This window comes from Podarcis vaucheri (assembly GCF_965113315.1).
Source record: "Podarcis vaucheri genome assembly, chromosome: 10".
Classification (NCBI taxonomy): Eukaryota; Metazoa; Chordata; class Lepidosauria; order Squamata; family Lacertidae; genus Podarcis; species Podarcis vaucheri.
The window spans coordinates 45,936,290-46,079,352 of record NC_138748.1 but is presented as its reverse complement, the minus strand read 5'-3'; the positions used below and the strand labels follow the sequence as shown (position 1 = coordinate 46,079,352).

Below are 143,063 nucleotides of genomic sequence, written 5' to 3'. Positions count from 1 at the left end.
CATTTTTTAGAAATTCCACATCAGATATATTGGGCAGTGATGTAAAAAAAGTGTGCGCTGAGAATTTATAATGGCTTTATTTCTTTTCCAGCATGCTAGTAAGGGCAGGGCAGGATCTTAGCCACATGTATGTAAATTCTTTTGATGCCTCACAAAACCAGAAAACTACACAAGCAAATTTACAGTTGCCGGACTGTGTGCACTTCTCGGGCAGGGAAATAGTTTCAGAAAGCAAGGTGCAAACACAGTGAGCTGCATGAATGCCCAGTTGGTGCTTCACTGGCAAAATAGAACTGACCAATCAGAAGGCAAGGACAGCCGCAAAAGGGAACGCCTCCTGGTATGAATGGAAGAGACCAAAGCTGCTCCTCATTTACAATTTCAAATACATGCGGGAGTGGACTACTCTGGTCTAATTTGAAGGGGTGAGTGGATTAGCAGCTAAATAGTGCTCAAATGTGGACAAGCCCTTAGTTGAAGGGGGTGGAAGGAATCCTTGTCCTTCAAAATTGTCTGGCAGAATGGACAATGGGGCCGAAACTGGCAAAACTAAACTCAACAGAAAGAAATGTAAAGTTAGGCATCATCATAATTACGTGTACAGATATGGATAAGGGATATCTGGCTGCGTAGCAGCATGCGTAAAAAGGATCTTGGGTGTTCTTGAACAAAAACTGAACGTGAGCCAGTTTTTACATATTTGTGAGAGGTTTTTATTTCATAGAGTCATAGGATTGTAGTGTTGGAAGGGACCTTGAGGGTCATCTAGTCTAACCCCCTGCAATGCAGGGATATGCAGCTGTCCCATACAGGGATCGAACCTGCAACCCTGGCGTTATCAGCACCAAGCTTTAACCAACTGAGCTGTATTTGTTTTATTTTAAATAAAGCTGCTTCTTTCTTAAGTTTGCTGTCCTGCCCTTGCTTTCTAATATTTATCCATTCCTTCTTTCCCTCTCTCTGCCTCTATTTTTTCAGCTCGCAGCATTGATTTTCAATGCAGCTGTGCAGTTCACGCTTTACAGAAGTCACAAACACAAACACACTTCAGCTTCTTGAACAGAAACCGTGGAGAAGTGAGAACAAATGGACCCCAAAGTGCCTACTGGCTTATATTCTACTGCTACCACTGAGTCTCCCGCAAGAGAGGAAGCAGATATTTGAAATGCCAGTCCTCCAAGGGCCTATGAAAATGATCTGGAGAATTAAAGGGGATTTGCGGGGAGAGTAGGTGGGATCCTATCCCAAGTGTCTGGAATTCCACTGGTATTTTCTATCGCCCTTCCAGCTGCTCAGACTCACTTTTAGTGCCTCTGTTTTACAGTGATCTGACTGCAATTCATTCTCCCCTCCTCTTTTACTCTTCCTTTCCTCCTGGGATAATCCTAGGGTAAAACCTCTTCCTGTTCCTTCTTTATCACTTTTGTAACGGTTCAGAGCAGGGGTTTGGCTTCACAACAACCTTGCAGAGTTGGACAGGCTGACAGCTAGTGACTTGGCCAACGCCACCCTGTGAGATTCATGTGAGTTTGCTTGTGAACCTCAGTGTGACTCATGCTGCAGTGACTTGACATGGCTCATGACGCAGCTTAACAAATTAAAGCCCAAACTAGATGTTTTAAGAACATGATGTTTCTGCGTAACATTATAGCATCATCATCTGTGTCTCCACACCCATGATTTATATTACAGATATTGCTGGACTGCAGCTCCAGTTATCCCTGGCCTTTGGCCAAGCTGGCATAGGCTGATCATAGAATTGTAAAGTTGGAAGGGACCCCAAGGGTCATCTAGTCCAACTCCCTGCAATGCAGGAATCTCAACTAGATAATATATGGCAGATGGCCACCCAACCTCTGCCAATTAAGCCCCGTGCTAAATGGTCGCCACTTGTAGTTCAAAAATCTCTGAACTGCACGTGGAAGCATTTCTCATAATTACCAAGTGGACCAAATGTGAATTAAGTTCATCTGGGGATAAAACTCTGAATGATTTCTAGTTCATCTTCAAGTTCATTCGGTTCCATGTGCTTTTTACTGTTCTGACTCTTTGGGCCTTTAAACTTGAAGATCGTAATTTTGGGGGGAAAGAAATAAAACAATTCCCATTCCAGTGTTTGAGTGTGTTTGGGTGTTTTCTTAGTCTTCCCCAGTATATTTCTGTGGTTCATTTTAGCAGCTTGTAACATTTTTAATGCTTTGGGCGGGGTGGGGAGTTGCCAAGGCTTATTTGGAGGAACTTAAACTGAACTGTGAACTGAACATGAAAAGATTTGTTCCTTAAGGGACAAAAGTGAACTGGAATTAGTTCCTTTTTTCGGACATGTTGAACTTGAACTAGATCTAGTTCCCTTTAAAAAAAAAAACTTGAAATAGATCTAGTTCCCTTTAAAAAAAGAACAACTTTTGAAGTTCTTGCTTCTCTATGCATAACATGTGCTCTACTACTTAACTATGGACTCATCCTGCATTCATATGCATTGGGATATAAAACAGCAATGTGAGTCACTTTGACCTGGACTGCTGCTCTGAGGAATCTCCTATCCCATGTATACTGCCACAGAAACCATTACACATGGGAGAGAGTGGGTGAGTCCATCCTTGAAAATTTCATAGCTAGCAGAGCACCATGGGCAGGCAGCTGGATCTGCTGCTACTGACTAAGAAAGGCGCTTTGTGTATTTCACCCTGATAAATCACTTTTGCAAAACACAGCTTCCCAACCTCCTTTTCTCTCCCATCCTTATATATTTTTTTTACTACTGCTGCCTCCATAGGCTGTACCAAATGAGCTGTAGCCAACACCAACTCACTTTTGCACGAAGACCTGAAAGCCATACAGATACCTTTTTCCTTTTGGGCCTGATGCCCAAGACGAGGGAAACTTTTGCCTCCAGACTCAGCTCAAACTGGTGAAGGCAGCAGATAATTAGAGTGAAAGGCAACCTTCTTTTATATCCTTGTTTCATGACCAAGAGAACGCTGGGAAACTGAATGTTTGTGATTGCCATCTCCTAACCCACTAAGTCCTGGCCTGTGATCATTCTCTGAGCAGTGAAAGGTTTCAACCACTTATGCATCACCAAAATAATGGGAAATGCGTCATCCAAAAAGAAGATACAGATTTGCATAAAACTAGCATATACTGTAAGCTAATTTATACATATAAATGCAAGTATAGAAAAAACTACTGTGATTTATTTATTTATTTATTTTTGTTAATAGTACTATTACATTTATATTTGGCCTTTTATATCCTCAAGGTGGCAAACATGGGTTTTCCTCTCTCCATATTATACTCACAACAACCCTGTGAGGTAGGTTAGGCTGAGAGGCAGTGACTGGGCCAAGGTCACTAGTGAGCTTTTGGATGAACTGGTTGACAAGTCTTATCAGTTGCTGATGTATGAGCGGATTTTATTTGCTGCTATTCTGTGCTTCTGGTGCACCAGGGTTTACACCAGCGTAATAGAGTTGGCCAGGATGCCAGAAGGGATACAATTTACGAGTTTTCTCCATTATCTGCACAGCAGGGGGTGTTCAGTCAACAGTGCAAAGGCTGAGCTCAAGCGTTTCCTGCTGGTTACCTGCTTTCAACAATAGGGGTTACTGTTTGGTAGTACCCAATTGGTTAGCTGTCAGATTCTAGAGCTCCCTATTGGTGGCTCTTAGGTAATTCACAAAATACAGAGTCCATTCATAAAACACAGTGTTCATTCATAAAGAAGTAACATAAATCTCCATTACTACATATTGAGTGTATATTTCACCGGTTGAACGTACAAGTTTATGGCCATGCTGTAATGTAGTGCTTCTGCGACTGTGAATAAAAGGTGGCTGGGCTCATTGTCTCGGGGTTTGGGAGGAAGAGGTGACAAAACCGATTTCCAATAAGTGCCCCCCTTTATTTCCATAACAAGTCCTTGAGTCTGTACTCTGAATAATGACACCAGGGACATAGAAGGCTTGTCAGTCCAACCCCTGCACAGTCTCATCAGGGCTGAACTTAAGGCATTTGGGCCAAATTGGGCCTGCAGGCCGCTCCTAAGGGGGCACCTGCTTCAGGGCCATCTAGATGGATTTTATTTATAAGATTTTGCAGACTTTGACTGTAAACTGGGGCCCTGCCAAAAAATAATAATTAAAGTTGTGCCCCACTGCTTCAAATTGGGCCCCACTGGCTAGCCCTGAGTCTAATAGTTGCTGGGCCTGAGTTGCCCTGCCCTTGCATGAAGTCTTGGGTTTTCAATTTTGGGAGAGGGGAGACTGCGGCACAGGGGAGAGGGCAGGCTGGCGACGCCCCCTAGATTTAGAGGCCCTAGGCTTAAGCCTACTTAGCCTATACATAAATCCGGCACTACCTGCAACTGAGCAGTGCTCCCAGTTAATGAGGAGGAAATATGAGCCAGGAGTGGACTCTGGGCAGAAACAGGATACTTGTTTCACCTGTGCAAGACTAGACACCCTCCCACCCACCACCCCAACCCTCAGCATCATTCCTCTCCCCCCCCCGCCACACTCAATCAACTCTTCCTCCTCTTAGTGAGGTTTTTATGCATAATAACAAGGCCGTTTAAAACCTTTCCAATGGCAAATAGAGCTTCGTCAAACAGAAGCAATTTGCTCAGGAGTTATTATTATTGCGAACATGCGTAGTTGCTTTTCCGACGAAGTAACTCAAAGCGACGTACCTTGAAAGCAATTAAAACCAGCGATAAAAACTTTAAAACACAGCAACACAAATGAAGGGCTGAAAACAGAGCTGTGGCTTAGCTGCAGGACTACAGTTACTGCACAACTAAAAGAGGCCACAATGACGCCCTTCATGTTAGGACCCAAACACCCAGAAAAGAGAAACGCCGTTGCTTAAAATGGCATGAAAATGGCACCAGGCCATCATTGAAAAGGATGTTCTCATGTTGCCTCCCCCCAAACCACTCGTAGAATGGGCACTCAAAGAAGGGACTCAGATGGTGGCTGCAGGGCTTGAGTGGGTTCATGGGGTTGGGGGAGACGGTCCTTGAGTTACCTTTATGTGCCTAAATGCCACATTTTGTTATAGGCAGCATGTGAATACTTCAAATGTCCAAAAGGGGCATCCTTGGGGGAGCAGCCATTTCATTATGCTGTAGGGCAGAGATGGTGAAGCTGCGGCCTTCTCGATGTTTTTGGACCACAGCTCCCACCATCCCTGGCCATTAGCCATGCTAGCTCAGCGTGAGGGGGGCCTGACTCCAACAGCATCAGGAGGACCACGGGTCCCCCACCCCTGTACAAGCCTAAACAGCACAATCCTATGCCTGTTCACTCTGAAGTGAGTCCTTCTGAAAGGGGAGCCACACATAAGCCATGCCATGACTGAAGAAAGCTGGGGTGAAAACGTCAGAAACATTAATATATAAGTATTAAGTATGTTTAGGATTGCAAGTTAAACACACTTGCCTGGATCTTACTTTTGAGTAGACATGTGTCGGATTGCCTTGCCAGTCCCTTTTCTATTTCTTTGCTATTTTAATGTGACATCTCCCATACTACAGAGACTTTCTGGAAGCTGGATTTGCATTTATATTTATTTCTCTCTATTTATTTCCCAGATTTATGACCCCTCCTTATGGCTCAGCTGGGGCCCTCAATGCAGTTTACAACAAGCACTTCTATTCCAAACGTAACATAAGAATTACAAACGCAAACGCTTAAACATCTCCTGTGCCAAAATACATTACTGATATTGCCAAAAGCCATGCTGCCTCCCCACCCCCCACCCCGCCTCCCGAATTACCGGACCTGTACTTTCTTAAGAGCCCTGGGAATTATAGCTCTGTGGGAAGTAAACTGCAGTTCCCAGGATTCTTTGAGTGAAGCAATTGCTATAAATGTAGGGTTTTGTGGATGGGGTTACTCCTGCTTTCCTGTATAGAGGATAGAGGACTGTGTGTATGTGTTGAAATTAGCGTACAGTTGAAAGGTAAAAAGTACATGTATTCCAGAGCCTCCAAGTGTCTCTATACCTGTAGGAGCGTCTCCACCTCCATCATTCTGCCCGGACACTCAGGTCCAGCTCCGAGGGCCTTCTGGCGGTTCCTTTGCTGTGAGAAGCCAAGTTACAGGGAACCAGGCAGAGGGCCTTCTCGGTAGTGGTGCCCGCCCTGTGGAACACTCTCCCACTCTTCCACTCTTCCTCAAAGAGAAAAATAACTATCAAACTTTAAGAAGACATCTAAAGGCAGTTTATTGTATTTTAGTGTTTTGTTGGAAGCCGCCCAGAGTGGCTGGGGTATAAATAAATTATTATTATTATTATTATTATTATTATTATTATTATTATTAATAATAATAACAAGGACACCCCTGATTTAGAAAAGCCAACCCGGTTTCTAATTTGAACCTGGAATGTCCCGCTTTTCCTTAGGACGTCCCTATTTTCATTGGAGAAATGTTGGAGAGCGTGGAGTTATCCGACCCCTGAGCCATCTGAAGGCAACCTTGTATAGCGAAGGGTTTTTGAAAAAATGTTTAATGTTTTGTTATGCTTTTATATATGTTGGAAGGTGCCCAGAGTGGATAGGGCAACCCAGTAAGATGTGTAACTAGTAAATAAATAGTAAAATTATCATTATGGGATGGGATGTCCCTATTTTCATCAGAAAAATGTTGGAGGGTATGGTATGGTATTCCTCAGCCCCCTTCAGTCTGTGACTGCATCCATTACTGGCCCCTGGAAGACCAGCCAGAAAAGAATGTGGCCCTGAGACTGAAAAAGTTCCCCCACCCCTGACAATTATACAGTGGTACCTTAGTTCTCGAACTTAATCCATTCCAGAAATCTGTTCTGCTCCCCAAACCATTCGAAAACCAAGGCATGGCTTCCGATTGGCTGCAGGAGCTTCCTGCAGCCAACTGGAAGCCGCAGAAGACATTCGGCTTTGAAAAAAATGTTCAGCAACTGGAGCACTTACTTCCGAGTTTTCGATGTTCAGGAGCCGATTTGTTCAACAACTAAGCCATTCGAGAACCAAGGCACCACTGTATATTTATTGATGTATAGACTACCCAGCCTTCACCCTAAAGCAGAGTGTCCTGAACTCCTGGCCTACCTGGTAGCAAGTCAGTATATCTGGTCCCCAGTTCGGGGTCAAGCCTTATGTCCAAAGTCCAAACCAAAGCACAGTCCTGCAGAGAGCTCCAGAAGCAGCCAACCCAAAGTCCACCAACCTGGGCAGTTGAGCAGACACAGCACCTCAGCTCTGCTTCCCTTTTGTACTCTGCATGCTGATTGCAGCATCTGAGCTGACCCTCACCTGTTCTGAGCCTCCTCCAGCTGAGGAATCACATGCCTTTTGCCTGACTCAGCCTCCTAGAGCATCCCCCTGTTACTCCCTACGCCCCAGAGCCCGCCGTGTTCATGGAGACAGGAGCCCCTCTGGCTTTCGTGATGGGTCCTGCCACTCTGGTTCCTGTGCATTGATCCCCATCCCCTCACCACCCTCTGTCACAAAGTGAGTTCTTCTTACACCAACCTCTCCTTCCCCACCAGCTTGCCCCAGTGTGTCCCAGTCCCAGCTACAGCCCTTGCTGGACTCCTCTTCCTCCTTTCCCCCCTCTCTGATATCCTGCCAGTTTCTAACATCAAGGTCTCTTGTGCCCTTGGCAAAGAGGTGAATCAGCACCCCTCCCCTGCCATCCCATGTGCCCTTGGCAATCGGCAGCTAGCTCTCTGTCTTTCTTTGTGATTTTTGTGCACACACACACACACCCCGGGCCTGGGGCCTTGGTGAGGGCCTACCTAGGTACACGCCTGCCCTACAGTCCCAGGGCAGGTTACAGCATTAAAAACAATATTAAAAACAATTTAAAACAGCTTCCTGTTTGCCCAGGCATTTTTTAATTTACTAGCCTCTTCTTCCCTTTGGCAAATGACTGTACAGTGGTACCTCTGGATACGAACGGGATCCGTTCTGGAGCCCCGTTCGCATCCTGAAGTAAACATAAGACGCGACTGTGCGTCTGCGTGTACGCAGGTCGCGTTTCGCCGTTTCCGTGCATGCGCGTGACGTCATTTTGAGCATCTGCGCATGCACAAGCAGTGAAACTCCAAAGTAACACGCTCCGTTACTTCCAGGTCACCGCGGAGCGCAACCCAAAAATACTTAACTTGAAGCTACTTCAACCCGAGGTATGACTGTACTGTTGAAATGGCGACGTGATCGCACTGGCCTATTTATTCTGAATGTTTGTATGTGATGCCAATAAAGGTTTGATGATGATGATGATTTTGGGGGGGGGAGGATGCTTGGAATTTTGTCCTATTCTGTTACTAATCCCCCCCCCCGAGGTTTGGTATTTGCCTCTTATCTCCTAGTTTTCTGCTATGTTTATTTATTACTTTTTAAATGCATTTATATGTTGTGCGAATTAGTTTTATTCACATTTTTGTACAGATGCTGAAGAAACATTGCAAGCAAGACAAACCATCTTTCTGGCTTGTGTGGTTATACTTTTTTCCTCTCCTCCATAATCTGGGCTCAAGGAAGATGCAAAGTTTGCATCCATTTGAACAGAACAACAATGTCTTGCAGTGTCTCCATGCAATCTTCCCCAAACCTGTAGCCTACAACTACTTTGCCCAAGAAGTCTGATGGGAGCTGGAGGCCAGAGCAACCAGCGGAGTCCAGGATGCGGATGGCTGACCTAACTGAGAAGGAGTGAAATGAGTAACCTTGCTCCCTTTGTGACTTCTCTGCACCAGTGTTGGCAGCGCAGTGGCCTGATCCATGGTGGTCGACTATTTAAGCATGACTAAATAGGAAACCTTCATATTTAAGAAGATAAGGATGGAATCACAACCCCGGGTGGTCTGACTGCAGAACAGCAAGGGAGCGTTCCATCCATTTTATTAGAAAAATTAGCAAGCCTTTGCTGCCCTGGAGTACAGAGATGCTGAGAGTTGTGGGGAGAGAAAAAGGGGGTGGGAGGGATGAAAAGGGCTTGCAGCCCCTTTCAGCTGAGAGTCTTGTGACTCCACCCCAGCCAGACCCCAATCTGGAAGAGATTTGTTCTGCATTCCCAAGCAGGGATGATTACAGCTTCTTTGGAATCAACTCCCCCCACCCCACAACAATGAGAGAGTTTGGGGAAGGGGGGTGGAGGATATCCCATGATCTTCCAGCGAAGGGGTGGACATACTCATGGGGCTAAAGTTAAATCTTCTGCTGAGCAATGCCAGCTGGGGCAAAAAGACAGAGTGAAACAATGTTCTGTGACAGGGGATGGGTTGTATGGCATCCTCAAGGTAATACCCTGAATGAATGGGTGGCTGGGTGGGTTCAGAAGCCAGAGGGAATGGACAGCTGCTTTTAGCCAGGACTTGCTCAGACATCACGCCCTGGTGCACCCAGATCCGTGGGTTTGGCAGAAAGCCCCACCCCATCCGCCAAGGCCGAAAGAATGCAGCACTCCTGCACGTTAATAATAAATTGGTCTAGCAAGTCTGGCCTCAGAAACCCCGCTGTGGGGTAAGTAATTGTTAACCCTGTTTCACAGGCATCCGAACCCTCCAACGTTTGACAGATGCCACATCAAGCAAGGGCGAAAAGCAGCATGCTTTATCGAGCATGGAAAACCACCTTTTAAATGCTGCTGTTGCTGTTAGTCTGAAACACCAGCCATGTATCTGGTAAGTTATTGCAGAAATGTTGAATTTAAGAAACGAAGTGAGTTCACTGGGGGCACTGCTGGATGGTGAAGCAGGGGTGGCTGAGCCTCTGGCCTTCTGTGCCAAGCCCTGAATTTACAATTTTGCTTAAAGGGCAAGGGCAGCTGGCGGCAGTGAACAGTGAGTGCTAGGAGTGAGACCCCCAGCTATCCATCTTCTCAATTTGCCCAGAGGGACATATATGTGTACATTATAAGATGCAAATGTTATGTCAATTTGTACCAGGAGCATGTGCTCCAAACCCTTTAAGTACCGAGCGATGCCCCTGGGGCTCATGGTATCAACTGGCCTGACAATATAGCTTCCTCCTTCCCAGTAAGGGTGCTGAATTACATTTCCAGAACTGTAAAAATGTAAAAGACTAAAAATGTAAAAGGCTAAACCCCTGCATAGTCGTGATGCTCACTGGGTAGCTCTGAGGATGCGGGTGGCAGTGCCCAGATCCAGCCATCATTTTAGACAATAACCACATAAAACATTTTATGAGAATGAGCATCACATCAAAAAGATGCATCCAGCCAGTTGAAGAGGGATTTGACAAGTGCCAATCTATAATGGCAACAGTCTTAGAAATTTCTTCACCCACACAGATCTGCTGCCTCTGATGTACTTCAGGCTTCCTCAACCTCGGCCCTCCAGCTGCTTTGAGACTACAATTCCCATCATCCCTGACCACTGGTCCTGTTAGCTAGGAATCATGGGAGCTGTAGGCCAAAAACATCTGGAGGGCCAAGGTTGAGGACGCCTGCTCTGCTTGGTTGGGGTAACTGTCTCAGTCTCAGCTTGATCTCACTGTTGTGAAGATAAATATCGGACAGTCTGATATACCATATATACTGTCCTAAACTTATTTGCAGAAGAGTGGGACACAAACGTGACATACAAAATATGAGTTAACTAGAGAGAAGATGGACCAAGGAATGGCTCATAGGGAAAGTCAGGGGGTAACGGCATGCAATTTTAGTAAAAGATCTTGAACTCCAGATCGTTTTTAGAGAAAAGGGGATTTATAGGGATGCCACCTGTCAGGGGATGATTAGCTGCTTGTGCTTAAAATTGTGCCCCTTCAGAGTTTGTGCGGCCCCACAAACCTCTGTGTGTGACAGAGCTCCTCAGACATGTCTGCTCTAGTCACTAGTAGAGTCTGACAGTGGCTGCCTGCGGAAGCGCTTCCAGCAAAGAAGTTCCTTAACGGAAACGCGTCTCCTGGACTCACGACGTGGCAGCTTCCGGCGAAGCATGGGTCTCCCTGCAGTTGCTTCTGACACCTCCCCGCTATTTTCGCTGGAAGTGTCTCTCACCCCTTTCTCTCCCCTGCTGTTTCCTGCCTGGGCTGCTGCGTCTCTCTCAGCATTACTGAGATCCTCCTCCAGAGACCCCTCGCTCCCCCTCCTTGTCCCTGCTTTAGCTGCTGACTCTCTCCCAGTCTCTGGGAGCCCTACCACCTCCCTTTCCTCTGATGTCAGTTCCCTGACATCCACCTCCCCTCCAGGGCCCCCTTCTCCCCCGCCCCTACTCTCTCCTCTGGGCGGTGAGGAGCTGAAACCCCGAAAAGAATCCTCTTCATCTTCAGACGTCTCGAACATTTCCCTCCATCGGTCTTCGTTCCGACTCGCTGAATCCTCCTCCACCTCGGAATCAGAGAACCCCTCCAACTCTTCTTCTTCGTCGGTGGTGGCGAAGTATTCCCTCCGGAACCTCGCCACTGGCTGGGGTTTACGAGGGAATCTCTGATGAAAAGTTTCAATCAAAACCTCGTCATCTACATCCTCTGCCCTGACCCAGGTGTTTTCCGACTCCGGCTCCCCTTCCCACATTACCAAATACTCTACTTGCTCTCCCTTCCACCTGGAATCGAGAATCTCCGCTACATGGTAGCTGTGTTCTTTTTCCTCCATAGCTGGTCCCCTATTGACCCTCCCCTCTCTGTCCCCTATATACGGTGACAGCAACGACCTGTGGAACACTGGGTGCAACTTCATGTGGTTCGGTAACCGGAGTCTGAAAGCCACTGGGTTGACCTGTTGCGTGACTTCAAATGGGCCCAGTCTTTTGGGTCTTAACTTCTTACAACCTCCTTTAAATGGTAACCCTTGGGTGGACAGCCACACCTGGTCCCCCACCCTAATGCTTTCCCCTTCCCTTCTGGTTTTGTCTGCCTGCCTCTTATATTCCTCCTTCGCCCTGTTTAAATTAAGTTGGAGCTGGCGATGGATCGCTTCCATTTCTTCAACGAACTGTTCTGCGGCTGGAACGCTCCAGTTCTCCCCTTCCCCCCCTGGGAAGGCTCGGGGATGACACCCGTGATTAGCCAAAAAAGGGCTCATCCCCGTGGACACGTTCTCTGCATTGTTGTAGGCAAATTCTGCCAACGCCAGCTTCTCCACCCAATCATTCTCTCTGTCATTCACATAACACCTCAAATATTGCTGGAGGACACCATTAGCTCTTTCCGCCTGCCCGTTGGTTTCTGGATGACGGGCAGTAGAGAAATTCACCTCTACATGCAATAAGCTCATGAGCTTCCTCCAGAACCTGGAAGTAAATTGTTTCCCTCGGTCAGAAACCACCCTCAAGGGGGTGCCATGCAGCCTAAACACATTTTCCACAAACAATTTAGCGGTTTCTTCCGCTGTGACCGCATGTGAGCAGGCTATAAAGTGGGCCATCTTGGTTAACAGGTCTACCACAACCATGATGGCTGTTTTCCCTTTGGACCTGGGCAGATCAGTCATGAAATCTATTGCCACTGCCTCCCATGGCCTTTCCGGCGTGGGTAGTGGTTCTAATAAACCTGCCGGTGCCCGCCTCTTCCCCTTGGCTCGTTGGCATCGGTCACACCCTCTCACATATTCCCGCACATCTTCCCTGACCTTGGGCCACCAGAATTCCCTGGTAACCAGCCACATGGTTTTGTGTTGCCCAAAATGCCCTGCTGTGGGGCTATCGTGCAGTTGCTTGAGTACCTTTTCCCTCAATTCCCCTTCAGGTATGTATAACGCTCCCTTGTAGTACAACGCCCCATCTCTCTCCTCAAAACCCCCGGGTTTGTCTCCCTCCCTCCTGAGACCCCTGAGTTTGTCCTGGGCGTATTCATCCTGCGCCGTTCCCTCTACCAGTTCCCTTTGCCCCACCAATGCCGCCCCACACACCCAGCGGTCCTCGGGAATGACATGGGTCTCTTCGGGTGCACCCTCTCCCTCCAAATATTCAGGTTTGCGTGAGAGAGCGTCCGCCCTAACGTTCTCCGGGCCTGGTACGTAACAAATCTCAAAGTTAAATTTGGAGAACTCCTGGGCCCATCTCAACTGCCGTTGGTTGAGCACTCGCGCAGTTCTCCAATACTCTAGATTCTTATGGTCCGTGCACACTTGCACCTTCTGTTGTGCACCAATTAGCAGGTGCCTCCATCTCCGGAAGGCCTCATGAATCGCAAGAAGTTCCCGGTCGTACACCGTGTAGTTCCTCTCAGATTTGTTCAGCTTTCGCGAAAAGAAGGCACACGGTCGCCACTCTGACCCCTCCTTCCCCGGCTGCAGAAGAAGCACCGCCCCTATGGCTCTGTCAGAAGCGTCTGTTTCGACCCTCAGCTTTTTTTGTAAATCCACATGTAGAAGTTGTTCATCAGAGGCGAAGGCCCTTTTCAGTTCCTCAAACGCTCGCTCCGCCTCCCCCGTCCAAACAAACTTCTTTTTACTGCTCCCACCATCCCTTGCCATTCCTTCCTCTGGGGGCAGACTCTGGCAAAGTGGCCTGGCTGTTGGCAGAGATAGCATTTCCGGGCTCCCTTTCCCTCCTTCTTCGCCCCCTCACTGGGCTTTGAAACTGCGCGCGCGCGGGCTGTTCCGATTTCCATCGGCTCTGCCGGCGGGAAAGCTGGCTCAGGAATGTCTGGAATGCGTAACTCCTTCCAACGTTCCCCTCTCCCTTCCCGCCTCTCCAAGGCTCTTGCCTCCTGGCGCGCTCCAATGGTCAGCGCAGATTTGGTCAGCTGATCCATAGACACCTCCCTGGGGCTCCTGGCCAGCTCGTCTTTCACAGCTGAAGAAAGACCTTCTTCAAATAGCATCTGAATGGGTGCTGCCGATAAATCCCACCCCAATCTGTGAATCAGCATGGTAAATTCAGTCCAGTACTCATGGACAGATCTGCTTCCCTGCTTGCAAGCCATTAGCTGTCTGCGCACCACCCCTTCCTCAATATCGCTGGAAAACATGATATCCATTGCACGAAAGAATTTCATAGTGTCCTTTAGGATATCGTTGTGCGTTGCCATCAGGGGTCGAACCCAGTCCCGCGCCCCCTTCTCAAGATGCCCAATTACGAAAGCAACTCGCGATTCCTCATCAGGGAACTCATCAAACTGCACATTCAGGGCATATTGCATCTCAGTCCTAAAGGCATGGTAATCCTTGGGGTCCCCCCCAAACTTCTGCACCAATCCTGGTACCTTTCTGGGGAACTGAGTGGTTCTCCCCTTTTTGTCAGCATCCTGAGCCCTTCTCTCCTCGAGCCTCGCCGTCTGCAGCGCAAGTTGGACCTCCAGAGCTTGATACCTTTCTTCCAAGCTTGGACCAGCTCCAACCCCTGCCTCTCCGGTTCCGGCTGGGTTGCTCATGATGCTTTCTCCTGCACAGGCAGCGTACAAAGACTGTCAGACTGCTGTCAGGGGATGATTAGCTGCTTGTGCTTAAAATTGTGCCCCTTCAGAGTTTGTGCGGCCCCACAAACCTCTGTGTGTGACAGAGCTCCTCAGACATGTCTGCTCTAGTCACTAGTAGAGTCTGACAGTGGCTGCCTGCGGAAGCGCTTCCAGCAAAGAAGTTCCTTAACGGAAACGCGTCTCCTGGACTCACGACGTGGCAGCTTCCGGCGAAGCATGGGTCTCCCTGCAGTTGCTTCTGACACCTCCCCGCTATTTTCGCTGGAAGTGTCTCTCACCCCTTTCTCTCCCCTGCTGTTTCCTGCCTGGGCTGCTGCGTCTCTCTCAGCATTACTGAGATCCTCCTCCAGAGACCCCTCGCTCCCCCTCCTTGTCCCTGCTTTAGCTGCTGACTCTCTCCCAGTCTCTGGGAGCCCTACCACCTCCCTTTCCTCTGATGTCAGTTCCCTGACACCACCCATTTCAAGCAGGACTCCTCTGCATGAGACACAGAAATTCAAGAGGTGAAGCTTCCCTCGATCGCTGCATCTCCATGCTGAGAAAATGTTGATTTGATCCTGGCACTCAATCAATAACTTTTCCCAAAATGATAGGAGAGAGAGAAGAAAGGAGGCGTGCAAGCCAAAGTGAACAACAGAACCAAGGAAGGATCTGAAAGAGACTTAACAGCTACTATCTTTCACAGAACATTATGATACTTTCATATTTGGTGTTTCCTCCAGAACAGCCACTCCAGTTCCATCACTATTTACAGGGCACCTGCATGAAGCCATCCGCTCCTGTGCTTTCCCTGTGTTTAAAGGCACCTCTGCCCCACTTTGCCTTTAGATAGGCTCCACTTCTCTTGCTAAGAGGAGACAACTGCAATGTACCTTGGGATTTGGTGCTAGAGACCATGGATAGCCCTCAGCATCCCATGCTCTACTGCTGCTGCACATTGGAGCAAGAGTCAACCTATACCAAGTTATTCCAAAGGCAGAAAACATGAGCTTCCTTAATGCCCAGTGCGCCTCCTCCTCATGGGTGTGGGGAAGGAGGAAGCTGTGTCATCAGAACAGCTTTCTGAGTTTCTGACACACAGGATCATGCTTTCTAGCCTCAAGGACATGAATGCAAAGCCCAGGTTCCTGATCCCAGCACCACTACTGTAGAGTTGGAACAGACCATGAGGGTTCTCTAGGCTGACCCCCTGCAATGCAGGAATATTTTGCCCATCTTGGGGCTCAAACCCACAACTCTGAGATTAAGAGTCTCATGCTCTACCAACTGAGTTCTCCCAGCTGCTAAATCTCCCCAGTCAACCATGAGCCCAGTGGAGGGTAGCATCAGGGATGTTTCCTGAGTCCTCAGGCCTGTGTTATCATCCAGTCTGCCTGCATTCTGCATTTACACAGCCTGTCATTATTTAGGAAGTCAATGCAGCACATACATGAATCCTCCCCCCACCCCTTAATCCACACTTGTCTGAGAAATAATTATCTTGTTATAGCATTGATTCTAGGGACCCTCAGGCTCAGAGGGGCCAATGTGGCCCTCTAGTCCTCTCTATGCGTTCCTTGAGACTTGCCCAACTCATCCCCCCACAAGCCACACCTCTCGCTGTCCTGCCTCTGCATCCTCCTCTAGTGATCTTATCTGGCTGGAATATATCCTTGACTTGTGGTAAGACTTTTTGCTTGATTGCTTGGATGGATGGGCATATCAGCCATGGAGCGTGGGGCGTGTCCAGGCCACACCCACTACTGATATGTGGCCCCCTTCTGGTTGCCCACAAGTAAATGTGGCCCTCAGGTTGCAAAAGGTTCCCCACCTCTGCCAATGCAGCCTGACCTAAATTATAAGGCTTTCATGAATGGTCCCGCCCAGTGCTGGCTCTGACTATTGACACTGGTTTGCAGCACCTGCCCCCAAACACCAACCCATTGCTACATCTGGCCAAATGTCCCCTGCTTCTGTCCCTACTGCATCAAGGACTCAGTAACTGCTACAGCCGAGAGTCTCCCATGAACTTACCGGGAGTCACTGCATGGGTGTGTTTGCTCGGAGAACTTTATCTCAAGACTTAGCAAACTGTTTTCGCACATGGAACCTGGTCGTACCATGGTAGGATTTGCATATTTCCAGGATAAGACTTGCAGAGGAAAGTATGTTTTCTGAACTACCTTAAAATGCCTGAACAGGATGCCAGTGTTAGAAAAGAATCAAGGACAAGATAGCAAAGATCTGTGTTTGGGTTGAACCGAGTCCAGAAACAACTTGCTAACCAGTTTTGCTAGAAGAGAATAGTTGTAGTATTTATCTCATCTACTGACTCCCGACCGAAACCTGGTAGCTGCATTCTGAACCAAAGGGTAGTCCCATCCGGAGCTCATTATGGCAATCTGTTCTGGAAGTAACTAGACTCACTACAGCAGGGATGAGGAACTTGTGGCCCTCCAAAGGTGGTGGAGCCCAGCTCCCATCAGCCCCAGTCAGCATGGCCAATATAGACTCAACTGTAAAGGATGGAAAGGTAGGGAGGAGAGGTGACAAGACAAGAGTTTACTGTGTGCTGCACAGCTGAAGGTCCGCGGTGTAAGGCTTATTGAGCATTCATTCTGATTTACTTGCCCAAAGTTTACACAGAAGTTAGGTGATGCCTGGCCTTCTTTGAGCATTTGTTCTGATTTGATTGTGGGCTGGTTACACATTCATCCCGATTTGCTTCTGGGCTGTTGTTTATCTATGCCTTCCCCTTACTTGCTGGTGCATCCCATGCATAGGAACCAACTTCTAGCGGTCGAGGTCTCTTTGGGGGCCCCTAAAAATATTTGAGGTGGGTCCAGCGCCCGCCCCCGCCCCCAAGTTGATGGACATTGCCATTCAAATGGTGCAAACACACAACGTCATGCGATTAATTATGCCGGGCAGGGCCTACTTGCCTCCCCACCATATTTTATTCAAGTTGGCACCCCTGATCCCACATTTTTCAGTGCAACCCCCGGCGCTTTCCTATCCTAAGCACAAGAAGTCAAAATGGATTTGTCACGCTAGGGCGACAGAGCGCTTGAAGACACTTCGATGGCGCGCGGACTTAAAACTCTCCGGTATGCGCTTGAATCCCTCCCTCCCATAAAATAAGGACGGTGGGTGTCGAAAAGGACCCCGCTGCGCCACTCCCTGCGATCTACGCTCTCAAGTCCCATGCGCGCTGCTGCTCTTTGCGCGCGTGGCGCACCGTCTACTTTCTCCACTCGAGTTTTGGGCGAAAAGAAGGTCTTGTTGGGAGCGCGCGGGAAGAGGCTGGCCCTCCATTCCACTTCGCGAGGGGGGGGAGCAGCCAGAATGCCAGACGCTTCGTGAGGCGGAAGTCTCATGTGGAAAGACGGGGGGGGGGGAGGATGGGGCTCAGGAGTTCCTGAATTTCCCCCCTGGCCGGACTTTTGAAATCCACTCCTCCGGACTTCGTTCCCTGACGGCTCCGGATTGGTCAGGGCGGGCTGAAACTCCGCCCCGCGCTCTCCACATCCCTCTCGTGCCTCCTCCAGCGGCTCCAGTGCTGGATGCCCGCGGTGAGGGGACGGAGGGCGAAGGATTTGGGGGTCTCTCACGTCACTGGCATCCCTCAGCAGGCTGTGTGGGGCGAGGGGGACCGCTCTCCCCGTGTTGTGGGCAAGTTTGCTGTGAGGGGGAAAAATAATCCAAGCTCCCCAGAAAGTCTTCTCTTTTTTTGTCCCCTCAAGATAAGGTAAAGTCCAAAAGTTTTTGGTATTTGTATGCGTGTCACACATGAGGGGTGTGAGGCGGACTGGGCTGGCAAGGGGAAAGCGGAGCTGTGGGGTGGGGAGTGACATCGGGGGCCTTAAAGGAAATAGAGCTCTATGGCAACTGCTAATAAAATCCTCCTCATCATCATATGAGAAGCAGGGAATAACGGAGGGAAGCTGTAATAGGAAAATGTGAATTTAAAGAGGCCAGGAGGAGAAATGGAAAGCAAGTTGTTTTCGGGATGGGCACTGGAAGGAGAAGGGGAGAGACAATGTAAGAGAAAAGAGAAATGTAAGTAAGTTGAAAGGGGATTTGTAGATGGGGAGAAATGAGCAGAGAGGGAAGAAGAGATAGTGGGGTGGAGAAAGGTCTAAGGAGTCAAGAGGGAGCCATGTCACAGAGGAAAATGGGCACTGAAGCAGAAGTTGTGATGTGTGCGCGCGCCAGGTGAAAGTAGTTTGGATCATCTTTTCTTTGAAGAGTTAAGCTGGCCACTTTGCTTTTTCAGACAGGAAAGGGAATTCAGGGGGGGGGGTGTATATGTGAAGGGACTAGGAAGTACTTTGATCAAAGTCTTGTGGCTCCTTAAAAACTAACAAATGTATTATGGCGTAAGTTTTCGTGACTACTGTTCACTTCATCAGGTGCATCTGAAGTACTTTGACATTCAAGATCAGATAAACACACACACACACACACACACACACACACACACGTCACTTTCCTTTCAAGGCTTATGAGGTTGACCTTCCAGACTATTCTCCCGATCTGGGCAGGAAAACTGTCTTCAACGGAAGGATCTTCTAGACTTTTGCTGGTTCCAGTTCCACATGGCTCAGCTGATATGGCTTTAAGTGTTGCCTAGTAAGGGGAAATGGGCAAGGATTCGTTGCACTCAAAAGTGTGACTCCAAACAGTTCTAGTTCTGTTCTCAGACCACCTTGAATCATCTCTTTCCTACCTTTAGGGAAGCCAATTTGGGTTCTAGCTGTTCCAAGCAAGGAGACACCTGGATCAGTTCCCTTTCACTCTTATTTGACAGAGAACTATCTCTGGTGACCTCTTTGAACTTTACCAGGTCAAAACTGAAAGCCTAATGGGCAACTAACATGATACATTGGTTTAGTTTAGTGTGACTATGGTGGGCTGGACAACAGCAAGCCAGAAGGATCCCCTAAAATAAGAGGCGTCATGAAGATGGGGGCCATTTCATGTTGTTCGCTCTCTTCTTTCTTTGGGGTTCTTACAATAGGCAGGACTGGGGTGAAGGAAAGCTGGGTATCCAACCTGAGAGATGCTAGAAAAGTAGGGGGAAAGCACCTGTGCCAACCTGGTGTCCTCCAGATACGTTGGACTACAACTCCCATCAGCAGGGGCATGCAGGGAGTAGTGGCCCAAAACATCTGTAGGGCCCCAGGCTGGGAAAGCCTGTTCTAGACAGATGGCCAGGGTGGCAAATGCTGTAAAGCAATGGCTGCAATCCTATACGCCCATATTTGGGAGTATGCAACTGTTGAACTCATTGGGACGAGCCAAGTAAATACGCTTAGGAGTCCACTGAACATGTGACAGATGAAATACATAGACTGAGGAGCAGAACAAAAGCCATTGTTCATCTGTTGACCACGAGAGCTTTCCTCAAACAAAGGCATAACTGGATGTTTGGCCTGTGAATTCTAGTGAGTGGGAAAGGTTTTTGTTGTTTTCGCTCCAGACTAATTTGGTAGTCTCAGCAAGCAGCAGCCTAGCTTGGCTGGAAGGAGAAAGAACGAAAGAGGGAGCAGAGCCAAAGATGGAAGATAAGGAGCTCTGTGGAGCCAGTGGCACATTGTGGTTTGGGCATTAGACTAAGGTCTTCTGGCTGCAGGGGAAGGGCACTGCTTGGCATTTGCCACCCGGGGCAGCAAGGACTCAAAGAGTTAGGGTTCGAGCTCATTGTACGTGTCAGGAATTATTTATTGTTTATTTCATATTTTTGTCCTGCCTTTCTTACAAGGAGCTCAGAGTGGCAAACAGGGTACTTCCCCTCACAACAACCCTGTGAGGTAGGTTTGGTTGAGAGAAAGTGACTGGACTAAGGTCACCCACTGAGCTTCACTAGGAATGCAGGCCTCCTAGCCCAACACTCTAGACCAGGGATAGGGAAGCTGTGGCCTGCTGGATGTTCACCCTCAGTGTTAAACCGTGGTTTAATGTGATGTGTCAACCAGGCCATTGTACACTGTACACAAATAAAATGAATAGGTTCCTACACTCAAACTCACAAATGGACTGAAGTACGAGGGACTTGGAGGGAAAGGGAGAGGACAGAAGAGTCAGTGCTTATCCCTGACTGTACAGTTGTAGAGATATCCCATGAACATGTATAGGCTACTGTGCAAGAAATGAGAACATACACACCCAGCTTCCTGCAAAAGCTGCCATGTTGGTCAGCATGATGTAGGGAGTAATAGAAATATAGTATCTGCCAACTACAGTACATTCAGGCCTGCTCACTGGCTGCACTTGAATGTGATATAATGAAGAGCCTGAATGGGCAGCTCTACACTGACTGGATGCAAGAGATGCCTAGTGCTTTGTACTTGATAATAGTTTGTGGAAGAGGGAATTGCAGCAGGTGCATCTTTTCTCAAACATGCCACACTGTGACAAGACCTGCTGCAAAAATTACATTTTCTTCAACGTTGTCAAAGTTACAGGAGATCCCGTTCTCCCTTGGTTCTGGTCACTCCATGTGTCTACCTTAACCAGCACATATTTTTCTTAAAATGATGTATATTACAATTCTTTACATTCCTAGTTTCTGCTCGTAGCCTACAAAGAGAGAAGGCTCCAGAGGAAGCAACGCTCAGGAATGCACCCCCTTCTTCTGGAGCTTTTTAGGCAATGTGGTCCACTGATGGCTCTAGACTCCATCATTCCTGAACCTGGTGCCTTCCAGATGTTTTGTACACCAGCTCCCATCAGTTCCAGCTAACATGGGTCTGGGTTAATGGCAGTTTTAGTCTAAAACACCAGCACCAGATTTATGAAGGCTGCTCTAAGCTGTGCATTGTATCTCTGTGGTATATAGGGAATGAGAGAATTAAAAGCAAGATAAATTTTCATCAACAGGCCCTTCTTTTTTTCCTGAAAGGGCTCCTGTGCCTTTCATAGCTGCGTGACACACAGAAAATCCAGCTGGAAATATTCTCAGCATGGAGATACGTTGATAAGAAAAGCCTGGGACTCTTGAATTTGTGCTTGTTGTGCAGCTGTGAAATGTACAGAAACACTGCCAGAAAAAAGTTGGCAACTGTTATTTACAATAACTGTATTTTAGGTTGCCACTATTTGTTACTGGCAGGGCTTTGGGGCCTCTAACAGCTGCATGATGGGAAGAATTCAACTATTGCATCTCTGTTCTTGGATAAAACTATACCTATTGAATTTTGGCCCCTGCAGCTGTTAAAGATAGGAGAGCCTTGCCATAAAGAAGGTGGCAAAACTGATAGCACTTCTGATGAATTTTTTAAAAAATATTATTTTTATATTTGATTATTATTGATACATATTATCTATTTGTCCTGGATTTCTTTTTTGAAAAAGGAAGGTGGGCTACACATATTAAAAAATAAATAAACATTGCATCTTGCATTCCTCATTAGCTCCTGTCAAGTGTATGAGAGAGTATGTTTGAATAAAGCTCATGTATTACCTCCCGGGTTGGGCGGGGGGGTGGATATTCCCTTGGGGGAAAGGTGGTTGGGAGGTGGTGGCAGGTGGAGTAAAAAGAAAAAGAAATGGACATCACTTCTCTCTCTCTACCTGTCTCCTCATAATTCATGTGTCATCCATACAGTCTCTCCACACACACAAACAACCATTTTCTCTCTCACTTCATTCATTCCTCTTTCCTCTTCACCCATCATTCATTCATTCATTCATTCATTCTCTCTCCCTGCCTCATCCCGAGTTTGGGTGCTGCGCCAAAGATGGTGAAGGGCAGCATGGAGCTCAGGTGGGGTGTGGGTGGCCTACCTGTGTACAAAGTTATCAGTAAAGGCAAGCAAGCTATTTCTCCCATAGTGATGGAAGCCATAGTTTATTGGAGAGTGCACATGGTAGAGGAAGGTCCCAGGCAGAAGGCAGCACCATGTGCTTAAGACCAGTGTTTCCCAACCTGTGTTCCGCGGCACACTAGTGTGCCGCCAGACGTTGCCTGGTGTGCCGTGGGAGGGAGGCGGGCGAGTCGGGCGGCGAGAGACGGGGCGGTGGTGGTGAGGAGAGGCCGCCCAGCGTGGGGCTCTCGCCGTCTGCCTGCCTGGCTGCCTGCCTGACGCGCAAACCCCCGGCGCAGGCGCCCCGCTTGTTGACACGGGAGGGGAGGGGGGAGAGGAAACGCTGCTGGTGCCGCTGCTCCTCGGCGGCGGCTCCTCCTCTCAGCCCGCCCTGCCTATATTTGCGCCAATCCCCGCCCACTAAAGCATTCGCGCCTCCCAATGGGAAGCCTTGCCGGGCGGCGGGCGCTGCTGCCTGAGAGTTCTGAAGCCACGCCCACTTTCCCAGAGACTGGCGGTTCTGAGGGATCCAGGGCAGGGCCGGCACACGCGCACGCTTCTTGCTGCCCGGGCGCTTGCTCTAATCCCGCCTTCCCTGGGAGGGAGGGACGGCGGTGGCCGCGAGCGTCCGGGGTGGGGCGTGCGCTGGCTCTCCCTGGCGGCCCCCGTGCCTGGCGTTCTATCAGTGCGCCTCCACGTGCTGCGCTCTAACCCGGAGTTAGAAGCGAATTAGAACACGCCCCCCGTGTGTGGTGTGGTTTTTTTTGCTGCTCCTCTTTTTTTAGGGCTTTTTGGCGGCTTTTGGGACGGCGTCGAGGGGTGGCGCCCACGCTCCTTGTGCGCCCGCCCCGGAGGCTCGCCCGCGCAGTAGTGCTAGAGGAGGAGAGAGGTGGGCATGGCGGCTGTTTTGGAGCTGTTGCTGCAGGACGAAGTGGCAGCCAGCACTGTCGTGCGGTGGCTGAAGGCGAGCCAGAGCCCCTGCGCCGTGGAGGTAAAACGCGCAGCACCGCCCTTGCTTCACCCAGCCCTCGGTTCGAGCGGGAAGTATCCGGGAAAACGGAGTTGATGCCGGCCTTCAAAACTCTGCGCTCCAAAAGGGAGGCGGGAGGGGGAAAAAACAGGTCGACCACTTGAGGTTTCCTCCTCTGGCGGGATGCTAAGTGGGAAGCTGCAGCCTTCAGGCCTGCGCTATGTGAACTCCTGAAGGGCTCTTGCGGTAGCTTTTCGGGAGCCCAGGTGTATATATGTGCCCCCCTGAGGGAGCCCTTCACTGAACCTGAGAACCCTGCTGTGGAGTTGGTGGGACTGAGTTGCTGTGCGCCCTTACGAATCCTTCCCAAATGCAGCTTTAATGATTCAGAAACAAGACCTACAGAATTCGTTGGAAGTTACTATTTTTTTATTTTTTTTTACGTAAGTAAAAAGTGACCTTTCCCCATCTGGCATGGTGGTGTGCCTCGAGATTTTTTTCATGAAACAAGTGTGCCTTTGCCCAAAAAAGGTTGGGAAACACTGCTTAAGACTAACTCCTTCCATTATTTAAGAAGAAGGCTATAGCACTGCAGGCACTGAATGCAAGTAGCAAATAGCAAATCCACTGGGGAGAGGGAGTCATTGTTGTTGTTACTACTGCTACTACTGCGATCCATCTTGTGATTTTTTCAGGCTGCCTTCACCCCCATGGGTGACCACCACTTCTGTGTCCTTTTGTAGATGGACAAGTGACACTGGCTGTCCAAGGGATGAAGGGCAGAGGGTCACTGTTTTCTCCCCCTCCTGGGGTGTGGGGAGGGCAGTCAACGTCTGTCATAAATCCCAGTTTGAGGTTTTTAATCTTTCATTTGCCAGCTGCGTAGATAAGAGGGGCCCTGAATAAGCAAACAAGAGCCAGGGCTGGGAAGGAGACGTGGCCCTGGCACAGAGCATGGCATTCTAGCCTGCCTTGGCACCTGTGCTTTCCAAGGTGATCCGCAAGAGAGGGAACAAATGGAGGGTGGGTGGGATGTAGCTCCTAGAACGGCTAAGGGCAGGGCCGGCACAAGGCAACAGGCTAAAAAAAAGGGGGGGTATTCAGCTGAGAAATGGGCATAAGAGCATTTCTTGGGAGCCAGCTCAATGAAAGGAAATTTTGTACTGAAATCTGGCAACATGTCAAACCTGTGAACTTTTCGTCATTGTTGAAATTTCAAACCCTGAGCAAAATACCATTCAGAGCTGCTTCCAAAACATTTTAAAAATTATGGTTTTCTGTTGTTGTTGTTTTTTTAAAAAAAAAGTCAGGGGAATGAGATAAGGTGAACAGTTGAAGTCAAAACAAAAAAGCGTTATCTGCTACATGCAGTGAGAACCCACCAGAATAAGAGTGTACAACAAGCAGTGAAAAACAAGTGAGTGGAGAAGCCAACCCACCACACTTCATAGGGCAAGGTCAGGTGTGCCTTCATCAGGGTGCTGCCCTTTGGAAGGCCCTCCCACCCCACTGAAGCCGGCTTCCCACCCTCCATGAGACACAGAGAAGGGCCTCTCAGGATCTTAAGAAGCAGGCAGGGTGATATGGAAGGAGATGGTCCCTAAGGTATCCTGGACTTAAGCCATGCCAGGTTTTAATGGTAATCACTGGTAACCAATGAAACTTATGCAGATATAATAAATTGGGACAACCTCCACCCACCATCAAATTATCTTGTTGGCCATCCTGAGCCATGCTAGCAGAGTGGGGAGATAAGGGGGAAAGTTATTCTTCCCTGCTTATTGGAAGACCTTGTGCCTTCTCCACAACTGCTTGACCAACAATATTGCACTAAATATAAACCATGAGAGCACTAAAGCAAAACAGGCAGAAAACCTCACCCACCTGGTGGGGCATCTGAGATGTTGTTGTTTAGTCGTTTAGATGAAGTCCTATTTAATGGGCCCCATGGAGCACAATGCAAAAAGTGAGCTTTTGCTACACAAGTTGGCAACAAGAAGCAGTTGAGCAAAGTCTCACTTCTGAGGTTTTCAGTTTCAGACCATCTCAGCTCAGGAGCCTCACCTTCCTTTCGGTCTTTTTTTCAGAACCTCTTACAGCAGGAATCCAGGATCAAGGCATTTGACTCTGGCTGTGGCGACCTGCTGTCCCATCTGTTAGCCAGCTCCCATACCGGTGGGAGGTGGAATAAGAGAAGCCGGGAGAGAGAAAGAGCAGGCGGAAGAAGAGTTAGCGGATTAGCATTAATCCTCCAGCTTTGCACACTTCCAGCCAGACAGGAACAACGACCGGTGTAACAACAGCCTCCTTGATCACTGCTTCTCCTCCCTCTGTCCAAGGAGAGAGAGACAGGGGTTCCAGTCTACACACATCCTCTCTGCATTCCTGAAGGCCCAAACCTGGAAGAAACAAATTAGCCTGGTGGCTTCCTTAAAGCTGTGAAGAGACGCTATCTAGGGGATCTACAGAGGTGGGTGGAAATCAGGTGCCCACACCCAGCTGGAAACCTAGAAGTTCCACAACAGGTTGGTCTTGAATAGGCTGGAAGGAAGGAAGCAGAAGGACAAGTGATGGCGGGATCCTGGACTGTGACAGGTCACTGAGACACAAACACCTCCAGAGTTGTGCCCACCTCTCTTGAACGGCACCTTGTTGTATTTCTGAGACAGTGTTTTGATAAACGGGCTAGGAGATGAGTCTTGGGAAGCTGCCGGTGATTGGTTGGGTGTCTGGCTCCCACAGCAAGCGCCGTCTCAAAGTGGAGCTGACCCCGGACATGATCAGCCCACCACTGGGGGACTTCCGCCATACCATGCATGTGGGTCGTGGCGGCGATGCCTTTGGGGACACTTCCTTCCTCAGGAACCATGGCGGCGAGGAAGCCAAGCCCAACAACTTCTTTGCTCGGACACTGTGGCACGTGAGGAGAAGCCCGCTAAGAAGCCGAGGAAGCAGGAACAAGGACGAGGCCTCTCCTACGCCCCCTGCCATCTCACCCATCATCAAGAATGCCGTATCACTGCCGCAGCTCAATGAAGGAAGCTACGGGAGCGATGGCTTCGGAGTTCCCTTTGCCTTCAAGAGCACTCCCAACAGCTTCTCTGGCTATGGTAGGTGGCATCTGGTGGTGGATTGGTTTGCCTTGCTTCACTCTTAGGTGTGCAGTCAAAACAATCCTACACATATGCAAATACTTCTTTACTGAATACGTTTGAGATTTCTGTTTATTTAGGAGTGCTGTGCATGTTTAAGGGCAGCATGCTGAACGTGGCCTCTTCCGTAATAGTACAACTATTCCTCATTGCTCTTTCTCTATTCCATTAAATCTTTTTTCTTCAGTTGTTTTACTTGTTACAACACAAGTCTGCAGCTTGCTGTACTAACAAATCAGTACTTTCTCCTGAGTGATTGCAACATGTCCAATAAACAACATTAAATGACAGGCTTGCATTTAAGTTGTTCCACGGGCATCACCAGCAAACATGACTGTACATAAGTTTAGGTCTAGAAGACTTTTAAGTGAGTAACATAATATAAAATAAAAGCTAAGGAGATAGAAGGTTTTTGGTTGGGACGTAGCTCTCCAGGACTCTGAGTGTTTTCATAAATCTTTCCCCCCCCACAAGCAAATGGTAGCAAAGCATTTAAGTATGTGCCATAGATCTCATCCATTTCCTTGTGATGGCTTTTCCAATATACTTCCACCAGTGTACAAGCAGTGATATTTCTGCCAAGTCATGCAATCCCAGAATGCACTGCACATACTCCTGGCACCATTAAGAAGAGGCTAGAAATAGCTACGTATGTTTTCTGGTCTACCCAGTTCTCCACAGAAGTCTGAAAGACTGATGATAGGAAACATGGTTTGGGAAAAAACAAGGGAAAAGGAAAATAAGGGGCAGGGTAGATCTCTCATTGCAACTATACATGCTGTTAGTGAATATTACAGGAAAGCAAAGCAAAGGCCCTGGATATTTTCAGGAATGACTGTTTCAGAGACGTCTTATTTTCCTCAGAGTAAACATTAGGTCAGTGCAGTGCATAGGGTCTTCTATAAGACAGCTACTGATTCTTTCTTGTTTGCTTGCATACCTCTACTACCCTGACTTATTGACTTGCTTATTACTTTTCTCTCTCATCTGTTTCTTCATTGTTTACTTTAGATCAAAGTGCTACTCTCTGATGTCCTTTGCTGGTTTTCTTTCTTTCTTTCTTTCTTTCTTTCTTTCTTTCTTTACCATGTTACCAGCAAATAAGCAAGCTTAACTTTGCAAGAGCTAAACTGGTAGAAATTAGAGCAAAATAATCAAGAGCAACAAGATCAGCTTTGCAGACATCATGAGCAATTCAAATTAGATTAAAATGTACAAGCAAACCAGGAGAGAAAAATAATTGATGTCTGCTGAACTGTGAACAGTAGCAGACAAAGGTGTGTGGCACCATGGCTCGCCTGACCTCTGGTTGGTCATATTGCTGCTGCTTACCAGGAAGTAATGGAGGAAGGGAGAAGTGGGTGGGTGCAAACACACCAGCAGGAGTGCTGGATTGTCCCTGCCAGTGTGTTTGCACCATGTTGGCCTTGCCACTGCCTCACGTCTCTATGGTAAGCAGCAGCAGTGCAAGCAACTGGAAGTAAGGTGAACAGCAACACCCAACCCCACCATCTGCTGCTGACTGCAAATGATGACAGTATGGAGCATCCTAAGGGGAGGATAGTGCTATTGCTGTCCTTGCTAGAGTTGCCAGGTCAGGTCAAGAGCATTCCAGACCCTGAAATTTCAGGGCCCAAACCAGAGTCCTTGTGGTGGCCCTTGGTCATGGAGATGGGTCCTGGAGACAAAGGTTAATTGGGAGAGAAGAGGAGAGTAGGGCAGATGCACACACAGAGCGTGTCTATGCTATAATTTGCAGCCAGCTCATGCCAGACTGAAAGCTGCATGCACCATCTTCTAAATATTATTATTATTATTATTATTATTATTATTATTATTATTATTATTATTAATTATTATTATTATTAATTATTATTATTAAATGCAGCCTTGCCCACTTGGAGAGTCAAGCCTTTCACAAGCCCTTCAAGTCTGGAAACTCTAGACGTCACTTCTGCCTCATCTGCATGCTCAGTGTTATTTGTGAAAAACCCTGCACATTTACAAATTGTACCTCTGGAAAAGACAGGTTACCCCCAACTGGCATACAGGACATATGTGTGTATCATTTGCATAGCATGGAAAAGCTTTTCACAACTTATGCTGAATGTGCGCAGTGCATGCGAGTGAAGATAGCATTAACACTTTTGCTTTTAAAATATATTTGATTTGTGATTGGAATCAAGATATGTAACGAGTCTTGCTTGTCATTATTCCCATGTAAGCCATACTGGTAGCCTTTTCAGCTTAGAATTTTTTAAAAAAAATAATAATAATAATATGTGAGACAAAAACTGGCTGGTATTTTACAGTACTGGCATTACTTTAGGGGTTAGTAAGTGTGGAAGAGAAGGAAATAAAAGATGGAGAAAGAAATCTAAGGCTTCAGTCCTGTGCCCAATTGTTTTAGAAGTCTTCAATGTGCAAATGCAGTGGAGATAATTTCACTGTCACATAACCTAGGACTGGGCTGTACATCGGTTTCCTGGTTTGTCCAGTATTGTCAGATAGTCATGGGCATGTAAGGTGGTAGTTAAATAATTTGGGAGCAGCCTTGTCAGAGGCTCTGGAAAAGCCTGTCTTTTTTGTCTCGAGTCTGGATGTTTGTCTCAGGCAACAAATGCCGAACATGCAGCTGTTAGGAAATAGGACTGTGTGTTTTGGGTAAGGAATTTACAGCATGTTTGGCAGAGGAGAAAGGAAGAGAGGGGGATATGGGGGAAAGGTGACAGTAACATGGGTCCTGGAACAGAGAGTATTGAATGGAGGGAGAAGCAGACAGACAGGGTGCAATAGGGCAACCCTGCTCCACTGGCAAAATGCATTGCCTGGTTCACCTAAAAGGGGGAACCTAGACCAGTGTTTCCCAAACGTTTTTGGGCAACGGCACACCTGTTTACTGAAAAAAAATCTCGCGGCACACCACCATTAAAGCCCCGCCCTGTGACGTCAGCGCGCAGCGTCACGCCGGGAGGGACGCACAAAAGTGAAAGTTTTTTCCCTCGGCAGCTCCTCTCAGCTGCGCTCAATCCGCCTCGGAGCGCAGGAGCGATGCCTCTCTCTGGCTCTCCCTCCGCGCAGGCTGAGGGAGGGAGGGAGGGGCGCGTGTGACCCGTCTCTGCTGGGAGACCAAACCCAGCGAGGCAGAGTCGCGCGGAGGCGCCCAGGCAGCGCTGCCGGCTGCGAGGAGGAGCGCCAGGCAGCAGCAGGAGGCGCGACCTCTCCTCGCCGCCGCCGCCCCGCCTCTCGCCACCCGACTCGCCCGCCTCCCTCCAGGTATCTCGCGGCACACCAGCCAATGTCTCACGGCACACTCGTGTGCCGCGGAACACCGGTTGGGAAACACTGACCTAGACCCTCCACTAACCAGCATAACTAAAGCTTCTAGCCCTGTGGTGATTTGAGCTCATAGCTTTGCATAGCGGCTAGCCTGACTTTCACTGCTTAAACAGAGACGCTGCTTCCTCTGTCTAGACTCTGCATGCCCAATACGAAATGTCCACACTGCAGCACTTGCACTGAGGTGGGACTAGCAGGGAGGTGAATAACGGTCTCTGTTCTGAGCTCCTGTTGCTGCAGAATGGCTTTTCCCCAGCTGCCTGGCCCCCTCTAGCATTGCTGGCGCCTGCCTGGCTTTCATCAAGGAAGAGAGCAAGGCAATGCTGCCCTCTGTCGAACACTGCAAGCCATGCAGCAGTTGCCGCGCACACATCCTTCCACCCCCAGATTTCTTTATATCGCCTTTTCTTTTCACCCAGATTAATACCAGCTTTATGAGTAAAGGAGAAGCCTGGGTCAGTCATTCAAATGTAGACCAGGTTCCCCATTCTCTCCAATTCATCCAGCCAATATTGCAGTGCAATCAAGCCTGCAATCCCATTGCTTGCTATTTATTTGCAGCGCAGCCAACCCTACGATTTCATCACTCAGGCCAAACGTCCCTGGTGCAGAATTCGCCCTGCTCTTATCATAACGGTGTACACAAAAGACTGACGGTTATTCACAAAGGCTATTAACTTAAAAGTGATCAGCATCTACATCAAAGTATCTTTAAACCAATGAGCCCCACACTACTTGTTGTAGCACTTGAGAGGGACTGGAGAGGGCCTTGAGTTATTAGGCAGTTATTGGATCGCCCATCAGTTTATGCCCAATGGATCTAGCAAGGCAGCATCAACCCCCCTCTTTCTGCCTCTGTATAGAGGACACAGCCCACCCTACAGCTGACAGGCATGGAGGCAGGGCTAGCCAATGCTGTGGTTGGACTCGCAGCTCCCATCAGCCCCAGCCAGCATGGCCAGTGGCTGGAGTTTATGGGAGATGGAGTCCAGCAACAGCTGGAGGGAACCACCTTGGATACCCTTGGTTTGGGGTGATGTAAGAAGCATCCTTCTTACCGTCAAATCTTGGTATTTCACCCCTGAGCCATGACTGATTGGGCAAAGGCAAAGTATTAACTAGCCTGCCCCCTAACTCCAAGGTAAACACCTTCCTCCTACCGTTCTGAGAGCTGACTGAATAGATGATGTGTTTTTGTGAAAGTACATTGTGCCTCCAAGGTGGGAAAACACCCTCTGCCCTGGTTTTTGAAAGTTTGGGAAGCTCAGGCCACTGAGTTTTATTTGCCAGAGGATGGAAAAGAGAAGCAAGAAAAGTGGTGTGCAGTTATCATACTGAGATGTCACATATTTCCTCTCCTCTCTACATCTGATAGAGACTCTGTTGGAGGGAGGGAGGATACCGGGTGAGCTCAGGGATGAACCATTTGCTCTTAGCATCAAGAGCTGCTCATTGGAAGTAGCTCATAAGCCACTGAGCTGTGGCTAATTTGCATATTTTAGTTGCATGCTATTAACACAACGTGCATGAGCATAGCAAATGTGAATCAACATTAGCTTGACACAGTGCGCTCCTTCTGCGATAACCTCATCCTGAAATTGCCATCCTCTGATGCAAAGAAACCTTGACTAAGCACTTGAAAAGCAGCAAAGCTGGGTCTTAGAAGCCATATCAGTTGTCAAACGTAATAAATGTGGTCTTCATTCTGACACGCTTGCTTAGTTTTCACCCTTCTTTTGCTATCACATCTGTTAACATCTCTCCAATTGTGAGGGACAGAGACTCTCAGGGTTTTAAAAAGAAAGACTGGGCCACACGAAACAGCTTTCCCTTTCCCTGGGATATCTGGAGACTAATGCTGACCCATCCATAAGTTTTGCATCATATATGGATAAGAGGATTGCCATCCTACACCAGCCTTCCCCAACCTGATTCTCCCTAGAATTGGTTAGATTACAATTCTCATCCCAATGGATGTGGGGGTGATGGGTGTTACATTCGAAAACATCTGAAGGGCACCACATTGGAGAAGGCTGTGTACTGCAAAGGACAGGTTCTCCCATGCTTTGTTCTGACCATTGCTTTCACTGCCTTTTCAGGAGTGGAATCTGGATTCTGCACCATCCCTCGTGTTCCGCGCTCTGAGAAGACCCAGGAAAGCTCCCACCGTGCCGAATCAGCGCTGAACCGTTCAGACTCCTTGCTGTCTTTTCGCCTTGACCTTGACCTTGGCCCCTCCCTGATGAGTGAACTCCTCCATGTCATCAGCTTCTCGGGAGATCACGGCCGCAGCAACACGGAAGAGGAGGAAAGAGGGGAGGGCAAAATTTCAGCCTGCAGCGACACTGCCTCACCTCTTTGCCCGGAGGACACCAGTGGGGAGGACTCATTGCCCTGGAGACCAGGGTCTCTTCATGTTAAAAGTGAAGAGAGCAAAACTGCATCAAGCCTTTGGGTTCGCTCCGAGGCCAGTTCACCACTGGTGCAATCCGTTTGTGCTAATGGGGATTTTCATTCCAGAGAGTCGTCGCAGGAAGGGTCACCCTGCTCTAGGGGAAAGAACCTGCCCTCTGAGCTGGGAGCAGTGCCGAAAGAAACCCACTGGCAAGAGCACCAGAATGGCTGTGACACGGAAGCAAGAGAATTCAACCGGGCAGCCCAGATTTTAGCTTCCTACCGCAGCCTGCAGCAGCGAGAAGAGCCAAGAAACCAAGCCTCGTGGGAAAGCCCAGATGCCAACATGTGGCAACTGAAGGCTGAACAGCAGGAACGCAAGGCCAGATGGCACCACAGAGTAGAGGAGGAGGAAGAAGAAGAAGAAGAAGAGTTCTACAGAGATGGAGCAAGCTTTGCTAGGGAGGGGCACAGTGATTCCTTTGACTATGTTGATGAGGAGGACGATGAAGTTAAGGTTTGAACAGCTGTAGATGCTCTCTTGTGACCTCCCATCACACTCCCAGGGAGAGACCAGTGTTAAAGGGAACTATGCACCTTGCAGGCCGACTGGTGTGTGAACTCACAGGGTTAGCCTTCTTTGGAGATGTTCTAGATGGTGATAGGCCGGTGAAGGAGGGAGCTCAATTACCTGCTTTGCTCTCCTGCTCCTCCTTCCGGCTTTGGTGGTCTAAAGAAAGGGACAGAAGTAAAGCAGAATCATACAAAGGAGATGGCCAACCTTTGTTGGCTCTTTCATTGAGGTCATGGCTCTTCAATGCAGCCAGCATTTACAGGTGTTAATGAGTTCACATTTCCCTTTAACCCCATTGGCTGACTGATTCTGTCACTGCAAATTGCACCATGACCCCTCCATGGCCCGGTAAAAAGAATTTATCCTTAAGGAAAGAGGGGGGGAACCAAGGAGACCCTGCACACCACTGTCAAACAATTATAAGAAAGAAAGTTTTTTGATAAAGGAGCAAACCTGAGATCTAGGTGGAACAGGAAAAGCCACAAGATGCTAGGCTTCCTTCAGTCCCAATGCAACATTATTCACCTATCAGGAGATACTTATGTTTTCTGCTTGAGGTAAAGATCACGGTCACTAATCTTCCAGTCCGATATTCGAACATCAAACCATCCAAGATGTCCTCTTTCCTCTGCTTATAAGGAACACCAGACTTGGATTGGATTTGACCTCAAACTGCTCCATCCTCTTTGGTGCTCCATCCATTTCTTCATTTACTGAAACCTGGATTGGACCTGGTCTGTTTATCCTTCCTTTTGCATTCTAGTGAGGAAATGTACATTTTTGGTCTTCTATGAGGTATTACTCTGAGCTCATTCCAGGGAAGCCTATCTATGAAGTTGTTATTCACCCTGCTTCCAGGGATTGCACAGGAATTGAGTTCAGGATCCTCCATTTTGTGTAAGTGTAGGAATCCAATTCACAAAATGGGAGACAGAGGGGGGCCTCTTTTCACCCTGCTCCCTGGGTCTCCTAGAGCAGGAATAGGGCATGTAAGGCCCATAAGCCATACCTGTTGTTTTTTAACTGTATCCCCAGCACTCACAGCCTCACTGCCATTGTGGTAGCTCACCCACAGGCTGCTTGTTCTGGAAGAAAAGCACTTCTCAGGGTATAGCTGGGTGGAGCCCCTCAGTCTGCCTTAACATGCCTAACTTGTCCCACATGGGGAACATGCGGCGCTCCAGATGTTGGAACCAAATTCCCACCAGCAGTAGCCAACATGGCCAATGAGCAGGATGATGGAAGATGGAATCTAAAAACATCTGGTTTTCCCCATCCCTGTCCTCAAAGATGTGGCCTCGGGGGGCCATTCAGACAAACATAACGGCATTATCGAGTCCTCAAAGACTCTACCCCACCTCAAGTTTCACTAACAAAGTGGGGAGAAGTACATTTGAAATGTACCTCACGGGAAATATTCTCCCACAGCAACAATTTCCCACCCTAGAAAGAGTGAATATGGTCAAGCCTTTGAGCTGGTAAATTACACATAGGGATGCTTTTGGCGGGGAAACGCCTCATGTGAAACATGAGCTGGGTCACTCTGAATCCTCTCATGAGGCACATTTTGAAGAGGTCCTGACAGAAAAGGCTGGGGGTTGTTGTCATCTTCTCCTATCATAGTAACAACATAAGAATCAGGCTCCTAAGTCCCTTGCCCCCCACTCTGCATATTTTAGGAGATACTCATACACAGCCTTTTTCCAGCCCTGTCTGCATTTTTCTGTGGTCAAATCACTCTGCTCTCAAGAAACTATTTAGATGATAAACAAAAGGGATGAGGCGGATGCCAAAGAGCAAACGCTTGGTATTCAGAGGACATACCAGCCATGAGGAAGAAGTCATTGTACAGCATCTGATATGGCTGCCAGTAAGAATCAGAATGCATCACACAACATGATTTCCCATAGAAATCATGTTTAGAAAGACCCAAGAAGATGCATTTTTGTTCCTCTCCCTCCCTGACCCTGTTACTGCAAAAAGATTCCATAAAGTTTGTTCTCTTGGTGTCTAGCTCGGTTGACTCTAGCAAACACCAGTCCACTGCCCTTCTCCCCAGTGTTTGGGAGGGACAGATAAGGCAAAGGAGTCTTTTCTTGCCCATAATATATACACCCTTCAGGAACTCTTTTCTCCACAATTCTGTCCAGCAAGGTCCAGTATTGTATACTGTTTGTATACTGCTAGTTCTGTCCAAGAGCATTAATGAATAGAGCACACAGTTTCTCCAAGGGCTTGGGGAACCCTTGCCTGTCCTTTCCTCTCCTTCCTGGTGTCTCTGCTCAACAAGGGGTGTTGGATCACAGCGCTCCACGTGTCCTCTGGTTTAGATGCCTCTTGGCGATGCAGCCTCTCTGGAATGAGCCCGTTTTCCCCGACTCTCACACAGAGAGGTTTTTGTGCCAAGGCAGAGATTTCTGGTGGATGAGGTCACACAACTTGTCCCTCACAGCACTCTGATTGTTCAACGAGCTGGCAGTGGCTGGAGGAAGCCCATTCCTGCAAAAACTGCCAACGAGATCTATGTGGCAGGAGCAGGGAAAGGAAAGCAGGAAGTAACGGCAGGAATATAATAGACAAGCACTGCGGAGGAAGGCTTCGCCAACGGCTGTTCCTCACTCCCGTGGGTTTTGACTTGCTGACCTCAACCCACTGGTGGCCTGAGGAACTTGAAGAGTTGCAGTTGCAGTTATACGTAAATGGCATTTGTGGGGAGATTCAATACTCTGCTCACACTGGTATTCCAGGGCTGGTCAACCTGGTGGTTACTGCGGGGTTCTAGGAAGCACTGGGTTAAATCTAACAGCCAGACTAGATGTACCTTTGCATTTAACATGCACTTTTTTAAAAAGGAAGCTGCCTTATACTTATATTTCAGGTTAAGAACGGACCTCCAAAATGAATTAAGTTCTTAACCCGAGGTACCACTGTGTGTGTGTGTGTGTGTGTGTGTGTGTGTGTGTGTGTGTGTATCAATGAGCATGTTAAATGCAATGGCACATTTAAGGATATGACTGGTTTAGGCCTAAAGCAGGGATCACCAAGTCCCATCCCCCCCCCCGCCTGTGGGCAAACCAGATAAAAGTGTTGATGCAAGGCACCATGCTCACACCAAAACCAAGCACACATAAATACATGGCAACTACACACACATGCAAACTCCCCCCTCTGCCAGCAATTAGACTTGGGGGGGTGTCGTTGCTTCCTTTTGCAACCCCAGTGGATGTAATCTTACTGGAGAGTGAGGATGGGGAGGCAAGAGTTAGCCTTCTCTCCTCAAGCTCCAATAATCAGGATGATTGCTTCCCCACCACAACGATTAGGCGACTGTATTTTTATTATTAATTTATTAAATTTTTATACTTTCCTTCATCAGGACACCACAGGGCGGTTTACAACATAAAAACCCATAATATAACAGTAAAAGGGGGAAAATGTGAATCTTTGAAGCCTAACTGTGGTACGGGTGTGGGTGTGGATTTTTGGTGGTGGTGGTGTCACAAACCACCCTTTCCTCATTGCCCTTGGCTCCACAATTAGCCTTGGGGAAAAGCTCTCCACTGGCTATGATTTCCATTGGCTTAATTTCAACAGGCAGGGAAACAGAACCTTGTGCGTGTCAGAACCTGTGGGTGGGTGTGGGTCCATGGGTGTCATGTTAGCAACCCATGCCCCAAGGGATTGACGGTTGTGAAAAAGTCATCCATTGGAGCTTCCATAGCTTCCTGGCCATTTTTCTATATGTTATAGGGAAGCAGAGAGGAGACCTTGTGTTGCTTGCTCTTGACAAATATCTCTCCAAGATCTTTCTGGTTTATCTGATAAGCTTCAAACCAAAGATTCCCCCCTTCTATGTATTCCTTGCACTTATTACTGTTCTCAATATTACAATTTTTATACACATATATTATATACTGACTGGTGATGTGGTAGTCTTTTTTTTTTTTTTCCTTGAGACTGGGACAACTTTAGGGATCTGGAATAAGGGTCCTTGGTTGCAAGATCCACCCATGCACCCTACACCAACATATCACACCCATTCAGAGTTCCTCCTGCAGTTTCCTAACAACTGAAGTCTCCTTCCTTAGGCTAGTAAAATGGTGATGAGACTGGGGGTGAATGAATGACTAATCATTTTACCAGACTCCTAGGAAGAGTCTGATTGGACAGCGTTCTTTGGTTGTGAGTCTACATGATGCGTCAGAGGTTAGTTGCCCCAATACTCATAACCACAGAAGAAGCATTCTTCTTTCTTGCAGCAACACAGACCCCAGAATTCGCAACCTCTTTTTGCCTTACCTAGTTCACAAATGCTTTCAGCCCCCTTGAAAAGCATCTTTCACAGGCCTCAGCCTTTGTGTTTGTTACCCTGACTTCCTGCATCACTGAGTTTAAAAGGGAGGAGATGCATTTAAAAAAGATGCATTTAAAAAGATTCACAAACACAGATAATTCACAATCCCATTTCAGGCCCACCACCATCTTGGTCCAATATGTGTACTTGTAGAACGGTTCAACGGCATGCATTCAGTGCTGATTTTTAAAAAAATTATTATTTGGGGGGTGGGGAGAATTAAGTCCTCAGTCCTCAGAGGAACAAGTATTATGTGGGCTGGTAATGTGCAAAGATTCGCTTCTAGATGCAGAAGGCCAAACTGAAATGAATTGATGTGAAAATGCGAGACACACTTGAGTGCCTGTAATGCTCCAGGTCACAGCAATTTCTGGGCTTCATCAGATGTTTGCTAGATGCTGCCTGTGGCAGATGATTGCATGAAGGACACAACCTGTCAAGGGTTTTCATTCTGTAGCAATTCCACTCCCCCTCTCCCAGCTTGAGGAAGATAAGATATGGCAAGGCCTAGTTAATGGCTAACCTGGCTGGAATTTCCCTAGAGATAAAAGAGAAGCAAAGATAATATAAAAGGAGGACTCTCTCCCTTGATGTGCTTCAAAGCGCAACACCTGGGTGCCTCTTTCCCCAAACTGAAGGTGTCTGGTACCAAGATGAAGCTGTTTCTGCATCAAACCACTAAGTTTAGGCCATGGGTAGATAAACTAAGGCCTGGGGGCTGGATCTGGCCCAATCACCTTCTAAATCCAGCCCACGGATGGTCCGGAAATAGCGTGTTTTTACATGAGTAGAATGTGTCCTTTTATTTAAAATGCATCTCTGGGTTATTTGTGGGGCATAGGAATTCGTTCATTTTAAATTTTTTTCAAAATATAGTCTGCCCCCCCCCACAAGGTCTGAGGGACGGTGGACTGGCCCCCCTGCTGAAAAACTTTGCAGACCCCAGGCTGACTGGTAGAGAAAGGCCATAGAGCTGAAGCTTGCAGGACAAGCTACACTTTTGAAATTCCCTCTTCTACACAGCTATTAAAACCTGTCCTGTTTTTCACCTGACCATACTAGTCTGAACTGGTACTGTCCGTTCTTTCCACTTCATCCTGACTGATGCAGATGTTAGACCTGCACACAGTTATTTCTGTTGCTAGGTTTTAAACAGAAGCGCTAAGGCAGCGGGAACCATGGAATGGTTGGATTTGCTGCTTGGCACCGGTTGAAGGGTTACCAGTACCACGCTGTTCTGTGCCATAGGCAAGGCAAACTACTTACATCAACCCCCATCCCATCAAAACTGCCACATTTATTTTAAATTTCAAGAATAAAAAATACAGCAGTCTTTGATTATCTTTCTCAAATGCAAAAGAAAATGTTTTAGCAGGCAAATCATTATGAATGATTTTGTGACCTGTGAGTTCACAACATTTAAGTCTCTTAAAAGTTTCAGTTTCAGGCACATCGAAATCTCCCTTTGTGTGCCTTCTCCTTTGCAGATTTTGTCACCAATGCCTTCAGGTCAAGTGGTATTGCTTGGGCATATTCAGTTAATATAGTTGCTAAGCCAAGTAGCTCCTTTTGCAATATTGTTGAGTTATGTAACTTTTTAATAAGCTTGGGCTTTAAGAAACTGTTCACTACTTGCCACTAAAGCAACAGAAACATTAGGCACATTATACAGGTGTTTTTGTTGTAGTATGAAGAGAAGTACTCATTGTGGCCACATGGACTGTGGAAATCTTCGAGTTGTAGCTAGAAGTTCACAGCACAGATCTTCCACATCAATATCATTGTTTCCATTGTGCATCAGTGACTTTTCCAAATTCTTGCAGACCTTAAGTACATTTTCAATAGATTTTTTTGTTGATACTTTATATAACATACATGAAACCAAAGAGGGAAAAACATTGGACTCTCTCTGCAACAGATTGCTATGGCCATGTCTAAGACAGTATAGCAGAAACCTACTTTGAATTTCTGTTTTGGATCTTGTGGTTCATCTCCTTAGGCCTCACCCTCAAACTTCCATGTCTTTCTCCTTTTCTAAATTTCTCCTTTTTCTAACTCTCAAAGTTTGGTAGTATTTTTAGCTCCTTTGCAATCTCAGTAGCATCTCTCAAAACTTAGCAGGTTCACTATAATTCAAGTCAGGCACAATACCATCTTCTTATGCAGACTTCGCAGCACTCTCGCTTTTCTTGACATCCTCTTTTCCCTCTGAGTGTTTTCTATAAATATCTCCCATTTGTGAAACTTCTGCCTTGCCTTAGAGTTTATATCACTTGCAATAGGAGCACCACATCCAGCTCCCTCGGTGCTTGTTTCAACAAGGGCATCGTCATACTCTTGTTCTTCAATTGCTTTCTGTGCACAAAGGTATTTCAGGAAGAACCCTCTCGCTTAGATTCCTCCTTAGCTTTTTCTCCCTCTCGTTTGCAGTACTGAGCTCCAGATGGTGGGTTGTTTTTCCCCAGCCATAGCTCACTAGAAAAAGGAATACATTTCCTTTCCTTTTCTTTCTACACATAGTTTTTGTTAAATCTTTCTAACGTTTTCAAACCAACTACCATATTTTTCACTCTATAACACGCACCCGACCATAACACGCATGTAGTTTTTAGAGGAGGAAAATCTGTAGGCATGCCACCCATAGGCATTTCCTCCATAACACGCACAGACATTTCCCCTTACTTTCTAGGAGGAAAAAAGTGAGTGTTATGGTGCAAAAAATACGGTACATTGTTTCGTAAGTTGTCTTCCCACCTTCACCCCTGAAGTGTTTTTACTGAAACCTCCACAGTGTTTTTGCTCAAAGCTGCAAAAGAAAGGGAAAGTGGTCAGTAGTTGTTGTATCTTTTTAACCTCTCTCTTATCGCATAAGCACAATGTTTGATAAAAGAGAGCAGCAAGCCAGATTATGACTGCAATAATAATAATAATAATTTATTTATACCCCCCACAGTGTGATAGATATATCCATAGATATATATATATTTATACCCCCCACAGTATGATAGATATATCCATATATCCTACTTTTAGGCTTCCCTTGTCCCAGTGGGTCTCCTGTGTTAAACAAACACACAGGAAAGTAGATATGAGAAGGAATAAAATAAGACAAACTGAAGAGGACATTCCCAGGGCAACTTACTTTGTTTATTGATTTATTATTACCTTTATATCCCACATTTCCTTCAAGGAGTTCATAGTATATGCAGTTCTACCCTTTCCCTGTTTTATTCTCACAACCGCCCTGTGAGGTAGGTCATCTGAAGGAGCGTAGCTGACCCAAGGTCACCCACTGAGCTTCAGGACTGGGCAGGTTTTTGAACTTTGCTTTGTTCCAGTCAACACACCAGAAAGATCAATGGCAAAAGGGGAGCCGATAACTTCAGCTGAGTGTAGCTTGTGTCACAAAAAGACACCCTATTTCTGCATCAAGGCAATCCTAATTCTGTGCCATGAAAACCTGCTCGCTGCATCAGTCCCACCCTGACCTCTTGAGATGTCATCCTATATTTTTCACTCATTCCAATATTTCTTTATGGCCTTAAGGAATTTTTAAAATTTGCTTGTTAAACTGTGCTTGGTACCATACCCCACCCTTGTGATCAGCTTCCACAGAATACACAACGTCTGAAAGAAACCCTATTCAAAACTTTTGCAAAAAAGAAAAGGTCATGAATTCTTACACTGATCCCCAGGCCAAAGCAAGGAGGCACATTGGATTGGGCTCAATTTATGCCTTCTCAACATTCAATATATATACCAGATCTGGATTTATATCACAGGGTGTTAGAAAGAAGCTTGGACCCTGACTACAAATTGTAATAATATAACATTAATAAAATTGTTTCTAATTTTTTTTATGAGCTTGGGCTTGTTCGTTTATCTTTAAGTAGATCATCTCACACTTTGGATACCCAAGTGTGAAGTCATACGATTGACTGAATCAGAATTCGGGAACCGGTGCAATTTTTCTTATTTATTTTTGTAACAGACAGAGGAAGGAGGTTTGGAACAATTAACTTTGCAGAGGAAGATAGGTTGCTGTGATGAATGACAGAGGAACAGGAAAGGAACGAGACCAGCGATGAGTAAAGTGCCAACACTCTTTGCCTGCTGGAATCCTTCTCATTTCTAAGCATTTACCCTCCAGATACACATACTCGGCTTCTTTACTGTAAGAGAATTAGAAACTTGATTTAAAATACTAAAAATAAATAAATAAACCTCATTCATGAGCTACATTTAATGCTTCATGTTTCCATACATCCATGCATGAGCATAGCCAAGGAGGTGAGCAGAGAGAGGCAGCTGCACCCCACCTAAATCAATAAAAATACATAGCAAACTGAGCTTCTGGCCCCCACCCACCAAAAATCTTTGCTACGCCCATACAGCCATGTATTCTTTTGACAATAATTCATTTTGGTACAGTTGCTTTTTCTGTGGATCTTCTCAGTAGGTGCCCACATAAATATATGGTAGGTTTGATGATGATGATGATGATGATGCACCCCTTCAGCTCAGTGTCCTATGCTGGAAAACCGCCCACCCCACCCCCCTAAATCTGGTGCTACCTTAATCCTATGCAGCAGAGTTGCAGAGGTTGTCTGTAACCAGATCCCACTGGAAGCAGTAGACATTGCAACCGTTTATTTATTGCGTTTTTAGCCCACCTTCCACCCCAAGCAGCTCATGTGAACATACTCCTTCCCACCCCTGTTTTATTGCCGCAACAGCATCACTGCGAGGCAGATTAAGCTGCGTGATCGTGACTCACCCAAGGTCATGCTGTTAGGCAGAGGAACAAGTTGTACGATTCAGGTACACTCTTTTTGCATAACAAGTAAAGAGAAGACAGGATGCTTTTTTTTTCTTTATTAAAGATGCTAGTCTGGAATTAGATTAGACTGGGAGGAAAACTAATAGGAGCGAGAGAAGAGAGAGTTTCATGGTGAAAAAAAGATCCAGAGGAAAGAGGGTGCATGTTCTAAGTAAAAGAAATGTGGGTTTGACGAGGAGAGGAAAAAATTGATAAAAGGCTGGGGGTTAGTGAAGAATGCAGAGAGGCGTCTCAGCAGGTTGGGGAAAATCAGATATGCAGCAGCAGCACCATTCTGAACAGAAATCAAGAGGCGAGCGAAAGACTGTTCAGAGCAGTTTTTAGTCAGAGAAAGACAAAATTCAGGCTGAAATGGTTGGCCTGCTTTTGCTTTCAACAGATTAGAAGAAACCAGAAGAAGCAGAAAGCTATTCAGAGGCAACCTTGCCGACAGTGAAATTAAATTGAAACACTTGGATTTAAGCCTTAAAATTAAATGCTACGGCAATGAGGGCAAATCTGCTGTAAAAGTGCAGATCCTTTGGTTTTACTGGGTTGCATTTCAGACTGGGCTGCCTTGAAAGAAGGACTATAAGCAGAAAGAAGAAGACAGGAAAGGAATGGGATTGTAAAGATCCCATTTGCTAGATAAGGAGAAAGCAATTATTATAGACACCTTCAACCATCCTGAAACAAACCCTGGCTAAGGAGTGCTTGCTTACCTGTATTTTAATTACCTGCTTCTCACACAAAAACCCCCAACCCAATAATTTTATTGGTTTATTTATTTGGCTCTTACATATTAGCAGTTTTTCCACCAACAGAAATCACTGCTGAAAAAAATAAACTTTGATTTTGAGAATGACTTAAAGCACACCCGAAGCACATTTCCCCACTCAAAGAATTTTGGGCACCATAGTTTACTCCTCACAATTCCTGGCAACCTTTAAACTACATTGCCCAGAATTCTTTGAGGGAGGGGAATGTGCTTTAAAAGCATAAGTGTATGCAACTTACTTTGCACATAACAGAGCCTCTATTGAATGTTTCCTTCCTCCTCCCATGTTCCATCTTGAGATACACACAGAATGGCATCACCACTGGCCAAGCTATCTTATCCCCAAGGGTCTAGCACTGTCAAAAATTCAGTCAATTAAACTGCATATGTAAACCCTCTAGAAAGCAAAATCAGATTATTATTTTTAACCAAAAAATAATAATTAAACATTAGCTATTTATTGAGCATTTATTCCCATTTGTTTGCAGTGAAGTGGCATCAAGCGTTACTGCGCACTTTCCTGTGCATTTCCTATCGGTTTCCTTAATGAAAAAAAGTCCATTGGGGGAGGAAGGGACTTTGTTGCACAAGAATTCCAAATCATCTTCAATTGCGCCATCTAAATTTGCTGGTACAGTCAAACCTCGGCTTCCGAAATGTTTGACGACCGAGGCGCGGCTTCCAATTGGTTGCAAGAGCTTCCTGCACTCAAGCAGAAGCTACGGCGGATGTTCGGCTTCTGAAAAACATTTTAAAAACTGGAGCATTTACTTCTGGGTTATCGGCATTCGGGAGCTGAATTGTTTGAAAACGGAGCCGTTTGGGAGCCAAGGTTTGACTGTATGTCGTTGAATCCCACCAGCAAAACTGTGACAGTCTGGAAGTGCCCTTAATGTATGAGGCACAAGACAGCCTTAAAAGGGTATTGAAAGATTGTGGGACAGTGACATGTATATGGATGGATGTCCTCTGTGGGCCTTCACTTCACGATCGAAATACTATGTGCATCGGCCCCAAGTGAAAAGGCTAAATATGAATACAATTATAGAGCAGCACATGGGTACTGGATACAAACTTTCCTCATTATATAGGCCAGGTCTCCCAAGTTCCTTAATGCTCTTGTTTAAAGAGTTAGTTCATATGTGCAAGACGCAGGAAAGTTTTTGCTTATGGTGTGCTACACAGAGGGAAAGTAATGTTTAAATGTGTGTGCCAAGCCACAAACTCCTAGAAATAAATGAATGGTAATCATAGGATGTTTTGCAAAGAATATCCATATATAGAACAGTATTTCTAGCTCCCGTAGGGCAATTAGTGGCATGCGGAGTATCCTGGAAAGAAATAATAGGAAGGGACCGTACGAAGGGTGAAAACAAATGTAATATTTTAAGTGTGCCAAAGCTGAGTTGAAACTGCTGTAATTGCTCTGAAAATGCACATATATTTTGGTGTCCAGAACCAGCCACCCTAAAAAAAGGGTTCTCCCCCCAAAATAGGGTTGACAACTATGGGCAACTGGGAGGGGCACCAGGCAGATCTTTGCACCCCAGTGCCACATATGCTTAAGACAGCCCCGTGAGCTGATGTGCCTTTCTGCAAAATCAGCCGATTTGATCCCAGCTGTGCAGCCTCTTTCTTGGATAATGTAGGAGGGAACTGTAGTTTGGTTATGCAGATTTCGTCCTTGTTTGGTGAAACGGCAGGTGACTTAAATTCAGGTGAAATAACATGGGGGGGGGACTGAAAAGCTGCGCCACTAAAGAGATGGCAGATAAATACCCACATCTGATAACTGACTGAGAGAACATCAGGCTAAGCAGAAATTCTGTTATTTTAATCACGTGCCACCAAAACTCCGTGGGTAACTTGTCAAATGAGAGCACAGAAATGTTTCCGGCTAGAAAAGAATACATTTAGAAAAGCTGCAAGAGTTTGCCTGGTGAGAAGCGGCGGGAGGAGAGAAAGGAAATACGATTGTTTCCGAGTCATCATATCTCCAACTTCAAGGTCCGGCTCTTGTGAGGCTCTGCGTGAGGGTCCCTGGAAAGCGCAACTTCAATGGGAGTCTGCAGCACTCAGCACCTCGCGAGATCAGAGGCTTAAAATAATCGCTGCATCTGCAGGATGAAACGTCAAGCCGAAAACCATATGTTGCTATGAAATTAAATGGAACACGTTCTCTTTGATTGTCTTTGAAATTAAATGGCAAGAGTCGGGGTTGGATGGTAGAGAGTGAAATGAAAAAGCTGCTGAAGGGGGCGGGAGGAAGGGGGAAGTGCCACACACAAAAAGGGAAAAATTGACATTCCCAAAGGAATGACTTGCTGCAGGGAAACAGGCTTCTGAAAAAGGGGACTTCATACGGCAGAAGAAGGAGCTAAGAACAGCCTGGGAGAACAGAAGGAAATCTGCCCGGGGAGAAACACTAAAAATAAAACAAACGGATGGACTCTGGCAGCAGCACACAGGGGAGAGAACGGAATCTAGGCTACGCAAGGGGTGTGGGAGAGCTAAAAGCAGAAGAGAAGCACACACAGTTTCGGATGGGGCAGCTGCATATTCTGAATCGACAACAAAAAAGGACTCCCATCTGTTTTACTTAAATTCCTCTATCAGAATAAATTACACACATTATGGGTATTTTAGGGATTAGTTCTCAGGCAATAAACACAGCTCCAGAAGTGAAACAACTTATTTCCCACCCACCCAAGGCCTTCACAGGTTGAAAGTCCAAATTCTCCCTCCTTCTCCCCTTGCTAGAAACAAGCACAGTGTGCAGGATATGAACATATAGAGCTGACTTATACAGATTGTTCACCCATAAAGTTTAGAGCCGGTTCAGCTTTTATTTCTTTATTATTTTAAAATTTATATGCCGCTTGATTGTAAGGAAACTTAGTGCAGTGGAGGAGTTATTTTAAAAATAGATGGAGCCATTGCTGACCTGATTTCTCAATACAGTGGTACCTCGGGTTACATACACTTCAGGTTACATACGCTTCAGGTTACAGACTTCTAACCCAGAAATAGTACCTCGGGTTAAGAACTTTGCTTCAGGATGAAAACAGAAATCGTGGTCCAGCGGTGTGGCGGCATCAAGAGACCCCATTAGCTAAAGTGGTGCTTCAGGTTAAAAACAGTTTCAGGTTAAGAACGGACCTCTGGAACGAATTAAGTACTTAACCCGAGGTACCACTGTAATCAGTTCTGCATCTGTTGGTTGCTGTCCATCTAGTGATCTCTCAGGGGTTCCTCAGCTGATTCCTCCCACTGTTCTTCTGCATCCATGACAGCTTTCTACTGTTCATCACCAGAATGTTACAATATGTCCTTTGGACTGCTTCCATGGCAAAGGCATGGGTAAAGCCCCAATCCCTCCATGTCAGGGTTGTACCTACTATTTACTTATTTTTACAAAGCAGCTACTCAGGGTCTAAAGATGAGGATAGCATAACATATTATTTGATCTTATGTTCACACCTGAAAAAGAAAATGGGTGGGGGGATACTGTCATGCAGAGAAAAGCAAGAGCACATGCAAAATTTCTGCAATTCCAGATGTGGTTATGAATGAATAAATAAATAAATAAGGTGGGGCAAAACCAGAGACCATGGCCAGGGATAACCCATTTGCCCCAGAGTCATCCCAAATAGGTGTGGCCAGCAGTAGTGATCTACTCTTCTTAACACCCCATGTCTTTGAACCAATACCCAAATGGGAGCGAGCTCATCTGCAACCAACTTGGGATGCGAAGGGAACATTTTGCTCAGTGCCAGGGCATTCCCCATGCTGTAAGGCAATGAAAGTTACTATAAATCAGGCAAGGCATGTTTTTATCATACTCAAAGCAGTGCAAAAATGTGCCATTACATGACAAAGAACACACAATCTCATCCAGCTAGGAGATCTGATAAACGCCACTGGGAAACTAGCAAAAGATAAGTTCTCTCTTTAAAAATATATATAAATATGGCTTTATCTCCTGCACTGCCAACATGAGACATGCACAGGGATTAAAGGCACTACTGTTGGGCACAGTCAGTGACGGATCTTTTTCTGCTCCAGTCTATGCACACAGACAGCACTTGGTTGTGATACCAGCCGTTATAGTGGAGATAGGGGGCAGGGTCCCCTAGCAGGTCTCCAAAAGGCATAGGATTATGAGTGGGATTGCAGCTTGGAGCCAGGAAACTCTTGGGCCCTGCTTGCCTCACCTAGCAGCTGTAGCTTCGGGAAACTTCCCTCCCAGCTTCTGCGGACTTGCTGCCTGCGCCAAGTACCGAAAGAGAGAGACTTAATCACTGTCATTCATGCCTTGGTGGCTTCCAGATTAGACTATTGTAACACGCTCTCCGTGGGGCTGCCTTTAATGACTGTCCAGAAACTTCAATTAGTACAAAAATGCTGCTGCCTGGCACAAGTCAGTGGGAATATATTACACTAATCTTATGGCAAGTTCATTGGCTGCTAGTAGGTTTCCAGGCGCAATTCAAGTCCCTGGGCGGTCTGGGTCTGGAGTTTCTCATGGTGCATTTTCTCCCACATGCCCACCCCACTCCAATGGTTTGAGATCTGGGACCCTGTACCAGTTTTGGGGATGCAAGATTAACACCCACTAGGGATCAAATTACCCATTGCCGTTGTGTCGGGGTGGAATAGGGAGCAGAAGAGCCAATAGCTATGCTTCTCCAGCAGCGTATGGGAGCTGTGGGGTGCATGCAGCAGTTCTCAACCTGTGGGTCCCCAGATGTTGTTGGACTACAACTCCCATCATCCCTGAGCTCTGGCCTTGCTAGCTAGGGGTGATGGGAGTTGCAGTTCAACAACATCTGGGGACCCACAGGTTGAGAAAGGCTGGACTAGGGGGAAAGAGCTAAGCTCATCCAGTCTTATTGTTATTTTTTTATTTAAAAAAAAAGCCACAGGAAAGAGACCAAACCAACAGATGCACTAAATGCAGTCACACTTTTAATACATCGTAGGCATAGTCAAACTCAACCCTCCAGATGTTTTGGGACTACAACTCCCATCATCTCTGACCACTGGTCCTGTTAGCTAGGGATGATGGGAGTTGTTGTCCCAAAATATCTGGAGGGCAGAGTTTGCCTATGCCTGATGTATAGTTTTTCCCTCGGAACAGGGCCTTTTCAGCTGTTGCCCCCATACTGTGGAATGCTCTCCTCCAGGAATGCAGACCCTCCAAGTATCCTTATTTTCCAGGGTCATCTCTGATTTAGAGAAGCTGTCCCAGTTTCTGATTTGATCCCAGAATGTCCCGCTTTTCCTTAGGATGTCCCTATTTTCACTGGAGAAATGTTGGAGGGTATGGGAATGTCTTACTTTACAATCCTCTTTTTTTAAGGAGTCCTATTTGAAGGGCTGGTTGCCCAGTCCTTCTGGTTAAAAATATATAGAACCATAAGAAGGGAGGACATGGGCTAGTTACAGAAAGTAAGTAATTGGATAGTTACAGAAAGTTGTTACTGTTACGTTGTAGTTGAGCTCTATATAAGCAGGTTGGCTGAACCCTTCAGTTCAGTTCTGTTCTGGCCTGTGAATAAACAAGAGCTGTCTGAAGAATCGCTGTGTCGTCTGATATGTTCACCCACAACTTAACAGTCTGAGCCCCGTATGAATGAATTGGGGGAACTTTTCATCACTTCTGAAGGTCTATAAGGCCCAGTAGAAGAACCGACTCTCTCTGGTCCCTTGAGACTGATCCGTATTTCTCACTCCCCTTCTGAGCCCTGCACCTGCACTGCTCCACATGCTGCCTTTGAAGAATCTTCTGCAAGTGTAGTCTTCCCCTACCCACTTCAACGAAGGCTCTGTCCAACTAAGAATAGGGTTGATTAGAGGTTCTTGCAGAAAGCTGGACTCCAGTAACAGGCAGTGCTTGTGAAATTAGAAAGGCCAGACATCAGAATGAAGAAGGTGCTCTGGAGAAGTAGGCTGAAGATTTTTTCCTCCTCCTTTTCCCTTCAAGCTTTTAATAATCTCCAGGCTGGTGTGGTGTTTTTCCCTCCTTACCAACTACAAAAGGAAGAGAGTTCCTGTATCTTTGAGCCAAAAATGAAAAGGGAGAGTCAGATTCTGCCTGGTGGAGTGGAGCAGCATTTGAATTTAACAGAGCTAAGCAGGCAGCTCCTTTAAAGAGCTATATTTCTCTGCCAACGCAGGCTGTGCTCCTGTATTGATTTGATGGATTCACGTATTTATATACTGCTTTTCAATTACCTAATTTGCAAAGCTGTTCCTAACCTTAAAAAACAAAGTGCAATCCATTAGAAACAAAAAGCCAAAGTAATCAAAAGCTATTTGGCTATCAGCAGCAATATCCGTTTTCAATACCTCTTTGTAAACAGGGCTTCTGTTTCAAGTGGAATGGGAAAAGCTTTTTAACTGTCTCTGAAAAGAGGCAAATGGAAGAGCCAAATAAGCTTTTGATGCAGGGGAGCCACTTACGCAGGAGGAAAGGAGGAAAACCCTGACCCCAAACGCAGATGGGGAAGTGCCTAGAATTTACAGGTGCAAATTCATAAGCATAGATGAAAATGAATAAATAATTGCGGAAGTTTAAATAGAAGCACAATATATATCTCAATATAGTGGGGAAGACTGTGAGCAGGTTGCCTGTGTGCCTGTTGGCAACACAAGTCTCTGTAACAACTTTCTGTAACTATCCAATCACTGAATGTCACTTTCAATTCCTTATTTGCATATGTGGACCTGAGTGAAAACTATCTACAGTATCCCCCTGCTGGCCCAGGGTGAGAACTTCAGTACATTACACAGACCAACTTGGATGTGGCATTGTGTGCTTTTTAAATGCATGCATGGGGGACCCTGACCAACGCTGGGTCTGCAGTAGTTGGCGAAGGAGAGTTTAGTCCTTCCCATCACCACCATCCTTGATCCCAAGGAAAATTCCCTCTTAAAAGCTACTTGCACCAGGAGGGAAGCCTGTTTCCTCCAGATCTAAACAGCAGATTCAGACGGCATTATATTGTGTGTGTGGTGATAAACCCTCTTGGAGGGGAAAGAATTCAGCGGCCACCAGACATGATGGTGATGCTCTGCATCTAGTGTCAATCTGATCACAGGCCTAACTGCTGGGATAGCTCAGTCAGTAGAGCATGAGACTCTTAATGTCTGGGTTGGGGGTTCGAGCCCCACAATGGGCAAGAGATTCCTGCATTGCAGGGGGTTGAACAAGATGGCCCTTGCAGTCCCTTCCAACTTCAAGAGGGAGGGAAGAGAAAGGATGCTTTGGAAGATAGAAGCATGGGCAGGGAGGATGTCATCCAGAAGGGAGCTGTTTGGCCCTACTTCAAGGGGAGGCAGAAAAGGCGACTCAGCCAAAATCCCAGGTACCTTCTACTGCAGACAGCTAACACAGGGAAATTAGCAGAGAGAACAAAAGCACTGCGGTAGATCAGTTGCTGCTGCCCTACAGCATAATGCAGAGAATGGAGGAAACCAGGGGGTGGGGGGAGAGAGAGAAAAAAAACACTCTCCTCCTGGTGTATGAAAATCTCAGGCAAGGGGGGGGCAGGGAACAAAAGAGACTCAAGAGCATGGAAGCCAGGGTTACTGAATAAGCTGTGCAGAAGCTGGATTTAGATCATCAGGCTGTAGAGGCAGACAGGCTCAGGGGAAGATGACAACACACACCCAAGTTCCAGATGCCCATAGCATAGCACCTGATGCAAACGTTTTTCGCTGCTGCTTATTCATGTCGACTGCAACTCAGTGGACCCATAAAACATTATAGCACCGAGGGACAGAGCTAACTGAGCATAGGGAATCCTGTTGATATTACCAGATACCGTATTTTTCGCTCTATAACATGCACCCGACCATAACATGCACGTAGTTTTTAGAGGAGGAAAATCCATAGGCATGCCACCCGTAGGCATTCCCTCCATAACACACACAGACATTTCCCCTTACTTTCTAGGAGGAAAAAAGTGAGTGTTATGGTGCAAAAAATACGGTAGTTTGATTGCACCCAAAACCTTCAGATGGACCAACTTCAGCCAAGTATGAAAGCATTAGGACTACACAGCTATGTGGGTCACATTCAGGCAGGGGAAAAGGGCAAGTTAAACCTGAGTTCCACACCCAGGAAGGTTACTTATTTGTGAATTGCTGCGAGGCTTTATGCAAACATGAAAATCCTGTGGATTTCAACCACAACTAAGCTACTTTGATCTCAGGTTCATCTGCTTGCAATGTCATTTAAACATAACCTGTGGCTCCTCTTTCGACTTTACCAATGAATTACCTCGAGACGTTGCTTTGAAGTGGACTTCTAAGCAATCACAAGGTCTAAGCAAACTTCGGTGCTGCCAGTTCTTCAACCTGCTGCCCTCCAGATGTTATTGTCTGATTGCCTCATGAGTACGCAGTCCAACCCCTATTTTCTACTCACATCCACCAAATGGAGTACATTAAGCTGGGAGAAAGTAACTGGCCAAAGGTCACCCAGTGAGCTTTCTGGCTGAGTGGGGATCCGACCCCTGGTCTCACAGTCCAACACACTAGCCACTACACCAGACTACACCGGAGCTGATGGAAGCTATAGACCAAAACATCTGGAGAGCATCGCGGTTGGGGATGGCTGTTGTAGGCAAGTGCAACAAAAGTGCAGCACTGAAGGCTATCCTACAGTGAGTTCACGCTTCCTTTGTCTCATGCCTATTGTGGCCCAATCCATATTTTCAAATAGCAGGTCAGAAACTACCACCACCAGGTGGGTGGTTGCCAGGTGGCTGATCAGTATCAGTGACTTTTAGTATGGAATAGAAGACATTAGATGGTTCCCATTGTTTATTCCTGCATAACAGAACAGGCCAAGAAGTGAGCCTTGAACAATTCCAACACAGAATCCTACAATCGCAGAGCTGGAAGGGACCATGGGAATTATCTGGTCCAACCCCCTGCAATGCTGGAAGATGGGGATCAAACCTGCAACCTTGGCATTACCAGCACCACACTCTAACCAGCTGAGCTATCGAGGCAGATCTCCTAAACAGAGAGCCATTGGTGTATTTAGAGAATATGTCATGCAAATGGGCAAGTTGTAGCCTGGTTTCAGCACCAATGCAGCTATATCTCAAGTTTGATTCAGTATTTTGGATACCTTTCTTGCTGGTGTGGTCCAATAAACAGCATTTGACATTGAATTCAAGTCCCTTTTTTGGTCATGGACTCTAGGGGTGGCTTTGAGCAAACCAATATATGCCTCAGTTTCCCCCAACTTTGAAATGGGAAAAAATATTCAGCTAATGCACAGGACTGCTGTGAACAAAATAATAATAATGGAAAAGCCCTTTGCAGATTAGGACGTGTAGTAGTGTAGCACTGAATAAAGTTCTCTGTCTCTCTCTTTTTTTAAAATAATATTTATTACTTTCCAACAATTTAAACATTACATAGAAAAAAATAAACAATACAATACAATACAAAAACAACACCTAACAACAAAAACAATTTAAACTAAGAAAACAAGACAAAAACAGTTTAAAACACATCAAATAGTTTCAATATCTTATCTTTCATTCACTTATTTCCATGACCTCCTCACACCTCCTTTATTGTATTCCACTTCTATTAGTTGTTTCAGCAATTCCTTTCCATCTTCCTCTGTTTTCTATCCTATAATTATCTTAACACATTTTAACCTTATTTTTCCCTTTAATTCTCTATTAATCTATTTATACTTAATTCCTTATAACATTTCTACTGAAGCCATATAACTTCATTCCAACATTTTTCTAACATTCATTAATTTTACAATATTTCTGTAAATAGTCTTTAAACTTTTTCCAATCTTCTTCCACCGACTCTTCTCCCTGGTCTCGGATTCTGCCAGTCATTTCCGCCAGTTCCATGCAGTCCATCAACTTCATCTGCCATTCTTCCCAGGTGGGTAAATCTTGTGTCTTCCAATACTTCGCGATGAGTATTCTTGCTGCTGTAGTAGCATACATTAAAAAAGTTCTATCATTCTTTGGCACCAATTGGCCGACCATGCCCAGGAGAAAGGCCTCTGGTTTCTTCAGGAAGGTATATTTAAATACCTTTTTCATTTCATTATAGATCATCTCCCAGAATGTCTTAATCCTTGGGCATGTCCACCAAAGGTGAAAGAAAGTACCTTCAGTCTCATTACATTTCCAACATTTATTGTCGGGCAAATGATAAATTTTTGCAAGCTTGACTGGTGTCATGTACCACCTATAAATCATTTTCATTAAATTTTCTCTTAAGGCATTATATGCCATGAATTTCATGCCTGTGGTCCATAACTGTTCCCAGCCAGCCATCATTATGTTATGTCCAACATCTTGTGCCCATTTAATCATAGCTGATTTCACCATTTCATCCTGAGTGTTCCATTTCAACAGCAAGTTATACATTCTTGACAAATTCTTAATTTTTGGTTCTAACAATTCTGTTTCCAGTTTTGATTTTTCCACCTGGAAACCAACTTTTTTGTCCAAATTGTATGTCTCCATTATTTGATAATAATGGAGCCAATCTCGCACTCTATTTTTCAAAACTCTGCAATTTTAATCTGTCTCCATCTTGTTCCAGAATTTCCCAATATTTTGGCCAGTTGGCCTCCATATTGAGTTTTTTCTGTGCCTTCACTTCCATTGGTGACAACCATCTTGGGGTTTTCTTTTCTAACAAATCCTTATATCTTATCCAGACATTAAACAATGCTTTTCTAACAATATGATTTTTAAACGCTTTGTGTGCTTTTACCTTATCGTACCACAAGTATGCATGCCAACCGAATGCATTATTGAAACCTTCTAGGCTAACACATCAGTGTTTTCAAGAAGCAGGCATTCTCTCAGCCAGCAAAAAGCAGCTGATTCATAATAGAGTTTAAGGTCTGGCAGGGCAAACCCACCTCTTTCTTTGGCATCAGTTAGTATCTTAAATTTTATTCGAGGCTTCTTGCCCTGCCAGACAAATCTGGAAATATCTTTCTGCCACTTCTTGAAGCAATCCATCTTATCCAAAATGTGCAATGTTTGAAACAGAAACAACATCCTTGGCAGCACATTCATTTTTATCACAGCAATTCGGCCTAACAAAGATAAATTCAAATTTGTCCATATTTCTAAATCCTTTTTCACTTCAATCCAACATTTTTCATAATTATCCTTAAATAAATTCACATTTTTAGCAGTCATGTTAACCCCAAGTTCTCTGTCTCACAACCTAGCCTTTTCATAGGGTTTACTGAAGATAAAAAACATATAAGGGTCATAGGGAATGCTGAATTTTCCAATTTTCCAGTTCCCAAAATGAGGGGTGCTAAAAAGTTGTTACATGACTTGGGAATTCAAAATATATTTTGGTTAAATTTGTATAATTTAGTTTTGCTTGATAAGTAAAATGTGCATAAAATTGCATAGGAATCATTACAACGATTGCCGGGTTACATTACATAGTATTTATTTTTATTATTTAGCATTGCCTGACATTTTCTGAACGTAAAATTAAAATTCTTTGGTTTCCCGAAAGCAGTTTATGTGCTTCTCCATCAAACGTAGACTTACCAAGCCAAATGTTGTCCAATCACAAAGAAGATTAGCATATTTGAATTCCACACACCCACAAGCATATTTTTAAGACTGAAGAAATTTGCAAGACTTGCCACCCACTCCATGAGTGGTATTCAAACTAAGCTTTACTCAGTATAGACCTACTGAAATCAATAAGCATCACTAAGTTAGGTCCATTAATTTCCACAGGTCTTCTCGGAGTAAAGCTTAGTGCACTACCACCTTATATTTACTACTGTCCACTTTTGCCTCCAGTCTGCCCATGTAATTGCTTTGTAATTGTTTTGGGGTTCTGCTGTATGAGGAAGAGCAGGTTAAAATAGCATTTCCCTCATTTGCGGGTATAAAGCTGGTGGGACCGGATGCAAAAGGAGAATGCTCCAAGCCAAGGTGTGGGTATTCCCTCCTAAAGAAGGAAGCATGTAATGGAAAAAGAACAGGTAATTCTGCCTTAATAGGAGCCAACAATGTTCTGTGCAATGAGCAAACAGCTTTGGCAAGAATTTCCATGGTGATTATCAATGGGATCAAAAATTTGGCAGGATTCAAACAGTTTCTATTTATTTTATCCAAACACCCCAAGCTATTGTAAGAGATGCATTAAAGCACATAGGCGTTTTTGGTAGGAGCTGCCAACACTCTGGGTTTAAGCCAGCCTGCATTTAGTATATATTGAGAGGGATCTCCCTCCGAGGTCAGGTTATCACATCCCTGCTTATTGCAGGGATTTCTATGTCATCTTCTTTTGAAGAATTGGTTACTTTCCCTTTTTCCTTTTGCCTGACGCCACACAAGCTGCCCACCCGAAGCTGATCTGGAGCAGCAGTGACTGATTATTAGCAGGATGGGCTGTGAATGCAATAATCTCTCACTGCAACGATGACGCATGTGAGAATTTCTCAGAAAATCTTCCCTGCAAGGAGGGGAGAAACAATGTTGTCTCCTCATTGCACGGGAAGTGAACGGCTGCGCAAACAGGTATAGAGAAATGGCGCTGAATAGCAGCAGGGCTAGGGACCAGTGCTGCCGTTGTCTCAGATGGTGAGCTTTAGCATTTGTCTCAAAATGTAGGAGCATCCCCTGAGCCCATCATTTTGAAGAGAGCAAGAACAAAGACAGAATACAGATTTAAGAGAGAGAGCTCAGCGCATGCCCCTCGGCCATAAGACCCCAACCCTCTTAGCTTTACAACTGATATGATAGATGTGCACATTGGCAAATTGAACCCTGGTTTAGGAACCCTTCTTGGTCCTGCCCCCCATTGTTCTACAGACAGGCTGGCTGGCTGGCTGCTTTTTATTTTCAAAAAGTGTCGCAAAAATCTTCTGTGTGTTCATCCATTCATTCATTGCCTTGTCAACTATAAGAAATGAAAGTTTTACAAGTACAAAACTGCTCCAGGGATTGCAGAGGAAGATTTCTGGGTGGCACTGGGATGGAGGTGAAAAGCAGCAGCCAATCAGATTCAGCACCATACCCAACTTCGAGTTTGAATCCTGCCCCTGCCACCCAGATCTTAACACTAGAGAAGTTGAACACACAGTACTGTCCTCTGTCTGCCCACTTGTGATTCCCAGCAACTGGCAGTCAGAGGAATACTGCCTCCAAGAGAGGAAACAGAGCATAGCCTTATTCTCCACTGCATTTCTATCTCATATTTCCTGAAAAGACCTGTAGCTCATGGGTAGGCAAACTAAGGCCCGGGGGCCAGATCTGGCCCAATCGCCTTCTAAATCCGGCCCGCGGATGGTCCAGGAATCAGCGTGTTTTTAAATGAGTAGAATGTGTTCTTTTATTTAAAATGCATCTCTGGGTTATTTGTGGGGCATAGGAATTCGTTCATTTCCCCTCCCCCCCCCAAATATAGTCCAGCCCCCCACAAGGTCTGAGGGACAGTGGACCGGCCCCCTGCTGAAAAAGTTTGCTGACTCCTGCTGTAGCTGGTGTACTTTTGAGTCTCTTATGCAGGTGCTGACCAGACCTAGATCTGCTTAACTTTCTCAGGTTGCTTTCTGGACCAAGCTCACTATCTCAGATGACTGTGAAGGGATGCTTCTTTTGTGACTGAACAGGCCTTAGAGATGTCAATGCTAAACGTACTGGATCTACATTCTGCGCCATCACATCTAAATAGGTGAGATACTTGGAGTCGTCCTCTCCATTAGGCTGTGTCCGTCTGCAAATGGAGGACTCTGCAGGAGTGGAGCTGGCACCTCTTCCGAGCATTAAATTAAAAGCACTTCCCAGAGTTAACATACAATGTTCCTCCAGGACTGCTAGAGCAGAGAAAAGGAAAGCAATTTTTATTAAGTGTCATAATTACAGCCAGACTAGATTACTGAGGCTGAAGGAGAAGGAGGACAAATAGCTTACAAAATGGCTTGTCCCCCCCCCACGGGATTGTTTAACTCCCTCTGCTTCGAAGGAGGAGGAACAAAAGTGCCCTACAAACTGGAAAAAAACTCAACCACTTTTTTGAGCCAGAAATAGGGAAATGGCACATTTCACGATGTGTTTGATTCATCAGTTTTCTTACTGTGACTATTCACAAAGCAGTGTTGATGACAAAATGAACTTCTTCACATTGGGAAACTTCCTACATTCCTATCTGCTGCAGCTTTCAACAAAGGACCCTTGGGATATAGCTGCATTATCTGTAAATGACTTTTGGATATCCAAGATCTTAGTACCCTCAGTCCTCCACAATACTCAGCTTCATGTCATCCTCTCTTCCTACCTTGGTTCTTATGCACATTTGCTGACTGTCGACGGGTTATCGTATTCCATTATTTCTTTCTATCATTTTAACCTTACGTTGGCCTCTCCAACCACAGGCAAGAAAACACCTATTTTGAACAACCGTATTTTTCGCCCCATAAGACGCACTTTTCCCCCTCCAAAAATGAAGGGGAAATCGGGGTGCGTCTTATGGGGCGAATGCCTGCAAGCCTCGCGCGCCCGGCAGGAGGTCCCACCGGGTGCGCGAGGCTTGGGGCGGCAGCCTGTCGCCCGAAGCACGGGGAGCCCTCGGGAGGGCTCCCCCTGTTTCGGGCGAGTGTCTGCAAGCCTCGCGCACCCGGCAGGAGGTCCCACCGGGTGCGCGAGGCTTGGGGCGGCAGCGGACTGCTTGCGCGCACCTAGAAGCTTGGGGCGCGCTGAGCGCAGCACGCCCCAAGCTTCTGGTGTAGCGCAGGGGTCCGCTAGCCCTGGGAGAGCCCCGCGCCTCTCCCAAGGCTAGCGGACTGCTTGCGCGCACCTAGAAGCTTGGGGCACGCTGAGCTCAGCACGCCCCAAGCTCCTGGTGTAGCACAGCGATCCGCTAGCGGACTGCTTGCCGGCACGCAGAAGCTTGGGGCGCGCTGACCTCAGCTCGCCCCAAGCTTCTGGATTAGCGCAGGGGTCCGCTAGCCCTGGGAGAGGCGCCCGGCTCTCCCACACTAGCGGAGACCTTGCCGACACGCAGAAGCTTGGGGCGCGCTGAGCTCCGCACGCCCCAAGCTCCTGGTGTAGCGCAGCGCACCTGGGGGGGGGGAAATAAAATTTTTTTCCTTTATTTCCCCCCCAAAAAACTAAGTGCGTCTTATGGGGCGAAAAATACGGTACATCAAACCTCCTCAACGTAATCTGTTGAGAAGCTGAGGGAAGCTCACCATCTGAACTTGTTACAGACTCATTTGGCTCAAATGATAGGGTCAGAGTCCCTTTAAGGTTGCACTAGCATCTGTGACTAAGCCCCCTGCACTTCCATTAGAAGGAGTCATTGTTATAGCCTTGCAGATGGTGTGAATGTTTTAATACCGTAATACACAAGCTCAGAGAAGCCAACTTGGCACTGCTGCCAAAGCCGTAACTTTCCAATTTCCAGCTTCTGGTTCATTTAAGGTCTCGGGCACATCATTTTCAATTACTGCAGTAAATAACACTAGCAGCATTATTATTATACTCAGAAGGAAGCAGAGAGATGCATTAGATATGATCCTAGCTGCTTGAGCTCTCGGAAACAGCAGAGAAGCCAAGAAATCATTGTACTATCAGACCAGCAGACCTCTAGCGCACCTGCCTGCCTCCAACAAATGAGTATCTTGTATTTCAGAGAAAGGGGTTGAATACTAAACAGCGAGATAGAATAGTTACTTAATTGATAACTGGAAGTGGTCTGTCAGAAACAAAGTGGCGACATGACAAAGTGATACTGTGACTGAGTACATTACTGGGCAATATCCAATGTTAATCATAAACCTATGGATTTCAATGAATCTACTTCAAGTTTAACTTAGTTGAGTATCATCCATTATTTATATCTGCTTTTCTATTACATTTATCCAATGCGGTGATGGGGTGCTACTGGCAAGGAGAGGTAACAGGGAAATAAACGGGAAGCAAGATTCCTAAAATGTGGACGCAGATATAATTCCCTCTATGGTGATTTATATGCTGGAGAAATAGGGACAGATTTGTTTCATGGGTTGCATCTGATGGCAGTGCAGTTGCCTTCTGTAGTCAAGGACAGCAGTGGAGAATCTGTGGTCCTTTAGGTATTGTTCAACTCCAATTCCCATCACCCTAGCTGCATGTCTGATGGCCAGAGAAGAATGAGAGTCCAGCAACATTTGAAGCGCTACAAGCTCTCCATCGCTGAGTCTAAAAAGATTACATGAGCCCCCAGAGGAGCTGTTCTCTTGCTGAAGTTTTCCCAGTCTTAAAAACCCAATAATTGAACCTTGACTCCATTGCAGTCATTTTGCTACCCTATTCATATCCAGCAGTGGACAAGGTGACCCTTTCATTCTTTCCTAGAATTAAGCAATAAAAAAACCAAAAACCTTTAAACACAAAAACCTGGAAACTATGGACAGTTCTGTGATCATTTGAAAATATATTCTGTATACTTTTTAAAGGGAGGGATACAAGAACTGAAAGCACCTCAACCTTAATATTTCTCATATTTACACTGAATGGAGTCCAAATTGCATTTTTTACTAACAGTGACACTTAGATGAAGAACAGCAGTTTCCAGAGGGTGGAGGGGTTGTGTTTTGCCCACTGCTGAACTTTAAATATGGGGAATAGACTAAATATTGTCCTGAACTTTTCATTAAAGATAAAAATGTATGAAATGGAGAATAAGAATGGTGTGTAAGTCAAAAAGCTGGCATGCAATAATTTTAAAGAATATTATATTTTCAAGCTAATCTTCCAAGGACCTTAAGATACTGCTTAACAACCCCATGTGTAATCCTGTACATATCTAGTCAGATATGGGCCAGCAGGGTGTCTCCATCAGTTATGAAGGGAGTACCAGTTCCACTGGGTTCCTCCCTAAGCTGACAGCTCAATAGTCATTCTATTAGGCTTTAAAGGAGAGAAATGGGGCTGCCAGGCCTCTCCTTCATTTCTCATCTACAGGAGTCATTTCATCAAACTGCGGGAGAGGGACATGGGACTCCCGGCGAGGGCTCCTCAAGCCCCGCCGCTTGCTTTTATAAAAATAAATAAAAATATAGAAACAATGTGTTTTCCTGGCGCCGAATCAACCGATTCAAATCACCCTGGACGCTGAGGCTGACACTCGTGCCTCCAGTGCCACTTTGCGAATACTGGCAGGTCCCGTAAAGAGGCCTTTGTTTTGCTTTACTGGCTAGGCGCATTTTTTGCCAGGAATGCGCCCCGCAAAGGTGACAGCCCAACACGGGGAGCGCCTTCTGACGTTACAGAACGGCTCCCACCCGCTCTCTCCCTTAGCCACGCCCTTCCCCGCCGTCGCCCAATCAAACCGCGCCACCCATAACCCCGCCTCCGCGACAGCAACGCCCTATGGCAGCTATGCGCCCTTTCCTCTCCGTAAATTTTCAAACAAGGACACGGGACTCAGAGCGGAAGTTACTCCCTACGTCTCCCCCGCCCCGCCCTTCCCGTCTCCCTCGCAGAAGCCTTCGCGCTCCAATCAAAGGCCGCCAACCACCTTGACACAAGCGGTAGCAAATCATAGACGCATAGCTTGAGACGTTCTAGGCCCAGGCGTGATTCTTCTATGATATCCCGTCAGCGGCTTCCGCGTTGTACCATAAAGATGAAAAAGCAACCTCCCATGTAGGACTTGAAAACTATGGTGTTTGCCTTTCTCTAGTCTAGGACTATCCCAGCCCTTATGCCAGGCTTCCGGCTTCCGTCGTTTCCGCCGCGGCCCAGGAAGTTTACGCTACTCGTAAACTCCTCATACGGATATCAACCGCGCTCGGTGCCCATTTTACTTCCGCCCTCGGGGACGTTCTAGGCGCAGTCTGTCAACCTCAGTGACTCGGAGGAGGAAGCGGCGGACGGCGTTGTTTTTTTCTTTGGTTCTTTTTTTAAAAAACCCCGCTCCCCGGGGGCGCTCTAGCCCTCACTTCCGCGGCTGTCTATAGTTCCAAGAACGGCCCACTCTCTAGACTGTTCTAGAGCAGTTCCTTCTCTATGGCTCCGCGCCGCCGGAGCGGGAGGGCGTCGCGTCTTTAGCCGGGAGGCCGCGGCGGCGAGGGAAGGCCGGGAGCAGATGGAGCCTGGCATGGAGGCGGAGACGTTGGAGTCGAGGATCAGTGAGTGCGGGGGGGGAGGGGTCCCCTCGGCGATTTCTGGCCCCACCCGGAGCCGCAGGTGCTGGTCCTGAGGGGAATCGTTGCCCTGGGCCTAACGCTCACCAGGGAACGGAGCTCGGAAGCTCTGGGCCAGGTAGCAGCCTAGACGCCACCCTTCTCGCTTTTGTTTCCTCGCGAATCGCCGGGATGCTTTGCTCCCCTGCCCTGACCCACGCAGTTCGTAACGTGCGAATGTGCAGGCGTGTCCCAGGAATACGCACCCCCAAGTAAAGTGCTGTTGGATTCAGTAGGCTTGCTCTGCAGTCAAGCACACCTAGAAGGATGATTTTTCCCATTTCATTTCTAATTGGTAAACCGCCTTTTTACATTACCTTACCCAAGGCGGTTTGCACACACACACACACATACAAAACAAAGATTGCACACCTTATAACGATCTGATCCAGTGCAAAAAAAGAAAGTCATAATAAAAACATAACTTTAAAATGTGTGCAGCCACTGAAAGAGAGGGGAAGAGTGTGGTCTCCTACCACACTCTTGTCAGCTCTGGTCATAAAGTAGTAAGGGGTGCTTAAAATACATTCAGAGACATAGGCAATGGGCAATGCCCAGTGAAGTCATACTTGAAAGTTAAGTCCATTGATCTCCCTGGTTCTGCACTTGAGTGTGAGTAAGATTGGATATCACCCATAATTTGCACTTGAATTGACAGGGAAAGAGACATTAGCTTGAGCTAACAATCTACCCCAAAATGAAGTGGACAGGTTTCATTTGGGGGCTATCCACTTTGAAGATCTACATCCATTTCACATGAGAGTGAGCTCTGGTCTGTGAAAACTTCTGTCACAATATGGTTGTTGGTCTTTAAGCTGTATTTCTTTTCTAGAGCTTCTTTCTGCCCCTTTTATTATCTATCCATACTGAGATCATTGTGTCATTCTGTTCTCCAAAGCGGCTTGATTAATGCTTTAGGATTAACCCAGCCTGCAGTTGGCAGATCATTATAAAAAGGCATGTTGTTCTTCTTGTGCCAGAAGATTGTTGATTAGTTATACCAAGATGAAAGCAAAATAACAAACAAACAAACAAAACACAGTGTAGTTATTTTGGCTATGGTGAGCATCTGGTCCTTAATGCAGCTTTATTTCACTTTATTTTTTTACATGATGCTTAATAATGTAAGCTGGTGAAAATGTGGGTATGTCATCTTCCCAAGAGTTGAGAAGCTGGACTGAACCACTCTATGCTCCAGTCCCAGATCTCATTCATGATCAAATGAAGCTATCTAGATCAGTGTTTCCCAACCTTTTTTGGGCAACGGCACACCTGTTTAAGGAAAAAAATCTCGCGGCACACCACCATTACAGCCCCGTGACGTCAGCGCGCAGCGTCACGCCGGGAGGGACGCACGAAAGTGAAAGTTTTTTCCCTCCCCCTTGCCGGGGAACCTCCAAGCTTTGGGGGTGGGAGGAGGCAGCAGAGCGAGGGACTGAGGGACGGCGGCAACTGAGGCGGCGGCGGCTGTTGTGGTGGTGGCGGCGATAGCGGGCGGAGGAGGGGGTGGCGGCGGGGCTTGAGGAGCCCTCGCCGGGAGTTGCTGCTGCTGTTGTTGCTGCTGCTGCCCGGACATGCCGGCCTCCTCCTTCTACGCTGTCTCGCGCTCCTCCCTTTTGCACGCGCTGCCCCGCCGCTCGGCACCACCACCGCGGAGCCGCCCCCAGCTCGACGCGGATCCTCGCCGCCGCCGCCTCTCACCGCCCGACTCGCCCGCCTCCCTCCCACGGCACACCAGCCAATGTCTCACGGCACAGTAGTGTGCCGCGGAACACTGGTTGGGAAACACTGATCTAGATTGAGTCATACTGTGGATGGCACTCGCAGATCTTTTCTAATCCTGCTTTGAAAGAGCTTTTCAAGCAGTGGTGCTAGGGATTGAACGTGGGACTTTTTGCGTGCAAGACATGTGCTCCTTTCCTGAGTTATGACCTCTTTCAGTTGCCTAATTCCCACTGTATGTCGTGGCACCCTTGCAGGAAACTGTCATTTTTAAAAACTTCCCTTTATGTGGGATACCGTTGGAAAACCACTCTGGGAAACTGTTGTTCCCCTTGCAGGTAAGATCTGCTCTTGACAGAAGTTTTTCTTTTCTTTATCAATTCAGATAGAGCTACCAACCCTCTGAACAAGGACCTGGAATGGGACAGCATTAATGCTTTCTGTGACCAGCTCAATAAGGAACTAGAGGGGTTAGTATACCTAATCTGTTGCCCTACAAATTACAGACAGATTAACTGTTTTGTCTGTGGACACTCCAAATAACTGGTTAAATGAGGGGCTTCTAGAAAAGCATTCAGAAGAAGCATATGGCTGCAGCAGCACCCTGTTGTTTCTGCTCTTCTGGTTTTGTGTTTTGTCATCCCCGCCCCCTTCATTTGTACCTTGATGTCCTAAGACTTTGGTTCATTTTCTTATTTTACATGAAACTGTGTTTCCTCTCATTGGGATAACATTTGGGGGGGGTGTTAGATATTAAAAATGGGAACCTACTTCTTTGTGAAGTAGTCAGGAGTTGGGGACTGATGGAAAGACAAATAGAAAAAGGAATTAGTTAAAGAAGACATGGTTTATTGGATGGGTATGCACAAAATCAGATCTAAAAAGGTTTGTTGGCACAGTATGAATGCAGAGTTAGAGAAATACATTGTGTGGTGTAAACCTGTTTAAATGCTATGGGGATTTAGCAGATTGCAAAAAAGAATTGCTGTGCTGTGTGGGTGGGCTATAATAAATAGATAGTGTATAAGGAAATGGGAACATGGCACACCTCTCTTTGTCTGTAGTGAGTCAGGTTTCACAGTGTGTCCATTTTGGGTTACTGGAATCTTTGACTAAGGTCTTGAATTAGGATTATGAATTCATCATGGGATAGACTATTCAGACCCCAGCCAGCATGGAAAGGGATGATGAGATTTGTAGTCCAGCATCCCTTAGAGGGCACCATGTTGGCTACACCTACTTCTGGAGCAACAGAAAACAAATTTGACCTCTAATCTGCTCAAATTACTACTATTTCAAATTACTTCTAATGTATTTCAAATTACTGCTGTTACATATCTTCCAAACCTGAGACCTTGAAATTATGGTCTGGGAAACCACAGTAAATTACATAAAGCCTTTCAATAAAATGCCAGAACCGCTGATCTGTCAGGGGCAATTCCATTTCAGAAACCTAGGCAACCTCAGTTGCTTCAGATGCTGCTGCTGCCTGGCCTCTGGGGGCTGCCTAACAACAGCTGCTAATAGGATCAGCTGAGCTAGGAGGGACAGGCAGAGGCAGTGGCTGGGTGTCTTGGCTGCAAGCCCAATTCTGCTGTAGCTGGAGAGTGCTGTTAACCAAACTGCATCAAAAGTGTGCTGAGGTTGCTGGAGCTAATTGGACTGTGAAATAAAATGAACACAGGAGTAAAAGAAGGCATCCAACAGGTCCTAGAAACTGCAGCACACACAGGAGTTAAGGCCAGACCATTTACCCCAAGTGTTTTCACAGCAATATCTTTATCACAGCAGCAAGTCCTTCAGTAACCATTCCTGTGTCTTATCATTCAGCCCACCGCTTGCCACTCGACTTCTAGCCCACAAGATCCAGTCACCACAAGAATGGGAAGCCATTCAGGCTCTTACGGTAAGAGGTTGTGAACCATTACCTGCCAGTTTTAACTAAAGCAGGTGTGTGGAACGGTTGGCCCTCCCAATGTTGATGAACCACAACTCCAGTCAGCCCCAGCAAGAATGGCCAATGGTCAGGGATGTTGTGGAGTTTTAGTTCAGTTTTAGTTCCCCACACCTGGACTAAAGGCTGGAGGGAGGGAGGTGAAGTTTCTGTGTGAATATCTCAGTCGGGGTGTCATAACTTTACGTTTTGGATGCAGCCTTGGGCAGAAGTTGACCAAAGCTTAACACGAATCTATTCGAAGGCTGAGGCAGTTGGCTCAGGAGGGTTGATGAGTCCCCCCACTGTATAGCAGCAGGTCAGATAGTTTTGCCAGATGCCTTTGTTTTCTCATGGGATTCTCAGTATTTCGGAAAAGGCATTCTAGTCCCATTGTTTTCAGCACTCCAGGGACATAGCTGTCAACTTTTCCCTTTTTTAAGGGAAATTCCCTTATTCCGAATAGGATTCCGTACAAGAAAAGGGAAAAGTTGACAGCTATGTTCAGGGATGATGTGGGGAGTGTTGGCCCTGAGGAGTGGTGAAAAACTTGCTCAAGCCAACAGCCTCCATTGAAACACTTTGGCAAGTTACAACTGATTTGTGTAATTCTAGACACAGGATCAGTATAGAATTGGGGCTTGAATGGACCTGATGATTATGTACACTATGTACATGTCAATGAAAAATCAGATAAGTGAAACAAGTGAACCAACTCTCACATTGCAGTGAGAGTTTTCCCAGTCCTCCCACTACTGCCTCCAAAGAGATTAAGAACAAATAGATTTCCTAGGCTAATTTCTGATCCTCAGATGGACAAACGTAGATCGTGAATAAAAAATCATTTGCTTATGCCACACATGTTTTTTGTCTTGGCTCTTCTATCACAGTCTTTCATACACAGCACTTCCCACTGTCCTATATAAAGTGGAAGAGGGTCCCCCCACCCTTACATATTATTTAGGAAATTTTCTAGCCAGTTATGTTTTCCACCCTAATGAAGGTCTTTTCATTCATGACTTAAGTATTCTCTTCCATTATTTTACACCGTGAAACCTGACTTCAATCTCAATTTTTTGAACTGATATTTTCTTGACAGTGGCTCTTGGACTATTTAAGAAGTAAATAAATTGAAAACAGTGCATACAATGGGCTAGTAATGGTACTTTTCTTGGACACACATTGAAGCACTGTAGAAGAGTTGTTTTAAGTCGTAGTTATTGAGATGTAAACAGTTGTCTTATGTAAATAGTTGCATGATGAAAAAGTGAATCATAGCCAATATATATTTTTTCTCCACTTCTGTGATGTCTCACAAACCATCCCATCTTTTGAATTTTATCTTTAGTGAGTAATTTTGGCATAATGGCGAGTGAGACAAGTACTTTTTCACAAGCCCGATTATTCTAGTCCTGCTCCTCTTCATACCACCTCTTCAGAGTCATGAGCCAGCTCTTTGAAGTCATGGGATTATTTTCTTTCAAAATATCTGAGCTCCTTTGAGAAACTGCATTTCTCTTGCTGAATGCTTCTTTACAGCCATGACGACTAGGAAGTTGCCTTGCCTGTAGCAATTGTACATTACAGTTATGGCATAAGGGATTTCTTCCCCATCCACACAAAACAGTTGCTTTAGATGGTTAGGAACAATAAAAGTGCTTATAATTAAATGAGCGGAAATGCTAAATGAATTGCCAAACAAGAATTAGGCTACTTAGCAATATCATATTAAAAAAGAAATTCATAAACTATCAATTTAAAAACATCTGAATAAAAATGCCTCAAATGGTGTTCTATTTAAAATGAAATTTATAGTCACAAATGGAAAATCCCTGTTATTTCTTCCGGTCCCACTCCTTACATTCATCTTGCATCATGAATTGAGGGGACTCTGATCAGCCTTCTGCTGATGTGATAGAAGCTTTCAGATTCTAGCAAGAGTAAATGCAGTTGGCACATAAGAGCTTGGGAAAGAGTAAACTCTCATCTGACTATTGACATGTGAAATATAGGATCAGGTGCCTAATAAGGATACTCTTGCAGCATTCAGTGTGTCTAATGAATTCTACTCACCTGTGCACACAGCAGCGGAGGAGGGCAGGATTTTTTGAGTCTCTGGGAACAGCAAACATTGGTCAACACATGTCATTGACTGGTTATGTCATTATGCGTGAACAGTGGTCAAGGATGATGGGAACAAACACCTGGAGGGCCGTGGGTTCCCTATGCCTGGGATAAGGAGATTCAGCCCCTACTCAGAGGTGTACCCCAGAGGTGTCAGGAAGTGGTGGCCAATTCTGCATTGAATTCAGATGGGATTCCCTTTGATTATTTCCAGCCCTGTGAGATAGGGAAGGTAACTTGTGCAGGGAGCCACGTGGGAGCTTAAAATAGGTCTCCAAGGGACCCTATTAATAGCTGGAGTAGATTTACTGGCTGGATTCAGCCAAACATCAATGTAAAGCACAGTGATGAGGTTTACTGCTGTGAATATGGGCATCAGGAGGACAAAATGATAAACACGGTAGTACATTTTTTTAAAAATGGGGAGAAAGGTGTGGTGTCTTCTGGTACATATATTTCATAGGGTGCTGTTTGTGCCCTGTTCTAAATAGCTTCCCAGTCCTCTGTTCTATTGCACCCTGAAGCAGGGAATGGGATTAGGGCCTCCTGGGGGTTAGATATCCATGCTCACTCCCTGCTGTCTTGCCCATGCACAGGTGCTGGAGGCCTGTATGAAAAGCTGTGGCAAACGCTTCCATGACGAAGTAGGCAAGTTCCGCTTCCTTAACGAGCTCATCAAGGTGGTGTCGCCCAAGGTGAGTCTCATCAGTGGTGTGGCAGGAACAAGAGGGGTGGCGACATAGGCTTCATTGAAACAGCAAAGAAGGAGCTGTTTTGCGCCATGCAGACTTTTCAGCAGACTTCGATTCCAGAGCAGTAGAAGGCAATTTAGGGATATACGTTGGCTTTATGGCAATAGCATGGGAAATCCAGAGCTGCTTGACAGAATATGTCTTTTATTTGTTCCTTTGATTTGTGTCCTCACTCATGCTTACAGAAAGCCTCAGGTTGGCTTTTAAATCCCCCTTCTCCTTTTGTGGAAATGCTGAAGTAGAGATCAGATTCCATTCTGCCAGCAGCTACAGATAGTTTGGTCTGGACTCCTTAACTTTGAAAATACAGCAAAGGGGTAAATCCTCACTTTCCATTCCAACCAAGTACACGAAATGTCACCTTGAGCTTGTTACAAAGCTCCCTGGGACCACGGTGCAAGCCTTTCTCCCAATATAAATTCCTCCTCTAAGTCCCATCATGTTTGATGTGGGTGTGTGCTTGTTTCCCTCAGTATCTAGGAAGCCGGACCCCAGAGAAAGTGAAATCCAAGATCTTGGAGCTGTTGTATAGTTGGACATTGGGCCTGCCTCATGAAGTGAAGATTACAGAGGCCTATCAGATGCTGAAAAAACAAGGTGAGAGACCCTTTCTGAGCCCAGAGAATCCATGGCTTTCCTGCCCCCCCCCCCAGCTATGTGTTCTGATGCAGAAGAATGTAGCTTGTCAAGCTTTATTTATTTGTTTTTTACATTTTATTTCCCAACTTTGCCTCCAAGGAACTCAAGGTGGTATACCTGGTTCTCCCCCCCCCCCCATGTCACCTTCACAGCAGCCCTGTGAAGTAGGTTAGGTTGAGAAATTGTGACTTGCCCAATGTCACCTAGTGAGCTTTAGGTCTGATTAGGAGTTTGAACCCTGGTCTCTCAGGGGCTAGTCCAACCCTCTCTAACCACTACACCATATTGGTTAACGTTTTGGCATTTTTTAAAAAACCATGAACTGCACATCAGCAGCACTGGAAGGATAGTATTAAGAACTGAACATTCCCTTGTCATCGTTATTCCATAACAAAAACCATGAGAAATGCAGAGACCTTTAAGTTGGTAAAAACTGCTGTTTGCTTGCAGGGATTGTAAAATGTGACCCCAAGTTGCCGGACGATGCCCCGTTCCCGCTGCCTCCACCCAGGCCAAAGAATGTCATCTTTGATGATGAAGAGAAGTCCAAGGTAAGCACTAAATAGATGACTTTAAACTTTTCTCATTTTTCTTGTCCATCCAAGATAGAGTTTTCCACTGGGGGGAATACTTCCAGGTGCAGAAGGAGCCTCTATCGGCCCCTTTAAATTTTCTCAGTTTCTTACCAGCTGCGGTTTGTTTCCCCTGCAGTAACAGGCAAAAGTCTCCTGCCAAAATGGTGGAATTTCCCTCTGTATTCCCTTTAAACATCTTAATAACCTACTTTGTTGCTAAGAGACAAGAATGTTATAGCAGGCTACCAAGCTAAATGTAAGCTACCAACCATGTGTGGTGGGTTCAAGAGACCTCTTTGTTTTTGCTGCCTGCCTGGAACTACCAAACTAGGGTTCTGGCAGGTCCCAGTATATAGTTGTTGGGCTAAGTGGTTACAAGCTGTAAGGCAGGGGTACAGAAATGCTCCCAGAGCAGCCTGTTTGTCCTCAGGCCTGCTTTCCTCTGATCTATGTGCCTTTGCAGATGCTGGCTCGCCTGCTCAAAAGCTCCCACCCTGAGGACCTCCGGGCTGCCAACAAACTTATCAAAGAGATGGTTCAGGAGGTAAGCTTTCCCCACTGAGAACTCTTTCCACCTCCAGCTGTCAACCAGGTTTGTGTGCCATTCTGCTCTTTTCCAAGGGATCTTAGAGCAGAGTCGTATCCCCACGGCAACCCTGTGACGTAGTTCAGGTAGTGAGTTGCATATCTGTGCAGGGATTCGAACCCGGATTCCATTCTGTGTCAAGCCCTCTTGCCTGGAGATGTGTAGGTGTCTGGTGGGGAAATGGGAGGGCCCTTCATAGCTCTACTCTTGTCCCTCCGTCAACATTGGGTTGAGGGGAGGAACAGTAAAATACATGGCTGGAGCAGAGGAAGAAAATGGGTGGTGTGTTTTTGCCTGTTCCTAGGTTGTCCTTTGCTGTTGCGCTGAAGGGTGGAGGGGGAAAGAGATTCTTGAGCTTCAGAAGTACAGTTTGCTGTTGTAAAAGGAGCTGTAATAGTTCTCTACAATGCAGCTGGGTAATGTTCCCCAGTCTCCAGGGTGTTGTGGCATTCTCCCAGCATGCAGCAGTGTTGGTGGTGTAAAACGGGAGGGTCTCAAATCACTGTCCAAACCAGAGTCCCTTCCAGGTGGCATTGCAGAAAGTGGGCCACTCATTCTGAGTTTTCCAGAGGGGTAAGGAAGAAACCCAGGCTGCTCTCACCCTTCCACTTCTTCCAGGACCAAAAGCGAATGGAGAAGATCTCCAAGAGGGTGAACGCCATTGAGGAGGTGAACAACAATGTGAAGCTCCTGACCGAGATGGTGAATAACTACAGCAAAGGGGAGACGACCGAGAGCAGCGAGGACCTCATGAAGGTAAGAAAAGAGCTGTCCTAGTTAAGGGAGCTTTTTACAGTGGTACCTCGGAAGTTAAACGGAATCCGTTCTGGAAGTCCGTTCAACTTCCAAAACTTTTGGAAACCAATCGGAAGCCATGGAAGTTGTGTCAGACGTTTGGGTTCCAAAGAACGTTCACAAACCGAAACACCACCTAGGTTTGCAGTGTTAGGGAGCCAAAACGTTTGACTCACTAGGTGTTCAGGATCCAAGGTACAACTGTAGTTCCTTCAGCTGGTCTTGGTGAAGTTAATGATGATTTCAGATTGACACAAACCATAAATATCATTACAGAAATTTCAGAAACCTCCCCAAATACCAAACAATTGTGTTTTTAGACTGTATATCGGGAGTGGGGATTAGGTTCCAGCTGGAGGTCTAGATCCTGACCACCCCCCACCTTCGCAGGCCATTTTGACAAGTGGGCAGGACCTGTCAATCCTGGCGTCACAATGACATCAGGTGATCCAATGTAACAGATTTCCTTTGTGGGCATGAATTGAGTTCCACCTGCTGGGGAAGATCCTTTGCGTTGCTGGCTTGAATTCAGGTTGGCAGTGCAAAGGAATATTTGTACTGAAAGCAAGCCCTGCTTTGGATCTTGCTCTAACTGTTGATCTCAGCCGGGCTTGCTGTCCAGGGCCAGTCTGGTGATTTCCACTGACAGCAAGTCTCCTTTGTCAAGGAGCAGCCAGAAGCATTTTTTAAGGTTCCCAGGTGTTCTATGTGCCGTTTCTCTACCTGACCCACACGTGACATCGCCTGTGATATCAGGTGTGGGCAGGTGTGTGAGACTTGGGGGGGGGGAACGAACTTGTAACCCCAAGAGAGCATATTATGAAACCGACTCTTTCCCCATTGCAGGAGCTGTACCAGCGTTGTGAGCGCATGAGGCCCATGCTTTTTCGGCTTGCTAGTGATACAGAGGACAACGATGAGGCACTAGGTAAATGCAGCCTGCCACCCTAGATGGTGACAAGGGCCTTCCTATTCTTACCCATTCCCACCCCCCAGGTTCCCTACTTCCACCTCACGCTGAGCTGTTCAGGACAGGCTACTTGGATGGGTGGGTGGAGGTCCTTGAGAAAATATTCCAAATTTCAAAACTGGATAACTGGGACCGTTTCAGCTAAGACTGTACTTTAATTGCATCAGTAGACCCACCAGGATGGCAATCTAACTCTCAGTAGCCATCTACATGCTTTTAGTGGTGCGGTACATTCTTGCTGCGGAAAATCAAATTTTAGGCTTCAACATTCACATACATTCTTGTTGAATAATGGGGTTCTGGGGCACCCTGTGATCATCATCTTTGTCCTCCTGTTGCAGCGGAAATTTTGCAAGCCAATGACAACCTGACGCAAGTGATCAACCTGTACAAGCAGCTTGTGAAAGGAGAGGAGATCAATGGTGAGACTGCGGCTGGTTGTCTCCCAGGTAAGGAAGCCCGAGGAACGGACTGCCCTAAAGGGAAGGTTTTGCTTTGTCCTTTCCAAAGCAAGACCCTGACCACGAAATATTGCCGAGTGAAATTGGTTGGGCATCCAAACTTGCAATTAAGGAAGTAGAAAGAAGAAGGTCTTGGCTGCTCTCTTAGGTGACTTTGCAGCCAGCAGACCTAGAGCTGGGTCAGTCAAGCAGAAAATATGGGAAACGGGGGATTGTGGAACAAGCATCTAACTAGCATAATTGACTCGCTTGCTTCTTCTCATAGGCAGCACTTCAGCACTTCTGGATCTATCCGGACTCGACATGCCAACCACGAGCCCCTCCTACCCAGCCTTACCAAGCTTCTCAACTGGTGGCTCAGCAACTTCTGTGCCAGAGCAGACCAGCTCCGTCTCTCTGCTGGATGATGAGCTCATGTCATTAGGTGGGTCCAGGGAAACTTTGAAGCCACTAGGAAATGGAAAATGTCCGGCATTCAAGCAAGACACAGAATGGTGGTGGGCAAAATGGGAAGATGTTTGTGATCATGAAATGTAAGGGAGGAACTGGTTAGTTTCTCCACCAAACCTGGAGAACTTCCTTCTCCAGTTTCTCTGCTGTACATATTTATTTAAAACACTTACACTCCCCTTCCTGCCCTCCATAGAGCTCAGCATCTCTAAAGACAAGGACAAAACCACATACAGTCATACCTTGGGTTGAATGTGCTTCAGGTTGAGCGCTTTTGGGTTGTGCTCTGCGGCAACCCGGAAGTAAATGAGTGTGTTACTTCTGGGTTTCGCCGCTCACGCATGCGCAGACGCTCAAAATGACATCACGTACATGCGCGGAAGCGGCAAAACATGACCCGCGCAGATGTGCCATCATGTCTTACGTTCCATTCAGGATGTGAACGGGACTCCGGAACAGATCCCGTTCACATCCCGAGGTACCACTGTATTAACAATCTAAAACTATTACAGGGTAACACTGAAACAGGAGAAGGAAATAACAGAATACAACAGTAATCTTTAAACACACACACATACACCACCACCACCATTCTGTAAGAGAGCAACTCAGAGCCCAAGGAAGGCTCTACCAGTTTGCAGAAGGCCATTAAGGAAGATGAGGAGTGGCCTTCCCTGGGTGTTCCAAAGGCAAGATACAGTTTACAAACCTCTGCCTGGTCCTACGCTCTTTGGATTCTCCATTCTGGCATCATGGGATCTCCTTTTATCTTTTTCTTCTCCTCTCTAGGGCTTAATGATCCAGCAACTCCCTCAGCCCAGGGTACAGATAACAGTGGCTGGAACAATTTTCAGGTAAGGGCTTGGTTTTTAGAAAATATTAATTTCTTTTTAAGAGAATTCAGAACCCTTTTGGGATGGGAGAAGAACTGCAGCTGATGCTGCAGCTTTTTCAAGGAGGAAAGAAGGTCAGCTGTAAGGCCAAACTGTATTCATTTTCTCCATTGAATTTGTCCTCTGAAACCTGCACGTGGATGATCACAACTGAAGATTGTATGCTTGTATTTTTGCTCGGAGTGCATATTCTGACAAACTGAAATTGGCTATATTCCCACGGCATGTGTACAAGGGGTGGGGTGGGGGAAAACATGCATACGTACGTGCAGTCATTGAATATGGCAATTTGTGTGTGTATGTGGTTTCTACGTAGAAGTAACGTATGAAGGAAATGCTGTAAATTCTGAGGTAGTTCTCATCATCTACTACCACTTCAGGATGTTGGCTCTTCAACTGGGAATGGGGAGAACTTTCAGTCGGACTAGAACAAAGCTCCATTGCACATGAAAACCAATCTCCCTGCTCCTAGTGGTCTTTGTGAGAGGAAGGGGAAGTCCTGCTTTCTTGGAGTGGAGAGAAAAGGATGGAAGTAGCTTGAGGCTGCAGCTTCCCTTCACCATATGAAGGCTAAATCTCCAGCAAATGGAGAGTTGCCTCTTATTTTTGTGGGTGAACAGGCATTTCCCTCTATTTCTTGAGAGTGCACATTAATCTCTGACTGCTGCATTGTTGGTATGTATTGGACCCCCTTTTTAGCTCCATGCCTCAGCGCCAAACCTTGTAGTAATAACATTCCCATCATCCCCATCATTCCTTGAGTGGTGCTGTCAGTGTGGGGCTTGTGCAAGTCTGCTCTGTGGAAATGTACAAACTTGCAAACCACTGCAGTCCTTCCAGCTGTGTTCTGAAGCAGGATCACAGTAGTTTGCCAGAGCTGTCATAGTGTGTCGAAGGCCGTGTGTTGAACTGTGTTCTTTGTACTGGGTGGTAATATCGCTGATCTCCCTGCCAAGGGGTTTTGCTTCAGTTTGCTTGCTCTTGGTTGCATTGGTGTTAGTTCTTCTCTTTCCACTGCAGTCTTCCGACAGCCCTGAACTTGGCGCGCCCCCAGTCCCACCCACCCCAGTGGGGAAAGCTGATGCTGGACCACCTGCTACGACACCTCCAGCTGCCGCCAGCGGTATGGATGACCTGGATCTGCTGGGCAAGACTTTGATGCAACAGTCTCTTCCCCCAGAGTCTCTGCAAGTCAGATGGTAGGAAGCAAGGTGGGGAAGGGCCGGCTGCGAGGAGGGAGAGCAGCTTCTGGCTGAAGTGGAAGCCCGCCTTCCTGCTCCTTCTCTCAACAGCAGGTGTCTCTCTTGTCCACTTTGCAGGGAGAAGCAGCCCCCGCCACGGTTGACACTGCGCGACCTCCAAAACAAGAGCACTTCCAGCCCAGCTGTGAGCACCAGCAGCGCCCTGCCTCTCTTCCCGAGCCTCTCTTCAAACCCTCCTGCCCCCTTGCCCCCGTCCTCCGAGCAGCCAGCACCTGCCGCAGTCCCTCGGGGGCCCCCAACGCCTTCTGGAGCCACGCCCCCCACAGCAGGTCTCCCTGCTTCCACATCCCCCCTGGAAATCTCACTGACAAACGTCACGGTGCCTCTGGAATCCATCAAACCAAGTGAGTCTGGGCAGAGGTGGAGGGTGGCCTTACCCTGGGACATGTGGCTTGGCTCAGCTGCTTGAGATACTTGGGGCTATTCATTCTGCAAGCACCTTTTCTCTCAGATGGGAGGAAGGGGCTTGATCTTCGCCAGGGTGGGTTGATGAATCTTACCTCCCAGCAAGGTGTTGGACTCCAGGATTCAGGGTGGTGGCTCTCCTAGTTCTTCTCAGCTCTCTGATGGACTAGTAGGAAAGAGCACATATGCAGGAGGCCGCCATGTGTTGAAACCCTTCTAGGGAGCCAGTGTGGTGTAGTGGTTAAGAGCGGTAGTCACATAATCTGGGTAACCAGGTTCGCGTCTCCGCTCCTCCACATGCAGCTGCTGGGTGACCTTGGGCCAGTCACACTTCTCTGAAGTCTCTCAGCCCCACTCACCTCACAGAGTGTTTGTTGTGGGGGAGGAAGGGAAAGGAGAATGTTAGCCGCTTTGAGACTCCTGAAGGGGAGTGAAAGGCGGGATATCAAATCCAAACTCCTCTTCTTCTTCTTCTTGTAAATAAGTCTCAGCCCAAGAAGGTCTTCTGCACCTGTTGCGAAGCATCTTCACTTGCCCTGACTTTTAGTGGCTAAGTGTTAGCTGGGAGCAGGGCCATCTTTAGCATATGTGCTGCCGGGGTGCAAAGATCCGCCCAGCGCCCCCAAATTTAGTTTAGCGAAACAGTCGTGTCAAAGGTGCCGCTGCACAGCAGCTCAATACAATACGGAACATAATATTTTGATGTAAGAGTTTATTTCGCATGCACGGCACTGTTGTGAATGACAAGCGCCATCATTGAGTCTGACAAGCACTGCTGTTGTGAATGATAGGCACCGCAGCTAGTGCAAAGTGTCTTTAGTAAATGAGCGCACAAAGCCGAAAGTCCTTTAGTGACATGGTAGGTATAATTTTCTGTAATACCTAGGTATATATGTATTTCGTTTTTCTAGCTTGCTCAAAATTATTTATTATTTCATAACAGGTAAATAGTTAAGGGCTTAGGCGGCTCCAGTGGTGGGCGCCTGGTGCCCCCCAGAATTCGGCACCTGGGTGCCCTGCACCCCTTGCACCCTGGGGTAAAGATGGCCCTGGCTGGGAGGAGATTGTGGGGAAGGACTTATGATCTGCTTTTCAGTATTGAAATTGACGTGTCTTTGCCTCTTTACAAACCTGTTGTTGCCAGCCTTTGCTGTATCTGAGAAAGGATGCGCTATTAACTTAAACAGCATTAAACAAGGAGATTGAGTTACAAGCTGTTCTTAGCCTTGTTAGGGCTCCAGAGGGCGCCTGTGGCAGCACAATGGGTCAGTGCGTCTGGCAGCTAACCAGAAGGTTGGTGGCTTGAGCCCCCCCCCCCCCCCAGGGACAACTGGGGGCAGAATTCCTGCATTGCAGGGGGATGGATTAGAAGACCCTCAGGGTCCCTTCCAACTCTACAATTCTGCGATTCAAATGTTATAATGCCCAGCGTGTAATTGCATTTAGCCAGCGAGTGAATTGTTTGCCTCTGCGGAATGAACCAATCCACTCTCTTCTGTTTTGTGGTTCTCCTGGTATTTCTTTGCTCCAGGCAACATCCTGCCGGTGACAGTGTATGACCAGCATGGATTCCGTGTCCTTTTCCACTTTGCCAAGGACTCTCTGCCTGACCGGCCTGATGTGCTAGTAGTGGTCATCTCCATGCTCAGCACAGCCCCCTTGCCCATTAGGAACATCATCTTTCAGTCTGCCGTCCCCAAGGTATTTTATTGACTTACTTCATTCATATCCTGACTTCCTTTCGGTGCAGGATCCAAAGCAACTCACAGCATGAATTAAAACAGATGCAACCAAAACCACAAATATAACTCAAAGCAATTTTAAAAAGTAACTTATTATAAGCAGGTTCTAGTGCAACACACTAACCACTACTCCACACTGCTTTGAGAAGGTAGAGGAAGACATCAGGCCTGCAACCCTTCCCAGGGCCCCATGAACACTACCTGTGCAATCTTCATACATTCCTCTTGCCTCCGTTTTTGATAACTTAGGAGTGGGAGGCGGTGTAGCTCTGTGGTAATAACCATGCTTTATTTTCAGAACGTCTCAGGTTCATACCCCTGGCATCTCCTGTTAAAAGGATCTTGAAATATCAGAGCTAAAACGGGGAAGATCCTGCCTGAGACCTTGGAGTCCTGCTGCCAGTTGAAAAAAGATGTCCATGGGCTTTGTCTACCAGTGATCTGGTTTTATACAAGACCGTTTCAAATGTTGGCCCAGCGGTCATTTGCTGCCAATCCCCATGCCAGCGGTGTGGGACCAGTGTTGGACTTCAATTCCCATCATCCTCAGCCAGCATGGCCAGTGGTCAGGAATGCGGATGGCAGGAATTTGTAGTCCAGCATCATCTCAAGGGTTGTGGGTCTGAGACCCACACTGGGCAAAAAGATTATTTGCATTGCAGGGGGTTGTGTCCCATTCAGCTGTACAGTTCTACGATTCTATGTACTCAGTTGTATATTGGCACTTGTATTGTAAAGACTAGCTGCATTTGGAACACCAAATGTGAGGGCCCTGCCCCCTAAAACAGTCAAAGATCAGGAAAAGTATTGGTCCGGTTTACATTTCCTGCCGTCCACTGTGAAAAAGAAAGAGCCAGATTTCTTAAATCATGAGCCCAAAGCACCCAGATTATTGCATTAAATCAAGGTTCTGGCACTAGGGGGAGCTGTTTTCACAGCAGCATAGATGGAGATGGAGCGTGGAAGGCTAACCAGGTGATCTTTCCACCTTGGCTGCTTAGAAGCAGGTTTATGAGATTCTCCAGCTTGTGCTCTTTAACAGCTTCAGGTCAGTCACTGAATCCTCCTAATGCGCTTTTGTTTCTGTAGGTGATGAAAGTGAAGCTGCAGCCACCCTCGGGGACAGAGCTCCCGGCATTCAACCCTATTGTGCCCCCCACTGCAATCACCCAGGTCCTCCTGCTTGCTAACCCACAGAAGGTAATGGCACCTCGGCAAAAGGGTAGGGTGGGCGGCATTTCTTGCCCTATCAGCGTCAAACTGCTAATGCCCTGCCGGCATTATTTCTTCCCCCTCCCTCCGTTATTAAGAGCCCTGCGGGATCAGGGCAGTTGCGCTTTGAGTCCGCCACCTTTCCCCCAGATGCCTGTAGGAAACCCTCAATCAGGACCCCCTGAGCGCAAGCGCCACCCCCGAAGAAGGGAAACCTCACCTGTTGCTCATCTTTCCCTCTGTCCAGGAGAAAGTAAGACTACGATACAAGCTGACCTTCACCATGGCCGACCGAACCTACAATGAAATGGGCGACGTGGACCAGTTCCCCCCTCCAGAGTCATGGGGCGACCTTTAGTTGCCGCTGCACTGCGTCTGGCTTCAAAGGATCCTGCCGCCTCTAGGACAAGAGCTTTCCCAGAGCTGGCTGGCCCTCAGACCAAGCTCTCAGACTGGAATGGCTGGCAGCTGGCCGTAGGCTGTGTGTGGAGGACAGTGGGCCGAGGGGAGGCCTGCTGGGGTTGGCGGGGGCAGGGCTGGTTGAGTGAGTTGTTCTCCGTTCTTCTAACTTGGTTTCTGAGCCCCCTCCTCTCACCTTGCTCTCCCGGCTCTTGCTTTCCCCCCCACGGAAGAGGGCAGTCACGATCAGCTCCAAGAAGTCCGGGGAGAGACTCCTGGGACCGTTTCCCCTCCTCTTTCCTGCTTAAGGTTATGTTGGACCTGACCCCCCTTCCCAACCTTCAGCTCTTTTCACACTCCACCCTGTCCACACACAAGCTTGATACTTGGGAGCGATGCCCCTCGCTCTGCTTCCCTGTGTCGCAACACGAAGCTGAGCTGGGGTCTCAGACGGGGCAAAAGGCACCACCGTTCTGCCACCGGAGGCCTAGTTGTTGGCACCTGTTCACGACTCCGCTGGCAAAACAGCCTTGACACAACAGGAGGGTGTTTGGGTCTGTTTTGCTCACGAGGCCTTTCCTTCACCCTGGGCTGGATCATGGCCGTGGGCTAACGCTCCCCATGCTGAATGAGCCACCAGTGAGCCGAGCCTGACTCAGCTAATGGGATGGGCGAGGAGGAAAGCGGGTAGCGTGCCTCGTCTATTATGCCTTACGTTCAAAGGGTTGGTAGTTGCGGCCTGTTGTGCAGCTGCAAGGGAGGGGTCGTAGTCCACACTCTCCTCTCCTTTCTGGGAGAGGAAGCCGACAATACCAAGAGGCTGCCTACAGGGTGAAGAGGGGCCCACTATATTGCCTGTGTGGCACTGTGGAGCTCCTGCATTTCACAGCTAAATATGGCACAGGCCTGGTACTCGGGAGGAGGGCGCTGAGGAGGAAAGAGTTGCCATAACAATCTCTGGTTCCCCACAGACCTTTGCCAGCTGAACTGCCCCTCTTCTCCTGCCCGCCAACTGGTGTGCTCACAGGATTTGAGCTAGGAAGCGCCCACTCGGACTGACTTGAGTTCTCCTCAGGCCTGGGTGGGAGTGAAGCCTCAGCAAGTTACTGAACAGGCTGCTCCCCGGCAGGTGGACTTGAGCTTTACGGTTGAGAGCAGTGGGTGGGGCTGTGAAGAACGATGTTTTGCCCAGGGGGCTTACGCCCCTGTTTCTGACAACAATTGTCTCCTTTTGGTAGGAAAGCCTTTCTGAAGTGGGGTTCGGCTGTGACTGGATACTTTTACTTTCTGGTCTCTCTTTCAGGGTTCTCTTTGACCCCTTTCTAGATTCGGTTTGGTTTGGTTCTTGAAACAGGCTTGTATATATATTTTTGGTGAAAATTCTGCCTATAGAAAAGGACTTTAAAATAGACTCTGTGTGAAATCTGCTGTATTAATGGGAAATAAAACAATTTCTTTCCTGAAGCACATCAGTCAGGACTTGATTGGAAGGGCACCAGGATCCCATGCTCTGCCTATCTCCAACTTGCAGGCCTCTGTCCATCAAAATACTATTTTGAGAAAAGCTGAATTCTGTGCTCTATATTATGCAAATATGCTTGTTTTTCACTTGTTTTACTCTACCCCTCCTAGTTGTAAGGGCACTGCAGTTTTACTCTGCTTTGGCAGCACTGTCTGCCTAATTCTAAATGTTTTGTCTTGAGTGCTAGGAAATTGCTTTTTTAAAAAGTAGAAATTCTCAAGATACTATAATGCACGCCCAGTTCCCAATTCAAGACTTGGGTGTGTAAGCACAGAATCATAGAATCATAGAGTTGGAAGAGACCACAAGGGCCATCGAGTCCAACCCCCTGCCAAGCACAGCTCAGTCTGTAGTTCCACACCTGTAAATGGTCGATTTCAAGAAATACTCCGGAAGTTGCTGGAAGTAAAAATTGCACATCACCTAGTAACCCCCCCCCCCATATTAACCCTGTTCATCTCAGAAATGGAAAATGAGACCACTTTTTCTGTTACGTTTTGCAGTCGAGGAAGTGCTGCAATAATCAGTGACTTCAGGTGTTTTAATTGTTTAGACTGGATAATTGCATATGTTCCGGTCAGGACAAAGAGGTAGAAGTTTTAGATGCCTGCAATGACTGTGCCCTGGAACATTTGGTCATGAAACTGACTAGGGGGGATGCAACCCTTAACTTAAGGGGCATACAAGACCTGGTGCAGGATGTAAATGTTGAACCATTTGCAAAAAAAAGCCCCTGCTAATAATGTTATTGTAGAAATCTACATTCTGGTTGCCTCACCTTAAAAAGGATCCTTGTAGAGCTGGGAAGGTTCAAAATTTAAGGGCAACCAAGTAACTTGAGGGGCTGAAGCAACTCTCTTATAGGAAAGGAGATGATATTTGGGCCTTCTTAAGGTTAGAAAAAAAAGCAAGGGGACATGATAGAGGTGTATAAGACTATGCAAAGTGGGGGGAAGTGGATAAGAAGAAGTTTTCTCCCTCTCATAACGCTCGAACTCAGGGACATCCAATGAAGCTGAATGTTGCTGAAAGATTGAAACGCAACACATAGTTAAACTACAGCATTCGCTCCCACAAAAGGTAGTGATGGTCACCAACTGGGATGTCTATAAAAGAGGATTAGACAAATCCATGGAGGATCAGGTTATTGATGGCGACCAGCCATGATGGCTGTATTCCACTTACCATATTGGAGGTGCTGTTGGTAGAGCATGGGACTCTTAAACTCAGGGTTGTGGGTTTGAGTCCCACATACCTGCATTGCAGGGGGTTGGACTAGATGGCCCTTGTGGTCCCTTCCAACGCTAAAGTTCTATGATTCTGAATACCAGTTGCTGACAATCACAGGTGGATGGAGTGCTGCTGCTGGCATTCTACAAGCATCTAATTGGCCACTGTGAGGTCAGAAGACTGGATTAGAGGGGCCATTTATCTTATTAGAGGACTCTGAGCCCCAGCAACCATTTCCAGTCATCCCAGCTTCTGTTCCTCTATCTCAATTCCTGTTTCAGTGCCAGGAACATCCATGTGACATTAAGATACGAATATGGCAACCACCGTTGGCTCCTTGTTTTTGTTAGGGTTGCGATGGTGCGATAATCTCCTCACGAGTCAGACTATTTCTGCATTTGTGGAGGCGTGGAATTGCTACCAAAGCTAACCAAGGCATTAACTCTGGAAAATGTCACCTCTTCCTCCTCCTCCTCCTCCTCCTCCTGCCGGCAAGCTTGGTCTCAGCTCAAACTTGTGGGCTTGTCGTTTGTGGCTGGGTCTGCTGTGTACATGCAAAGAGCTCACACTTCCTCTTCTTCCCCACTTCCCACTCCTTTTGCAGAGGCCTCTGCAGCAATAATTGCTGCTGTGTGTCGCAGTGGTTGTGGAGGCCAGAAGGTAGCTACTTAACAGCGTGCAGCTGGGTGTCTTGTTTGGGAACATAATACTGCTCCCATCTCCAGCTTAGGAGCTATCTTGAAGATCTTGTCTTGCAAACTCTTTAAAAAAAAGAGTCCAAAATCTGATACAGTCTCTAGAGAGCACAAATCTTGCGTTCCATTCCTTTCAACGGCCCTCTAAGCAAAATGGCACTACTATTGACAGCTTGAATCCTCTGCAGTAAGGTAGACTTCCCACGCATATCTTAGTAGAAACAGGTTGAGTTACAAAAAAAGGAAGCTGGAAATTAATCATCATTTGCATTTTTGTAGTAGTAATTTATTATGGTCATTCATTTTTTACAATGTTTATTATTATTTCAACTTGGATCCCAACCTTCCTCCCAAAGGAGCCTAATGAAATGACTTGCGTGGCTTCTCCAAATGATGAGGAATTGTGGTGTGATGGACTACAGCAGTGGCACTGAGGATAAGTCACTGAGCATTGATATGTCCAGATAAGAATCAGGAAGGTTGTTTCCAGCTTCCTCTCTGATAGACGTAACATATAGGCAATTCTTCTATCTGCATTGCAGCTTCTGAGATGGTAGGCACAGTCCCGCAACAATAAATTCTGTGCTTGTTTATTTTGTTGGGGCTTAGATCCCATTTCTGTCCTAGTGGCCTGGTCTCTCCTGAGTAGGCGAAGCTTGATCCTCCCCATGGAACCCAAAAGTGTCATCTAAATGGCATCTTCCCTACTCATCCCACTGGATGCCCATCTGTCATGGATGCTTTAATTGAGATTCCTACATTGCAAGGGGTTGGACTAGATGACACTCAGGGTCCCTTCCAACTCGATAATTCTATGATCTCTCTTGTCTGCAGTAGCACCTGAAGAGAAGCACACTAGGGAAAGCAGATCCTTTTTTTAATGATGTTTGGTATTCATGCCCCTGAGAAGTCCTAACTAAAAGGGGTGGGGAGGGGACCTGAGATGATTATGATGATTGATGACGATAATAATAAAATTTACACCCCGCTCTCCCTGGCCAGAACCAGGCTCAGGGCAGCTAACATCAAGATGTATAAAACGTTAAAAACATAAAATCAAACAATTAAAATGCAAATTAAAATCACATTAAAATCAAAATAAAATCCAATGGCAACCCACAAGTTATAACTATAAGGGTTGGGGACATTTAATGCTCAGCAGGCCCAAGAAGGGGGGCAAGCACTTTGGAACAGCCCAGCTGCAGTTCATGGGGAGCAGGAGGCAAATCGGCTCCAGGCTCTGTCCATTACAGCCTGTTGAGTAATAAATTTAACTTCAGCAGCCCCTTTACACCACAGGCAACACTACTTTCCATCTTGTCTCCGTGTCAGATAAATCAGCTGATGCAGGCTGCATTCTATATGCACGCTTGCAATGAATCTAAAATTTGAGCTCTCAGCTGCAGCATAGGGGCTTTTGCCAAAGTATGTGCAATGAAGTGGTCATAGTAGTAGTAGTTGTTGTTGTTTATACTTTGTGGTAGAATTGCTACAGGAAATATATTTGACTGGAGAGAATCAAGGCTAAGCCCCAGAAACTGAGTGCTGGAGGGCTACAGGCTCTCGATCCTTGCCCTTAAAGCTTAATAATAAATAAATAAATAATAAATAAATGGAGGAGGATGATGATGATGATGATGATGATGATGATGATGATGATAACGACTGAATAATAATTTAGGCCATCACATTCATGTGTGCTTGATAAAGGTAACCTCAAAGCCTGCATAGCCCTAGCTCAACAGATGGGTACCAGTAATTTGTACAAGATGAAAACAAAACACTGATAGCAGTTCTAACCTAGCTCAGCTAATAGATAAATTTAGCAGGTGTGAGAATGCAACCTTTTTAGTAGCCGGCCTGAGCCAGTTCTTTCCTCCTTTCCTTTCTCATTTACAATTATAGAACTTTATCTCTCGATGTGCGCACTCTGACCACTTCCTCACCTTAATTTTCCCACTTCTCAGTAACTTCATGCACTTTGCCCCCATAATTCTTTGCCTGCCTGGGCTTTCTCTGCAACGAGTGGCTTGCAAACGGCTGCAAATTGAGAGATTGCTGACAGAGTGGGGGGGGGGAGGAGTGTTGGGGGTTTAGAACACAACAGTCATTTCCATCCAGAGTGTGCCTAGGAAGGTTACTGCATATTTCAGAAGGCTTAATGTCACCTTGTTGAGCACTGCTCCCAGCATCATCGCTCCAGATCTCATCACACCATGTGGCTGTGGTCCAGCTCCCAAACGATCATGTGAACTGCCTCGATGGACAAAGCAATAGGTGTTCAATAATTTTTTTTGGGGGGGGGGAATTGTTTGAGGCAGTGATGTCAGGACTTTGGGGCAGATGCCCAGGACTCCACTCAGCAAAAGGAGCAAGATGGTTCCTGAATGCATCAGGGCTGGCTTCCCACATTTTGAACTAATGCACATTACCATTTAAAGGTGTGTGCGCACTACGTGATAATAGGCATTCAATGCTGGATGCCAGTCACATGACACAACCCCATATTGTCAATAGAGTCACTGTGGAGTATTGGTTGGAGTGTTGGACTAGGACCTGGGAAACCAGGGTTTGGATCCCAACCCAGCCATGAAGCACACTGGGTGGCGCTGGGCTAGCCACTGTCTCTCAGCCTAACCTACCTCACAGGGTGGTTGTGAGGATAAAATTGTGAAGGGCGAACCATTTATCCCGCCTTAAGCTCCTTGGAGGTAAAGGTGGTACAGTGGTACCTTGGTTTATGAACTTAATCTGTTCTGAAAGTCCATTCTTAAACCAAAGCGTTCTTAAACCAAGGTGCGCTTTCCCATAGCAGCAGGGGACTCAATTTACAAATGGAACACACTCAACATGTTCTGCTTCCAAGGCAAAGTTCACAAACCAAAACACCTACTTCCGGGTTTGCAGCGTTCTTAATCCAAGTTGTCCATAAACTAAGCAGTTCTTAAACCAAAGTACCATTGTATATACATGTAAGAAATAAAAAGAAATAAATATAAAGCACCTTCTGCTGGAACAATTATAATCCATTTAGTACTGAGAATGTTCTTCTCAAGAGCTTCCTGCCTACATACATGCGCAGAGATTTCCCAGGGCTGGGCCATTCCTCCTCACCATGCTTAACTTGGGTATAAATGTAACAGGCAAAATAGGAAGCTGCACAGTGACTTAAGTCACCTCTGTATAACAATATAGTTGTACCTTGGATCTCAAATGCCTTGGCTCCCCAAAAAATCGGCTCCCAAACAATTGAAACCCGGAAGTGAGTGTTCCGGTTTTCAAATGATTTTCAGAAGCAGAACATCTGGTGAGGCTTCCGATTGGCTGCAGGATGCTCCTGGGGCCAATCAGAAGCCACACCTTGGTTTTCGAATGGTTTCGGGAGTCAGGCGAACTCCTGAAGCACATTCTGTTCAAGAACCAAGGCACGACTGTAGATCTTCTGCATTCTTCAGTACATATGCAGAAACACGCCAGTTTTCAGCCCCTCTCTTTTGAAAACAAAATGTGCGAAATGTTTTTGGTTTTTTTTAAGGCAAGGAAGCTATGGAAATGCTTTTTGAGGGGAGGGGAATAGAGAACACTGTTGCACATGAAAACATTCCCACTTATGTGCACAGACAACACAGATGGTAAATGAAATCATGTGAAGGTGTGTATAGTTCCAAACCACTGTGTAGTACTGTGGGAAAATGACCCTTGTGCATTCCAAAGGCTACATGTGTTATAATTCAGCAATTTCACATTGCAGTTTTCCTTTGCTCCAGGAAAGGAAATTGCTCCTTGGGAAATTGGTGTTGAACGTTGTGCGTGTTTTATGGAAGAGCACACAGTCTTAAGAAGTTGGTCTGCAGTATTGTGCGTGCAGTATGCAATTAGATACTTCAGAGACAGGCAGGACAGAGTATTAGTATTTATAATTGCAGGTACTAATGTATGGTGCCCAGGGCTGAACTAGCAGGAGCTGTTGCACACTGCTAGCTTTGCTATCCCAAAATCCATTGTTTACTTCACCTTGCCAGTAATGCTGGTTGGGCCAACCTGAGAAAGACCCTCTCTGGGCCTCTGCTGCAAAAGCTACACCCCCGTCCTCCTGAGTTCATGCAACTTTATCAGCCAACCGTCTTCCTCACCCCAAACCTCAAGCTTCGTTTCAGCGTCACCCCCACGCTGTCAAGCGTAAGCTGAGCCAGAGAGAGAGAGAGAGAGAAAGTAGGAAGTGCTACAGCGCGAGCCCTTGCAGCGTAAAGGCTTGTTCTGCCTTGTTGCATGTTTGCTGTCATAATATTTCCCCTTTAAGGCTTGGCTGAAGTTATTTTTATTTTTTTTTTTCTCTTTTGGCTGGGTGGTGACAGGAACTGAGAGAGGCAGCAGCAGATCTTACCTGATCTCAGCATCTGCGAGAGGTGGTGGTGGCGGAGGCAAGAGAGAAAGCGGCAAGTTGCTGCAGAGAAAGTGTGAGAGAAACGGGAAGGACTTGAAACTTAGGGAGGAAAAGGAGGTGGAGAGACACACTTGAAGATTGTGAGGGAAGGATATCGGAAGAAAGGGAAATAAGAGGAAATCAGTGAGGGTTAAGGAGGAGGAGGAGGAAGTAGTAGAAATGGGAAGAGAAGGGTGAAGTCAGAGAGAGAGAGAGAGAGAGAGAGAGAGAGAGAGAATAAAATAAGACCAGAGAATGACAAGGAAGTGACAGGAATAAGCCTGCTGACAGGAGGAGGAGGAGGAGGAGAGAATCATCGATGGCAACAAGTGCCAGTGGCTTGTGCTGAAGAGGAGGAGGGAAAGAACACCCAGCTGGTTTTTGGTCGTTGTGGTGGGACTGCGTTATCTTTCCCTCAAGATGATGAAGAGACAGTTCAATCGGATGCGGCAGCAGCTCACTCACCCCAGCATTGGCGGAAGGTAAGGAGGACTAGCTTCTTGGCTTGATAATTGACAGGACCCACCCTTTAGGCAGTATACAGGTTAGGCCCTCTGGACTTTGCACAAGAACCTGAGTCGGCCAGATGAAAACTTGTAAGTTGAGCTCAGATGGTGCCTAACTGGGCAGTAGCTGCTTCTGAAAACTTGACTGCTGGAGAGCTCTGAGTGCGTGGAGACATGCTTGCTCGTCTCTAGTCCCAGCACCACCAGGTGCTAATTCTAACTCCTACCCCCTCCTTCCCTGAATTCAGTTTATCAGGGAGTTTATTTAGCAGACTAGAGGTGACCACATTTCCATGCCACTATCTGGAACCATTGTTGGTGTGTGTGTGTTCAATAACTTTTGGGTTTTCCTTAAAAAAGCTCAACCCTACCCTTGCCTGAATCTTCCTTTGTGAGGGATGGAGAACCAGTGGTCTTCTCTTAATACTATTGGGCTCCAGCTCCTACCAACCCTAGCCAGCATGCCCCAAAGGTCAGGGAACTATGGGAACTGTAGTCCAGCATCTGGAGGGGGGGTGGGCCCAGGTTCCATATAAGGCTGCCTACAGAACTCATTCAAAGCACATGTAATTCCCTCAGAAAAATTCTGGGCGCTGCATTTTTTGGAAACTGGAATTCCCAGCAACCCTCAACAAACTCAGAATTCTTTGAGGCAGGGAAATGTGTTTTGAATGTGCCTTAAAGTGAGTACACAGCCAAAGTAAAGGGCCACCACTTTCACAACCAGTGGGCCACCAGTGGCAAGATAGATGAGCATATAACCAGTGACCAGGCCACTCAACAAACTGTGCCTGTAACCACTTAAAAATCACTAAGGAACCAGAACATGAGAGCCCAGGTGAGACTCCAACCCCTCACCCCAAAGCATCAATACTGCAAAATTAATGAATGTTAGAATGATGTCAGAATGAAGTTAAGTGGTTTTAGCAGCAATGTTACAAAGGAGTACGTAAAAATGGTTTGTTAACAGGTGAGAATTCAAAGTTACAATATATTAAGTTAAAGGATTAGGATAAAAACAAAGAGGGAAAGGATGTGCTGAATTAACTAATTGAACTAGAATACAAAAAAGGGAGGTGTGAGGAGATCAGGGAAACAAGTAAATGAAAGACAAGACATGGAAAGATTGATTTGTTTTTAAGTGTTTTTATTTTTCTGTATTTTGCATTTTTTTCTTTCTTTTCTTTCTCTTATTTTTGTAACCTTTTTTGAAACTTTAATAAATATCATTTAAAAAAACAAACAAACAAACTCAGAATTCTTTGAGGCAGGGAAATGTGTTTTGAATGTGCCTTAAAGTGAGTACACAGCCAAAGTAAAGGGCCACCACTTTCACAACCAGTGGGCCACCAGTGCATATGAGCATATAACCAGTGACCAGGCCACTCAACAAACTGTGCCTGTAACCACTTAAAAATCACTAAGGAACCAGAACATGAGAGCCCAGGTGAGACTCCAACCCCTCACCCCAAAGCATCAAATGCTATGGCACTGAGGCCCCAGGTACGTGTTCAGGGTCAGTCAATAACCCAGACTCTCCTGCTTTTATTCTCTGCTGCATCACCCTGCCATCCCCATGCACCCCTCTGGCAGGCATATTTGTCTGTATCTTCTTGCCAAGTGGTAAAGAGAACTTGACCATGCAACAGGATTATCAGGGAAATTTATGGCCCTGGACTAGTCTTCCCCACCCTGGTGTCTCCAGATGTTCTGAACTGCCGCTCCCATCTGCCCCAGCCAGCATGCGGAACAAGTGCTATGTCCCTGAGATCAGAGGGTACTGTGTGTACTCCGCAAGGTGTGCTTATTTCTGAGGCAAATGGGCGCAAGGAAGCTATGTAAGGCACTAGAGCACTGGACTTCAGCTGGGGGGGGGGTGAGATCTGAGTTCTCAGCCACATTTGCCCCTTGGGTGACCTTGGGCCACTCACACATACTCACGCCTAACCTGCTGCACAGAGAATAAAGTGAGGTACAGTAATCCACATCCACGAATGCCATGCTCAACTCACCAGAGGAAGAAAAATAGTAACAGCCATGTTCACTGGTGCAACTCAGCAAGCCCTCTGGGTTTTGTTTTCTTGTTTATTGGGTTTTTTTTAGTGTTTTTTTATAGATTATCCAGATACTTCTAACCCTATTTTTACAATACATGCAGCTCCGGGCTCTTTTGGGAGGAAGGGCAGGCTATAAATTTAATATGCAAACATGTTCTTTTCAATGAAATCTGAGGTTCTCGGATGGGTTCTTCTCTTGTGTGGAATTCCAGCAATTCATATATCCCTGTCTATGAGAAAGAAGCAGAGAGCTGTAGGGATTTGCTTTTTAGCAACTCCCTCAGGCCATTAAGTACCTGGTGTCAATGGAAGGCCCATGTCTTCCATTTTGCTTTGTGGTGTATATCTGGGGGTGGGGATCTGTAGATATGAAGCCTTTAGACCAGGCTGCACCAGGTAGTAACTGCTCTAACTCTCCAACGTCCCATAATGATAATTTTACTATTTATACCCCACACATCTTACTGGGTTGCCCCAGCCACTCTAGCTAGCTTCCAGCATATATAAAAACACAATAAAACATTAAACATTTAAAAACTTCCCTATACAGGATTGCCTTATGACAGCTTGGGGGATGGATAACTCCATACCTTCCAACATTTCTCCAGTGAAAATAGGCACATCTCAAGGAAAAGTGAGACATTGCAGGATCAAATCAGAAACCAGGATGGCTTCTCTAAATTAGGGATGTCCCTGGAAAATAGGGACACTTGGAGGGTCTCTAACTGTAGGTTGATAAGAAAGGGATCAATAGCTGTTGCTGTTTCAGCTAACCACTTTGTGGAGCAGAAGGTTTAAAGGCCCTATAAGTTATCATTACCAGTATCATTAATCTGTACAGTGTACTGGTTAGAGTGTTGGACATGGATCTGGAAGACCAGGGTTCAAATCCCCACTCAACCACAAAGTTCACTGGGTGACCTTGGGCCAGTCATTCATTTATTTACTTATTAAATTTATATTCCGCCTTTCATCCGTGGATCACAACCCCCCCCCCACAAAAATACATGACATGATGCAAGCGAAACAACAACCCTCCCCCTTAGTTTAAAAGGCCATGGATTGTTGAATTAGCCAAAGCCTAACCTTCATCCCTCCCTCACAGGGTTGCTGTGAGGATAAAACAGGGAGCAGGAGAACTATGCATTCCACTTTGAGCTCCTTGGATGAAAGGTAGAATATAAATGCAATACATACATACATACATACATACATACATACATACATAGCTATTACAGATACCTTAATCAAACATATTGAGCTTTTCGTGATCTGTAAATAACATTAAAAAAAATAGTATTGACTTGATCAGGTATGGCTAACATGTCTCCCTCCAGATGTTGCTGGACTCCCATCAGTCCCATCCAGCATGACCACAGTGATCAGGGATGGTGGAAATTGTAATTTCTAGATGATGCTAATCTAGAGCAGTGTTTCCCAACCGGTGTTCCGCGGCACACTAGTGTGCCGCGAGACGTTGCCTGGTGTGTCGTGGGAGGGAGGCGGGCGAGTCGGGCGGCGAGAGGCGGGGCGGCGGCGGCGAGGAGAGGCCGCCCAGCGCGGGGCTCTCGCCGTCTGCCTGCCTGGCTGCCTGCGTGGCGCTGACGTCACGGGGCTGTAACGTGCCCCACATAGGTACACGCGGGGCGGCGAGCGAAGCGAGCTCCCTCCCACATCCCATCGCCGCTCGCTTCGGCCGGCCTACTGGGCTGTCGCAGGCGGAAGGCCTGCGCATGCGCGAGGTTTTCGCGCCTTCGGGATTCCCTTCACGCCTTCCTCCTCCCGGGTCCTTGAGAGCGCGGGAAGCGGCAGCGCGAGACCGGCGTTGAGCCTGGTAGGTATTGCGCTTGCCAAGGCAGTCATTTGGGAAATGAAAACTTGCAAAGCAAGCAACCAGTTCAATCTGAAGTACGTGTATGCTTAATATCCTGTATCTGAAACCTGTTCTGCCCCCTCCCCCACACTTGGTGCCATTTTCATCTACACATGCAGCAGAGTAAGTTGACCCAGAATAGTACCAATTCAGATGGCAGATGGGAGAATGACAGTGCTGAATGCTTTCCCATGTAGAACAGTCCCTGCGAATAAAAACCTAGCATATTTGGAAGAGGGATGCTAGCCTAACCATTACCTTCTATGCTGTTACTATTTTTTTATTTTTTTTTACATAAGTAAAAAGTGACCTTTCCCCATCTGGCATGGTGGTGTGCCTCGAGATTTTTTTCATGAAACAAGTGTGCCTTTGCCCAAAAAAGGTTGGGAAACACTGATCTAGAGGGCCACAGGTTCCCCATCCTGGAACCTGAGGCTTGACTCTTTTGTTGTGTTTTTGAGTTGCCTGACTGACCCCACTCAGTGAGTCTATCGCTAGCTTAAAATGCAGCAAGGACATTCTTTTCTCAATTCTGACTGAAGCTAGTTTGGCGGGAAACACATCAAATGCAGGATTTCACAAGAAACGAAAGGATAAATATGGATTGTGGCCAAGGTTGTGTGTGCACCACTTCCCGAACCACTGGGTGGTGAGTCATTGGCAGTGTGTGCACAACCCACAGCTGGATGGGATTAGTACTCTGAAATCCCAGTGCTGAGAAAAGTATGTACTCCGCTAGTCAGTAGGGATGGGGAGAAATTTGGTTCACTTCTCATTTAAAGGCAAACCTTCCTAATCAGAGCTTTCTGAAACAATCTGAGAACCTAAACACAGCTGTCCTTCAAAACTCTCTGAATTTTGCAGTGCCATTCTCCAGCCAATATATGTGTATAAAAATGCACATACTAGCTTACAGTGTGCACAAAAATGCATCTGTTAGTGAAACTAACATTAAAATTGCTTTGCAAAAATGTGTTTGTTAGGAAGAACTACATACAAAAAAAAATGTATCTTTGGAGAAATTCACACTAAAACGCTGGTGAATTTTCACGAGGACTTTGTGGGGGTTTTTGTTGTTGTTTTGTTTTAAATCCAAACTGATATGAAAATTTGGAGAACTGAGCTTACGACTGGAGAAACCGAAATTGAAAGAGTTGCCCACCTTAACTAAACAGACCAAAAAATGGTTTGATGGAGGCAGGACGTTTCTCAACGAGTAGAAGATCCTTTCTCTGTTTTACTGTATTTTTCCACCTGGTCTTGCCCAGCCTCTACCCTCTCCTGCTCTACTTTTGAAAGCACAAGGAATGACATAAGCGGCAGGGCTGGGCACTTGGGTGTTCCAGAGCTGATTTTCCCGTCTTCCCTGTCTAGCTGTTGTGATGTGAAGGTTGAATTTAGTTGTTACTCATCTCACTCCAGGCTGGGTGAGGAGGAGAATCTTTTGCAGAGCAAGTAGTTACTCACATCAGCCATTTTCGCAAGAGAGATTTAAATACGTTGCTGCATAGGGGAAAACCTACACTTACTACATTGTGCTTTCTGTTTTAACCCTCCTATATATCAGTGAAAGAGTAAGAAGAACCCTCAGAGTGAGGACAATAGGGTAGATGCAGACTTGGATTAAATCAACAGGATTTAAGGCATGATTACTAACTTTCCACGTTCAATTTCAGTGGAGCCTAAGCACAACCTAGCATGTAAAACTCCACTCCCCCTTAAACTCTGCAGCCTAAATTAATATCTCCAGAGCTTTTTAGTTTGTTTTTTAATGTACAAATATAGTTCCTTATATCTATGCTTTAAAACGTTGGGGCCATCTGAGATCCACGGCGATATCTCTGTATACTTGTAAGAAAAAGTCAGTCTAGATTGGCAACATTAAATTAGAATAATTACCAACTACACACCTCACCGTTAAAAAACAAATTGTGTTTTTTGATAAAGTGTCTATCAATTTAACTGTTTTTAATGGCTCCCTCCTACTTTTTAACCCACTTTAAAAACATTTGCTCACAAGTGCTGTATTTGAATAGATTTTGATACACTTGTATCCTGTCAATGTGTGCATATTACATATAATCCAAATAAGTATACATTAACCCCCAAACAAGTGATATTGTTGTTGTTTAGTCGTTTAGTCATGTCCGACTCTTCGTGATCCCATGGACCAGAGCACGCCAGGCACTTCTGTCTTCCACTGTCTCCCGCAGTTTGGTCAGACTCATGTTTGTAGCTTCGAGAACACTGTCCAACCATCTCGTCCTCTGTCGTCCTCTTCTCCTTGTGCCCTCCATCTTTCCCAACATCAGGGTCTTTTCCAGGGAGTCTTCTCTTTTCATGAGGTGGCCAAAGTACTGGAGTCTCAGCTTCAGGATCTGTCCTTCCAGTGAGCACTCAAGGCTAATTTCCTTAAGAATGGATGCATTTGATCTTCTTGCAGTCATAGAATCATAGAATCATAGAGTTGGAATAGACCACAAGGGCCATCGAGTCCAACCCCCTGCCAAGCAGGAAACACCCTCAGTGCACTCCTGACATATGGTTGTCAAGCCTCTGCTTAAAGACCTCCAAAGTAGGAGACTCCACCACACTCCTTGGCAGCAAATTCCACTGTCAAACAGCTCTTACTGTCAGGAAGTTCTTCCGAATGTTTAGGTGGAATCTTCTTTCTTGTAGTTTGGATCCATTGCTCCGTGTCCGCTTCTCTGGAGCAGCAGAAAACAACCTTTCTCCCTCCTCTATGTGACATCCTTTTATATATTTGAACATGGCTATCATATTACCCCTTAACCTCCTCTTCTCCAGGCTAAACATGCCCAGCTCCCTTAGCCGTTCCTCATAAGGCATCGTTTCCAGGCCTTTGACCATTTTGGTTGCCCTCCTCTGGACACGTTCCAGTTTGTCAGTGTCCTTCTTGAACTGTGGTGCCCAGAACTGAACACAGTACTCCAGGTGAGGTCTGACCAGAGCAGAATACAGTGGCACTATTACTTCCCTTGATCTAGATGCTATACTCCTATTGATGCAGCCCAGAATTGCATTGGCTTTTTTAGCTGCCGCATCACACTGTTGGCTCATGTCAAGTTTGTGGTCAACCAAGACTCCTAGATCCTTTTCACATGTACTGCTCTCAAGCCAGGTGTCACCCATCTTGTATTTGTGCCTCTCATTTTTTTGCCCAAGTGCAATACTTTACATTTCTCCCTGTTAAAGTTCATCTTGTTTGTTTTGGCCCAGTTCTCTAATCTGTCAATGGTACTCTTAAGAGTCTCCTCCAGCACCATAATTCAAAAGCATCAATTCTTCGGCGATCAGCTTTTTTTATGGTCCAGCTCTCACTTCCATACATCACTACTGGGAAAACCATGGCTTTAACTATACGGACCTTTGTTGGCAAGGTGATGTCTCTGCAAGTGATATAGTCCTTGCTAAATTCATTGCTACAACAGTTCCTTCTGTTCCCTGGCTGCATGCATACCATACATTTAAAGCACACAGATCCCCAAAAAGAATAATGGGAACTGTAGTTTACCCTCCCTGACAGAGCTACAATTCACAACTTTCTTAACAAACTATGTTTCCCAGTATTCTTCGGAGAGAGGAAATGTACTTGAAATATATGCATGGTGCCTGTATGCACGGCTTCTGTCTCCCTCCCCCTGCCTCAATTGATGGTTTCCTGTTCTTTCACAGCAGAAAGCATTTCAGGGCCTGCTCCACTCTTCACATCCTCTGGTGCGCTTGGGTCCTTCAGCTAAAGCTGGATCTGCTCTGCAGTTGCTTAACATTAAGGGTTTATCTACACACCGCAGACAACACTGGTTTAACAGTCACTCCTTCTCCTCAGGAAACCTGGGTAGGAGATTCAGTGAGAGACTTCTAAATTTCTAGATTTCTAGCTGGGTCTTGTTATATTTCCCAACACTAGGCAGAATTTTATCAACCTTGATCATGTCCCTCTTTCCTTAATGCCCCTCCCCAAATTTAAAAGCCCCACATGGATTAAATTCTCTTCATAGATGAATTGCTCCAGCCCACTGATCAGTTGGATGCCCAGTTCTGCCCCTTCCCAGCTCTTCCAAACCCTTTTTTATTTGTGGCAACCAGAATGTGAACACACCAAACATATAAAGTATCTGTATAATAGGGTTGCCATATTTCAAAATGCGACACAATAGGTTTTTTTAGGGTTTGTTTGTTTTTTTAGTTTTGGCCAAAGTTGTTGAGCTTCTTTGGCAAATTCTCCACAAAAAAAATATTTTTTTTCTGTTAGTGAATAGTAGAATGGGATGTGAAGGGAGAAATTCAAACTGCAGAGAAATTCCTAGGTTAGCCTATGCAAAATGATCTGGCCACGCTAGGGCCATTAAGAAACAACCCAATGCCATTTTGAAGAACGGCCCTTCCCCCCTGTCCTGAGGTGTGAACGGAGACAGGAGATTTGGAAGGTTGCCATGGTAACCGTGTGATGTCACAGGAAGACTTGGGGGCCTTTGGCACAACTAAGAAAATGGCAAAACAATATTGGCTGGCTGGCTGAAGGCAGGTGGGGAGAGATGCTTCACTTCTGTGGGGAACAAGCCCCTCTCGAGATGACCATGCTGTAAGATCTGTACTCCCTCTCCATAAATTAAGGGTGTAAATATGTGTCATTAAACCATATTTCTAAAGGCACACCAGTGTTGGGTCACTTTTCTAATAATCACTAGTGTGGAATTCACCTTTTCAGCAGCTGCTGCACCCAGGGTTGACATTTGCATTTCTGTTCTTAGCTATCAAAACCTCATGTTCTCTTACCACCAGCTGATTTTTCATTAGCACGTGCGTGATGTTAGGAATTTTTGCTCCTATGTACATCATGTAGGGACGTGGGTGGCGCTGTGGGTTAAACCACAGAGCCTAGGACTTGCCGATCAGAAGGTCGGCAATTCGAATCCCTGCAATGGGGTCAGCTCCCGTTGCTCAGTCCCTGCTCCTGCCAACCTAGCAGTTCGAAATCACGTCAAAGTGCAAGTAGATAAATAGGTACCACTCCAGCGGGAAGGTAAACAGCGTTTCCATGTGCTGCAATGGTTCGCCAGAAGCGGCTTAGTCATGCTGGCTACATGAATCGGAAGCTGTATGCCGGCTCCCTCGGTCAATAAAGCAAGATGAGCGCCGCAACCCCAGAGTTGGTCACGACTGGACCTAATGGTCAAGGGTCCCTTTACATCATGTAAGTGCTTCTAGAGAGAAGTTTATGGTGCAGTTGGTGTTCCTTACATATGCAAGCTTCTGAAGTTTCTACATGAAATTCTAGCATATTTTTTTGTCCATTTCATCCAGATTTACCCTGCCTAGGAGTAATCCAATAAGAAATCATCATCATCGTTATCAAACAAACCAAACCAGCAGCGCTGTTGCCAATGGCCTGATTACAATATTAATCCCCTTTCTATAAACACCCTTATTTATCTCCCTGTCTCCATGTCTGAAGCAACAGGTTTTCAACAAGCCTTCATTTAATATGTGGAATAGGATGCAAATGAAGTGTTTTAGATTTATAATTGTCTCAGAAGTGGAAAGTGAGGTGGTTAAGAGAGCAGGTTTAATGTTAAGTTACAAACCGCAGGAATTATTTCCTCTGCTGCGAATGCAGGATTCCCATGGTGGGAAGGAAGGGCCTTATAAACATTTAAATCCTGGGAGCTTTTGTCTCCTTATCACCCTTTCCGCTGCCTCAGCAGCTTCTTCATCAATGTCATAATAATAATAATAATTTGTTCTTTGTACCCCACCCATCTGACTGGCTTGCCCCAGCCATTCTCTTTAACTTTATCCTGGAGTCTCTATGCAAACCCTCTTTGAACTGTGTCACACACCTCAGTATTGCTGAGAGTTCCTCTTCCCCTACCCTTCATTCTGGGTGCAGCCTTGTTCCTGAAAGGAGAAGAACCTGAATTGCATTTTCCCCCCCTGTGTAAGTGTAACCCTTTGACAGACTTAAGTAGTAGGTGGTAGAGGCGGAGCTACATGTCTGAGATTTCCTCTGTTGACAAGTGATGCTGAATAATCTGCCCTTGGAGACAACTGATTTATAGTTCCTCTGTTTTTAGGCTGCAGTGCTTTCTAGGGTCTAAGAATGGGTGACAACCACACCATACATTTAAAACATACTGCTTAAACAGCCATGGACCCGGGGACTGTAGTTCATTGAGGGTGCTGGGCATTGTAGCTCTGTGAGGTCAGCACAGTTGACAAACTACATGATTCCCAGGATTCTTTGGGGGAAGCCATGATTGTTAAAATGGTGCAATAGCGTTTAAGTGTATGGATGTGGTTCTCATCTCAAGGCAAGTTCAAAGGTATACTAGCCACTGGGAATACCCAGCCTTTAGCATGAAGGATTCAGCTGACAGTCTGAAGGAAAGCAGGAAAGCAAGCCAGACTAGAGTGCTAGAGTGGCAACATATGCATTGCCAAAAGAGAGGACATAGATTTGCTTGCAATTTTGCATGTGCTAATGTATACATATAGAGATAAATTTAGAACTAATTACTACAATTTAAATAGAAATACAGTATATTTCATCATAATGAGAAAGATGGGATAATCCCCATCCATCTCCATTCAGTCTGTCATACATATGTCTCAGCAGCAGTCTAGATTTCTTGCCTTGAAAGACATAGTCATTCAGAAGTATGTGCCAGTGTTTTCATACATTCAAGTTGCGGGAGATGGAGAAAACCTGAAACACATACAGAAACATTGGAATTACCATATTTTTTGTGTCTAAGACTAGGTTTTTTTCCTTAAAAACAATGACCAAAATTGGGGGGGGGGCGTCTTATACACCGATAGATCTTCCCCCATTTTCTTAAAACGGAGCCCCCCAAAATAGGGGGTGTCTTATACATGGGTGCGTCTTATAGACGGAAACATACGGTACTTTCATCTGGATCACTGCAATCCTCCTTAATTAGGACAATCCCCTCCCCCTCAGTACCTCCTAATTATTTTCTTTACTTTTTTAACCAATTGACGACAATTTAGAGTAAACCATTTCCTTAATTTTTGGAGTATAAACACCCCCCAGTACTTATTTCTCTTTGGCCACAAAGTGCAGCCAGTAGCTCCCTCCTTTGGCAAACTGGTATGGCACTGGCATAGAGAGTCAAATGCCTGGGTCTGGCAGCCACCCAGTGCCTGGTTCAGGACCCCTGGTGCATTAGGGTCATCCATTCTAACATTCTGTAGCATTATAATCTTCCATTTTGTTTTATGGGTGTTTTGGGTCAGGGGTTTTGTGCTAAATGCGACGATTTTTTTTCAGGGATACTTTCCCTTGTTATACGCAACCAACAACAGAAATCATAATCCAACATGCCCCTCTATCTTTCTGAAACTCCTGGGAAGGCAAAGGCAGCAAGATTCTAGCAGAAATCAGAATTCTTTTCATGAAGTATATGGCATGAAAAAGAGAAGAAGTTTAATGTGAGAGACAGAATAATAAGGCTAAGGGCTGTAGTCCGTAAAGTAGTTGTTAGCACTGCATGGCCAGCGAAACTTTCCTCCTCTCTTTTCTTCACGTGTGTCCCCTAAAGCCCATTCTCAAGATTACCTCAATTCTCCAGAGCAGGATTGGGTAGTTGCATGGGGAGAAGAGAGGAAGGAAAAGTTTCATTGTGCAAGCAGAAATCTTTGTGCCAACAGAATCACTTCATGGAGCGCTGTCCTATGTTCAATCATGTAAAAATAATTTTGGACATTCTAAGCAGGTACAGTGGTACCTCGGGTTAAGTACTTAATTCGTTCCAGAGGTCTGTTCTTAACCTGAAACTGTTCTTAACCTGAAGCACCATTTTAGCTAATGGGGCCTCCTGCTGCTGCCGTGCCGCCGGAGCACGATTTCTGTTCTCATCCTGAAGCAAAGTTTTTAACCCGAGGTACTATTTCAGGGTTAGCGGAGTCTGTAGCCTGAAGCGTATGTAACCTGAAGCGTATGTAACCCAAAGTACCACTGCAGTTGATAGAGTTGATGGATTTGGAAATGGAAGTGCTACTCAGTTGTGAAGTTCACCAGAGGACCTTAGGCCAGCCATTCTCTCTTTTCCAGGGAAGGAATAAACGGGATCTCCAACATATATGCTGCTCACAACTCCTCAATAAAATGACCTGGTACAAATGTGATAAATAACGCAACAGAGATGCAGACAAGCTTTTCCTACTGTCCAACACTGATGTGTTTGAAAATGTCAAAATATAAAAGCCCAGTGCTTTTTTTTTTCTAAAAAAAAATTGTTTAGGGGTATTCTCATTTTCCTACTCATACTGAAATCCTGCCCCTCAATGAGGCCAAACTTAGATTCACAAAATGTTTAGGGGTATGTGTACCCCTGCGTCCCTCCAGAAAAAAGCACTGTAAAAGCCTAATAAACACAGTGTTTCTTTTAGCCAGAGTGTTCTGCCTTATTGTACAAAACAGGCAGCAGATAAAATAAGTGAGTCCTGATATCGAAGACAAGTTTGCCAGTATCTATTACTTTGAAAGAACTTTCTTCTGATTTCTCCCTCTGCAGCCACAAATGAAGAACGTGCTAAAAGATATAGCATTAATGTATAGTTTGTTTCTTTGACTCTTGTTTTTTGCTGCCTCTTCCTAGAGCCCAAGAAACAGCAGAATACTTGACAGAAGACTTGCTCCAGGTGAGGCGTGGGTCTGATCAGTGGGCATGTGCTTACCTGTACCTGCAGGCACGGAGAGAAAGAGTCCCTTGTCTTCATGTGTAATTTATTTGCTCTCTGCTTATGCCTGAGTCACAGGACAGTTTTGCTCTGGGTTTTTACCCACTCCCTGAAGAATGATCCAGCTGTTCCAGTGGGAGAGGTGACTTTTAAGCTTCAAAGAGCAACAAACGTTACTGTTAGAGTGGGTCCCAGGAGATCTCAACAACTCAGAGCAAGGGGCAGATTTGAAAGCCGCTAGCGCAACTAATTTGCAAAAGAATGGTTTCATGTTCACACAGGCACACACACACACCCCTATTCTGTACCACAAAATCTGCACTTCTATGATATTTCTAATGTCTGTAGTACTAAGCCTATGAGATAAAAGCAGGCTGCTAATAGACAGTAAGTTATCTAGAAGAAAGTATTCCACAGCAAACATATTCTTGCCTATTTGTGCTTCAATTTATTCAATTGGGGTGCATTCTGCAGCATGATGCCATAACTAGCCCAGGGTCGCAGGAGTTATTAGTATCCCTGGCCAGGAGCAGGAGAGTAAGGTAGTAAAGTAGAGTGAAACCAGGTCATGGAATCTGATTGCATCTCTCTCCATAGATGTTAAGAGTTGCAAAGAGCCATCAAGTCCAACTCATGGCAGAATCATGTGGCCTTGACAGGTGCCAACACATCCATCTTCTCCTTAAAGATCTCAAGCAAATGAGAGCCCACCACCAGTTAATCTAATATTTGAGGAGTCGCATAATTCAGAATTCCCAGGAGCTGCCTTATACTGAGTCAAGCCTTTAGTCCATCTAGATGAGTTCTGTCTACCCTGACTGCCAGTGGCTCTCCAGGGATTCAGGCAGGAGCTTTTCCCAGCGCTGCTGGGAGACACCCAGGATTGAACCTGCATGCAAGGCAGATACTCTCTGAATGTGCCACTGTCCTTCTCCAGGCATAATTGACAAGGTGTGTTATAGAAGACTAGAGATGGACAACTGAGAGGCAGAAGAGCTGAATAGACAGGAATGGATGAAAGAATGGTGTGGTGCAGAACAACTCAGCCCTTTAAGTCCATTGGCAAACATTCACCCTTAATCTGAAGATCTAAACACATCATCTACTTGGGCACTCAAGCTTCCTCTTTCATTCTTGATCTGCACACATGTTCCTATAAATGTGTGTATAGATTGTCTCTGTTTACTTAAATTAATTGTGTAGTCTTTATGGGCTGCAAAACCTCTGTGACTTTGACAGTTCACCTGTAAGCAACCTCAGGGTGGGGTGCATACCATTGACAGGTCAATGGGTGGTAGCCAACCAATTTTTACTCAAACATTAGTTCCATTCATTTCAGTGTGTCTACCCTGCCTAAAAGTCGGTTGAATACCACCCTTTCTGTTTTCAAATATCTTTACATTGTTGAGAGCCAGAATAACTGAGAAATCAGAAACCCAAATGTTGTCCCTAATGCCAACATCTGCATGGAATCTTGTGGAAGATGAACAGAACAAGACGCTTCCCTCTGCGGTGTTGCAGGAGATCTTGGAAGGAGAGAGACACTCTCAAACAGGGACAGATGCAGTGAGGGAATCTTTCCCCTCATTTTCTTTCACTCTCCTTTTTCCCAGATTGAACAGAGGATTGAACCAGCCAAGCGTGCTGCTCACAATGTCCAGAAGAGGCTCCTGGCTTGTCTCCAAGGCCAATATGGGGCAGACATGGACAAACGGGTGGTAAGAGTGTTTGCCTCTCTTCTTTCAGCGTCAAGTAAACCAATGGTTATATGGGAGTTCAGTGGTTGGCATATTTTTCTTCTTCCTTAAAAGTGGCTTAGGGTCATAGCACAGAGGAAGAGGGTCCAACCCAGGAATAGGCAAGCAGGTGCCTATCAGGTGTCCTGGACTACAACTCCCATCAACCCCAGTTTGGCCACAAGGGTCAGGGATGATGGAAGCTGCAGTCCAGCAACGTTTGGAAGGCATCAGGTTGTCTTCCCTTGGTCTCTGGGTTGTGTTCACATTACTGCCTCCAAGCAGTGAAGTCCCACCCCCACCCCCAGCCCCTGGTGCATTTCACAGCTCTTCACATCAGCACAACTTCATTAGTGTCAGATTCATTTCTGTTTGTGTACACACCAAGAGTCATTTTGGATAACGTTGTGTGAACACAGATTTAAAAACCCGCACTGGAAACTCAGTGAATGCACAGTAAAGGGTGTATGAACATAGCCCTTAATCTTTGCCCTGGGCCAGTTCCCCAATACAAATTCCTCTTTCTGCAGCTCGTAGCTGCTTTGAATGGTGGGGATTTTGGGTTGTGACTGCAGCACAGGGGCAAAGAGTAAGATCCTCCTGTCCACAGTACTACTGCCTCTGCCCTGACCCTAATTTCTACCTTACCTTCTATGGCTGTTTTATATGAAAAAGAAAGAAAGACATTGAGATTTCTAATCACAGACCTCCAAGTTTATTTAGACCTAGCAGTCTCTCTTGGGAATCTCCCAAAGGTTCATTCTGCTATCTTGATTCAAAATGGTATCCAGTTGTACCCAAACAGAGATGAAAACCTGCCCTTGATCTCAGGAACTATCTAACAGAAATTGGTTGCCATGTCTTAAGAGGTGTTTGAATGCATAGTGAATGGACAGGCAACTTTCCAATATATACATTTATATAGGCTGTGTCCACACACTAGGGGCTGAATGCACACGTGGGTTGATTTTAAAAACCCCTGCAGATCTAATTCAGCCTGCTCTGTAAGATTTTGTCTTTCATAGGAGGGGATCTAAGCAGGCTTCCTTGATCTGTTCCAGGGCTGGGCATAAATTTTAATCTCTACAGGTATATCCTGATTGTTGGACGTTGTGTAACTTTCTGTTGATAACTGGCACTAAGTAACAACACATCCTATGATTTGTCATCTTTGGCTAGCATTCCCTTTGTGGGTTTCGTAACATGTGTGCTTGTGCTCAGATATTTTTGTGGGGGTGGGGGCAGAGGGGTAGCAGCTCAGGCAAGACAGCCCTGTTTTTCCTTTCCACAATCATCTGCTTGCTTGCGTTTGCTCTGGACTAAATCCCTAGTACAGTCGTACTTTGGTTCTTGAACTTAATCCATTCCGGGAGTCCGTTCAACTGCCTAAACCATTCACAACCAAGGCGCAGCTTCAAATTGGCTGCAGGAGCTTCTTGCACTCAAGAGGAAGCCGCGTCGGATGCTCGGCTTCCGGGAAATGTTTGCAAACCGGAACACTTACTTCCGGGTTTGCGGCATTCGGGAGCTGATTCATTCGGCATCTAAGCCGTTCGGGAACCAAGGCACCACTGTACAAGCCTCCAGAAAGGAACATGCAGATGTATGAGCAGGCAGTGACAGCTGCTGTTCCTTCAGCACTGTGCCTGCCCTTGCTGAATTTTAGGCCTTGGCAAGTGTCTGGTACTGCCAACAACTGACACTAAACCTGTCTGTATCTCATCAAAGTAGTAGGCATACATAGGATTGCCCTATTTCAAGAAGTGAAAATCTGGACACGAAACATGCTGAGCTTTTCCAGCTGTTTTTAGTGAAATTTGCCAAAATTCGCAATTTGCGCCTGGACGCTGTTTCTGATGTCCAGTATTTGTTCTGCTGCTGCTCCCCAGTTACTGGAGCTTTTAAAATTTTGTTCCAAATTTGCATCATAGTACCACTGTGCCCACGTTGATAATAGGCAACTTGCTATTTCCCCCCTCCTAATTGCTTTCAATTGGCATTAAAGAAAGATACCTAGCATCCCAAGTTTTCTCCACCTTCCAAACAATATAGTGCACCCAATATTTGAACGTTCCACTAAAGCAGTTTGTATTTTTTTCTTAATTGGTTTTTAGTTAGGTAAATAATGTGTTCTACCTGCTCCCATACCTGCATTTCAAGAATATTTTCATATTTTGTTTAAACTCTGTTTTCCTTTAAATTGGTCTTTAAATTTCCATCTCTTCCAAGTACATTTTTCTTGACCACAAAACGGAGCAGGCTACAAACTACTTGATCTGGTCTAGCTAATTTCACCACCCCATTTACTTGTATGGGACATGGAGTAGCTGCTGTAATTATGAATTATGAATTATATATTGGCAGATGTTGGAGAGCTTCACTCTGTTTCAGGAAAAGGCTGTGTCTTTATCTTGTTTGCTCATTGTATCTTCTCACTTTCCAATTCTTTCTGCAGAAAAAATTGCCTTTGATGGCGCTATCGATGACCATGGCAGAAAGCTTCAAAGAGCTAGACACTGATTCCAGCCTTGGGTAAGAATCAGTGTGTTTTATAGATTAAGGTGTACACAAACTGTTGATCTGTAGAACATAAGCAAGCAACATATATCCCAAGTTGCTCACAGGAAGGATGCCCTTATTTTGTCATGATGGTATGAAAAATCACCACCAAATCTAAAACAGGGATCTTCTTTGCAGGATAGAACTGTGCTTTTTTAAAAAATGCAGTGTATTTCTTAAAAGGCAATACCCTTTCTACTTAAAATGTGGCTGACATTGATCTAGAAACCTTTCTGCAGAAGTAGAACAGCAAACTGAGGGACTCCTGCATTGGTGTTATATCACGGACTGTGTTTGCCCTGTCTGTTTACCATGCCTTGCTTTGGGTTATGGCTGTGTGCTTTAAGGTGCTTCTCAGGTATAAAATCTGCATTACACACCATTCAGCTGCTGGGCAATACCTCTGCACAGAAAATAGGGGTCAGCTTCAGTAGGGAACCCTGTCCTATGCCACACCCCCCCCCCCCGTTTAACAGGCAATATATGTCATGCTGTTATCCCTTCCTTCTTCAGCTGTGCAACACTATAGACAGAATGGATGGCAGCTGTCTTTGGGAACTGTGGTGTTAAACCCAAGTGGAGGGCAGGAGGACACCTCATAGAAAAGGCACCAGGAAGAATGAGGGTCACTAGGTTATTCTAGATGACCTGCTTATTGAGCATCCATCCTGATTTGCTTGCTCAAAGCTTCTGTGAAGGTTAGGCAATGTACAGTTTTTGCTGAGTATCCGTTCTGATCTGTTTGCAGGGAAGTTATATTGACAATTTGCATTCATCCCGATTAGTTTCCATGGTGGTTATATGTCTTCTCAGTGATAACCATTCCTCCTACACCTTTCAGTCCGTTTCCGTTACTTTCCTAACCGCAAGAAGTCCACTTTTCCCCTAATTGAAATTGTTTGCGCTTAAACCTGGTCTGCGCCTCAGTTCCCCCCCACAAAATATTGACAGTCTGGAAGCAACCACCGACTGATATTGTGCCACACAGGCTGATCTCCTGCTAGATCCATTTGATCTACCTTTCATCGGATAGATGCCGCATCAGCGCTGAACACAAAACATGACATCTGGGATGTGTGTTTTTAGGAAGGGCCATGGATCAGGCCCTGGGGCTCAGATTAAAGCCTCCATAAGTTCTATAACCCCCAAGTGCAGCGATTCAGAACTGGGGCCAGACTAGATGGAATGGTAACTGGTTGCTGCTGGGTATATAAAATGGCACCACAGTGGAGGGGGAAGAGAGATTTTAACCCACCTTTTTTTTTTTACTGCTAGTATATTGATGTTTTCACATACACAATAACATTTCCCTCCCACACCCTGCAATCTCCTTTACAGTGATGGTTTAGTTCTGCCAGATGGAGCCCCAGAGAGAGAAAGAGAGAGAGAGCTCACTGAGGACTCATACTCCTCAGGTTGTTGGAGAGGTATCGGCTCTGGTTATATACACTATGTAACTCTTCTTCCTTTTTTGCTTACAGGAAAGCTCTAGAAATGAGTTGCTTCATTCAGACTATGCTAGCTAGGATCCTTGCTGAGTTTGAAATGGCCCTCGAGCGAGACGTCCTACAACCCCTCAATAAACTGAGCGAGGTATACTTCATCTCCCTCTCTTCTCATCTTCCGTTTCCCCCCTTTTCTGCCTGGTCTTCTGGTTGTTCCCTCTCTCCTCCCCCCACCCCACCCCTTACTGCTGCATGTAAAAAGCTGCCTCCAGATGGGTGTCTCCTGGCACTGAGCAATCATCGCTCTTCCACTGTAAGCCACAAGAAGAACTGCAATCCACTTTCCACATTCTTGGGAAGCTCAAGCTTTTTCTATGTGTACATTCTACCGTGTTGTTCTGTCCAAACCAAGGGGAATGATATAGCTGCTGGAGGTGAGGAAAGCAAAGATCCAGTTCCCCTTAACTGCCATTTGAAGCTAAACACATATTCACTACAATCTTTACAGTGGTGACTGACATTTTTACTACCCATCAATTTTGAATAAGCGCTAAAATGCTTTAAAAAGAAATTTGCATAGTGAAATGTAGGGATGAACAAATCTGTCAGTTTTGGTTTTTCACACTTTCTTGTTTTTCCATTTTTAAGTTCAGTTTTTCACATTTCCACATCACTTTGTGGTTTGTTTTTTTTAAAAAGCCCTCATGAACATCCATGAACATTTTACTGTGACTTTCTCCTATTGTACACATTTTCTATGCCATTTCCCCTAATATACACATTTTTGCAGACCAATTTCCGCATAATACTGCATCTTTGTAAGTTATTTTCTAAATTATTTGCATTTTGATACCCTTTTATATGTAATAATGCTATATTTAAACAGTCATGAAAGGGAGGAATCCTTTTCAGACCCTGCAGTTTTAGCAAGATGGTTAAAAGTTTCCGTCATATTTATTTCTTCATCTGTTAAAGATGAGCATGGTAGGGTATGAGCTCTATGGAACACTCTTTTATATATTTAAGGAATTGTTATCATCCTCTTCAGCCAAAAGAAGCTTGCATAGAAACTTAGGGTGGCTCCGGAGAACATCAGTATTTTTCAAGTTCATGCTTTGGGTTTGTGCATTTAAAGTGGATTAAAGCACTCTGTTGCCCAAGCACAACAAATCCATTTTAAAACAAAAAAACAAAAAAACCACGGCATTAACTGATGACTTCTGGTGTTTAGTGATAACCTGTGTGGCAAGGGGTGCCTTTTTTTGTAAATGCATGCTGACTTGTGATAATGACATATTGCGTAGGTGAGCCTGCCACAAGCCGGCACACATTTACAAAAGTGGCATATTGCGCAAGTGTGCCGTGTTGTGGTCGGCTCACCTGCACTATATGTCACTACCCACATCAAAGCCCTGCTTTGCATCTACACCTGTGGAGATTGCACTGCTCTTCCATTCTGTACAAAAGTCAGTCTTTTTTTGCAGTCTGGGAAAAGTTGGAGGAACAACAGGGAAAAACACAGGATGGCTATGATTGGCGATGTAGATGCACTTAGCACTAAAGGTTCTAAGGTGGAGTGTGGCTGGTGGGGGAAATGGAAGTGAATGAAGTACAGTGATTCCACATGTATGGAAGGGCTTCACCTTAGGGAAAGGGCACCTGTTTTTCATATAGGAGGTGCAAGCTTCAATCCCTGCCATCTTTAGATAGGACCAGGAAGGATGCCTGTTTGAAACCCTGGAGAGCTGTGGACAATACTGAGCTAGATAGATGAACGATCTGACTTGGTATAATGCAGCTTCCTTTCTTCGCAGTAAAAGCCTAGTGTGGAAGTACTGGTGGTGATTCCTAACCAACAGGCAAGTGCTACTGGTGTGTGACTCATCCTTCCCCATCCCCATCTCTTCCAGGAAGAGCTGCCCACCATCCTGAAGCACAAAAAGAACCTTCAGAAACATATTGCAGACTGGAATGCCATCAAGAGCCGGTACTGAGAGGGGGAGGGAAGGGGAGAGATGGTGCAGGAAAGCTTGACTAATTTGGCAAAAGAGATCCATTGGGATCTGGCTGCTTTTGCCCAAGAGCAGAAACAGGACTAAGTCCTTGAAATGTGGCCCTTCCTCAGCCACGGGTCCATCATCATGTTTGGGAAGTCATTTTCTGTTACATCAGCTCTGCTTTAAACACTCTCTGTGCTGTTCAAAGGCAGTGAAATAACTGAGTAACTTATTTGTAAAGGGGATTGTAGGCTGACACAGATGGTTCTGCACAGGGCCAGCTGATGAAGCTTCTGACTCTACTTTAGTCATCATCCTTTTTCTAAAACAAACAAACCAAAAAAGGAAAAGGCTGGGGAAGATGGGGACATGGGGGTGGCAGAAGCATCAATCTTTCAGTGTTAGATCAACATGGACACTGAACTGATATACACCCTATCCACTGAGCCTCTTGGGCTTGCTGATTGGAAGGTTGGCAGTTCAAATCCTCTCGATGGGGTGAGCTCCCGTTGCTCGGTCCCAGCTCCTGCCAACCTAGCAGTTTGAAAGCATACCAGCACAAGTAGATAAATAGGTACCACTGTGGCAGGAAGGTAAATGGTGTTTCCATGCATTCTGGCTTCCGTCACAATCCTCTGTGCACCAGTAGCGATTTAATCATCTTCGCCACATGACCTGGAAAGCTGTCTGTGGACAAGCGCCAGCTCCCTTGGCCTGAAACGAGATGAGTGCTGCACCCCATAGACACCTTTGACTGGACTTAAACATCCAGGTGTCCTGAGAGCCAGTGTGGTATAGCGGTTGAGAGCGGTAGACTCCTAACTGGGGAACCGGGTTCGCGTCTCTGCTCCTCCACATGCAGCTGCTGGGTGACCTTGGGCCAGTCACACTTCTCTGAAGTCTCTCAGCCCCACTCACCTCACAGAGTGTTTGTTGTGGGGGAGGAAGGGAAAGGAGAATGTTAGCTGCTTTGAGACTCCTTTGGGTAGTGATAAAGCGGGATATCAAATTCAAACTCTTCTTCTTCTTCTTTACCTTTTCTTACCCTAGCCATGTCTCTGATGGCTATCTCCACCTCTTTGCCCATTTAGCTGTGTGTCAACAAGTTGGTCTCCCCTGTGATGGGACCCTGCACCACAGCACACACTCTGTTTTCCTTGCTGGTCTGTATAAAAACACACATACGCAAAGACTCTGATCACATGCAGTGATACCTACCTTTTTAGCTGTTATTGTTTTTATTTCCACATTCAGCAGCAAAGTACTTCATTGTGACTTCACCAAGGATTAAGCCAGAAGGAGAGTCACTGTGCTAGTTCTCTGGTTGTTGACTCACTGCTGCTTACCATGGGAGAGAGGGGAAGGGGTGTTGTAGTGTTAAGCAAGTCAGGTCAGTGTGAACGCACCAGCAGAGACCACCCAGCATTCCTTCTGGTGCGTTTACATCACACTGACCTCCCCACTGCTTCACCCCTTCCCTTCCCAGTAAACAACAGTGACCCACCTGTCGGGAAGCTAACACAGCAGTTTCTTGATTAGCATGTTGTCTGAAACTAGGCTCATGGTTAAGCCTTCTCCTCACCATCCTTGAGCAGATGCCTACAACGTGAGGTTAGCTGCATGCATCAATCTCTATGTCTAACACATTGTTGTATAATTTTTGAATGCCATCAACTCAACTCTTACCTCTGGCTCTTCTTTGGGAATCTGAAGTCTGAACCAAGCTGCCAAGAACTCCGGCAATAATACCAGTGGCGCCGCTGGCCCAGGCCCATCATCTGCTGCCATCAAACTAGAAAATCTGAAGGAAGAGGAAGAAGAGATGAAGAGGAGGGTTGAACAGAGTAAGGTAGGTGTGAAATGTGGCTGGGGTGCTGGGGATTGACATTCCCCTTCTCAGTTAGAAGGAAGCATGTTTGTATAGGAAATGCCAAAGATGAGGGGTGGAGAGAGAAACATGACCAGAGTGTTGGTGCAGACAGGACCATGCAGAACTCCCATTGATTGTGCTACGCTGTGCTGTGGGTCATTGTTTAGATCCCACAAAGGAGATCCAAATGGCAAACTAGAGCAGTTGTTGATATTGGTGGAGGAGAAATGTGAACCTCCCCAATTTACACTTTCTGAAACAATGCACAAACTGAAACACTGCCATTTTTTCAAATTTCGCCTTTCTCTGAATTTTGCAGTGCCGTTCTCCAACCAAGCAATGTGTATAAAAATGCATGTACTCAAGTAAAGTGTTCATAAAAATGTTCATGTTCATGAAAATGGAAAACAAAAATGCATTATAGTAAGGAAATTTGTTCTGCAAAAATGTGTCTGTTCAGTGAAATAGCATATGAAAATGTGTATATTTGAGACATTTGCACTAAAATGCTGAAGAGGATGTTTCTTTTAAAAATCACAAACTGATGTGGAAAATGCAGAGGACCGAAGTTAAGCATGGAAAAATGAGAAGCCAAGAGAAACTGAAACTGACAGATTCACCCATCCCTAGTTATTGATGTGATTATTATCCCAGAAGCTGCATGGGATTTAGAGTGGAGTCAGTGTGTGCCAAGTCACATTGCATCATATTCTTCCTACTTTATAAGGTATTCAGGACCTTGCAATATTTACTAGGTTGGAATAGGAGGTATAGACACACAGCCTAATGATTTCTTAGATCCCACTTGTAGATTTTTTGTGTGTCCTGAGATGTATTTATGCTGTGTCCCCTGGAAACAGGCCACCACTAGGGAAGAGGGAGAAAACCATTTTAGTTCACATGTTAATATGAATCCACCTAATGCACACTTCCTGAAACTATTTGTGAACCAAAACACAGCTATCCTTTGAAAACCGCACTTCTCAAATTTTTGCAATGCAGTTCTCCAACCAGATAATATTTACAACTAGGCATATATTAGGGGGAAGTGTCCATTAAAATGCATATGCTGGTGAAAGGAACTTACAGTAATGTCTTATATTACATAGATTTGCCTGCTAAATTGTGTATATAAGACAAAATTGCATATGTAAAATGCTGATGAATAATAATAATATTAATAATTTATTATTTGTACCCCGTCCATCTGGCTGGGTTTCCCCAGCCACTCTGGGCAGCTTCCAACAAAGATTAAAAAATACATGAAGACTTTCTGCAAAATGAGGCAGAAATGTAGAGAACCAAGAATGGAAAAATGAGAAACTGACAGTCACTGAAACTGACAGATTCATAGATCTCTAGTCACCATCTAACTGTGTCACGGTGAGGATATTGCAGGGAGCTGGGATGGTGCAGTTAACAAGAAAGGAGGCTGATATATTTCTGTGGTTTGCTCTTTGTGAAGGGAACAAAGTACAATGCTTCCCCCATCTCATTTTCTAGGATGAGTACATGGCAGACCTATATCACTTTTCAACCAAGGAAGACAGCTATGCTAAGTACTTTATCAAAGTAAGTCAGTTCCCTTATCTCTCTCCTTTCCTTTGCTCCATCCTTCATTGTACGATGGTTTTGCATATCTTTGGATAATTCTCAAAGTCTAAAGAGGTGTTTTGTTGGAGTTCTATAATTGCACCTCTCGGTTTTCTTCTTCCTGTTTTGTGAATGTATATTTTCCTTCCCCAACTACTTCCCTTTGCTCTGTTTTCTATGGGCCTCCAAATCAGGGACTTCTGCATTTATCAGAAGAGAAAAATTCTGCTGGGAAAGGATGCTGTTTTCTGAGACCTCCCCCCCCCTCAAATGTCTAGCTTGGTCTTCCCTTAAGACCTATCCCCCACAGTCATCTCTGCATCTCTGTAAAGAAACCCACCATCATTATCATCACCTCCCTAATTCCTCTTTACTCTTTCTAGGGCAGGGATGGGAATTATGTAGCCCCCCAGATGTTGCTGTGCTTCCATCAGCCCCAGCCAACATGGCCATTGGTCAGAGATGATGGGAGTTGAAGTCCAGCAACATCTGGAGGGCTACAGAATTCCCTGTGCCAATGCTACAGGTTTAATAGGAGTTGCAGAAGAAAAACACCATTCAGGGAAAAAATACATGTGCATTTATTTTTCTGTCTGGCAGTTGATGGAAATTCAAGCAGAGTATCACCGGAAGTCCCTGGAATCTCTGGATACTACTTTGGCAGAGGTGAAAGAGACTCACAACCAGCCAGGTATTAGTTGAGCTGCATCTTTTTATTTGCCACACTGGAGATAAGTTTGTTCATGCTGGGTCACCTAGAGCTTGGGTGATGCAGTTTATTGTTGCTGTTTTGTTGGTGGCTTTCCCTGTATGTACGTCACTGTATTTTATTGTGTTCCCAAATGTCTACATGTACTGTAGCTTCCCAGTGTGACACTATGTACACAGCTCATTGAAAGTAGGGCCCCTGCTATTGCTTACGGAGAGCTGCCTTCATTAGTCATTTTCAGGGCAGCTTTAGTGATGTTAGCCAGGGACATGGGAAAGACAACAGGTAACATGCAAAGCACAAATTCTGAAGCGCCTCTGACGCTACAGTGCTGCTATTTTTGTAGCTGGACAGTGAGATTGGTACTTTTTCAAATTTATTTTGTATTGCATGTTACTGTATTTCTTATACACCACTCTGAAAACGTCAGTTGAAAGTTGGCCTAAAAAGATAGACAACAAACAAAGAGTCTCTGAGACCCACTGGGACTGAAAGAGAGTTGATTCTGCAGAGCAGTGTGTGTATTTCAGTCCCTGAAATAGACTTTTTAAAAACCCCACTTCCTGTGAGGAAAAATGACACACCAAGAAGAGGGTTAGGCAAAAAATTCTGCTGCTTGCATAGACCAGAACTGAGAAGCAGGGCCGGCTCAACCATTAGACAGAGTGAGGTGACGGTGTCAGGCAGTTGTGGGTGTCGTGAAAGCAGAGCAAAGTGTTAATTGTTTCATTTATTGTATTTTTACTGTCTGGGAGATTTTCTGCTTTAGACATCCAAAGAACTTGGTTGGCTGTGAGTTCTAATATGTAACTTGGCTTGGGTGTGTGGAGACAGAGCATCATTTGCTGCTTGCCTCAGGCAGCAAAATGCCTTTGCTCTGCCTGGGGTCCTCAGGAGCTTTTGGTATGGACCACTGCTGGGCTGAGTTGGCTCCTGAAAACCAGGCTCAGCAGTTGGATGGTGATGAATTTTGGAAACTTCCCATCCCATATGCACAGTGGGCTTTATTCTCTCCCTCTCCCTTCCTTCCTGCTGTTTTTCAGACTCCCCATTCCCAAGAGATGCAGCTGTGGTCGGGGTGTATGGGATGCCGCTGGAGACTCACCTGAAGGCTTCTGGCCGGGAGATTGCCGTCCCCATTGAAGCTTGTGTCATGATGCTGCTGGCATCAGGGATGAAGGAAGAGGTAGGTGCCACTCACCTGCCCAGCCCTCCTTTTGCCACCAATTTCCTTGCCTCACCTTTCTTCCACTCTGCAGGGGCTCTTCCGGTTGGCAGCTGGAGCATCTGTGCTGAAGAAGTTAAAGTACAGCCTTGCCTGTGGCTCAGGTGCCCTGGGTGAATTCTATGCAGATCCTCATGCTGTGGCAGGTAGGATATTAAATTAATGCAGGGCTGGGGAACCTGTGGCCCTCCAGATCTTGTTGGACTCCATCTTCTGTTAGTCCTAGCTAGTACCACCCAGTGGTCAGGGGTTTCATTAGGAGTTGGAGTGCAATAACATCTAGAGTCCACAGATTTCCCCAGCCCTGATTAGAGGTATCAGATAATTAAGCAGGAGGAAGTATCATGATCCGGGAGAGAGGGAGAGGCATGTTCTACCTCTAAAACAGCATCTCTTTGCTTCCATCTCAGGTGCACTGAAATGTTACCTGCGAGAGCTGCCCCAGCCCTTGATGACCTTTGAACTCTATGATGATTGGCTTAAAACTGCAAGGTACATTGGGACTAGGAAGATGGGCTGCCTTCTTACAGCTCACACAGTTTGTGATTTCACCTCAATGCTAAGATTAGGTTAACTTGACTAGCAATGGAAATTGCTTGTATTATTGCCTACTCTGGGAATGACTGAAACCTGTTGCAAATCCTACTAGAAATTAAAATTGCATGTGTCAGGGTGCACGCAGAGTTGAAGAGGAGCAGAGGGTCTCATTACAAAACTAGCAAGGTAGGGGGGAGTTAAGAAGAATGGCCCCTTCCAGCTGGGTTTTTAAGAAACACCATGAAAAGTGTTATGATTAGTAACATACTCGGCTTAAGGCAGAGTTGGCCAACATGGAACCCTGTGGATGTGTCTGGCCCAGATTTCCCACAATCCCTGACTATTGGGTTTGCTGCTCCTCAGCATAAATCCCTTTGGAAAAAGTGAGACTTAGTTCCAGGGCCAAAGTAGATGAAATGTAGAAGATCTGCCACTGGCTGTCCCAGAAAATCAAGTTCAGAGCATTGGCACTGGGGTGAAGTCTCTAAAATCTATTTTTCCCATCTTAATCCCCACCTAAAGCTGTTGTCTGCCTCAATGGAGTAAACTACATGTGCTTTTTCCCCAGAGGAGAAAACAGCAGCTTGAGGTTGGGGATGGGGGATTTAATTTAGTTGAAGAAAACGATATGAAAGGAAAGTAGATTTAACACTGTCCTCCAGCCCCACAGCTCCCATCAAATTTGGAGTTCTCACCCACTCTGCTTTAAAATAAAAATATGAATGTCAGGAAATGCTTGTGCTGATCTTCTGCATCTTACGTTGTTTGGTCCCAAGTAAATATTCATTGGGTATTATGTCTCTCAGGAACTAGGTGAAATAAGATTTCCCCCCCCAACAAGTGATGTTGGACTGCCACTTGAAATACCAGGTGGCACAATAGTTAGAATGATGGCCATTCACACCCAAAGCACATTACTTCCCCCAAAGAATTCTGGGAACTGTAGTTTCCCCAATGAAAGAGCTACAGTTCCAGCAGCTTTAACAAACTGCAGCTCCTACGATTCTTTGGAGGCAGTCATGTGCTTTAAAAGTGCTTGAAATGGATGGTGTAGATCTGCCCTTGATCTGGGAAACCTTGGTTCTGATCCCTGATCAAGCCATAAGGCTAGCTGCAGGACCTTCAACATGTTGCTGTCACTCACACCCTAACATACAATACAGGGCTGTTGTGAATTTAAACAGAGTAGTCCCATCCAGGGTTGCCACTCTGAGCTGATAGGAAGAAGGATAGGATTTACACATGTGGAGCTGCAGCAGCAGACTGGCAGCCAGACAGTGATCGAAATGCCCATGAAAAAATAAAGATAAGACTCCATATAAGCAATTATCATAGTAGATGGATCCCTTTGCTTTTGAAGCTTGTTGTAGCCCTCCTCACCTCTCCCTTTCAGTATCAAAGAGCCAGAGGATCGACTGGAGCATCTTCGGGACACTTGCAGCCGTCTCCCCAAGGACAACTACAACAACATGAGGTGTGGCACACCTGTTAGTATTAAGGGGCTTTAAGATGAAGCTTCGTAGGTGGCACTTATACCATCACTGTCTCTCAGTGCTGGAAAAGCCTGCTGCATTTCTGTGGTTACTCAACAGACAGGCAAAAGAGCCCCACCTGAAATGTCAAGACAGTGGTTTTCCTGGTTTTCACTACAGTACTTGCCTTTTCCCAACAGGTATCTGATTCGTTTTTTAGCCAAGCTGGCTGAACAGCAGGAAGTGAATAAGATGACCCCCAGCAACATTGCCATTGTCCTAGGGCCCAACCTGCTGTGGCCCCAGCAGACTGAAGGGTAACTGTATAAAACTGCCAGAATACATTCTCCTCTGGGGTACAGGGGAGGGGAAGTGAGGGACAGATGGGGTTCGTCAACCTGGGAAGGTAGCCCATCTAGGAGAAGGAAAACTCTGATCCCAAACCTCCACTGCCTTGCGGGACATCTTCAGAAGAAGAAAAGGCTAAGGAGTAAACCCAACACAAATCCAGACTGGAGTCCCCAAGGCAGGTGGATGGTGCCTTGTACACCTCCTTCCGGCAACGCCTGCAGCCAAGCTCATGTCAAACATATTGCTCTGCTTTCCTTTGGACAGCATCAGTGAGGCTGGTGTGTGTGTGTGTGTGTGTGTGTGTGTGTGTGTGTGTGTGTGTGTTATTGTCTGGGTAGCCTAGGACCTCCATACACATTGCCCAGGCTTGCATTCTGGGGAGGTCACTTTGGCAGCAGTTTTACTTCACCCATGGAGGCACACTCCATTGTCTCTTGTGACAGACAGATGCCAACAACAACATTCTCCACTTTTTGGCTTAGCATGTATTCAGTAATTGAACTCTTTAGAAATATACATGTATCAATTGTAATTGAGAATGGTGCTGTGTACACCCACCAGAACCTTATCATACCAAGAATTCCAGAGGCCATCCAAGGCAGCTTATCCAGAACTTGAAAACGTCTAGAATACATGTGGACTTCACTCTCTCCCATCAGAAACTGTAGAGGAAAAGTTAGGATGAACAGCCTTTGCTTAACATAGTTCTTGTTGCTGTCTCCCCCAGGTGCCAGGTGCAACTAGATATGGCTTCTGTATCCTCCATCCAAGTTGTGGGAGTTGTGGAACCCCTGATACAAAATGCTGACATCCTCTTCCCAGGAGGTAGTCCATCATCTGTTGGCCTGAATTTTTCTTTACCCTGGTGAGGAGCTGCATTACAGCTTCCATCATCCCTGACCACTGGCTGACCATGATGGTGGGAGCTGGAGTCCAGCAACATCCAGAGGGTCACGGGTTCCTTGTCCCTGCCCTCACAGAACTGGCCAAGTCTAGGAATACAATTATATGATCTTAACCCCTTTATGCATTAACTTGCCCTCAGCTTGGTGGTTATGTTTGACTGCAACCCCACCAAAAATACATAAATAACCACCTAGTTATAAGGAACTCTTTGCCAAGGCATCTCTTATTGTCTATGAGCGAGCCACATCTCCTGGATCATAAAGATCATGAGCCATAAGAGATGGAAGATACCAAAATCTGAACTTCCTCCTGCAAGGGAAGACTACAACATTTCATAATGGGTATGATTCAGTACTTCAGATCGTCTCAATAACTTTGTCTTTCTCCCCTTTTTTAAAGATATTGACTTTGACGTATCTGGCCTGTTCACTCCCCCATCAGACATTAAAGATAGAGATGTCTCCGCAGCAGAAGAACCCGCATCTTTGCTTCTCTCTGCTGAACCAACTTCACCACGGCCCGGAGAAAGGCAAGTAGTATAAGCATATGTTTTGTCACAGTTTTTCCAGGAACTGTGAGATACATTTGTTTATATAGAGCCACCCAGGCACAACGTGCTTTACAAAGATCTGGCAGGTCTCTACTTCAAGGAGCCTACAGTTCTATGATACAGAAGCAGCTTTAGTAACACACAGAAGCATTAATCATGCTCTGGCTCCAACCTGTCAATGCCCTACCCTCTGCTAGATTTAGTAAGCTGGGAGGGACAGGGGTCAAGAAGGCATGCGGTTGGGCATATAGCTCTTGAAACACACAGCCCATCTAGCCTGGTGCTAGACTGAGTAGCCAGATGGACACAGCTGAGTCCGCTTGGGGCCATTCAGCTCACCCAACCAAGTCTTAATAATACATGTCAACCCCTTCATCCATGATCAAGCTGTGGATAAGCATCGTCGTCTTATGGATTGACATGGCATCCAGTAACAGCACCACCAAACTAGAGGGCTCAACATAAAGAGAAGCCTATAGTGGAAGAGTTTGCTCAGCTGCTCAAATCCGTTTGAGAAGTCCAGCCTACACACACACACACACACACACACACACACACACACGTGTCTTTTTGAGCCAAGAGATCAGACTACAAACAGCTTACAAGCTTTTTACCAACTGACAGGAAAAATTTTGAGGCGACCCCTGGAACAGTCCTCTCAAAGGTGACCCAACCTTCTACTGAAGCTGCAGTCTCTTTGCCTACTCCTGTTCCTGCTGAGGATGCTTCGAGGAAGTGTAAGTCTTGTTCTTATGGGTGCTTCTGTAGGAACTGTTTGCTCCAGAATAGGCTCTGTCAGCTTGTGCAGCTCTTCTGGGGAATCCAGATAACATTGCTCTCAAGCTGTATTTGTGTGCTCTCCCCCTGCCAGGCCCATACACACACTTGGCATCAAATGCGATTGCAGCACTATCCTTACACGAGTTGAGCTCCTTTTTGAAGGAGAATATTCTGTGAAACAAGTAGTATCATTGCCTGGGGACTGGGTGCTTCCAGGTGGGTGGTGGTTTAGGGATGGGCACTGCTCATGCATTCTAGGGTGCTTCCAGACAGGGGCTTAATTTGCAAGCACACCATTGGCAACAAGCTTTTTTACTTATTGGGTTTTCCCTGGAAAGGGTAAATTTGATTCCCAGTGGTGCTAATGGTGTCATGTGGACCCACTGCAAAAAAAACTTGCATGCATGAAGAGACTCCATCCCCTAATAAACCCACATCTGGCAGCAATCTGATTTTTTTAACATAGTCCACACAACAGTTGTAGGAATCAAAAATGCCAATCCATATTTCCCCTCATTAAATCCAAATTGCCCTTTCCCAGGAAAAATCTGATTTGTGATCTCTGAATGACCCATTTGCAATACTGACCACCCCCACTGGAAGCACCCAGTCTCTTTTTCCACACTCTTTTCCCACACCGTAACACATTGCATTGCTTGTTAGCATATCTGTCATTTGCTTTCCTGCAACATGGTCCCTTTTAACATTTTCCCACTTTTTTTCCTTTGGCACAGAAGAACAATAGTTCTTCAAAACATATAAATCATAATGTTTTATTATGAATGTGTTAAAGAATGATTGAAAATCGGCACAGCTTACAAAGCCTTTTCCCTACTGTCAGGAAACTTGTGATTCTAAATGACAAAGTTTTGCAACAGTGATTAATTGTTGTAGCTCTTTTTATCAACATGGCTGGAAACAATGGCTGCATACATCACAAATTTGTAGTGCAGTTGGGGACAGCTGGAGACAATCCAGGTTTCAATAAACTTATCAGGTTTTAGTTATGCTTTGCACCATTTTAATCTACTTCTTTTTCATAATCATCACCATTAATTGTGAAGAGCTACATTGTGCAGTGGAACTCTTGTGCCTGGCTTGTTCCTGCAGCAATGTACCAGAGTTGAGATCCAGCCACTTGTGTTGTGTTTTTGTTTATGCCAGGGATGGGGAAGGTATTGAACTCCCATCAGCCACAGCCAGCCTCACCAATAGCCAGGGACAATGGGCGATGGAGAGCCACAGCTTCTCCCATTGCCAAATTATGCATTTGTAGTGTGGATGGGAATGCTGTTAGTGGAGGAAATAACTCACTGTGTGGATCCACAGTTTCCACTTTCAGATGACCAGAGAAAAGCATTATTTGTGCAGTGTTGCAAGGCCGTAGTGTGGAAGCAGCCTATGCCTCTGGATGTCTGTTGCCTCCACAAGTGGTTTTGGGGACTTGATCTACAGCCTGCTTGTAAGGAAATCATAGCTTTTCAGAGGAATGGGAGGGAATCCTTAGAAGGGAATCTTTCTTCCAAACTTGCAAAAATACACTTGAGGAGAAGCACTGGTAGGAGAAGAAATTTGGAGGGGTGTGAGGTGCAGAGCTGCTGTGCGGAGAGACCATACAGATAACAGGTGACATCCACAAGGCGAAAATTCTCAGAACCTGGATTTTGTTTCATTGTTTTGCTTTGCAGCAAAGCGAGTTGCTCCACCCCGACCCACGGTGCCTCCGCCCATAGCCCAGCCTCGAACCCCACCTCCTGTGCAGCTTCAGACCCAGCCTCCTGCCCCAGACTCTCCTTCTATCCCTAAAGCAATGCCTCGAAGAACCGTCGGAGGAAGCATGCGAGCTCCCTCTGTCCCTCCACCACTTCCACCCCAGCCAGTCAGGCGCCAGAGTCGCAATGCGTCCCCATCCCCGAAGCCTCCTTCAGAAAGCAGGACCAGCGAGGCAGATGAAGCACCTCTTTCTCTTCCTGGCGACAGCAGCATAGAAACATCCAAGGAATCCCTCCCTGTGACAACAGAGCCCAGTGAACCCCCACCTGTAGAAAGAAGCAGCTCTCCATCTGCACCGGATCTGGAGGCTGATGCTCTGGAGAATAATGAAGAAGGAGCTGCAGCGTAAGGAAGGAAAAGGTGCGACCCTGAGCACATCACACAGGCTAGCAGCTCTTGTGGGGACATAGAGGTGCCATATTGACATCTGTCATTATTGTGGCTTGGAAACCAGCACTCGCATCTGCAACCTCAAAAGCAATCTCTCTTCTTCCATGTGCCTCTGCTTCTTGCTGCCTTTTCCACTATTCATGAATGGCTCTTTTCCTACTTTGTATTATTTTGAACTCTCCTCCTGGTACTCCTCTGACCTTTCCCAAGCAGCATTCAGATGCAGAGCCAGAGACATTAAAAAAAAATATCCTTCCAGCATGTAGTTAAGTTGCACTGTATAACCTTGTTCTTGATGCAATAGTTCATTCCAAGCTGAGAGCATTCAAGCATATGATTCACTTCCCCACACTGCTGTGTGATGTGGTACTGTCCAGAATTCTTCCATTCCGTCTAATGTTCCATTCTGTATAATGTGCAGATCTGCTTTTTTATGCTTCTAATGTCTTTGCTCCCCCCCCCCTTGAAGAGAATTCAGAACCTCAACAAATCCTAACAGGGTATGTCCACTTGATTCCATTCCAGTTGCCCTACATCCCACCTTAGCTCAGTCTCAGGGATTATTCTGTCCTTTTTACAGTGATTGGTAGGGATGTGATTGGTAGAGAGGGTGGGCCATTTGAAAATCAACCCTATGTATATCCAGGTTATATGCGATATTTGTAGTTATTTTTTATAAGGGCAGCAGGTGCAGCGCAATAAAAATCAAAAGTGCAGGCCAAAACACAATTGTCAGCTGTGGACCCCAAAAAGGATCTTGGACCTTGAGGAACTAATTTTACGTGCAGCTTTTCCCATCATAGAACTGTAGTATAATGCTAGAAGCTGTCAGCAATAGACTCCCCCTTTTGGCCGCTCTTTAAAGGTAGAGGCTGGATCCTAGTTACAGTCAGTGTATGTATTCTCACTGTGGAAAGCCTAGATACAGGGCTTGTTCACGTATGCAAGCACATTGCTTTGTTTCTCTATGCAATGATTGGCAGATAAATGCATGAGCACCTTAACTAATGCCCATTTTGTTTGAGCTGATCTGAAAATTTGTCTGGACTTTGCCACACAATGCCACACTCGCACATGCAAGTATTCAAGTGCAAATGTGTATTTGAACCACTCCTGAGTTTGAAGATAAATGAGTGAAGGATAGTGGACTTCCCACCTTATATTCTGGATGAGCTTTTTGCTGCAGGCACATCTGCCCTGCAACCTTTAACCTTGGCTTCTCCAAGAAAGTGTATAGCAGTAGTTTTGTAATAAGACTTTGAAAGAGATGTGTAGTACCCCATTTAAGGAACTACAATTCTCAGGATCTTTTGGGAGAGGACAATTAAGCTCATTTACATTTGCAATGCAGACATGACCTAATAAACTCTTCACATGGGTTTCCTTAGGATTGGAAAGGTGACCACTTATTTTTATACATAGCTGGTAAATTATTTTTTAACTGTACGGTCATATTTATGGCTGAGAGAAGGAGCACGTTCCTTCATTTTTTAAAGAATGTGTCTGCTTTGCTTGTGTCAGAGACAAACTGAACTCCTGGATAGTTCTTGAGAAAATCCTGTAAAATGGCAAGAGTGCTCTGTGGCATCTTAAGGTTTTAATAAATATATTGCAGCATGCATTTTCATGGTCCAGAGTCCTATTCACCAGATGCAATTTATTAAATACATTATTTTTATTGCTTTTTGTCTTTAGAGATGTGCAGCTCTTTCTCATACCTTCAGACATAAGAGTTTTGTTTGTATTATCAAATACTGTAGAGTCTCTTACTATTGTCTTGTGTTGCTTTAAATGTATTCGGCATAAGCTTTTGTGGGATAAAGTCAATTTCATAAGATGCTTCTCATGGAGTAGACTTCAGCTTTGGGGATGATTGCCATACTTTTTAGCCTTCAAGGTGACCACAAGTCTCTTCATAGTTTTTCCTACAGCAAGCTGACAGAGATACTAACCCTCTGCAAATTCCCACAACAGCATTACTTCTGTTGTGCAAAAAACCAGGAGTATTTGCCTTCTTTGACGGTGTAATTCCCCATTATTTCTCTGAAATTTAAAAACATTGAATCTTCTACAATGCAAATCATATTGGCACTTGTGAGAGAGGTATTCCCCCCCCCCATATTCACTGAGCAGAGATGTGTCACCTTTCTGTAGAGAAGAGAGCATCAGAGTCTTACAATGATGACTCCGCTAAAATCAATTTATTTATAAATTGATAGGACAAAAAGGACGCACACCACTGCAGGTGTTGTTAGTTGCAGAACCCAGCAAACCACGAGCAAGCACACAGCTGTTTCTGTGTATAAATAATCCAGTCAGCTCACTCACCAAGCTGCAATCATGTGCACGCTTTTCCAGAAAATCACTTTGCATTCTGTCACATGATAAAGGCAAACAGGCTGAAGGGCATTCTGCACAAAATAATTGTCCACATGATCAATCTGAATGGATCTCAGGGGTGCAGGGGGAGGGACAGGGACAAGGAAGCAGTTCCCACACTGGATTTAACTTTGTGCTATGCTGTTTAGATATGCAGGGAAGATCAGCTAAGATTTGGATTTTTTGAGAGTCCAGATGAAACCAGTGGTTAATAGCAGAATTTGTAAATCAAGCTGCAATCTTATACAGCAAGGATAGGAAACCTCCAGGACCAAGGCTGACTGTGATCCTTGGGGACACCCCCACAACCCTCTTTAGTGCTTTTGCTAGCTGGAATGTATAGTTGAAATGTGAATAATGCATCTTTTCTGTGTGTATGGAAGGTGTGTGGGTGTGTGTAGGTAGATAGGAACTGCTGGCTTTTGTGTGGCTAGAACCCATGGCATGTGGTTCTCCTGAGGGACTGCAGCCCTCTGGCTGAAAAAAAGCTCACCACCCCAGCTATACTCTCTTACCTAGTAGTAAGTCTCATTTAATTCAGGAAGTTAAGTACTTCAGACATGAATATGATTGTATTCTCAGTGTTGCTAACTTCTCTTTAGTGCTCCGAACAGACAAGCTCTATTGTGCTTGGTTTTCATTAAATCTCCATAAATTACAGACCCAAGAGTGGTTGGCCAGGATCATGTTTTATTTATCCTTAATGCTGCTACTTTAGATGTAGTCATGCTTATTCAATTGCAGCTGGATAAAATTCAGATGCCCTCTCAATAGGAGCGGTGAATCTGTTTTATGGTGGAGGCTGCATTTCCCGATATCTCAGTTTGTCGTGGGACCACAAGTCAGCCATAGTCTGGGTGAGTAGATGGGCCAATTCCTTTTCTTCCATCCAGCTGCTAGTGAAAAGCCATTTATTTGTCCTTTGCTTATAGAGGGCGAAAGCCTTTATAGGCATCCACAGGACTTCAGTTCTGCCAGGAGGAGGACGAAGGGGAAGATCTGAAGGACCTCGCAGCCACCCTTTGACTTGAGCCCATGCCACACTTCTCAGGCACATTCCTGAAGTGTAGGCGGGTTCCCACAAGGCAAGACGCAGTGATGACAGCAAGAACCTTTATTGGACTACATAACTGGGGAACAGGGGCAAAGCAGCTGCTTATATACATTCCTGAAAGTCTGTGCCACTCCCACTCCCAACATGATTGGCTGTCTAAACTTCCAAGCTGCGAATCACGACTCAGAATTCAAGGACCAATGGCAGAGGCCCAAATCCTGAAGTGTTCTGTGATTGGAAGTCATGTATCAAATCAGAACACAGGAGTTCAGATTCCTTAGTCCAGACTCAAGCTCAGGCAAACACAGACCACAGAATATAATCCTGAGAACTGTAGTTCATGAAATCTACTGGGAATTGGCACTCAGGACTCCCTGGAAAAGACCCTGATGTTGGGAAAGATGGAGGGCACAAGGAGAAGGGGACGACAGAGAATGAGATGGTTGGATGGTGTTCTTGAAGCTACTAGCATGAGTTTGATCAAACTGCGGGAGGCAGTGGAGGACAGAAGTGCCTGGCGTGCTCTGGTCCATGGGGTCACGAAGAGTCGGACACGACTAAACGACTAAACAAACAAAAAAAAGAAGGGTAAACTACAGTTCCCGGGGTTATTTGGTGCCAGTTGCTGTAAAAGAACCGTGTGTAAGCAAGGCCTTTCCAAGACAGTCATTGGCTGGTCTTTTTTTGCTCCGCCTTCTTTTTTCATTCTGAAACCGCCAATTGGCGTCAACAACCGCCTCTCATTCTTTCCCCGACCGCCCTGGTTTGTTTACCATCTGATGTATTTTTTTTTAAATAGTCTACTTCCTTTTTCTTTTTTAGTCCCGCCTCCGCTCTTTAATTACGATAGGTAGATAAGGGTGTGACGCCCACTTTTCGCTAACGCTGTTGTTTTCGTTCGCCGTATTTTATAGGCTACTAACCTCTATTCTTCTACCTGATAGGCTTACAGCAGCTGTCACTTTGCTCCGGGCCTCCATGCCGCTTTCTTCCCATAGACTACGGCGGGAAGGGGCGGGCTTTTCAAGTTCTCGGTTCCATCCTTCCCCCCCGCCCGCTCCGAAAGCCCATCCAGCGCGCTCACATCTGGATCCTCTTCCCTTCCCAATCACTGTAACGGGTTGCCATGGCAACACAGTAGTCTCCGTCCTTCCCGCCCCGCCCCTATCACCATGGCTGGTAACATCCGCCTCGTCCCTCGAACCTGCCAGTCACGGGTCTTCCTGCAACGCGGTTGGCCGCTGAGCCAGGGCCCGCTTCTGTTTCGCCCGACGCGCCTAGTCGCCGAGCCGCTCGATTGGTGCTCCTGCGCCGCCGCCTCCCCTCCGTCCGTCATGGCGGCGCCGCGCTCCTGATTGGCCCGGGCGGGAGCGGAGGAGGAGGAGGAAGAGGCGGTGCGGGGGTGGCGGCGGCGGCGGCGGTGAGAGCGGCCGGTCCCAGCATGGCGGGCTGCCGGCGGCTGAGCGGCTCGTGCCTGCGCGAGGTGCTGGGCGAGGCGCAGGGCGTCCTCTTCGACTGCGACGGGGTCCTGTGGACGGGCGAGCGGGCGGTGCCCGGCGCCCCGGAGCTGCTGGAGCGCCTCAGCCGCAACGGCAAGGCCGCCCTCTTCGTCTCCAACAACAGCCGCCGCTCGGTGCCCGAGCTGGAGCGCCGCTTCTCCCGCCTGGGCTTCCGCGGCGTCCGCGCCGAGCAGGTCTTCAGCTCCGCGCTCTGCTCCGCGCTCTACCTCCGGCAGCGCCTGCTGGGCGGCGAGAGCGGCTCCGGAGACTCGCCCCCGGCCGGCTGCGTCTTCGTGCTGGGCGGGGAAGGGCTGCGCGGGGAGCTGCGGGACGCCGGGCTGCGCCTGGTCGGCGAAGGAGGAGGAGCAGGCGGGGACGACCAGGAGGAGGACCCGGCCGGCCACGAGAGGCTCCCGGTGCGCGCCGTCGTCGTCGGCTACGACGACCAGTTCACGTTCGCCAAGCTGACCGAGGCCTGCGCCTACCTGCGAGACCCGCAGTGCCTGCTGGTGGCCACCGACCCGGACCCTTGGCACCCGCTGAGCAGCGGGCAGCGCACCCCGGGTGAGTGACGGGGAGCGGGGCTCCAACACGGAGCCTCTGCGGCGCCTGGTTCCTGAGCATGAGCAGAGCTCCCTTTCCGCTCATGGCCGAGTGACTGTAGTTTGCCCTGTTCCCTCCCCTCCGCCCTCGCGTTCCTTACCTTTGGAGAGGGATTTCCAAACCGACAGGACAAGGAGCCCAGAGTTTTTAAAGTAAGGTCTGGACCCTCAGCTGGCGAACTTTAGGGTGTGCCCTGGGTTCAGATGGTAAGCACTCGTGACTGGTAATGGATACCTGGAAAATCTTAGAATTGGGGTAGTGCTTCTTAAGCCTTATGGGGCTTGTTCCCATGTTGCTGTGGTTCAAACGGAACAATACCCCGTCTCGCTTGTAGTATTTTTACCATAGATGCACAAGCTGAGGCCAAACTCTTATGGCTTACTTAGACACCTCATGAGTTGAGCTAGGGTTTGAATCTAAGTCCATAGACCACCCTTCTTGGGTCAAGGGTTAAGGATGGTTCTCCAAAAGGATCAGGTGTCCTTTTTCCTAAAATACCAGTTAAAGGAACACTACCCTTGTGTCCCATTGCTGGCATCTGTGGAGCCTCTTAGGAGCATCCTGGACTAAGGATGGTATTCCCCTCTGGGTCTGGGAGGAACTCCTGGCCATGTATTATGTCATCAGTGGTCAAGCACTATTAGTTTGGGAGCCCATTCCTGTATCCTGCTCATCGGATGCTAAAATACTATGTCTGCCAAGTATGGGGTCCTGTAAAGCTATGTGATACATGGTACATCCCAGGTACCCAATATTCTTGGTAGGCTGTTTGGGTTGTTAGCTAGATCTGCAGTATTATGGGTGCCTTACATTGATCAGTATTGTGAGTTAGCCATACAGTTCCTCAAACCATCATGAGTAGCCATCCACTTTCCTTCACCTGTGCATCAGGCTCTGTGTGACAGTGCAGGCGGTCTTTTCTGTACCTTGGGGAATCCCAAACCTAGAATCTATTAAGGATTGCAAGAGCACTAAAAAAAGTGCTACAATTCCATTAGCTGGCTTCAGGTTCCTGATTTTATTTCCCTAGACTTCCTAGTGCCACACTTGTGAGGCAGCTGACGTGTCTGTTCATTCTTTATTTGGAAATATTCACTGTTAACCTCAACAGTATCCCAAATGTGACCAGTTTACATCCCACTTTATGCCAGTGCTAATCAATCAAAGGAGAAGCTTACTGGTAGTCATACAGGACAATGTGTAAGTTACATGACACAATGAAAGGAAATTCAAATATCTAGCCTAATGCTAGAAATGTGCTCTTTCCATGAACTAACACACCAGCAGGGGGTGGAGTAGAATTTATTTTCATCAAGGCCTTGGAGCCAGCTCTCTCATCCTGGATAGAGTTCGTGCTTTTATCCTTGGATTAGGATTTAAGTTCTCGGACTAGGGTTTAAGATGTGTAGCAGCCTTGTAATAAGCCCACAAAAGTTACTAGCCTGCTGGAGACTCTCAAAGGAGAGATAAAGACCTCTGTCCTTCCTCCACCAGCTCACTGCATTTCTATCCTGGGGATGGAGGTGGGACCTTCCCTTGTCTTGCAGTCTGCTTGGTTTCTATGCCTGGCACATAGGAGGGATGGAGTGCTATGCCTCTCCATCGCCTTTCTGCTAGATCACATGCATTCAATTCCTTGTTGCATTTGGCTACCAAGCAAGTGCTTATCTCCAACACTGAGGCTGAGGTCATAATGTGTTGGGCTGCCCAGGTTGGCTGCAGGTGGGGACTGCATGGTTGAATTCTCCTCCATGCAATTGGAGGAGCATTCAGTGCGGCATGTCCCTGTCTCCTAAAGGGACAGTTGCAGAGTTACCACCTCATTGAGACAACTAGGCCTGTTCAGTCTCACCATTTGGAGGCTTAAAAAGTTGCTCTTTTGCACATCCTTTGTCAACCCAATCTAGCTTGATTGCATAAATATGTAGGCTATGCTTAAGTTGCTTAATGAATTGGAGACCAATCTTTTCACATGAGGGTGTCTTATTGTCTTTTCTCTCTCAGGAACAGGGAGTCTCACTGCTGCAGTTGAAACAGCATCTGGGCGCAAGGCAATGGTAATTGGGAAGCCCAACACGTATATGTTTGAGTGCATTGTGGAGCGCTTTGGTGTGGATCCGTCCCGCATGCTCATGGTGGGTGACCGGCTGGAGACAGATATCCTGTTTGGCAAGAACTGTGGCCTTGAAACGGTCTTGACCCTGACGGGAGTCTCAAACCTAGAGGAGGCACAGGCATACATGGCCAGCGACAGCCCTGCTGCAAAGGACCTGGTGCCTCATTATTATGTGGACAGTATTGCAGACTTAATACCCGGCCTGGATGAGTAAGGGGAGATGTGGGTGGGCAGAGTTCCTAGTCCCATTCCTGATTGCCACCCTTTCCTACTTCTGCTCCCTCTCTCCTTGATTCTGGGCTCATCACATTCCAGTGTTTCTTCAAGAATGAAGAGAGGGGTGTTAGTTCATTATTTGAGGTCCTTTTGTTTTACTTTAGCCAGCTATAAGGGAACAGAGAATCTTATGTGAAAGTGGGTTATTTATAGGCCGAACCATTATTTATTTATTTATTTCCCCCTCCTCTTGGCATGAAGTAGTTATTTATTTAAATTATCTTGGTTTTACTGTTGCCACTAGTGGCCTTCTTACTGTTGTCCTCGGCTTTTTTTTCCCCCTTTGAAACACAGCAATGTGCTTGCTGTGATGTTTGCTGTTCCCAAGCTTGAATGAAGCAACGTTTGTACCGGTACTATTTATCTCTCTTCTATAGCCACTGTCATTCCATGCCAGTGTTGGGGTAGCGGGGTTTCTCCCAGAACTCTTGCTGTGAAAAGGGGAGCATTCAAAATCCAGTTCAGAAGTAACACAGTTCTTCTACAGAACGGCTCTTCGGGGGAAATAATTCCTGTGGGTGTATATACAAGCTTATCATAACACTACAACTTGCTCTGAAGTGATAAGGGCTGAGGGTAGGTTTCTGATGCACGTTACACGTTTGAGCCATTCAAACTTTGTCTGGCATTTTCATCCACAGGAATTACTCCCAAAGTGCTGTGTTGTGGGGAGAAATTGCCAATTAGCTCAGTCAGAAAGCATATAAGTGTGGTAAATCTGGAATATGTAAAACTCTTTTAACTGTGAATTAAATATGAAAGTGGTTTTTTTTCTGTCTTGAGAGTTTTCTCAGGTGACAGAATTTTTATCACTCCAGTTTAATTTTGGGATTGCTGCTGTAAGGAATGAAATGCATAGAACAATTTTTTGTGCCCATGAAGTTCTGAATTGGCTGTCACTTCGTCTTGGTAATCCTTCAGTAATAACAGCCTCCAGATATTCCTGCCTGTATTGAGGTAGGAACACAATGTGTTTTCCCCCACCCCCTTCTCTCTGACTGGGTGGACCAATGAAACATGTCAGTAAATTAATTCACTCCTGTTCTGTGCCTGATAGGATTCACCACTCTCCTAGGTGGGGGGTGAACCTTGATCCGCCCTCTGACCTGCTGTGGTGTTCTTTGATTTGTGGGATAACGTTGGCATTTCCAGTGCTGTCAATGTGCCACAGCATCCCAAAATAAGTCCTTGCTTGTCTTTTTATGGTTTATTATGTATTTATTAAAGTGTTTGTATAAATTATGCTGATGAGTTGTGCCAAAGTGGGTATGTAGCCTCTGGGCCCACTCACTTACCTGTACCTCCATGTTGTTGTGGTTCTCTGACATTCGCTGTCATTCTGCACATAATAAAATGCAGGCACAAGATGGAATCTGGCTTTTTCCCCCATTAATCTACTCAGTGGCATGTTGGAAATATATCAAATCAGAGATAGCTGTGTATAATGACTGAATAAATTAGTTGATTATCTTAACACACATTATCTTTTCAAATTGGGGGGGGGGGGGGGCAAAAGAAGCCTAAATGGAAGGTGCTGAAATTGGACACAACTTCTTACCAAGCAAGGGTATACTTGCTGATGAGCTCTGTTTCATTTTAGAAATGCAAATAATCTGCCTGACATAATAGCTGAGAAACTGAATTGAGGCAAATACAAAACATCACTCAAGTTTTGGAGTCGGTGTGAACTGGAAGGTGGTTTGTTTTTTGGTAGTGAAGCCCTTCGAAGACTTGCTGTGACTTTGCTAAGATTCTTGTGTGTTAATTTACCACTCTTCCTGATTTCTAATTAAAATTCCTTCCAGACAATATCCAAATGTTAAGAAATTAAGTCTGGGCCAAGTGAACGTGGTGACATAGTGCAACTCAGGCGAGTGAATTCAGTCCTGTTCAGTTGCTTGAAAGTGTCCTGCTTGGATGTTTACCAGAAAAAAAATGGAAGAAGAATTGAACTCTTCAGCTTTGAAAGCTTTAGGAGAGACAGTAATTCTACAGAGGTTTATCCCTAATCAATGGAGCAAAGCTGATATATTTCACGAGAGGATACACATTTTTTAAAAGCTTAATCATGAAGCCAAAGGGTACCTTGTAATACACAAAAATCCATTACTTGATACTTTTGAGACTCATTAAAAGCCAGACCAAACTAGGTCATAAAAATATTCTGTTTTGAGTCTTATCCAAGAACTATATAACTGTTGAGCAGCCACTGAGTTCATACGTAGAAGAAAGTGCCAAAGAGGAAGGTGAGCAGAGAAGTTGTGTCAGATGAACTGAAAGATCGCTTGGCAATCTTTCAGTTCATGTGAAAGCCATTCAGTTCAAGCCTAAGCTCTGAAATTCAGGCTTGCGTCATAACAGTTATAGATCTATTATCCCAATCACTGAGATCATTGAGGTGTGCTGTTCCACTGTGTTAGATGCTTCAGTTCTGAAAAAGCCCTTTACTGATGGGGAGAAAGAGAGGTCCCTCCGTCTGATCTTAGGGCTTGGGCAGGTTCAGAGAACAGGTGATTCAATACATCTTTCTGTACACTGCTGTTGTGGGTGTTTGCAGCCTCTTTTTGCATCCCTTCTCCACAAACACTACCATCCTTTTACCCCGATGTTGCTGGATTCTGACTCCCACGATCCCTGCCCATTGGCCAGGCTTGCTGGGGCTGATGGGCCTTGGAGTCCAGCAACATCTGGAGGGACACAGGTGCCCCATTCCTGCTTTGCTCTTATTTGCAAAACAAACCCCACCTATGGGATACCTCTTTCAACTCAAGTCTAAATATCACCAGAGCAAGCTTGTTTGCTCTTATTAAATTCATCTTTCATATGTCCTTTCACGATGAGGAAACAGGATGCAGACTTGACCTTTTAGTTCAGCTCTTTTGAGGTACTACAGAGCCTGCAGCTAATTTTGTCAGAGCTGGGAGATGCTGCATTTAAGCCAGTCCCAAGGGCAATGAGTAAGTTAGCTGCTGCTGCTCTTGCCTAGCTGTTCTGGTCATGCTTTAAAGATATAGCACACATTGTTTCACCACAACAGCCTTGAAAAGTGAGAAGTGGTGCACAGAAAACAAAGAGGGCATGGTATGTTACAGGTGATTATTCATTTTCCTTGGGCTTCACTGTACATAACAACATGATGAGCCTGGCAACACAGCTGTGGCTCCCTTGCCCCTCAAGCCAGCATAACCTGACTAGGATGATGGGAGCTCTAGTCTTTCATGGGTTCCCCATCCCAGCCCTACAAGAGTCAAGCGGACGGACGTTCCTGGTCCAAATGAAATTCCCTTGGCAACAAAATGGTATGTATTATCCTGTGTGTTTGCCGTGCAAAACTATAGTTGGGCTGTAACGTGCTGGATTTTAAAAAAATGTTGCTCTAATTGTGGTTGTAAACACAGGGTGATGAATAAGCGAGAAGCTGTCATTATCTGGCTTCTGTGGGTGGATGTGGAGTGATCTTCAGTGGAATATTTGACTTACTATCCAGGGTTACAAAATAAAGAAGCCCAAGTAACAATGAGATAATAAGAGAGAGATTAAACTCAACTACGGATAATAAGGCATTGCAGGCTTATTCACACAATCAGTTTAAAGCATCCACCCCTGCATGTTGCATTGCGGGAACTGATCCGCTTCAGAAGTGAAAGGCTGGTAAATGTGGAAGTAAAGGACTGTAATAGATTGGATGGTAGTTTTGTTCTGAGAGGGTTGCTGCTGAAAACCTGTCCCTTTCTTAGTACCTGATGAATGGTGGTGCATTCTAGCTTATACATGGGCAGGGGAGAATCCTGGTAGCTATAGGGAAAAATGCATTTCCCCTGTTAGGTTTTGGGATATCTCCATTTCCTTGAAGTGGAAGCACTTGAAGGGAGACAGTTTGATTCCCCACAACATTTGCTACACTTTAAAACTGTCAAGCTTGCTCAGTCCTGAAAGTCGTCGCAAGTACCAAACCTTTCAAATCAACGTTTCATCCAGCAGAGGGCTCCCGAGTGCAGCAGCTGATGCAAGGAGCATTCGGCTTAAGGTGCCAGAATAGTTTGTTGTAAGATGTGCTGATTCCTTGCGTATGAAGCAAGTATATTTATTCAGTAGATTCTATATTCCTACAATAAAAGTTAGCAACCAGTGGGGCATGAATTAAACTCTTCCCTTTCTCAGCCTTCTGAATTTCATTAGAGGGCAATGGCATGGCCTCTTCTCTCATCCCATAATCTGCCCCACCCTGCCCTAGACACACATACACCCAAGGCAGCAAGCGCTGGGCTGCCCCTTCCTCCTGTTCCCCACTAAGTGGTCTACTTGCCAAGTGAGAGTCCTAAAATAATCAAAACATGTACTGGCCACCAAAATGCAAATGGATGAGCAGGTCTATGCCTATTTAAACATTTACAAAGAACTAAGGTACCAATTAAAGGGAGAAACAGAAAAGCTAACCACAGGAAAGCTTGGGGCTCAGCTTGAACCACAAGAAAGCAGAAGGAAGAAGTGAGAGTCCTAAGTTCTGATTCACATACTCAAATAACAGTTTTTACTAACTCTTTGGCTGCTAGTTAGCATAACTTACTCCCATTCATTCTTTCCATGGAGTGATTCAGCTGTCTTCTCCAGGATCGGTGCATGGCCTTCAAGCACAAATTATTATATGTTTGATCAAACTGGGATTCTATTTCTGCCCTTGCTAGTTTAGAAATAGTAGGATTCTGTAGGGGTAGAATGTATGAGAGCAAGCTTGCCCAACCAGTCCCTTTGTCTAGGACTAGGTAAATTGCTTTGGGTGGCTAGCTAAGCACCACTACCATTAGCATAACCAAAGAAGTTGCTCTGTGCCATTGAACAAATTGGTGGACCTTCCCACACCTAGCTGCTAGGTATGAGAAGAGCAGCCAGAGTTGTATGTGAGAGCTGGAAGCAGGCTGGAATCTGGAGACACAGAGACCTGCTTACTCTGTGCTGGATTGAAAGCTGCAATGAATGGAGAAGCAAGTTCTTTTGGGGTGTTAATACTGTGACCACCTCCATCCTAAAGACACCAGGGTGCCTAGAACACCTGGAGTCTTTGATGCAAAACCTCAAGAAGTCTATACTTCCCAACTTTGCAACCTTTTAAAAGGAGGGCTTGATCCTGTTTCTTTGTGAAGCATGGAGGCATTGGTAGTATTTTTCACTGTAATCCAGCAGTCTTGAGGTTTTCTCTGCTGTACCTCACTATTGATTTGTATTGTCTCCATGCCTAGGATGTGAGAACTTTTGCTCATTCTCTCACACAAAAATATCTCAACTGTATTGTTATTAATTTCATTTCTATACTGCTTTATATTTTTAAGGGGGGATCTCAAAGCAGTTTACAACACATTAAAACACAAAATAAAATAAGCCAGAATAAAACATTACGGAAGTATACGGAAGTATACATTAAAAACATCTTAATTAACCGGAAACGAAAATATTATCTTAAAGATTTCAAAATAGAATCATGTGAGAGAATCCACAATAATCTAGAAAGAGCTGATGATCCATAGATGGATTTCCTAATTCCACATCCCCAAAGCAGCCATGTAACATCAGCAGTCAGCAGAAAAAAGCGAGTGTTGTCATATGAACTGGTAACCAGTTTAAAAAGCAGAAGCAGAGTATATAAATAAACAGACAGCTTTTCCAGGGGAGGGAAGTAAGCAGTGGGGTCCTCCAAGGATCTGTATTGGGAACAATGCTGAGCAGCTTGTCTTGGAATTGGGAGTAAGCAGTATTGCCATTGGTCTGCCTTGCTCGGCCTTATCTTTTCCATTGACTAGGTGTAGCTGGTCCAAAGGAAAACAGAGCAATATGTTTGGCACCAGCTTGGCTGCAGGAATTGCTGGAAGGAGCCGCACAAGGCACCATCCAACCATCTTAGGGATTTGTGTAGCGTTTACCCCTTAGCCTTTTCTTCCCCCAAAGATATCCTTCGAGGCAAATTGATTGGGGGAGGGAGAGGAAGGAAAATGCCACAGGCCAAGTCCTAAATATGAGCATCTGGTGCTCTGATGTATTGTGTGCAGCACTCATAAAACATTGAGCTAGTTTTGTTTCTAGTCCACCCTGGCAGGGAGTGGGCACCACAAGCCAAACTGTACCATAGACAGGCACTGGGGGCATTGGGGCCTTCCAGCTCAGGTGCACAAGAAACTTCTCTTGGCTGTGCCACTTGTGATTCCTGTTGGCACCTAGGTGGCAATGCCACAAGCTTTGGGGGAAAGCGTTACCCGTGTGAAGAAGGTGGTTAGGCAGACCTGATCCCAAGGCTGCCCTGCAAGAGAAGGGCAGCATGTGCTCCTGCATATTGGATTCAAAAATGTTCCAGAAACCATAGTTGGACACACAAGATATACTAGTTTCTGAAGAAGTGCAGGTGCAGCGATGCAATTTTTCTCAAGAAAACGTGGGTGTCGATTTATACTAGTCTTGCTCCATTCATTCAAACCACAAAGAGTTTCTCCCCTCCGTTCCGCTAGATTGCTGGCAAGCAATCTTATCTAGACCCGTATGGATCCTTTTTTTTTATTGCTCTCTCCACCCAAATCAAGATGCTGGTGTGTGACAATAAAAAGGGTGTGACAGTAAAAGTTTCCCACACTCCACAGCCAACATCATGCCAGAGCCCTTTTATATATAAAAAAGACATAGAATCATAGAATCATAGAGTTGGAAGAGACCACAAGGGCCATCGAGTCCAAACCCCTGCCAAGCAGGAAACACTATCAGAGCACTACTGACATATGGTTGTCAAGCCTCTGCTTAAAGACCTCCAAAGTAGGAGACTCCACCACACTCCTTGGCAGCAAATTCCACTGTCGAACAGCTCTTACTGTCAGGAAGTTCTTCCTAATGTTTAGGTGGAATCTTCTTTCTTGTAGTTTGGATCCATTGCTCCGTGTCCGCTTCTCTGGAGCAGCAGAAAACAACCTTTCTCCCTCCTCTATGTGACATCCTTTTATATATTTGAACATGGCTATCATATCACCCCTTAACCTCCTCTTCTCCAGGCTAAACATGCCCAGCTCCCTTAGCCGTTCCTCATAAGGCATCGTTTCCAGGCCTTTGACCATTTTGGTTGCCCTCCTCTGGACATGTTCCAGTTTGTCAGCGTCCTTCTTGAATTGTGGTGCCCAGAACTGGACACAGTACTCCAGGTTAGGTCTGACCAGAGCAGAATACAGTGGCACTATTACTTCCCTTGATCTAGATGCTATACTCCTATTGATGCAGCCCAGAATTGCATTGGCTTTTTTAGCTGCCGCGTCACACTGTTGGCTCATGTCAAGTTTGTGGTCAACCAAGACTCCTAGATCCTTTTCACATGTACTGCTCTCAAGCCAGGTGTCACCCATCTTGTATTTGTGCCTCTCATTTTTTTTGCCCAAGTGCAATACTTTACATTTCTCCCTGTTAAAATTCATCTTATTTGTTTTTGCCCAGTTCTCTAATCTGTCAAGGTCATTTTGAAGTGTGATCCTGTCCTCTGGGGTGTTAGCCACCCCTTCCAGTTTGGTGTCATCTGCAAATTTGATCAGGAGAAGTAATAGATTATGGCTGATAAGACCCAACAGACACCAGTCGTACTTCTTGATTAAATGCAGTGACCGGGGAGAACGACCCATCTTACTTCCAGGAATTGCGTGCCCTGATTCCATGGCAATGGCTGAGTAGAGCGACATTAGGAAGCACCTATTAAGAACCACATTGGCAACATGCACGGGCCAAAGTGTTCTGTGCATTATCATAATGTAAACCAGAGTTTGCCAGGGTTTAACCCTCGAGCTCATTTTTCTGGAAGGATTTCACATGCTCCGAAATTAAGCAATATAGGCAAGAAGCCAAAGAGCTGCATTAGGCAAACTCAAGGACCCAGATGTGGTTAGCAGGCTGAACTTTTGCTGCCTCCTTCTTTTTCTTCTCTACTTCTTTGGTCAGCAGACTCCCAGGCCGTATCACACGCTAGTATGGGAAGTCCCCCTCCATTTCAGAAGTGGCTGCTGTGCGGCCTATAAAGCATCTGTCTGTTGCACAGCTCTATGGATCCCATCCTAGCTGTATCAAAACCGTTGAGCCTCAGTTGCTGAATGACTCATAATGACTCATGGGGTTACCACAGAAATCCTTCCACATGATATGGAAAGCTGAAATATCATGTGGCACAGCAGATACTGGGGTGACTTTATGGTGTATGGTTTATTTACACATATATACCACCTGAGCCTATGATGGAGTCGCTCACAGCATCAGCACCCCAAGAGGGCCCTTCTTCCTCCATGGGCACAGATCTCAAGCGTTGTGCTCTGCTTCTGTCTCCTCACCTTGCCGCCTTTCTTCCCGGTGACATCACTCCTCCTTCCAACCTCTCTAAGCTTGATCTTCTACTAACTCTGAGTTGAGGGAGAGGCCCCAACCATTTTCCATCTCTCACTTGAGTTCCTTTGGTCCTTCGTAGTCCTAATGGCTCATCCCCCAGGCTATCACCTGAAGAGGAAGTTACCCTTGCTTAATTAGTACAGTGGTACCTCTGGTTGAAAATGGGATCCGTTCTGGAGGCCCGTTCGCAACATGAGCAGAATGCAACCTGCATCTGTGCTTGCGCGGGTCACGATTTGTCGCTTCTGCGCATGCGTGTGACATCATTTTGCACGTCTGTGCATGCGCAAGCAGCGAAACCCGGAAGTAACCCTTTCCGGTACTGCCAGGTCACCATGGGATGCGACCTGAAAACGCTCAACCTGAAGGAAACATAACATGAGGTATGACTGTATTTAAGACTTGTTGATTCTGGGGGATTGGCATTGTCTTCCACACAACTTAATACACATGGGTCTGGATTAATGCATATGAGTCTGGCACCCATGTCTTAACACTCCAAGCATTGATTAAATTCTAACATTTGCTTGATTCAGAGATTACAGTGGTCTAGCACCCACAAACGCATAGCACTATGTTATATGGTGATTGACCATCAACAGAGAACCACAGCAGAATGTTGGGTGCAATATTTAGGTGTGTATGAAGGCAGCATATAGCCTTTCCTGCAGCAAATATATTCCTACAGCCTTTCCTGCAGCTCTGAAAATAAAAGCAAAGATTTTTCTGTTCTGGTGGGCTTTTGGTTTTGAATTAGATTGCCTGCTGCTTGGTTTATTTGACTCCTGCTTTTAAAATCTAACGTTTCATTAGGACAAGTAGTCTGTGTTCTGCATGAGGCTTGCATTATAGTAAGCCCAGGAGTTAAGCGGCATGCTCAGCATCCCAGCTGCTCCTACCAGTGGTCCCTATTGATGTGCTAACTTCAGAATTAGAGGCATCAACATCTGAATACCAATCTCTGGAAAACATGATCAGGGAGTGAGTGCTCTTGGCCCTCGTGACCTGCTTGTGGGTGTCAAACAGGAATCTCGTTGACCATAATGGGAAGAAGGATGTTGAGCTAGATAGGCCTTTAGGTGGATCCAGCAAAATTGCTCTTATGTTCTTAGCTAGAGATAAGCAGGTGATGTTCAAATAATGAGCAGATGGCTTGTGTTAAGTTGTGGGCGAACATATCAGACGACACAGCGATTCTTCCAAAGCAGCTCTTTATTTGTAAGCTGGAATAGAACTGAGCTGAGGAGCTCAGTTAGCCTGCTAAAATAGAGCTCCAGAACAATGTAACTGTTGCCATTTTCTAAAACTATCCAATCACTGAACGTCACTTTCAATCCTTCATTTGCATACAAACTATCCAATCACTGAACGTCACTTTCGATCCTTCATTTGCATAACTATCTACAGTATCCCCCTGCTGGTCCAGGTTGAGAACTTCGGTTCATAAAAGCTTGTATGCCGAAGATCATTGGCATCTCCACGTGAAATGGTTATCGACCAGCAGGTGGGAAATACCTCTATCTGAGATCTTGGATAGTTGCTGCCCATCAGAATGGATGGTCCTCAGTTATTGATTTTTTTTATTGAGATTTTCACACAATACAGTAAAATTGCAGGTGCAGAAAATACAAAGCAAAGGAGGAAAACAGAAGACAAGAAAAGGGCAATAGAAATAAAGAGAGGAAACACAGAGAAAGATAAAGCAAAAGACACATTAGCAATAAATAAATAAATGCTAAAGAGGAACTTTTCCACTTTGTGTTAAACAATATTTATTTTAAGCTGTTTCAGAATCATTCATTTCTTTTTCCCAAGAGAAGTCCAAGACAGCATGTGTGGGACGTTTACATAGTTACGACTTGTCCCATACACAAAACAGGCGGCAAGATATCAGACCCAACAGGTTAGTCCCATTTTGCAAGCTCTGAGCTCAGCCTGGAAGCCTGAGAATTAAGTGTTTGTGTGGGCTTGCAAAGCTGCAGGCAACATCACTGTGGCCACGAAAATCAGGGAGAGGGTGTGGACTACCCACGTAGCTTTGCAGTGAGAGCACCATCTCCCCTGTAATTACACAGCAATGGAAGTTTATCTTGGCCACAAATACACACAGAGAACCATTCAGTTCTAAAGAGGTGGAAGCTCAGCAACTCTGGCTCCCTAAAAAAGCTCAATAACTTTGGTCAATCCAATGGGTGGATCACTGCTAGTTTTTTATAGTGGGAGTAGATCGCAGTCTATTGGAAGTTGGACAGCCCTGCTATAGGGGATATCTGCTCTATTGTTCTTTTTTTGTATGGCCCATAGATTGGGGATTTTCATTTGAGAAGGCCACACCTTCAGGCCTGAAGCTTTGGTCTTCATGCCTAGTGACTGTCATTCTTTCATTCATTGGATTTATATTCTGTATTGGATCTATTAAGTTGTAAGCCTGCGAGCAGCGACTGTCTTATCTTTGAGACTCTGTACAGTGCTTAGTAAATTTTAGGTGTTTTATAAGCAATGCACAATCTTGTATTCCACCAACTTGACTCAAAAGTCTCCTCAAGGCACCTCAATTGCACCTTAAAATTGTGAACAATACACTGCAATGTATCCATGAACTGCAATGAATTAAAGCGTCATAAAATATGACACAAACAAATAGTTGCACTATGATCCGCTACATTGCACTAACATTGAACCTGACTTCCCAGAGTGGTGAGAAACCCTAAGTGCAGAACTACCAGGCTTCGTTTTACAGTGGTGCCCCGCAAGACGAAATTAATTCGTTCCGCAATTTTTGCCGTCTAACGAATTTTTCTTCTTGCGAAGCACGGTTTAAACGGCTTAACAAAGTCGCAAGACGTTTTCGTCTTGCGAAGCAAGCGCATAGGGGAATTCGTCTTGCGAGGCAAATCGCGAATGAAAAAACCTTTCGTCTAGCGAGTTTTTTGTCTTGCGAGGCATTCGTCTTGCGGGGCACCACTGTATTTGGATGTTGGAGGTGACTTACAGCATATATATTAATAAATATTTGCTATATTTATTAACACCCAAACAAAGCAAGAGGGGAGGCAAACAGCTCCTCTTACAAGGCAGATTTCCTAGCAACATACATGTGTAGACCCCATAACTGTACTCCAGTTACTGTTAGCTCCAAAAAAGACTGTTTAGGGATCACTCTCTACTTCTTGCATCTTCCATAAACTCTGAAAGTAAAAGTGGCCCTGTTGGCTCCTAAGAACAGTTCAAAAATCCATTTATCAGGCCAATCAAAACAGCACAAAATATTGTACCTGCTTTCAAGCTAGGTCTACACTATTAAAAAAGGTAAAGAACTCTTGGACAGTTAAGTCCAGTAAAAGGCGACTATGGGGTGTGGCGTTCATCTCGATTTCAGGCCAAGGGAGCTGGTGTTTGTCCACAGACAGCTTTCCAGATCACGTGGCCAGCATGACTAAACCGCTTCTGGCGCAATGGAGCACCTTGTTGGAAACCAGAGCACACGGAAATGCCGTTCATCTTCCCGCTGCAGCGGTACCTATTTATCTACTTGCACTGGTGTGCTTTCGAACTGCTAGTTGGCAGGTGCTGGGACAGAGCAATGGGAGCTCACCCAGTCACGGGGATTTGAACCGCTGACTTTCTGATCAGCAAGCCCAAGAGGCTCAGTGGTTTAGACCACAGCACCACCTGCGTCCTTTACCTTTACCTTCCACACTATACATTTAAAGCACATTCAATGCACGTTTAACCACAAGACTTCCAACTGTTGTCTTCCCGTCCCCTCAAACATCAATTCCCAGCACTCTTTAAGAAACTACTGTTCTCATGGTTCTTTTCAGGAAGCCATGGGGTTTAAATGTGCACTTGATGTGCTTTAGAATTTTCAAATGCATGGTGTGGATCGCTTCACCAGACAGGATGGTAAGGAAATAAATTGGGGAAGGGAGGGGGGGAATGGATTGGGCTAACACAGAAGCCACGGAGTCTGCATCTGGTCTTGGCCTTAAGGCAGAATGGGGCAAGAAGGTGGCAGACATTCAGATGAAGCTCTTTAAGGTGCTAGACAGGTTTCAGGTACTTGCAGCAAGGCCTGCTGGGAAGAAGAAGCAGAACAATAGTTTGATTTCCCCATCAGACACAAGAACTGGCTTCTGTCCAGGTCTGCCTCCATCCGTAGGCAAAATGCATAAGCTCCTTGATAAGCAGAGAACAGGAATAAGCAGAGAACAGAAACCAGGCAGTGTTTCTACCAGCAAAGGTGGAGATTAATTTTTGGTGGCGTGCTAGACAATAAGTCAATAGATGACAAATTGGGTAGCTTCACCCAGCTGTCAGAGGGAACTGTTCCCTCAGAGAATGAAGTCCCATTTTCTGGTGGCATAAAATCCTCTTCCTCCGGTTTATTATCCTCCCTTGTTGAATGGCTAAATTTGGCCCATAAGAAAGATTCCCATTCCATATTAGGGATTCTACCCCCAAAAAAAAATTCTTAATGGTGAGTTCTCACTGATGAAATTTCAGGGGATTAGCCTGGACTGTTAACAATCAATCTGCATAAAAAAGGGAGTATTCGTGATTGTAACTTTGAAATTTGGGCTGTGTTATGTACTGAGTTGAATAGGATCCAAACTGCAGCAGTCTGATTGGTCCTAGAACAATAGGATTCAGAATGCAGCAGTCTGATTGGTCCTAGAACAATGCAGCAGTCTGATTGGTTGGCAGGAACCACCCAATCCTGCTCCAGATAGAAGTGAATCCACAACCTGATTGGCTTACAGTAGAATTCCAGAATTAGCCAATCATGTGCAGCCCATTGTGTAAATAATGTATATAAAGCAGATACTGTGAGGGGACTTTCATTCATTCCTCCTCACCACTATGAGCTGAATAAAGAGCATGAAATCACTTTGCGACTCTGAGTATATTTCAGGCTGCTTTTTAAAAAACCCTGTGATGTTCTGTTTCCACTTCTTTGTGGTCATGACAAGGGAGAATTACCTGATGTGGTTACTCCCCTAAAGCAGTTCTATTTCACACTCACGCTATATATTTAAAATGCATGGCTTCCCCAAAGGAATTCTGGGTACTGTAGTTTACAGAGCTATGATTCCCATCACTCTTAACAAGTGACAGTTCTGAGGATTCTTTGGGGGATGTGGACCATGTATGGTGTAGACTTGACCTTACTACTGATCTCAGTGTCATGGAGACGGGGAGCAACCACTGTGTAGAATCAACCTGAGTGTCAGGGCAGGTCCACAGTACATAGGCCGCTATTGTATTTTACTATTATTTCTAATGCTTAGAATCTGTATGCGTATAAGGAAAAGAGAATGTGGCTCTGGCCCCACCCACATTTGGCTCCAGCCCTTCCCACCACTGCCATGGAACCCCTCCAGAAGATGTGTCGTGAAGGGGAGGCAGCCCTCAGCTTGAACTAATGTTCTCTATTCCTGCCGACCTGCTCCAGAGCAGGAGTGTCCCTCTTGGATTGGCTTGAGGAAGCCAGGGCAGTGTGTGATAATCTTTACGATGGCCCTTCCTGTCAGCACCAAAGACCACCAGTCACCACTGGGTGCCTGTGCCAAGCCTAGTTCATGCCTGTATGTCCATTCTTCGATTACTGCAACACCCAGGGATGTTTTGGTGTGTGAATGGGCCTTCTCAGTCCTTGTTGCATAGAAAGCATTCCATTGACTTAATATACTTGTTAACACTCTTTCTGGTCTTGCCACCGTTCATCATCATTAAAATCTCTCTCAGGTGCCGGGCAGATGTTGCCAGGTGCTTTGGGGGCCAATGTCTTAGGAATGACTCACACAAAGGTGTGGCAGCCTAGCTAGCAAGCACTGGGTTTCAGTACATGTTTCTGATGCAAGATATCCTGTAGGCAAGGGAAGGTTGGAGACTGATGGGGAACTCAATGCTAAAAGAGGAATATAACAGAATTGCTTCTGTTGAGGGGGGAGTTGCAAGGAGTGACTTTTGATCTATTTAATTCTCTCTGTTTCCTTCCTCTTCCCCAAATTGATAGATAATATCTCTCTTCTGGTCTGCAGACTTCTCGCATGTCTAACTCAGCTTCTATGAAGCTGAGGGTGGAGGCAGTTTATAGCCAGCAAGAACAGAGCTAGTAGCTGAGACCAGCAGGTGAGAACCAGAAGCTTTTGTCCAGGTGAGAGAATAGCATTGGACTCACTCATCTGTAAAGAGGCTTCCTTGACTGCCCTCTCTGTTGTTACTTCCCTGATTATCCCAGGTTGGACAGTGATGTTCATTGCAAGCCTTCCAATGTTTCTGGTTGGGAAAGCGGGACACACCCACCCATACACCTCCCACCCCACCCCACTTGAACTCTGTGTGCCTGATTTTCCACACATGCACCGATGCATACTTTTCAAAAGGGAGAAGCAGCAGTGCAAAGCCGTTTCTCACTCTCAGCAGTGATCTGTCATTCAAAAGCACTTTTTTTCTTTCCCCACTCCTCTTCCCCATCTCCAAAACACTCTCGGGTGGGCACGAAATTGACACCAGGCCAGAAACAGCTTGTCGGCTGCCACAGTCAATTTCATGATTCTGTTGACTTGGATGGAATTGTTGACATAGATGACTGCAATTCAGAGGCCTTGTTACCAGCATACAGTTATCAAGCTGGAAATTCAAAATCGGGGCTAGTGCGATGGTAATAGGGAAGTCACTCTGTTGCTGAACAAGAGTTGAGAATTATCCCTCCCCACAAGATTTCCTTTTTTCCTGTCCTGCGCTACCACCACCCACCAAAGTTCTGCAGTGCCTCCTGTCTTTTCTACTACACACCATCAAAGTGTTATTAAACTCTGGAATTTATGCTAGAGGGCTAAAATGATACGTGAACCATTAATGCTGTTGCCATAAGCATTGAGAAACGAACCTAGTAGAGGAAGAAAGAAAGATTTGTTCTGACTCTCTTGGAAGAGCTTCAGCCTATCTTGTGATGAGGGGAGGGGGTAGAAGAACACAAGGCAAGCAAAGCCACACAAACCACAAAAGCAGACGTTTGGCCTGCAGCCTAGTTTTGCGCTGCTCTACAGATTTAATTATACAGATGCTGCTCTTGCAGAGAAGTTATTTCGTCCCCCCTTCAAAAAAAAAAAAAAAAAGCATTTTCCGTTCAGAATGAGTCACAATTGGTCTGGTCTACCAAATGTGGGTAGATTTCAAAAGATGCGGAATTTTCTGGAAGGGCCTTTTGCACCAAACGGTTTGCTCGCTCTTTTTGAAAGAAGCATTAGGGCTGCCTCAAGACACGCCCAGCCAAGGATGGATGGGAGGTTTGGTCACCCTGAGACCCCAAGCCGGCAAGCTTCACCCTCTTCCCCTTTTAGCAGCCATGCATGAGTCATCCCCACCTGGTGGCTTTCTCAGGTGCTTGAGTGCAGGTGCGGATTAACAACAGGGATCGGCCGAGATGCACCAAGCTTCGCCAACCTGATGCCCTCCAGATGTTCTGGACTACAAATCCCATCAGCCCCAGCCAGCATGCTGGATTCCATTCTGTGCCGGGTGCTTTAGCAGAAAAGCAAGACAGATCTTTGTTTCTTGTTACATGCATTTCCGCTCTACTTATTAGAATGGTTACAAATGATACTTGCCCCCACCACCATCACATCCATCCAGCAGGCTGATAGTTGCTGAAAAGTTGTAACACTTATCTTCTCGGTGGGGAGCTGAACCAGAGATCCTTGCATGCAACATGTATTCTCCTGTATTTCTGCAAAGAAGGAATCACCAAACCAAGAGTCAAGTCAATGCTATCAAGCACTGACTGGCTGCTAGCGTGGAAGGGGTGAGGAAGATGCCTCGATTTGAAACCCACATCCACAAGCCAATGTTCCTTGCTGTAACATTTGAGAAGACTGTCCCTCTGTTTGGCGGCACATATCCAGCACAAGAACAGCGTGTGAACATACTCACTGGACAATGTGAGCACAAACCAAGCAAAGGTTGGAATTTTCAGCAATAACCCTTTGTTCTTGCAATATGGATATCCTTCCCTCGGATATTGGAAGTTATGGTACAGGTTGTTGGCTTCTACTGAATTTGTTCTTAATCACACCTGTTGGGGTATATGATGCTGCCTGTCTAGTACATTTATTCTGTCGTGTACTACAAATGGA

At 45.9% G+C, this 143,063-nt stretch overlaps 4 protein-coding genes and 2 long non-coding RNA genes across 6 annotated transcripts; 4 read left to right on the top strand and 2 right to left on the bottom strand.

Moving 5' to 3' along the window:
• The first annotated feature begins 17,926 nt into the window (after nt 1-17,926).
• CDC42EP1 (CDC42 effector protein 1) lies at nt 17,927-36,508 on the top strand. The gene is made up of 3 exons (XM_082241422.1): nt 17,927-18,101; nt 25,219-26,241; nt 31,722-36,508. The coding sequence occupies exons 2-3, from the start codon at nt 25,824-25,826 to the stop codon at nt 32,537-32,539; spliced, it is 1,236 nt and encodes a 411-aa protein (XP_082097548.1). The 5' UTR covers nt 17,927-18,101; nt 25,219-25,823; the 3' UTR covers nt 32,540-36,508.
• Nucleotides 36,509-60,191: 23,683 nt separating this feature from the next.
• Nucleotides 60,192-79,142, top strand: GGA1 (golgi associated, gamma adaptin ear containing, ARF binding protein 1). The gene is made up of 17 exons (XM_082241421.1): nt 60,192-60,704; nt 62,866-62,950; nt 64,311-64,386; nt 67,134-67,232; nt 67,763-67,886; nt 68,379-68,479; nt 68,967-69,047; nt 69,708-69,845; nt 70,731-70,812; nt 71,196-71,303; nt 71,581-71,739; nt 72,555-72,619; nt 73,679-73,857; nt 73,978-74,264; nt 75,857-76,026; nt 77,157-77,267; nt 77,527-79,142. Exons 1-17 carry the CDS (start codon nt 60,662-60,664, stop codon nt 77,635-77,637), a joined length of 2,019 nt encoding a protein of 672 aa, XP_082097547.1. The 5' UTR covers nt 60,192-60,661; the 3' UTR covers nt 77,638-79,142.
• A 2,253-nt stretch (nt 79,143-81,395) lies between these two features.
• Nucleotides 81,396-85,641, bottom strand: LOC309542573. The gene is made up of 2 exons (XR_014224294.1): nt 85,510-85,641; nt 81,396-81,980 (listed from the first exon to the last, which is right to left on the bottom strand). It is a non-coding gene; the product is annotated as an uncharacterized lncRNA (long non-coding RNA).
• SH3BP1 (SH3 domain binding protein 1) lies at nt 85,311-120,225 on the top strand. The gene is made up of 18 exons (XM_082241420.1): nt 85,311-86,030; nt 98,630-98,672; nt 100,325-100,429; nt 102,903-102,979; nt 104,488-104,599; nt 106,362-106,438; nt 108,162-108,297; nt 109,822-109,890; nt 110,512-110,602; nt 111,664-111,806; nt 111,880-111,991; nt 112,256-112,337; nt 113,776-113,856; nt 114,055-114,171; nt 114,933-115,030; nt 115,511-115,640; nt 116,286-116,398; nt 118,130-120,225. The coding sequence occupies exons 1-18, from the start codon at nt 85,969-85,971 to the stop codon at nt 118,561-118,563; spliced, it is 2,082 nt and encodes a 693-aa protein (XP_082097546.1). The 5' UTR covers nt 85,311-85,968; the 3' UTR covers nt 118,564-120,225.
• LOC309542572 lies at nt 119,064-122,351 on the bottom strand. The gene is made up of 2 exons (XR_014224293.1): nt 120,933-122,351; nt 119,064-120,647 (listed from the first exon to the last, which is right to left on the bottom strand). It is a non-coding gene; the product is annotated as an uncharacterized lncRNA (long non-coding RNA).
• Nucleotides 122,352-122,626: 275 nt separating this feature from the next.
• On the top strand, nt 122,627-127,903 carry PDXP (pyridoxal phosphatase). The gene is made up of 2 exons (XM_082241430.1): nt 122,627-124,100; nt 126,144-127,903. The coding sequence occupies exons 1-2, from the start codon at nt 123,479-123,481 to the stop codon at nt 126,467-126,469; spliced, it is 948 nt and encodes a 315-aa protein (XP_082097556.1). The 5' UTR covers nt 122,627-123,478; the 3' UTR covers nt 126,470-127,903.
• The last annotated feature ends 15,160 nt before the right edge of the window (nt 127,904-143,063 follow it).

Bases quoted from the DNA above. Each gene is read 5' to 3' on its own strand.
- GGA1 (XM_082241421.1), top strand. From the start codon at position 60,662: ATGGAGCCTGGCATGGAGGCGGAGACGTTGGAGTCGAGGATCA. The intron at 69,846-70,730 runs GTAAGAAAAGAG...TCCCCATTGCAG, and splicing joins GCAGCGAGGACCTCATGAAG to GAGCTGTACCAGCGTTGTGA. The intron at 74,265-75,856 runs GTGAGTCTGGGC...TCTTTGCTCCAG, and splicing joins TCTGGAATCCATCAAACCAA to GCAACATCCTGCCGGTGACA.
- PDXP (XM_082241430.1), top strand. From the start codon at position 123,479: ATGGCGGGCTGCCGGCGGCTGAGCGGCTCGTGCCTGCGCGAGGTGCTG. The intron at 124,101-126,143 runs GTGAGTGACGGG...TTTCTCTCTCAG, and splicing joins CAGCGGGCAGCGCACCCCGG to GAACAGGGAGTCTCACTGCT.
- SH3BP1 (XM_082241420.1), top strand. From the start codon at position 85,969: ATGATGAAGAGACAGTTCAATCGGATGCGGCAGCAGCTCACTCACCCC. The intron at 114,172-114,932 runs GTAACTGTATAA...TGTCTCCCCCAG, and splicing joins TGGCCCCAGCAGACTGAAGG to GTGCCAGGTGCAACTAGATA. The intron at 115,031-115,510 runs GTAGTCCATCAT...CCTTTTTTAAAG, and splicing joins TGACATCCTCTTCCCAGGAG to ATATTGACTTTGACGTATCT.
- CDC42EP1 (XM_082241422.1), top strand. From the start codon at position 25,824: ATGAGTCTTGGGAAGCTGCCGGTGATTGGTTGGGTGTCTGGCTCCCAC. The intron at 26,242-31,721 runs GTAGGTGGCATC...CTGCCTTTTCAG, and splicing joins CAACAGCTTCTCTGGCTATG to GAGTGGAATCTGGATTCTGC.